General features: G+C 44.7%; 4 protein-coding genes, 1 long non-coding RNA gene and 1 pseudogene across 9 annotated transcripts; 5 read left to right on the top strand and 1 right to left on the bottom strand.

Annotated features, from left to right (window-relative positions):
- Positions 1 to 29,866: 29,866 nt before the first annotated feature.
- LOC100722668 (2'-5'-oligoadenylate synthase-like protein 2) lies at positions 29,867 to 42,480 on the top strand. Its single transcript, XM_003477732.5, has 7 exons — positions 29,867 to 30,007; positions 30,482 to 30,927; positions 35,623 to 35,911; positions 37,295 to 37,470; positions 39,262 to 39,503; positions 40,100 to 40,241; positions 41,279 to 42,480. The coding sequence occupies exons 2-7, from the start codon at positions 30,730 to 30,732 to the stop codon at positions 41,750 to 41,752; spliced, it is 1,521 nt and encodes a 506-aa protein (XP_003477780.2). The 5' UTR covers positions 29,867 to 30,007; positions 30,482 to 30,729; the 3' UTR covers positions 41,753 to 42,480.
- A 7,289-nt stretch (positions 42,481 to 49,769) lies between these two features.
- Positions 49,770 to 50,128, top strand: LOC100734669 (programmed cell death protein 5-like; annotated as a pseudogene).
- A 2,165-nt stretch (positions 50,129 to 52,293) lies between these two features.
- Oasl (2'-5'-oligoadenylate synthetase like) lies at positions 52,294 to 72,310 on the top strand. Of its 2 annotated transcripts, XM_013142134.3 has the most exons (6): positions 52,410 to 52,643; positions 57,133 to 57,415; positions 59,438 to 59,613; positions 66,526 to 66,767; positions 69,535 to 69,682; positions 71,196 to 72,310. In XM_013142134.3, the coding sequence occupies exons 1-6, from the start codon at positions 52,446 to 52,448 to the stop codon at positions 71,691 to 71,693; spliced, it is 1,545 nt and encodes a 514-aa protein (XP_012997588.1). In that variant the 5' UTR covers positions 52,410 to 52,445; the 3' UTR covers positions 71,694 to 72,310. The 2 variants fall into 2 exon arrangements, with proteins under 2 accessions (XP_003477989.3, XP_012997588.1); XM_003477941.4 differs by lacking the exon at positions 66,526 to 66,767 and having other exon boundaries at positions 52,294 to 52,643; positions 71,196 to 71,383.
- A 2,404-nt stretch (positions 72,311 to 74,714) lies between these two features.
- On the top strand, positions 74,715 to 83,363 carry CUNH12orf43 (chromosome unknown C12orf43 homolog). 2 transcript variants are annotated; one of them, XM_063225781.1, is made up of 6 exons: positions 74,715 to 74,881; positions 78,040 to 78,082; positions 78,601 to 78,699; positions 80,827 to 80,900; positions 81,396 to 81,486; positions 81,949 to 83,363. In XM_063225781.1, exons 1-6 carry the CDS (start codon positions 74,749 to 74,751, stop codon positions 82,280 to 82,282), a joined length of 774 nt encoding a protein of 257 aa, XP_063081851.1. In that variant the 5' UTR covers positions 74,715 to 74,748; the 3' UTR covers positions 82,283 to 83,363. The 2 variants fall into 2 exon arrangements, with proteins under 2 accessions (XP_063081851.1, XP_005007278.1); XM_005007221.4 differs by having other exon boundaries at positions 81,946 to 83,363.
- Positions 83,304 to 110,638, bottom strand: Hnf1a (HNF1 homeobox A). 2 transcript variants are annotated; one of them, XM_003477706.4, is made up of 10 exons: positions 110,106 to 110,638; positions 100,982 to 101,181; positions 91,037 to 91,223; positions 90,337 to 90,578; positions 88,851 to 89,002; positions 88,522 to 88,723; positions 87,674 to 87,865; positions 86,219 to 86,340; positions 85,987 to 86,131; positions 83,304 to 84,714 (listed from the first exon to the last, which is right to left on the bottom strand). In XM_003477706.4, exons 1-10 carry the CDS (start codon positions 110,420 to 110,422, stop codon positions 84,587 to 84,589), a joined length of 1,887 nt encoding a protein of 628 aa, XP_003477754.1. In that variant the 5' UTR covers positions 110,423 to 110,638; the 3' UTR covers positions 83,304 to 84,586. The 2 variants fall into 2 exon arrangements, with proteins under 2 accessions (XP_003477754.1, XP_063081849.1); XM_063225779.1 differs by having other exon boundaries at positions 88,543 to 88,723.
- Positions 108,124 to 113,916, top strand: LOC134470655 (uncharacterized). 2 transcript variants are annotated; one of them, XR_010039686.1, is made up of 3 exons: positions 108,175 to 108,672; positions 109,524 to 109,680; positions 109,952 to 113,916. It is a non-coding gene; the product is annotated as an uncharacterized LOC134470655 (long non-coding RNA). The 2 variants fall into 2 exon arrangements; XR_010039685.1 differs by having other exon boundaries at positions 108,124 to 109,680.
- Positions 113,917 to 129,212: the final 15,296 nt, after the last annotated feature.

Raw genomic sequence — 129,212 nt, 5'->3', positions numbered from 1 at the left:
AATCCTCCTGCCTCAGCTTCTGAGAGTACTCGTATTTTGGTATTACAAGTGTGTGCTACCATGCCTGGCTTATAAGGTCTTTTTTTTAGTATCTGTTGTAGAGCTAAGGGTGTAGTTCAGTGATAGAGCATTTGCCCAGCATAAGTGAAGCACTGGATTTAATCTCAGACATCAAAAAATAAATAAATGATTGGAAAAATCTGTTGTACCAGAGTTTTTTAATGATTGCTTCCAGGTTTCTGTCATTCTTTGGCCTTGCCACTTAAGGTTTTTTTTTTTTAAATCACGAATTCTTTTTCTTAAAAAATTTTTAGAGTTGCATTGTTGTGTAAGTAAATCCTTGACGCAGGATATTCATTTTAATTTAGCGGTATAGTTGCCTCACAGTTTTCTGTAAAGCAGTTTTTTTATTGTGACTAATATTTGTATATCTTTATGGGGTGCATTGTGATAATTTAATACATGTATCTATTTTGTAATAATAAGCATTTCCACCTTTGCAAGATCTTAAGTCATTTTTATGTGTTGGGAAATTCCACTTTTCTGGTTTTGTTGAAATAGATCATAGATTATTTTAAGTATAATTAACCTGTGCTAAAGAAGACTTAATTTCTCTGTTTGACATTTGATGCCCCTTATTAAAATTCCACCCATCTGCTTCTTCCCTTTCTCTCCCGAGTCTCTAGTGTTGAGTACTTTACTCTGTGCTTCTATCAGGTTGACTTGTTAGTTTCTGCATATGGGTGAGATTTTGTAGCACTTGTCTTTCTGTGCCTGGCTTATTTCATTTAACATAATGACCTCACTCCCATTCTTGTTGTTGAAAATGGCAGAATTTCAGTCTTTTATATGACCCATTACATTTCTTTAACCATTCATCAGTTGGTTGACACAGCTGGGTGCCATTTCTTGGCTATTGTGCATATCAGTGAACATGGAAATACAGATGTTTCTTGGATGCACATTTACCTTTGGATATATCCCAGTAATGTATTTTGTATTATGTATTTATGTATTTTGTAGACCCCCACATTGTTTTCCTAATGCCTATCCTAGTTTATAGCCCCACCAACAGTGCACCAAGGTTTCCCTTTCTATATGTATAATCTTTAGTTTCTATTGTTGTTGTTGTTGTTGTTTTGGTTTTGTTTTGCTTGTTTTTTGAGACAAAGTCTCACTATATAGTCCAGGCTGATCTTGCAATTACTGTGTAGCTCAGACTGGCCTTGAACTCTAAGAGATCCTCCTGCCTAGCCTCCCAAGTGCTGGAATTACAAGCATGCACTACCACAACCAGCTTAGTGTTTTTGATAATGTCCGTTTATACTGAACTGAGGATATATTTCATTTTTTTTATGTGATTTGCGTTTCCCTGGTAATGAGGGATGTTGAACAGTTTTTTCATATATTTATTGCTATTTATTTTTTTAAGAAAGGTGTATTTAGGTCTATTGCCCATTCATTTATCAAACTATTTGTTCCATTTTGTTTTATGCTGTTGAGTGCTTTTGAGTATATTATATATTCCACATATCAACCCCTTGTTGGATGTGTATTTTGCGAATATTTTACCATTGTGTGGATTATTTCTTCATTCTCTGTTTCCTTTGCTTTTTTCCCTGATGGTTGTGGGGTTCTCTCCAAAAAATCTTTGTCCACTCAAATGTGCTTAAAGTATTTTGCCTTATGTTTTCTTCTACTGGTTTACAGTTAGAGGTCTCACATTTAAGTCTTTAACCCATTTTGAGTTGATTTTCATACATGATAAGGCTTAAGGTTTTAATTTTATTCTGAATTATCTGATTTACAATGTCAGATTATTACATTACAATATGAACAGTTGTTTTACTATATTGTTTAGGAAAATGGATGAGGAAACCTGTACATGTTCGGTACAGGCACAATTTATTAAGAATATTTTCAAACTGTGGTTAGTTGGATCTGTAGATGTGGAACCCGTATATACGGATAACCCTCTATATAAATATACAAAGTATGTTTTAAAATATGGTGAATGTTTAATTTTTTAATTATACAGTAAAAGACACATTGTCACTAATCCCACTCGCAGTATTCACCCTCAATTCAAGCCAACATCCCATCATTCTGACCATTTCCGGAAGCAGTTCCAGAAGTGCTTTTTCCTGAGTGTCTTCACTTGTTCTCTCATGGCTGCCTCCGTGTCCTGAATCAATTCAAAACATTTACCTTTTCATGGTCATTAGAAGAGCTAGGGGTTCCATGGGGCCAGATCCCTGGAGTAATGTGGATGAGGACATGCCAGACTGTTTGTATGAGACGTCCTTTCCGTCAGATGACACTTGGTGCCAGCAGCCACTGTGATTTTTATCACACCTCCAAAATGAAAGACGACTTCCAGAACTGTGGCGAGAACATGGGCTAAATGTGTTCTAAATGAGGGAAAGAGAGTATTTTTCTTAATTTTATTTAAGCAGAAAAAGAAAAAAAAAACAGAAAAAGGGTACAAGTAATACAAAATTTAAAAAATAAACAGTAAGAAATCACTAGTTAATAGATTACATATTCTCATCTTAGAAATACTTGTTCAATTTACAAAATTAAAGCATATAAAGTGGACTTTCAAACAGTGAGCCTGCAAACGGTTTTGTTCAATGATCCAACAAAACTCAGTAATATGATTATCTATCTTTTACACTTAAACATATATGCAGTTATCACCTTTAGAGCACTTGCTTTTCTTTTCTTTTCTTTTGTACAATGACAATTACACATTTTGGGTTTTATTACTCCCACAGTTCTTGTTACTTTTTTTGAAGAGAGTAAAACCAAATGTGACATATCAGAACAGAGTCAGTCAAATCAAAAGGATGGACATAATAGATATTGTAAAAACAAAATACAAGGTGATCAACAATGGTTACCATACTGCCTCTTGCTATCTTAAGAAGAATTGCCTATATCATCAGTTATAATAAAATTGAACAAAACAGTAAAGAACAAAACCAATAAAACCAAAACATTGGAGACATTACAGGACTTTAAAAGATAATAGTCAACCAGAATGGGCGTCATAATGAATCTTATTGTCTTCACATTGTTGCCTATACTTTCGAAATGGGTACTATCAAGCTAAGCAGAATAGGGGAAAATCAGTCAAAACAAGATGGTGAGAGCAATACAGGGTTTCAAATCAAGTTAATAGGAAATCAAAGTAGGTTACTATAATGTATCCTGCTATTTTTTATTTATTTTTCCCTTAATTAAAAAGATGTAAATAATTTAAAATAGAAAATTGAGATAAAAGAGGGCATAACAACAAAACAGCGCAGGTCAAAGCATCACCATTTAAGCAAAATAGTGTTTCACCACAAGATGTCCTGACATAAAAGTAGTTACTATAGTGTCTCTTTCCTTGAAATGTTTGAGTATAACTTCATATACTGTAGCCCCAAACATATCCAGACAATGTAAAACCATTCAAGAGAATGACATTATTACAGGGTATTTAGAGCCAGCTAACAAAATTGACAATGGTTTCTGTATAATCTCCTTGTCTATAAAAGTTTTTGCTCATATTATCACATATAATAAAATCCAATAGGAAAGAGAATATTTTGAGAAGGGTTAGTGGGGACATGTCTTTTATAGTAATAAATTTTATTTAAACATTTACCACATTTTTATCACACCATGTACGAGAGTGAATTTATTAGGGGAAATGAGGTTTGTACAGTTATGGAGGCTGAGGAGTTCTCCATAGGCATCTACAAGCGGGGACCCTGAAAGCCAGCTGCATGGTTGGGTCCAGGCTTGAAGGCCTCAGAACCACGGAAGCAGATCATGTTACTTTCAGTCTGGGGCTAAAGGCCTGAGAACCTAAGGGTCTCAGAGCCCAAAGAATGGAGAACCTGGAATTCTGATGTGCTGAGGCAGAAATGTGCCCTAGCTCCAGAAAAGAGAGAAGAATTTGACTTTCCTTTTGCTTTTTTAGATATACTGTGGACCTCCACTGATTAGAGATCCTTCTCAGACAGAGGCCTGCCTACTCCACCCTCAGCTTCTTCTCCCCAAATTGCCTGGCCCCTTCCTAGGCTCCACAAGCTCTCCACTCCCATGTCAATTGCTCAGTGATGTCACCTGTCGCTCACATTTCGACAAGCCTCTGAATAAAAACAAATCTGGACTCAGTTTCTGCTAGACCCGGCTCCTTAGAGAGCCCTCTTCATGGCTCATAGATGGCTGCATCCTCACATAGCACTGAGCAAATGAGCACTGGTCGGGCTGGGGATTCAGCTCAATGGCTCAAGTGCTTACTTGGTAAGCACAAGGTTGTGAGTTCGATCCCTGGTACCAAAAAAAAGAAAAAAAATGTGCGCTGGCCTCTTCCTCTTCTAAAGACAACAGTCACCCTGCAAGAACTATACTTTGATTATTTCATCTAAACCTAATACTTTCCAAAGGTCCCACTTTCAAATATCATCACACCTGAGAACTGGGGCTTCAACACACGAATGAGGGGCAGGGGACACAAACACTCATCTGTGATACTACTATGGGAAGTGACTTAGTTCTATATGTAGAAGACTACACAGGTACCTCTCCTTGAATGCATAACAATTGCTGCAACATTAGTTAAATTCCATAGACTGATTTGTACAGTACCATGGCTATGGTATTTCCTTTTCTCTTCAATTTTCTTTAAGCAATGAAAATAAGGTCAGCAGAACTACGGGATGTATGTAATCTTTAAGGCCAATCTGCCAGCCTCCTGTTTCCTCACAAAGTGCTCTCTGTAAAAGATCCAAGTGTAGTGGGATGGCAGAGCCACTCAGCTCCAGAAAGGTCATCTGGGTACTAGCCTCAAAGTAAAAGGCTATGACTCCCTGGGGCACAAAGCTTTATATATCAGAAACTGAAACAACAGCCTCCTAAAAGAATTCAAATGCTATCTTTATTGAATTATACAGACTGATCCTTCTGCATGTCATTCTCCCTGTATTTTGCAAAGATGATTTTTCTCTCTACCTGGCCAGCTCAAGTTACTCACATAGTTCCCGCCATCCACATTGTCACTCATCCTCAAGCCATTCCCTTCTTCACAAGATAATAAATTCTGGGAGAGGCCTTGAGTCCAGGCCTTTGCCTGCATATCCTCACTTGAATCAGGCTCAGGACACCTTGGCTTTCCTTAACTTTGAGTATGTCTTGGTGTCCTTACCTCCATCATGGGTTGTATTGGAGACGGTAAATCGGAATTAACTTGCCAGAATTCCAATAACATTTCAATGGAACTACAAATATAACTTTCTGAATTGTGAGGAAGATTAGAAAAGGGATTATACCCCCCCAAAAAAAGTAATAAGAACTAAGGAGTAATAAAATCCAAAATGTGTAAATTTTGTTGTAAAAAAGAGAGGGAGGAAAAAAAAAAAAGAGCTCTTACGGATATAACAGCAAGTGTGTTTAGGGGTGTTAAATAGCTGACTATGTTAATGTTTTTGGATCATTGAACACAGCTGTTTGCAGTCTCTCTGTTTGAATGTCTACTTTGTATTCTTTGATACTGTGATTTGAGCAACTATTTCCAAGATGATAATATGTAATTTATTAACAGGTGATTTCTTACTGTTATGTTTTTTTTTTTTTTTGTAGTTCTGTATTATGTGTAACCTTACACTGCTTTGTTTTGTTTTGTGTTTTTCTCTTTTTCCTCTTAAATAAAATTAAAAAAAAAAAGAAAAGGGATTATAATACTTAGATTACAATACTCAATATTTGGATTACAATACTCTATGTTTCTGTTTCCTCATCAGGAAAATGGTCTCATCACATTGAACTATAAAGATTAAATGAAGTAACTTATGCAAATTGTTAAGATCAGGACTTAGGTACATTCTCACCCTTGTTACTGTTACATCCATTGGGGCGGGTCTTTGTGGGGGGTAGGGGTCCCTGGTAATTACCCTCCACCTCTTTTGGGGTCTTGGCCTTCACTCCTGCAAAGAATGGAGAAGTCAGACCCTTAGAAAATAAGGGAGCCAAGACTGGAATGGTAACAAGCAAAAGTTTATTTAAAGTGTGGCAAATACAGAGAAAGCAGAAGACCTATCTGTCTTAGTTAATTTTCCTGTTGCTGAGACAAAATACACGACACTCAAAGTTAAAGGAAGAAAGGTTTATCTAGCTGACAGATAGAGGTTTCAATTGCCTGGCTCCAAGGCAGGGTGGCACATGGCAGAGGGACAACATTTCACTGTGTGCAGAAAACAGCAAAAGCACAAGGGAGAAAACTTTTTCTGTATCATGCAGTATGCAGGATACCTGGATTAGAGTGGTATCAAACCACTCTGTCTACTGATTTAGTAATCACACAAGTCCTTAATCCCAGCATCACACACTCTAGATTAAGCTACCTCTGAAAAGCTCCCACCTGTGACTGCATGAGCCTTTGAAGGAACATGTAGACCCAAACTATAACGTTTTACCCCACACCCCAAAAAACTCATACAAATCATTTATGCAAAACACATTTAGTCTATCTCTTGCCAAAGTCATAACAGTTTTACACTGATGAAAAGTCCAAGTCCAGAGTCTCCTGTGAGACTTAAGGCAAACTCTTAGCTGTAAACCTCTGTGAAAATGAGAAAATTAAATGCTTCCAACATTTAATGGCACAAGATTGATATTTCCATTCCAAAAGTTACAGATAGGGGGATAACAAGGAATGGGAACCACGCAAACCCCAGATCCAGCAGAGTAAACATTAAGCCCTACATTTCCACTTCCAGCATTCCCGACAATCTGTGCCAAATCGTTAATTCCAAAGAATTTGGGTGGCTCCATGCCTATGGCACTGCTGGTAGTTGTGGCTTCCATGGCTTTTTTCTTTGGCCGGCTATTCTCACTTCTCGAAGCTTTCCTCAGACGATCCATGTTCCTGGTTTCTCCAAACTTCTGTGGTCTCCAGCACACCTTTGGCTTGATGCTCACAGGTTTACACACTGCTCTCTCGGGGGCACACTGCCTGGTCTCCCAGGCCTTCTTTTGAACTCTGGGTGGAAGCTTTCCTGACCTCAGAGCTTTTCCATTCTGCATGCATCTAAAACCAGCACTACATGGATGATGCCAAAATCTGAAGTCAGCTGTAGATAGGCTTTCTTTTCTCTTGGGTGTAGGAGTCCATTGCCCATGAACCAAATTCCAAGGGCCAACTTCCCTAGGCTGCTGCCATTCCAGAACATGATGCTCTGGGGCTGTCTTTTCAAGGCAAAATCTTTCATTTTTGCAACCTTGAGGCTGCAAAGGCTTGAGTTCTGCTGCTTCTTGTGATGCCCTCAGGCCATCTTTTCTATTCTCCTGTTCTTTCTCAGCAATCAAGATCTCCTTTGCTCTATCTTTGCAGTCAATAGTTTTATTGGAGCTTCCTTCCTGGCCAAACTCAAAACATTTTAACTCATTTTTCTGGGCTCTTTGCTCTTGATTCTCGACATATATCTGGCTAAAAGCCTGTAACAGTAGCCATGCCACTGCCTCAATATTAGACTGCCTTGAAATTTCTTCTGCCAGATTCATTAGTCCATGATCCTTAATCTTAGTCTCAGGCAAAGTCTCTGGACATGAGCAAAATACTGCCAAGGTATAACATGCATTGTCTGGAGTCCAACAACCAATGCAGTCCTTCTTCCCATGTGAAACCTTCTGAGCCGGGTCTGTACCAGTAGAATTTCTATCAGCATTCTGGTCTTCTGAGCTCTGAACAGAATCTCCCATCAAGTACAACCTAAGTTCTTCCAGCTCTCCTTTTTCAGCCAGAATCTCCAAACCTTTCCAAAGTCTTCCTACAATCCATTCCCAAAGGCTCCTCAACCACATGGTCAGATTTAGTCACAGAAAGGACCCCACTTCTCTGGTACCAAATTCTGTCTTAGTCACTTTTCTCGTTGCTGAGACAAAGTATCCAATACCCAAAGTTAAAGGATGAAAGGTTTACCTAGCTCACATTTGTAGAGGCTTCAGTCCAGAATCAGTTGGCTCCAACTAAAGGTGTTACACAGCAGTAGGGCAATAGTTCATTCCATGCAGAAAACAGCAAAAACGAGGCTCTTTCTGTCCCTTATGTTGTATCCAGGCTACAGGGATTAGGCCAGTGCCAAGTCACTCAGTGTACTGATTTAGTAATCAGACACACCCTTAACTCAGCATCATGTACTATAGATCCAATCACCTCTGAAAAATCCCCATCTATGACCATATGATGTTGGGGTGGGAGGCATCTAGACTCAAACCATAACACTATCTTAGCAGCAGAGTCGTGCTACAAGATAGAAGTCATTCCACTCAGGATACCCCAGTGAGTATAAGATGTGCCCATACTTATAGGAGCAAGCCACTTTATTGATTGGTGTGAGCTAGGCCAATCAGGGTCTCCGCCTTTGTTTCTGGGAAGAGGACAAGATCAGCATACACTAAACATGAGTAACACTTCCATAAAGGATACAGTAGGGTACATTTTTTCAAGCACATTGTACATAATAAGCATGTGATGATCTTACAGTCACAATCCACAGATAAGTATGTGATGATTTTACAATTTTAGTCATCCATGTTTGGCCCTTGGTTTTTTTTTTTAAACTTGTGTTTTTTATGGTTGTTTTTGTTTGTCTGTTCGTCTGTATTTGTTTTTTGGTGCCAGAGATTGAACTCACAACTTGTGTTTGCCAGACAGGCGCTTGTGCCACTGAGCTAAATGCCCAGCCCTTGCCCCGGGTTTTTTATGTCCCTCTAAAATGCCCCTACATTACAAATGATCTCATCTTAGCAACAATCCAAGAAGAAGCAATAGGGTACAAAGAGGTAAGTTTGCTTAGGGTTAGGGTTAGGGTTAGCAGCTTACTGAGACCTTGTCCCAAATAAATATTTTAAAAGGACTCTTTCAGAAAGCAACAAGAGTGAGGGAATATGTGATTTCCAAGATATGGGGGTGGTGGTTTGAGGAAGACTAATGACAATCTGTCTTTTATTGTAATAATTTTTTTATCTTAGATATTCACCATATTTTATCACCCCTATTAAAGATAAATCAATTCCTTAACCTAGTGTCAGAATTTATCTGCAGTAAACATTAACCATATTCATGTACAGATGACAGCTGTCCCTGCCTAGCAAGGAACATCATTTTTTTCTGGTTATATCCCTCCTACTCTTTTGATGTTAAAATGGTCTTTCTGATATGAAATAATGGATATAGTGATGTAACAATTTTACAAAAATCATTAAATTTTCTATTCTGTATCTCTTATGTATCTCTTTCACCTAATTTTCAGGCCTAAAATATTCAAGAACAAGAGCTACTTCTCCTAATGAACAAGACATAGTGCTAAAGGAGAAGAAAATTTGACTTTGTAGAAAAAACTGATTTCTGCTAGTAACTGTTGTACACTAAAAAAAGAGCTTCATTATATTTGTATTATACCAAAATAGCCCTAACGTGGCCATACTGTATATATGTTTCCCTTCCCCTTTCTCCCTCCTCCCTTCTCCTTTCTCTCTTCTCCCTTTTCCCTTTGAGTGACCTGATTGATATGTTAATCAATCCTCTCCTCTGTAAAGAATTGTAAATTCCTGCCAGACTTCTCTGTCCTCTCCTAGGGAAACAAAGGTTGTTAATTGCTGCTAGACTCCTCTGTTATCTGCTGAGGAAAACAGGATCCTCCCCATTAGCCTATCTCCTGATCCACGCCCAAACCCCTTACTCTGTAAATTGTGATGTGTACTTAAAGGTGGCAAGTGTAGAGCCAGCCAGCCACACACACACACACACACACACACACACACACACACACATATGCACACACACACACACACACACATATGCACACACACACACACCTTTGCAATCTCCAACTGCACTGTGTTGTTTGGCCCAGGATAAAATAAATCAGTGCTGCTTTTGAAAATATGTTTTTGCCTCATTTTTTGAACTTGAGCTTGGGGGCTCCTTTGCGGATTACAAGAGTAACCTACTCAGTTGGAATACACTTGGTAAAGCAGCATGCACAATTATAAATACAACAAAAAGAGAATTATGACAAAAAAATTGTATAATACCACAAGCTATCACTAAGAAAAAGAGTTAAACTTCAAATGAAAACAAAAATTAAACTCTTGAGTTATTGGATTGTCCTATTTCTATAAGTAAATATGGTAAATTTCTGTCAAAATAAGTAATAAGTAATTACATACTTTACAATATAAGTGAATCTTGCTTTGAAAGACTACACAAAGTCTATATAGGAACAGCTTAATAAACATGTATTTGTTAAGCTACCCAGGTGTGATGGAACACACCTGTAACCCCAGCACTCTGGGAGGCCAAGGAAGAAAGACTGCAAATGCAAACCTAGCCTGGGCAACTTTGTGACTTCTCCTGTCCCCCAAAAATTTGTTGGTTTTTGTTTTTGTCTTTGTTTATTATACATAGGGTCTCACTATGCAGTCCAGGCTGGGCTCAAACTTGCAGTGTTCCTGCTGCCTCAACCTCCAGAGTGCTGCTGGGATTACAGGTGTGTACCGCCAGGACTGGCTTCAAACAAACTGGAGAAATAGCTCAGTCCAAGTACCCTGGGCTCAATTCCCAATATTACCAAAACTAACTAAATAAATAAAAAAGGTAATAGTGTTACAGGCAGCTGAGTTAGTTAGAAGTATTATAGGCAGTGAGATAGGGCTAGGTGCTCAAAGAGCCAGTGCAGAAGCCTGGAAAGTTTGCAACTGTCTGGGAGACAGACACCTCCTGCTGTGGGTCAGGCCTCAAGAAGAAGGATCAAACAAATGCATCCACATCCTGGGAACTGATATTCTAATTAGTTCCCTATCACTCTGGGGTCACTATCCCATCCCACTAGGGGAAAGGTCACAGCTCCAAGAATGCCCCCTTCCTACATTTCTTGCTTTCCCATTTGTGCCATTTGTCCCTAATGTAATCAAATTTACCTGAACTAATGATCTTATCGGCTAACTATAGTTATGTCCCACCTTATGCCGATCTGCCTTGTGAGTTCCCAGTCTTCAAAGCCTTGAACCCATGGCTTTATTCTATAAAAGTCCCTAAAAAAGACAGAGCCCATGGCAACCTGCTCCGGTACCCTTCTGTCTCTCTTCAGACAGAAGCTTTCTTTCTCTCAATAAATATATTTTACGCTTACCTCCATTGTTTCTAAAATTCATTCTTCGATTTTAGAGAACACGAACTCACAGACATAGTAGGTTGGGCATTTCATTCCCCTATATCAGTAGGACAATATTTTGTCTCTTGCATTTGGATTTAGACAAAAATTCTCTATGAACTAGTGACTCCTCTGAGAATATGCTGTGTGATTCAAGGCCAATCACATAACTTTTCTGAGACTCTGTTGTCTTGTGTGTGGGTTGAGAACTTACATCACAGAGCCTGGAGGATTACAGGAGCTAATCTGTGACAAGAGTCTGGGACAAGCCAAGAACAGGACAAGTTCAAGCCACTGTTGGAGTCACCATCATTGTCAAGATGTCAGAGCCTGGTAAACACTGCCACTTCCAGTCCAGACTGTGGAAATGATTTACCAGACTCTTCTGTCTACCTCACCACCTCCAATGAATCAACAACAGAGCTGCCTTCCATGGTATAGAGCAGCATCTAGTGGTTGAGGAGGAAACGTGACTGCAACACAGTGACCTTGGAGAACAAGCTTTGAACTCTTGAACCCAGGATGCCAGAAAGACCCAGAGGGTGGTGCATGCACTGGTGTCCCCAGCAGGGGAGTCATATGCGGTTCCTCACAGTAACTGGGACGCCTTTATGCCTAAACCCTTGTGTGGTAATGGAAGGAGGGATCCCATTCCTTCTCCCCACCCTCCCTGAGTGCTCGGTGTGTGATCCCTGTGGCCACAGAGGCACATCTTTCCTGTTCTGTTCTATCAGCCAGCACCTCACTAAGGACATCACTAAGGACACTATATTTACTGTCCCTAGTCCCCAGTGCTCGGGATGCCAGGGAAGTAGGGAATCCACGCCGAGGTGTAGCCAGGGCATCATCCCCAGCGAGGGCCACACATCAGTAGTGGGCCTGCATCCTTCTGCATTCAGGTCTCAAGAGTTCTGCTCATCTGTGCCTGGAGCTTCCTTGCAACCATGCGGTTGGCAGGATGGGACACCAGACCGTCCTTCCTCTCTCCCCTTTCTCCATACTCTTGCTGCCTTCCCTGAGCCGCCTGTCCTCAGGCCTCTTCCTTCTGCTACATGAATTCAGAAGAAAGCAGAATTCAGCTCTGTCCTTGCCTGCCATGGGGATCCCCGTGGAACTTCCATATACAGTGGGGAGGGGCAGAGAGAGAGGGAAGAGGGGAGGGAGCGAGGAAGATACAAGTTCCCCGAGAACTTTCCAGAAGTAGATCCAGGAATTGCAGAAAATAGCTCAGAATAAATAATAAGAAATCAACACCTTGCCACCTCATGCTCACACTAGAGAAACATCACAGATGAACAGAAAACCTCAAAAGAAAATGAGTGAGTTACCTGGAGAGGAACTAACTGAAGGCTTTGGAAACCATGCAAGCAAGATGGTATCATCTGGGCCAAACTGTCCTCTAAAAGGGGACATGTTTAGAGGTGGGATTTCTGGAAGGCAAGTACATCATGGGCCATTAACTTCATTCGTGAATTAATCTCTTGATGAGTTCATACCTGAGTGTGCTCTTAGAAGGTGCAGCCCAGTTGGAGGAAGCAGGTTCTTGTGTCTAACATAAAGGGTGTATTTGTATCCCTGGCTCCTTCCTCTGGCCTTTCCCAGCTCTCTGATCCCTAGATCTCGGGAAGTGGGCAGCTTTCCTCTGCCTTGTCCTTCTACTGTGAAATTTCTGCCTTCAAGCCAGCCAACCACAGGCTGGAACCTCTGAAACCTTGAACCGTAATAACCCTTTTATGCTTTAACTTGTGTGTGTGCGGTATTTTGTCCTGGCAGTGGAAAACTGACTGATACAAAAAGGAGAATGGAGTGAAATAATTAATGCCTTGGAAGGACAAACACACCAACCCAGAGTTTTATACCCACTGCAAGTGTACTTCAAATATAAAAAAGAAGAGATTTTTAGGTAAACAAAAATTGTTATAACAGATATTCCTTGCAAATAATATATTTTTAAATTTTTATTTTAAAGAGAATAAAGCCAAGCAAAATAAAATAGAATAAAGCCAATAAAAACAAAAACTGTGACACAGGATTTCAAAACAAGGTAATAGGAAATCAACAATAGTTACCATAATGCCTCTTGCTGTCTTCAAAATAGCTGCTCATATGTTCAGGCATAGTAAAATTAAACAAAACAGTCAGGCGTGCGTGGTGCAGACTCACAGGAGGTCTGAGCTGCTTGTTGACTTCTTGTTCTCCTGCACAGTCCATGAATCAACAAAAATATGTATTTAAAGAAAATCTTCAGGGACAAAAATAGTAATATACCTCAGAAGCTTAAATACACATAGAATTTTAGTCTCTCCTTTATCAAAGAATAAAAGAAGATTCAGTAACATATATTTTATGTTTCATTTTTCTTATTTTTAAAATTTTACTAGCACATTTTAGTCATACATAAAGATAACATTCATCTTAGGGAATTTCTCTGTGTACATGATATGTCTTTCTTCTTATTCCCGTTCACCTCCCTACCTTTAACCCCACATCCTCTTATTTACAAAAACTTTGTTCCCTTCTTTTCCACTCTTTTTCCCCTTTCCTCTTCCCTACTCCCTGGTTCCCCTTCCTATTTGAACATTTTCTTCCCATTTCCCAATATCTATTATACATTTGGGTCCTTATTTACATTTTTGGTATCTCAAACCAGAAAAATAATGCAGTATTTAAACATGTGTATCCAGTTTATTTCACTTAAGGATATGGTCTCAGGGTCCACCCATTTAGCTAAACATGACTCAAACTTATCCTTCTTTATGGCAGAGTAATACTCCATTGTATTTTTTTTTTTTAACACATCTTTCTTATCCATTCATCAGTTGATGGGCATTTGGGCTTTCCAAGATCTAGCTATTACAAACTGTGCTGCTACAGACATGGGTGTGCACACATTGCTCTGGTGTGATGCTTTTAATTCTTTCAGGAAGATACCAAAAAGAGGAATAGCTGGGTCAACTAGAACCTCTAGTTTTAGTTTTTTGTGTTGTTTGTTTGTTTGTTTGTTTGTTTTGGTTTTCTTGAGGAATCTTCACATTGATTTCCACAGTGGGTGCACCAGTCTGCACTCCCACCAACAGTGGAGAAGGGTTCCTTTTCCCTACAGCCCCTCCAGCATTTGTTATTGGATGATTTCTTGATGGTAGCCATTCTTTCTGGAGTGAGATGGAATTTCAGTAGTGTTTTAATCTGCATCTCTCGAATGACCAGTGATTTTGAATATTTTTTCATATATTTGTTTGCCATTTCTACCTCTTCATCTGAGAAGCCTCTATGCATTTCAGATGCCCATTTTTTAAATTGTGTCTTTAAATTAGGGAGGCTAGCCATGCATGATGGCACACACCTGTAATCCCAGCATTTGGAACTGAAGAAGGAATATCATTGCTAGTTTGAGACCAGCCTGGGCTAGAAAGTGGTTTCAAGGCCAACGTGAACTACACAGTGAGACCCCGTCTCAAAAATAAATAAATAAATAAAGGAGTCTGGGTTTTTTATAGTCCTTTATATATTCTAGATGCTATCCTACGTCTGAGGGACAACAGGAAAAACATTTTTCCCACTCTGAGGGTTGTCTCTTCATTCTGTTGGGGGTTTCTTTTGCTACGTGAAAGTTTTTCAATAAGATGAGACCCCAGTTGTTGATTATTTGATATTTCCTATGCAGCTGTTTTTTAATTCATAAAATCTTGAAGAAGACTTCTAGCTGATCTATCTACCAACAGTCTTAGCATTTCTGTTTTAATATTTAGGCCTTTGATTCATTTTGACTTTAATTTAGTGCAGGGTAAAAGACATACATCTAGTTTTAATCTCTGGCATGTGAAAAGCCAGATTTTTGGCATTATTTATCCAAGAGGCTTTCTTCCAGTGAAAGTGTCTGTCAAACATAATGTGGCTAAGTGTGCTTGGAATTGTTTCTGCATCTTCCAACCTGCCTCACTGATACTCAGGTCTTGGGTTTTGTTTGTTATGTTTTTTGTTTGTTGTTTGTTGTTGCTTTTGTCAGAAACATGATTTTTTTAAATCACATCAGCTTTGTAGTATAATTTCAAGTCAGAGATTGTATGCGCCCTGTCTTGTCTTTGTTACCCAGTATTGCTTTTGCTATTCTAGATATCAACCAGTTCCAAATGAGCTTTAGTACTGTTATCTCTGATTCTATTACTAACTAAATGCTATTAGTATTTTTATCAGGATTGCATTATATCTGTATAACAACTTTAGGAGACTGGCCATTTTCACTATATTGGTTCTTCCTACCCAAGAACAAGTAATATATTTCTGATATCCTCTTCAATCTTCCTTTACAATACTTTCAGTATTAAAAGTCTTTTACTTCCTTTGTTAGATTGATACCTAGGCATTTCATTTTGGGGGATGCTATTGTGAAAGATGTTTCCCTAGTTTCTTTCTTAGTGAGTTTGTTGTTTAACTACAGAAATATTATGCATTTTTTGGTGCTGGCTTCGTATCCAGATATACTACTGCTTTTGTTTATTAAATTAGAAGCCTTTTGGTGGAATTTTTGGGGCCTTCCACGTAGAGTATAACATCATTCACAAATAGTGATAATTTAAACCCCTCTCCTATCCTTATTCCTTCTATTTTTCTTTTCTAATTGCTCTGGCTAATGTTTCCAAAACTATACGGAATAAGAATCATAACACTGCACATCCTTGTCTTGTTCCTGATTTTAGAGTGAAAGCTTTCAGTTTTGTCCACTTAGTATGATTGGCTGTTTCTTTTTCATAAATGTTTTTTGTCAGATTCTAATTTTCTCTAGGGTTTTTATCATGAATGGATGTTGGACTTTGTCAAATGCTTTTTCTGAATCTATTGAGCTAATCATATGGTTTTTGTCCTTGACTCTGTTATTATGGTATATTATATTTTATTGATTTGCATATGTTGAACCATCCCTGAATCCATGGGATGAATTCTACATGGACATGACATATAGCCTGCTTGATGATTTGCTGAATTCTGTTTGCCAGTATTTTATTGAAGATTTTGGCATCTATGTTTATTAGAGAGAGTGGCATGTAGTTTTCTTTACTGGTTACATCCTTGTTGGCATCAGGGTAATGTTTGCTTCCAGGATGAATTTGGGAGTATTGCTTCCTTCTCAATTTCATTAAGGAGTTTGAGAAGTAGCAGCATTATATCTTGTCTAAGTTTCTCATAGAATTCAATAATAGATCTATCAGGGCCTAGGCTTTCCTTTGTTCGTTGGTTTTTAATTACATCTTCAATTTCATTGACTGATCTTGGCTTATTTAGAATTTTTCTATCATTTTGACTCAGCATCGGTAGTTCTTATGTATCTAGGAATCTGTTCACTTCTTCGGAATTTTTCATCCCATGAGAGTAAAGATTTTCAAAGTAGGTTTTGATGATGTTCTAAATTTCCACAAGATCTGTAACACTTTAACCCTTTTCATTCCTTAATGTTGAACTTGAGCCTTTTCTTGACTTTTTTATAAGGTTGGCTAGGGATCAGTCAATTTTATTTGATCTTTCCAATAACTAACTCTTCAATTCATTGATTTTTTTTGTATTATTTTCTTAGTCTGCAGTGCCTTAATTTCTGCTCTGATCTTTATAATTTTCTCCTTCATATGTGCTTTGGCTGTAACTTGCTCTTCTTTTTTTAGAAGCTTGAAGGTCAACATTAGGCTGTTTATTTGAGCTTCTTCTGTTTTTCTGATATGGAAATTCATCACTATAAGTTTCCCACAAAGAACTGCTTTTATTGCATCTCATAACTTCTGGTATGTTATACTGGCACTGCCATTTAATTGTAGAAACGAACTTCTTATTTAATTTACCCATGACCCATTAGTTCTTCAGAAGGTTATTATTTAGTTTCCATGTATTCATGAAATTTTTCTAGTTTATTTTGCCATTGATTTCCAGTTTCATTGCACAGGTCTGATGATATGCAGGGGGTAATTTCAATTCCTTTGCATTTATTTAAGGATATTCTATTAACTAGTATGCAGTCTATTTTGCAGATTGTACCATATGCAACTGAGAATAATATGTATTCTGATGTTGTGGTATGGAACTCCCTGTAGACATCTACCATATCCACATTTTCAAAAGTGTGTCTCAGTCCTGATATTTCTTTTTTATTTTTTGTTCAGTTGACCTGTTATTTGTGTCAGTGAAGTATTGAGGTCCCTCATTATAATTATACCAGTGCTTATTTTGTTTTTCATGTCCATTAATATGGTTTTATACAGGTGGGTATACTTGTGTCTGGTGCATATATATCTATGATTGTTATTACTTCTTCTTGGGTTGTTTTCTTTACAAAGAGGTAGTGACATTCTTTCTCTCTCTTAGTTAGTCTTGGCTTAAAATCCACTTTTTCTGCAAATAGAATAGCTACCCCTGCTTTTTTCTTAGTTCCTGTGACATGTGGTATTGTTTTCCATCTTTGACTTTCCACATATGAAATGTGTTTGTGAATTAAATATGTTTCTTGTATGCAGCATATTGTTGGATCTTGCTTCTTGATCCATTCTGCCACTCCGTTTCTTTCAACTGGTGAATTGAGACCATTTACATTGGGGTTTGGGGGGGTTGTTTGGTTATATATATTTGTTTTTTGGTGCCAGGGATCAAACTCACGACTTCACATTTGCTAAGCAGGTACTTATGCCGCTGAGCTAAATCTTCAGCCCCCATCTGCATTGTTATAACTGAGATGTACTGGCATATCCTTGTCATTTTATTTTCCTGTTGTTGGTTGCTTTTTCTCCCCTATGTTTAATTCCTAGTCTTGCCCAGTGAATTCATCATTGGGGTTCATGGAGTGTAGTGTTTATTATTGCATTCTAGAATGTTATTTAGAACATTTGGGGGTGCTGGTTCAGCATGGATTTCTTCAGGTGTTCTTTGTCATGGAAGTATCTTATCTGTCTATTAATTTTGAAAGATAGTTTTGTGGGGTACCTCAACCTGCGTTGGACGTTGTTTTCCTTTAGGAATTGAAATGCTTCACTCCAAGCCTTCCTTAAGAGTTCTTGAGAAGTCTGCGGTGATTATGATGGACCTTTCTTTATATGTAATTTGTTTCCTTTCTCTAGCAGCTTTTAATATTCTGTTCTTATGTTGAGTTTCTGGCATCTTGACTCTCCTATGCCTTGGAGTAGATATTTTTAACCATAGCTACTTGGAGTTGTTTCTATATGCTTCAGTCATTTGTATGTCAAATTCTTTTTCCATGCTTGGGAAGATTTCTGCCACTACTTATGTGCACAGATTTTTTTTATTTAAGGAGAAAAAGAAAAAATAAATAAAAAAAGGGTACAAGTAATACAGAATTTCAGAAAACATAAACAGTAGGAAATCACTAGTTAATAGATTACATATTGTTATCTTAGACGTAGTTGTTCAAGTTACACAATTAAAGCATATAAAGTGGACTTACAAAAGTGAGACTGCAAACAGTTCTGTTCAATGATCCAACAAAACTCAGTAATATGGTTATCTATCTTATACACTTAAATATATATGCAGTTATATCCTTTAGAGCACCTTCTTTTCCTTTCTTTTGTACAATGAGAATTACACATTTTAGGTTTTATTACTCCCACAGTTCTTATTACTTTTTTTTGAAGACAGTAAAACGAAATGTGCCATAAAAGAACAGAGTCAGTCAAATCAAAAGGATGGAAATAATAGATAATGTAAAAACAAAATACTAGGTGATCAACCATGGTTACCATACTGCCTCTTGCTATCTTAAAAAGAATTGCCTGTATCATCAATTATAATAAAATTGAACAAAACAGTAAAGAATAAAACCAAAACATTGGAGACATTACAGAACTTTAAAAGGCGATAATAGTTAAACCAGGATGGGCGTCATAATGAATCTATTGTCTTCACAGTTTTGCCTATACTTTCGAACTTGGTACTATCAAGCAAAGCAGAATAGAGGAAAATCAGTCAAAGCAAGATGGTGAGGGTTATACAGGGTTTCAAATCAAGTTAATAGGAAATCAAAGTGGGTTACTACAATGTATCCTGCTTTTTTATTTTTCCTTTAATTAAAAAGATAAAAATAAAAAGTAAATAATTTTTTTAAAAAAGGAGATTGAGATAAAAGAGGTCATAACAACAAAACAGCACAGGTCAAATCAATACCATTTAAGCAAAATAGTGTTTCACCACAAGATATCCTGACATAAAAGTAGTTACCATAGTGTCTCTTTCCTTGAAATCTTGGAGTATAACTTCGTATACTGTAGCACCAAACATATCAAGACAATGTAAAACCATTCAAGAGAATAACAGTATTACAGGGTATTTAGAACCAACTATCAGAAAATGAACAATGGTTTCTGTATAATCTCCTTGTCTATAAAAGTTTTTGTGTATATTATCACATATAATAAAATCCAATTAAGATACAACCTGATAAGAGTAATAGAGACAGAAGAATAAAAGCTTCATTGGACTTCAAAGCAAGATGATACTAAATCAGCACTAGCTATTATGATGTCTTGTTTTCTTCAAATAGCTGTTCCTACCATCCAGCCTTCTCTGCCTCATTTCTGTTGAGCTCTTTTTCTGTTTTTGTTGTCAGTTTGTCTTCTTCACTTTGTTTCTGCTCCATTCATTGTGGCCTCTCTGCCACTGTTTCTGAAGTCTTGGTATTTTACTTTTTTAGAATATCCTGCAGTATTTTCTGTAGAGTTGAATCGGTGGTTGCAAAATCCCTTAGTTCCTCTTTATCCTGGAAGCACCTTGTTTTTCCATCAATTTCTAGGGACGGTTGTGCAGGATATATCAATCTTGACTGGAGGTTGTTATCTTTCAAAGCTTGAATTATTTCCCCCCACACTCTTCCTGATTTGATAGTTTGTGCCAAGTCTGCTGTAATTCTGATGGGTGTTCCCTTTTAAGTGATCTGTTTCTTGTCTCTGATGGCTTTTAGTATTCTGTTCTTATATTGGATTTCTGGAATTTTGATTATTATATGACTGGGTATAGCTCTGTTTGGGTTGTAGGTGGCTGGGGTACTGTATGAGTATCTTTACCAACTATCAGAAAATGAACAATGGTCTGAACATCTTTACCTTGTGCTAAATTAGGGAAATTCTCTTGGATTATTTCTGTGAATAGCTTTTGTAATCCATTTGTTTGTGTCCCTACTTCTTCTTTTATGTTCTCAATTCTTAAGTTATAGATCCTCTTATCATCTTATCATCTTCTAGCCTTTGTATTATTGCTGTTTGTTTCTTGTTATTTTTAAGAAGTTTTTCATTTCATGCTCCCATATTACAAATTGCCCACCAGTTCAGATAATCTATCCTTAGGTTCTTTCAAGCTGTTATGCCAGATTTCGATAGAGTTTTTAGTTTCCTGGTAATCTCTTTAAACCTGCTTCACATATTCTATGCTTTCTCTATTTTCTCCATCAAACAATTCTCCCCTTTTTTTCTGTTCTTCCATTCCACCATCTATTTTTTCTTGGGCGGTGCTTAGCATTTCTCTAACTATTCTACTTATATCTTGCTTGATTTCATTAAATACTTCATTTTTAAACTCGTCTATGAGGCTCTGGAGATACCGCTTTATGTCTATTGGTGCCGTGTCTGATATTGCATGTTTTCTGTCTCCCCTTGTGTTTCCCTTTCCTGGATCAGTGTTCTCAGGATTGGGGACTGAGGACCCTTTCTTGTTGCTTCCTCTTCCCATACTGTTTTGTTCCTTCCATACAAGTGAATGTAGGAGGCCCAATTTTTTTCTCTTTGTCAGTTACAGTTTGTTTGAATTGCTTTGGCTAGGTGTTCCCGCCCACTACAGTGTACTAGGGAGACACAAACCTCGGCAGCCTCTGCTGGGCCCGCCCCTCCAGGTCAACCTACCCAAGGCTTCACCACTAGGGTGCACCTCCAGGCGCTGGGACCTGGTTTGGGCTAGCCTACTGAGTCTTAGTCAGCGGCATCACGCAGGTCAGGCACTCCCTACCAGTCCTGCTTGAGAGGGGAATATGCAGCTAATTTCACTGCAGTGTCTTGTTCCGGAAGGTCTGCCCAGTCCCAGTATGTCCTTTGCTGGAGCCTCCTACTCTATGAAAGGGTCCCCGTTCTGCACACTTACCACAAGTCGATGTAGGGCTCCCTCCTAGTCCTGCTCTCAACTCCGTTCGCAGATTCCCGCTCTCGAAGCTTTCATGCATCTCTCTCCCTGCCCTGCAGTTTTGGACACAGCAGCGGCAGCAGGAAATTCAAATCACGGCTTCCAGTGGCACGGGTTCTAGCTTCCTGTGCTGAGATTTTATCTGTTATAGCACCAGAATTGGATTTCCAGTTGGTTTCTCTTAGCTTAGTTCATTCCTGGGTCATAAGGGTGTAGTTCCCCTTGCTTAGGACTTCTCGTAACCATTCCTGGATTTTAAGCAGGGTATCTCAGAGAGCCTCCTTAGCTGCTGCTATCTGTCTGCCATGTTCTCCCGGAAGTTGTGAACAGATTTTTATATCATTTGTACCTTCTTTTACCTTTTCATTTTCTCTGATCAATCTTATGTTATTCTTCTTTGCATTATCTAGCAGCTATTGAACTGATTTTTATGGTCCCTTGCTATTTTTAATAAATCTTTCTTTTCGTAAACACTAACCACAATCCCGGCTTCTACATCTAAATTCTGTTCTCACACTGGCTCATTCTGCTGCATATACTTTCAATGGAATTTTTAATCTCCTGAATATCCATTTGAACCTGTTTCATGGATTTCATTTCTTTCCTATGTTGAGCATGCATGGTTTCCATCACTTTCTTAAATTCTTCTATATTTTGTTATCTGTATCTGCTCCAGAACCCTTCAGAAATGACCCCTTCTTAGAGATGTCTTCCAGGTGTAGCTTAATTTTGGGTTTTGAGTCCGTTACATGAACTTACAGCTTCAGTCTGCTGGGGATGACAATTGCCACCTATTTGGCCTAGCCCCTGTTTCTTGGCACTGGCCTATAGTATTGTTTATGACCTCCAGGCAACCACAGTTTGGGGATACCAGGAAGAACGACTTGTTAAAATAATTATGTCACTTGGACTAAAGTATTACCATCAGCAATAACAAAAGCATCAAACAGCCTAGAAAATGACAAACTACGGTAACTATTAATTTGACACATTTAATCACATGAACTAGATTTGTGGTTATATAATGAAATCTAAAACACACCAAAAAATTGTACATAGTAAATATGCCTATAACTGGTGATTCTACCCTCAGGAGAGAAAATTTTAACAGTTTTGGGGAGATAGAGAAATAGAAGAAGAAAAAAACTTGAAAAGTGAGGCTAGAGGACAGAGGAACAATACATGAACTTTGCCAAATAGGGTTTTATTTTTTGTTTTTATTGTGTATGTGCGTGTGTTTGTGTGTGTGTGTGTGTGTGTGTGTGTGTGTGCTTCTTTGTTCCCGTGTTTGTTTGTGTTGCAGATGTTGCTATTGTTTGAGATGGGGTCTTGCCATGTAGTTCAAACCAGCATTGAATCACTGCCTCCAGGGAGACATTGGAACCCAAATAATTCATCAACCATTGCATTCTGCTGCATCCACTACCCCAATCCACTGGCATATTTCTCCATGGAGACCTCTGGAGGTTGCCAGTAGTTACCATGTATCTGCAGGTTCAAGTCCCCGACACACATGCAGCAAGTCAGGGCTCAGGGAGAAAGCACCACTTTCCATTTCCTTCTTCTGCATTGAGATCTCTCTCTTTGCTCTCTCCGTGGACTCTGACTGTCATTTCAGATCCTTTCTGGGTCCTGGGGACCCACTTTCCTCCTTATTGTCTTTCTCATTTTGTTCTCTATATTCCAGTGTCTAGACAGCAAGCCTCAGACACACTGTTTCTCTGTTCTTCACCAGCCTGCCATCTTCCCAGAAGTGATTTTTTCTTACTATTAACTGAAATAACAGTATGATTTTGTACAAAATTACAGAACAGTAAAAATGAATTTTGTTATTATAACTTATTGGTAAGTGACATCTAAGACAGTAGTTTTAAAACAACCCTTGAATGCAGAACAATTGCTGTAACACTGGTTAAACTGAGGCTTGTACACAGCTCACTATGGTATTTCCTTCTCTCTTCAATTGGCTCTAACTATTGTAAATAAGGCTGGCTGAGGTACTGGTATGTAATCTATAAAGAACACTTTCCCATTCTCATCATGGTCCAAGAAGGTTTATGTTTGTAATCCCAAGGAGATGTGAATTCCCAAAGAGTTCTAGTGAATTAGTTCCAGTTTACCCCTTCCAAGGTGAGAAGAAAGACACTGATATATATACTTATGAGCAGCCATGGGGTCTTTAAATCCAAGCAAGATGGTGGTTCACTGGAACAAAGGCCATGACCCAGAGACCAAGCTGGGTTTTATTAATTCTCCTTGAGGGGAGTGGCTTCAGGATGAAAGACCGTGAGAGTGGCAGAAATACATGACTGCCATGACAGCCATGAGCTAAGCTAGGTAGGAGATCTGAGATCATCTCTGCGAGATATGCAGAGGGCAAGAAATGTAGAGACAGCATTCTGCATAACAAGTAAGGTAGTGGCTAATTATTTGGAGTTGATGCTTCAGTTCTGATGTACAATTCTTTTTGCCCTTGGAAGTCATGGCCTCTTTCTCGAGGCTCAGTCCCAGCTGGTGTACTAGAGCGTAGCTCTCTATCCCACCCAGCTCAATCATGTATTTTGGAGTCACTAGGTGGGGTGACACTGACCTGTCACTTTGTTTCATAAATTACATATCAGTTCCTCAGCCTAATTTACACTGCTTAAATCCAACTAAAGGGACAAACAAATAGCCTAGCCAACTCTGTACATATCAATACATGGAAACAGGGCCAAATTTAACCAAAATGGACGTAGTTGTTCTTCTTTTCAAGTAGTCATCTCTATGGTTCTCCACATAATCTCTAAAGTCATCAGTCTCGTTTCCTTGCATAGTGCTGTCTGTAAAAGTTTTGAGCACAGAAGGATAGCAGAGCCACTCACCTCAAGGAATGTCAGCTGGATATAAGCCCCAGAGCAAGAAGCTATGACTCCTCAGGGCACAAAAGTTTACATATCAGAAACTGAAACAACAACCTCCTAAAACAATTCAAATGCTACCTTAATAGAATTGTGTAGACTGATCCTTCTGCATGTCATTCTCCCTACATGTTGCAAAGATGATTTTCTCCCTACCTGGCCAGCCAGCTCAAGTTACTCACATAGCTCCCACCATCCTCACTGTCACTCATCCTCAAGCTATCCTCTTCTTCACAAGATAACACATTCTGAGAGATCCCTTGGATCGAGTCTTTGTCCACATATCCTCACAATGATCAGGTTTAGGACCCTTTGGCTGCCCTTAACTTTGAATATGTCTTCATGTATTTACTCTCACAGTGAGTTGCATTGGAGGTGGTAGATTAGCATTAACTTGCAGAGATTCCAATAATGACTCAATGGGATTATAAATATAACTTTTTTGATTGTAAGAATTAAAAATGGGATTATAATACTTGGTTTACAATATTTAATATTTGGGATTACAATAGTCAAATATTCTGTCACAATTATGACAAGCTGACAAATATACAAGCTAAAAGAATGGATTCCAAAATAGATACCCACTTAAATGTAAGAACACATGTGAAGAGCAAAGGATGGAGAAAGATATACCATGCTAAGAAAATTCAAAAAAAAACTGGAGTAGCTACACTAGTTTCAGACAAAGCAGAGTCTAGAAAAAGGAAAATTATCAGAGATAACTAGAAGCATTGTATAACACTGTGCCCTCCAAGGGGGCATAGCAAACTCTAACATACATGCACCTAACAATACAGCATCAAAATACGTGAGGCAAAAACTGATAGAACTTCAAAGAGAAATAGATAACTCTGCTAATATAGTTAGATATTTCAATACTTATCAGTAATTTCAGATGCAACAGGCAGAAAAATCAGTAAGGATATAGTGTAACAGAACAGCACAGCTACCATCTCAGGTCTGATCCTTGGGGCATGCCCTCCAAAGAGATCGAGGGAGCTTAGTCTCCTCTTTCTGGCTTCCTGGATCATGATATAAGTAGACTGCTCTGCCATGTACTCACAATATTGTGTGCCACCCTCACTAAAGGCAGAAAGTTAAACATAAAGGCCTGGAGACAGGTGGCTGAGGGTTATATGAAAATCAAAGAAGACATGCTATTGTTTTCTTTTTTCCTTCACTTTCTTAATCATTAGCTATAGATAAAATCCACATGAGCCTATGGTTTCAAACTTTATCTCAAGAGAATGTAACACTATCTGAGCATGCTGCTAAGTTCTGGCCTCCATACAAAGTGCTAACCATGGATGAAGAGTTTAAAAAAAACTTCAAGTCTCAGAAACAAATAAATGGAAAACATCCACTAACAGAGTACATAAGGACCTTCTTCCCTCTGAAGTAAGTCAACACAGCCCATTTTTCTTGAAACACAGTGACCTTGGAAGAAGAAAGGCTATTCCTTGAAAGACTGAACTAAATAAACAAATATAATCTAATACCTCATTCAGTGCAATTGCCATCATTATTCTCTATCTCTGTCTCTCTGTCTGACTCTGTTTCTGTTTCTGTCTCTGTCTCTCTATATTTCTGAAAATCTATTATTTTGCAATAAATTGTACCAATATTCCATACGATGGTCTGTGTATCTTGTCTGAAATCTTTCATTGAGGCAGCACAGAACAAGGGTCTCAGAGTGTGGCTGGTTCTTCACGGTGCCAGACCTCACAATGCCAAGGAACCAGCTTCCTAGTGACAGTGCCACTAAATCTTGGACCACAGCCTCCAAAACCATGGGTCAAATAGACCTTTTATAAGTTAAATGGCTCAGGTATTTTACTATAGAAATGGAAAGCTGACAACGCATTGGTCTAAAATAGGATCTAAGAGGAAGAAAGTTTCAGACACTAGGCAGTGGAAACCATCTCAATCAGTCCCAAATGTTACCGGAGAGTTGGAAAACCATTATTTAGGTCAGCTCCCAAGAAATCCTTTCTGATTAACCTGCATGCCATAGTTATTTACTGCAGTATCCTTAGAACTCAGCATGGCATATAGTGGAAATTCCTTTACAACATATTGGTTCAATATTTAAATTCCACTTTGAGACATGATTCATGTAGAATGTCTTTTGGTCCTCAAGTACCTTCTACATCACAAATTCTTAATTTGGGGTCCAGAAAACCTCAAAAGTTATGTGTAAAATATAGACATAAACATAAACATGTGGAGGTGGAAATGACCCATAGCATTTATCATATTCTCTAGAGTGTGCAAGATTCCAAACAAGTTAAGAAACATCGAAGTAAATACAGAACCAAGTACTGCTGGGGAAAACAAATTCACAATGGCCAGAATTACATATTTCCCTAAGGCATGAATAGAAGTTTGGGAATTTTGGTAGCACCCTTTGAGAGGTCCCTTATCCCATCAGGGAAGAGCCATTCTATCTCACCTATTAAGACTAAGACTAACAGACTAAAACTAAGGCCAAGACTAACACTAAGACTACTAAAACTAAAGATGCTTCAAGGCAAGATCCTTATTAGTTTAAGATCACCACTGCCCTCTGATATTCCTTCCTCAGTCTATAAATGCTAGGTCCTGGCTGCTGCATGGCCTTTTGTTCCTCATGATCAGCTGGTCATCTTGGATTCCCACGTACCACCATTTTGCTCTTTTTCTTTCTTTCTCTCTTCCCACTGTGCACTATAATACTTGGCAGGAAATGGGGGCTCACTGTAGGAGTCTCCAATAAAGTACTCTGAAAAGGTCATGCTAAACAACCATTCAGAGAAGTTCATTTTATCCAGAGATGCAGACTCTCGATGGATACTGAGATGGGAAAAGTAGAAAATCACCAAGAAACACTCTACCCTCCATCACCTGTCCCTTTCGTGGACTGAAAAGTCATCTGAGTATCAAAGTGTTCATTCTTCTGTAATCTATCCTGTACAATCCATTCATTGATTCAGGCAATGATAAGAACGCACTATATGCCAAGCTCTGTACTAGACTCTGGGGCCACATCAATCTCTCTGAAGTGCATCTTATATCTGTGTTCTCCATACCTCACCCAGTGCCCAGCAAATCTCAATAAACAGAAGTTGCCATAGGCAGCGGGACAGCAGAGCAGCTGACTTTCTGCCAGCTGGAATCAGAAAATGTGGACGCAAATCAAGACTCATCCACTTCGGTGCTGCATGACCATGGGCAGGTCGTATCGTCTGAGACCAGATTGCTCTATATGTGAAGCAGTGAGAACTTACATCAATGGGTCCTGTGGGAATTACAGGAGCTCATCCATGCAGAATCTGGGGCATCCTGTATGCTCAACGTGACCCAGTGATTGGACTTAAAATCATTACCAAAAGTCACACAGCACACTCAACCCTCTAGTCTCCAGTCCAATTTCTCAATATGGGTTAATCAGACTACCTCTGCCTATTCCAGGCCAGGATCCTAGGAACTAGCAATGGTGTGATTTCAGAGGATGTAGAACACCAGCTAGCAAAGAAGAAGGAAAACTGTCAAAAAAAAGAGAGAGAAACTGATACATATCCATATGCCAGGCATTAAAGATACAGATCTAAGTAAATTTCAAGGGGCAGGAGATTTAGCTCAGCGGCATAAGCGCCTGCCTTATAAAGCAGGCAGTCGTGAGTTCGATCCCCCGTACCGATAAAAAGGAAAAATACAAAAAAAAAAAAGAAAGAAAGAAAGAAAAAGAGAAAAAATGCTTAAGTAAATTTCAGAGTAGACTAATAAATATTTCCCAGTGAGAAAATGTATCTGTGTTGCAATTTTCTTGTATGCATAAACTTTAGAGAAATTAAATAGGCACAGATTTACTTCTTTAGCTATAGTGATACGATTATAAATGTTATGTGACTGGTATGTAAGTATTTCTCTTTTCCATTTTCATCTTTCAAAAACTTTCTTTTTCCTCAAATCTATCACAGGCATCTCCCACAGCAGTGTCTTTCTCCCATTAGACAAGTTTTCCAGGGCCCAGCATCCTCTCTTCCAGCAGACATTTTTGGATTTGACATTCTGAAAACCTCAATATTCCTGTGCCATCAGTTCATCTTTACATGCATCCTGTGTGTTGTACTCTAAGAAAATAGCTTCGTTATATGTGTATTATAGCAAACCTGTAAAGTGGCTTACTAAATGTTTTTTTTATCCTTTTTCCTTAACTGATATGTTAAGTGACCTAATTGATATGTTGAGCAATACTCTCCTCTGTAAAGAATTGCAAGAATCTCACCTAATTGATATGTTAACCATTGTTGCCCTCTCCAAACTACAGAAGTTGTGCTAAAACAAGCTAACAAGGGTTGTTAATCACTGTTAAGCGCCTCTATTCTCCGCTAAAGAGCTAAGAAAAACTAGAATGGCCCATTAATTTATACTTGTATAAAGTAACCTGCTTGTATGCAGAGAGATTTGTGTAGGAGTTTAACTCTTTACCCTGACCTTGACACATAACTGCCGTTTTCTGTTCTGTATGGCGCCTTATTGCCTCCCTCTCCCCTCACCTATCTATCTAGGCCATAAAGAATTTGGGTTTCTGGTGACCTCTCCCCGACCTGGTGATGATCTGTCATAAAATGAGCCTGCCCCAATTTTAAGAACAGCTTAGCTTAAAGAAATTACCGGGTAATACTATGGCCCAAACCCCGATCGGTGCTTTCCTTTTGTTCTGTATGTATCAAATGAGTTAGATATCAGATCTTTGTAAAACTTAAGTTCCAGCGTCTCATAACTCGTGACCCCTTCGCACTCACTAGCGAAAATGAGCTGTCCTGGGATAATTAACTTCCCCACTTTCTTCTCCAAATATTGCTGCAGACGTGCCACTCTGAGATAATGTCGGTCTGCAGGATGTGAGTAATTTGAAAAACACCGGAAACACCCGAGATTGTCAGAGTTTCCAGACTGGGGTCAACAAGTTTGGTGGCTCTGCAGGTTTCTTTGTTCCTCCCCCCATCCTTTTCCTCCAGCCTCTTTTTAAAGTCATCCCTTCAGTCTCTGGGGGAGTCTCCAAATTGGCTCCCGGAGACTGGTTGCCAGGCCTGGAAATAAAGCGTTTGCCACCTAAATTTTCGGTCTCTTGCCTCCTTGGATTGTATACCGGGACCCAAGTTATAACACTGTGTTTATTATGATTTCCTCAATATCAATATGGGGTTCCTTCTTTAAATGACTGTTAAGCTACCTGTCTGTACGCAATGCCATTTATGTATTATATTGTGTGTAAATGTAAGGTTATAGTCCCAGGAATAATTATTAAACCTAAGTTCACTTTCATTTCCCTTATTTTTCTGGCACACAGAGTCACTGTTCTAGACTTCTAAAATTTGCATTGATTGAAATATTTTGAGGGCAATGTGTTTTCCTCCAATCTCTTTGCTCTTCAAAATGAAGACCTTCAGAAAATAGCCCCCTGACGAGAAAGGAATTCTAAAATGTCCTAAACAGACAGGCCCGAGAATGGAAGGAGGAGAGAGAAAACAGACATTCATTTTAGCTGACAGCTTTAAGCCAAATCAAGGAAGAAAAAGGAAACAAAAACAAACAGGAACTGGCTCCACCTCCCTTTCCTGAGTGCTTGTCAAAGACCCCATCAAGGCCACATTGCACTCTTTGTCAAAAAGCAAGCAAGAAGCAGCAAAACTTGCCTTTACGGATTTCCCTCCTGTCCCAGGGCTTTGCCAGCTTCCATTCTGCCTCTGATAGGTATAAATAACTTTTGTTTCTTCTCTCCAAAACTTCGGGTGCATGTTACATCCAATGAATGTTTTTAAGTGCTATCTGGTCGGGCTGCTGGTAGCTTAGGGCATCTGTCCCAGGCCTGCTCCTTTTACTACTAGCTGTTCCCCCAAACCCTCTATTTCACAGACTCTTAGTCCCAAAGTGTTTACCTAACACTCCCCACACAGGGCTTCTTAAAGACTCCTTTCTTCTTCTAGTTTTCTGAGATCAGAAGGTTCACCTGAGAGAACAGGGCCAACCTTAGGAAGGATGGGTGAGAATATCTTGCCTCAGGACCCCTTCCTTCATTAAGAACAGTCACGCTGTCACTCCCTCCCCCCAAACAGGCAGCTCCCAAAGACAGGGTACAGGGGTGGTGCGCTCCAGGACACTGGGAATTCCCGAGGGAGGTTCCTCGGGCATTCTCGGCTCCATCCCTGAACCCACATCTCCTCACAGCCTAGGAAGAAAATTCTGCGCGACTACAATTTCGGTTTCCAGTTTCGGTTTCCAGTTCGCTTTCAATTCCCGCCTGAAGGCCGGCTGCACGTTGGCGTTACTCTGGAGGGAGGAGCGAGCGACGTGTTGCAGAGGATTTCTGCACAATCCTCCAGACCTCTCTGCACCGCGAGCAGAGGAAAGTAAATCTCCGCCTCTCGTTCTGGGTCCTACTAGGGGGCTGGGCAGAGACAGAGATCCCCGCACAGATGGACCCGACCCCGGACCTGTATGCGACCCCTGGCGACAGGCTGGACGCCTTCCTGGAGCACAGCCTTCAGCCCCGCTGGGATTGGAAGGAAGAAGGACAGGATGCCTGGCAGAGAGTCGAGAGGTTCTTTCGGGATCAGTGCTTCCGGGATCAGCTGGTTCTGGACCAAGAAGTCAGAGTGCTGAAGGTTCTCAAGGTGAGCTCTCTGCATCCTGGGCGCAGGTTCCGACCCTGCCGCGGTGGGGCTTTGGGACACTGAGGGGAGCAGGAGCCAGGAGGAGAAAGACTCTGGCGATCCAGTTCTCCGAATGTCAAGGAGCCAGATGCAATGTGGCCAGCAGGCCTCTATTATAAAATATGTCCTTTGTAACTTCTTGCTTTAAAACTCCCACTTTACCTACAAGGTGAAAAGAAAAGCTCATGGTACTGACTGCCTGTGTCAGAAACTACAAACTACCAGAAGACACTTAAAGTTTGAGGGGTTTTTAGGGGCTGACCAAGCATGGTTTCTCCTAGGAATGTATTGAACTATAATTCAACTTTTTTATGCTGTTCTCGATATAAAGTGTTTGCACCAGAAGCCTAGCATTTGTTTATTTCCCCAGATTGAAAGACTTTGCCCATTAAGTTAAGCAGATCAGATGTGCCTGGTGTGATAAGGGCTGCAGAGACTAAGACTAATGAAGAACTCAAAAGCCTTCACAAGCATTAGCTACAGATCATGAGCTTCAAAATCAGAAAGTCGGCTTCCTGTAGTTGCTTTAAAAGATACTATTTGCACTTCTGGACTCTTAACGCCTGCACACCTCTGAACTTGGTGTAGGGTACCTTTACTGTATCCACCTCTTTGCCTGTATTCTCTGACTCAAACAGCAAAAACTGAAATCCCTACCAGAACCAGAAACGCCATACACATTGTCTTAAGGATGATTCTGAAAGTGCTCAAGGGTTTTCACTATGTTCTAAACAAAGCTGTCCTACAGATTCGAATGTGTGTTTTTAGTGGGATATTCCTTTTATGTTATTCCAAATGCCCATATCTTGAAGGTCCTATTTCTGCCTTTACCAAGTCTGTGAACCAAGTAAGGACTATTCATTTATACAGGATAAAGATATAGTTTTATTTTTCTTCTTACTCTTAACAATCTCTGTTTCCAGAAATTGAAGCACTCCTAAAATAATTATCATGTCCTGTCTTGAGCAACATAAAAAAAATGCCTTAAACAAAGTTACACTGAAGCTAAAGACCTTATTTGAAAAAGGAAACTGGTAGATAAGCAATAGCATCAGGATATATGTATATATAGTGTGTATTACATATGTTACATTTCACTTTTATATTAAGAGGAAGGAACACAAAACACTTTTCTCTCTACCCTTGTTGGCCTCTTTAGCCATGACATTTTTTTACAGTTGCCTCCACTTTTCCCGGGTTCATCCATCCATCCATCCATACTGGTGAGAGAATGATGTGTTTTTCTATAGTCAAATGTATGGATCCATTTGATTTCCTCTCATGAGTGGGACAGAGAGTCTTCAAGTACTAACAGTAACTTTTGTAAGGATTTCTCTTACTATATTTAATCACCACCTCCACCTGGGCCCCATATTCCTTCTTTTTCTACTCTTTCTACTTGTATTATTTCTACACTTTCTACCCTTTTCTACTCTTTCTATTCTTTTCTACTCTTTCTACAATGTATTCTTTATTACACAAATAATACATTGAGTTACAAAGATATAGGAAAATACATCACCTTATAGATCTTACTGCTTATACATAAGCATCATTAATGTTTCAGTACACTATGACCACACTTTCGGTTATATAAATAATTAAAAAATATTTTCTTTCATCTCTGTTGCTAAAAGAAAGACTTTAGACAAATTAAATTCAATAGACTATACCTGAGCAAAAAAAAGGTTCATGAATCGGGTTGTCACTCAGAACCAGAGGCGCTTCAATGAGCAGATGAGCAGTAAGCTCAAAAGCCAAAAAAAGTGGGGTGAACACAGGGACAAAGTAGTGAAATCACTGTTTGGTAGGCATCTGTCTTATATAGGCAGAATTTTTCATATTTGGCTGTGGTCTGATCAGTCCAGTGACAGTCACTGGCTGAAGCTTAGCTATTTTTGATTGGCTGAAACCTGGTTCCATGTTATACTCCTTAAGTCAGGATTTGGTTTACTTGTATACTAATAATACAGTTTGTTATGTAGAAAATCAAAGGACAGAAAGCCTCAGAATAATGGCCTCCTGCTTATTTAATTTTGCAATACTTATGCTTATTTCTTAAGACACCATAAACTTCTATTCCAGCCAAGATGGAGTAAACAGCTTACAAAGTATCTCTGTTACAAATTACAGCCAAAACTCTGGATGAATATCAAAGAGCCAGGACTTCGGAACTCTGAAAATTAAACTGTAAGAGGAATAATGGGGACTGAAATCAGAACTTGAGCGACCTAAAACAAGGGTGACTGGACTGCAACAAGCTATTAAGACACACAGAGATTTAAATGGATGCCAAAAGCTTTGAGGAAAGTCAGTCTAAAAAGGTTACATACCTGTGGTATGATTCCAGGTACCACTGGCCCCTGTCCAACAGAGACTTAATTCCTGGAATGTGCACCCCTGCCCATACCCACGGTTACCAGAGTCCAAAGATGCCCAAGTCCCTTATATAAAATGATGTATTATTTGCGTATAACCCACCTACATTCTTAATTTTAAACCATCTCTAGATGACCTGTGGTACCTAAAATGATGTAATCGCTATGCAAATAGTGTTTTGTGGTATTGTTAGGGAATACTGCCGAGAAACAAGTACGTACATGTTCAGCACAGACTGTATTTTTCAAGTATCTTTTGCCTGAAGTTGGTTAAATCTGCTATGTGGCACTTTTGTCACAAAGGGCTGACTATATTTGGTGAAACAATTAAAAACAGTGATACAATAATAAAAATAATACAAATAAAATGATGTAGTATAACAGGTATTTACATATCACCTTGCATCAGCAATAAAAAGTAAACTAGAGATTGAGACACACAGGAAGCTGTGCATAGATAATGCGCAAATACTCCGCCATTCTGTATAAGGGACTTAAGCATCCTCAGATTTTGGTATTTGAGGAAGCCCTGAAACCAATCCTTTGGGATAAAAAGGGACCACTGTATGTGGCACTCTCAGAATGACAAGATTATACAAATAGAAAACAGATTGGTGTTTCGAGGGTTTAGGGATGGTGGAAGGGAGGGAAGCGTGTGGTTATGAAGCAGCTGGATGAGGAACATCCTTCTAATGATGGAGTAATTCTGTATGTGGATTGCAATGGTCATTCTGTACCTTGATTTTCACAGGAATCTACACACAAGGTAAAATGTGGCATCAATGTTGACCTTCTGGATTTACTATTTTCTGTAAAATGTGCTGGCAGGGAACACATGCCTGTAATCCCAACACTCCAGGAGGCTGAGGCAGGAGAATCACAAGTTCAAGCCCAGCCTGGGCAATGTAGCGGCTTAGTGAAAATCTGTAGCAAAATGAAAAAGGAGCAGGGGATGTAGCTCGGTGTGAGGGCCGTGTGTTCCATCTCCGATAACAGATGTAACTGTTGGGAAGACTGGGCGAAGTTCACAACCAACCTCTCTCCTGTCTTTATAACTTCCTGTGAATCCATAATTATTTCAAAGCACAAAGTCTAGAAAATGTTTGTACATACACCCATATATCTGTTTATACAATATATATTGCACAAAACATTCAGAAAAATGTTTAGCCAGAGCTGTCCAATAGAACTTTGTGCCATGATAGAAATGCTATCTATGCCACTGTCTTTGGGCAGCTACTGAACATTTGAAATAAAGCTATTTTTATTTCATTGTGGTTAATTTAAATTTAAAAGGATATCTGTGGCTGCTGCCTACCACGTTGGCTAGTGCAGGTCTCGGAGTGGAACATTTAAGATGTTGGATAAGATGCTGGTAACTGGCTGTCTCTGGCGAAGGGGTTAAGGTCCTTGGAAAGAATGGAGTTTTACATTTCATTTATAGCTTCTCAATTGCTTATTAGGTATTTGATTTTTACAATCCAGTGAAAAGATGTAGTATGAGTTTAATGTCTCTTCAGAGAATGCTAGGGAACAGAAGGGTTTGAATTTTGGATTTTTTTCCTCAGATTTTAGAGTATTTGCATGCACATAATGAGACTCCTCAAGGGATGATGTCTACGTCTGAACATGAAATCCATATACGCGTAGTATCTTTTCTCTCTGCTTTGATTTAAATTTATTTTTTAATTTTTATTTTTATAACTACAAGCTTGCAGAACGTAATGATTACATTCTCCATAGAGAGTTGGTGCATGTACATAACACATCTGAATTCTCTTTCCATTCCCTTCCCCTCCCCTCCTTCATCCTTCCCTCCATCCCTGGTTCCCTTCCGTGCTGCAAAATCAATCTCTCTTTCTCTGTCTCTCTGCTTCTCTCTTATTTATTATCTATCTTTTATTTTGCTCTTTCATTTATTTTTCCCTTATGAAGTATGCTTAGTCTGCAATTTTGTGCAATATTTGTACATTTTGACTGTGATGTCACATGAGGTCTTGTGGAATTTTCCACTTTTGGTGTCCTGTGAACACACAAAAAGTTTTGGATTTTGGAGCATTTTGAATTTCTGACTTTTCAGTCAGACATGCTTAACCCATAATGCTTACAACAAACTCACTGTGTATGATAACAGCCAAGGGCTTCTTTGGGGGGACCCGTATGTAAAGGCTGCCATGAGGGCTTCTTCCTTGCTTGATCTCATGACCTGCCAAAAAGCATCAACCACAAAGCATCGAGTCTCAGCAGAAATAAGGTTCTGCATTGTCATCCTCCACAGGCCGGCTCTTTCGGGAAGGGGACGACACTGAACCATACCTCGGATGTCGACATGGTTCTGTTTCTGAGCTGCTTTACCAGCTTCCAAGAGCAGGCAAAGCACCGAGGAACCATCATTGACTTCATTAAGGAGAGACTGGATCACTGTAGTGAAAGCCTGGCCTACAACATCACGGTGGTTCACTACAGACAGGGATCCAGGAAACCTCGCTCCCTAACCTTGCAGGTCCAGTCTAAGAAGAGCAGTGATGTCATTCGCATGGATGCGGTCCTGGCCTTCGATGCTCTGGGTAAAGATGGTGGTGGGTGGCGGGTGGAGCCCCTTTACCAAATGGCTTCAGAGTTTTGGGGAATGGAAACCAATGGACTTTGCCCTTTTTCAGGGAGATTGGGTTGGGGCTGTCCTTTGAAGAATTAAGTCCTTCAATAAATACACATGTTACCATGTCTCAGTATTGCCTGAGAAAGGGGGTTTCTCCGAAACAATGAATTTCTACCCACCCTAAGGAGAAAATACCTGTCAAACTCTATTTTTTATTAGTTATTTATTTATTTATTTTTGCACTAAGGATTTTTAAGCCCAGGGTCTTCACACTGAGCCACATCCTGATCCCTTTTTTATTGGGGGGCCAGGCAGGGTCTAGCTAAGTCACCAAATTTCCCAGGCTGGGCTTGAAGTTTCAATCTTCCTGCCTCTGCCTCTAAATGGTAAAACTACTTAACACTTTGTTAGTCAGTTTTTCTCTGCTGTGACAAAATACCTGAGAATAACACTTTAAAGGAGGAAAGGTTTATTTTGGTGCATAGGTTTTAACTCCAGGGATTCATTGTTTGTGGGCCTGTGTCAAGGCAAAAACATCATGGCAGAAAAACACAGAAGAATACAATTACTCTCCTCCTGGCAGCTGGAAACCAGAGAGAGGAAGAAAGAGTGGACAATGGGGAAGAGGAGGATATGGGAGAGGGGCAAGGGACAGGAAAAGATCCTGAGAGAAAGGGGTCAAAGATACGATGTAGCCCCAAAGGCCATGCCCAGTGACCCATTCTCTTAAGCTAGGCTCCGTCTCCAAAGTTCCTCACCTCCCAATAATACCATCAAATTATGAATCCAACTGATGAAATTAGAGTCCTTAGGGTCTCATCACCTGCCCAAAGCCCCACCTCTGGAAATTACTGCATTAGGGACCAAGATGTCACCACATATGCTTTTGAAGGACATTCCAGACACAAGCAGTAACACACCTCCAAGACCGAGAATACCAACTGGTTAAATGGGCCAGTACCAAATGTAGGTAGAACCATATAAAACTAGTTACTTGACCATGTTTCACCCATGCAAAGGGCAATGTCCTATGTTCTGCTTAAATTTACCTACTTCATGGAGCTGTTAGCCTGAGGATTCCCTGAGTTTAGCTCAGTGCCTGACATATTGTATGTTTTTGGTCAATGCAAGTTATTTTAAATCCATGTGTCTTTTGGGTGTGCTACCAAACCATCTAAGCCTCCATTTGTTTAGCTATAAATCGAGAAGGGTAATACTATAGTGAGAGCTGCCTAAAATGATTTATGCACATGCTGTGCTCTTTCCATGTTCCTCCCCTCAAAGAGTAGAGGAAGAAGGGGTGGGCACTGGACAGGGTACAAGTGGTGAATAAATACTTTTTTCCTCCCAGGACCCCTTTGCCCAGACTCTAAACCAGCACCAGAAATTTACGAAGATTTAATAAGCAGCTACAGTCATCCTGGGGAGTTCTCACCAAGCTTCACAGTGTTGCACAGGGACTTTGTCAAAAGGCGCCCTGTTAAACTGAAAAACCTCCTGCGGCTGGTGAAATTCTGGTACCTGAAGGTGAGAGGGTGTGCATTGGGCTGGGGGACGCAGAGGTGAGGAGGAAGAGCAGGGGAGTGCCACCCAGTGGTTCTTTTTTTTTTTTTTTAAAAAGAAGGAGAAACAAAAAAAGAAACAATTAGCTAAGGGTAGCAGGCAGATGAAACCACGGAAGTGAATTACTAGTGTAGTTGGAAATTATTTGTAACCTATAGAACGGAGATCCGCATCCCCAGGGTCACAAACCAGTACCAGCTCATGGCCTGTTAGGAACTTTGCCCGCAGCAGGAGGTGGGCAGTGGGTGAGCCAGGGAAGCTTCCTCCCCATCTGTAGCCACTTCCCCTTGCTCGCAGCACTGCCCGAGCTCCGCCTCCACTCAGATCAGCAGCCGCTGCTCTGAACTGCACATGTACGGGACTCAGGTTTACATTCCTTGTGAGAGTCTAATGTCACAAGAACAGAAATAAAGTACATGATGTAATAATAATAGAAATAAGTACACAATAAACGTAAGGGGCTTGAATCATTCCCAAACATTCCACTTCTCCGTTATCCTGCAGAAAAAGTGTCTCCCACGAAGTGGATCCTGAATGCTAAAAAGTTAGGGAAGCTGCATGGAACACCAGACAGCCTTAGTGGTAGCCGTAATTGTTGGTGATGGTGTTTATTGTTGCTGTGCTCTGTTGTCTTCTGAAGCATCCTGTCCTGCTTAAAGCCTCCTGGTTTTAAGTACCTTAAGGGCAATTAAATAGTTCCTGGTGAGCACAAATATGATTTTCAATAAGTTTGAGACCTCAGGTATTTCAGATATCAGTAAGAACAACTACCATTTATTGAGTACGAATTATGTTCCATGATTTATGCTACATACAAATGCTGTATATTTTTCTCACTCGTGTGTGTGTGTGTGTGTGTGTGTGCGTTTTGCTGGGAAATGATTCCATAGCCTTGTGCCTGCTGGCAAGTGATCTACCACTGTGCTCCACCTCTACCTCTTTTTGTTTTGAGGCAAGCTCCTTAAGTTGCCCAGGCTGACCTGGAACTTGCAATCCTCCTGCCTCAGCTCCCCCAACACCTGAAATTATGTTCAACTCACTGCATCTTGTTACCTACCCTATAATGTATGCATTATTTATTATTTTCATTTTGGAAATGAAAAAACTGAGCTAAAATGGGGCTCAAATTTGAATACAAGCATGTCTGCCGCTTGTGATCATGATACAAAATATTCTTTATAATGGTAATTATTTTTTCCCTCTGAATATTGCGGTGGACTGATGTTTTAAAAATTGAAACTGGGCATAGTGGCCTGTGCCTGTAATCCCAGTTACAATATTCCATGTATGTAACACAGTTTATCATTTTCTTGGCACTTACGCTTGTATGTGAATTTTTTCCTATGTGAAACTTAAGGCTATTTTATCCTGTTACCAACACCACTGGGATTCCAAGTGAGACTGCAATAAACTTGTAAATGAACTTTGGAGGAACTGCCCTTTTCAGCTTACTCCTTCCCTTTCGTCTTTCAATTTCATCTTCTGCATGTTTTCATTCTCTCCAATTATTTCTATGTTCGTTATATTGCTTTCTCCATTCCAATAAAAAAAACATGGACTGACAAAGCCCAGACGATCCACAAGGGACCTCAGCACCCTCTTTCATTGAAATCTTAGTAACCCCAGGAAAAAAGGACAGCTAGGCCCCACCTTTTCTTGGCTTGGCTTAGCTTGAGCTACCTAATACAACACAGAGACCTGAGGCTTTTTAGAGTGTCAATCATCTCACGTTCTCTCCTCAACCTCTCTGTCCAGTATGTGAAATCCAGGTATCAAAATACAGCTCTGCCCTCAAAGTATGCACTGGAGCTACTCACTATCTATGCCTGGGAAATGGGTACTGACCAGCAAGAGAACTTCAACATGGATGAAGGATTTGTGGCTGTGATGACTCTCCTCAGAGATTATGAAGAAATTTGCATATACTGGACCAAGTATTATGATTTCCAAAGTGAGATTGTTGGGAATTTTATTAAGCAACAATTGAAGAAGACGGGGTGAGTGTCCTGGTTGCATCACTTTCAGCATCAAGAGACAGGAAACTCAACCACAACAGCTTTTGTTTGTCTGTTTGTTTCTTTGTTTGTTTTGTGGTACTAGGGATCAAACTCATAGCCTTGCACTTGCCAGGCAGGCACTCACACCACTGAGCTAAATTCCCATCCAGGAACAGCTTTTTTTGAAAGAAAAAAATTTTTGAAGGAATTGATTGGCTTTTGTAACTGAAAAGCCCCAAGATAAAAGAAGGTTCAGGTATGGCGGGATCCAGAAGTTGACTGTGTCATCAGAGTTCTTTTATGTGAATTGCTCAGCTCAGACTTTCCCAGGATTTTACCTGCAAATGCAGGTTAACTTCGTCATGGTTGCGTCTAGCCTTCTCATCTGGACATATACATTCCAGGATGAGAAGGAACATCCCAAGCAAAATCTCAGAAATTCATTCTGACCAGATCAGCTTAGGTTTCATCTCCAATCCTGAACCAACAGCTTCAGCTTGCAGAGAATCCTTCCTACACAAAGGCGTGCACACTTGCATAGATCTGAGTGCCAAAAGCCAGGGTCCCACATATGACAGGTCCTTTCTTTCCAACAGGCCCATCATCCTAGACCCAGCTGACCCTACCAACAACCTGGGCGAGGGAAGAAGATGGGACCTGGTGGCCCAAGAGGCTGTTAACTGCCTGCGTCAGCCCTGCTGCCGGACTGATGACCCCAGCCAGGGCTGGCATGTACAGGTATGACTCTCCTTCCTATAGCAGGACTCACTTCTGCCCTCATGTTAATCTCAGATGAATCCTCCCAGCACCCAAAGGTCCTGAGACAGGAATCGTCTCCCACAGGTTATGCAGTTCTTGCCTTCTGCGATAAATGTCTGGTCTCCATTCTTTCAGCTACAAAGTGAGCAAGAATTTCTGCTCCGCTCTGTAGCCAACTCAGAGATAGGCTCAGAATATACTCATGTATACATATCCCATGAGGTAGCTTTTCCCCTTTTGTAAGCTGTCAAAAGTGCAACTTCTTGCTATTTAAGCAAAATACTAATAGATGTTTCCCCAAAATATAAAGAGGATCACAGAGCTCTGTTAGGGGAACAACCCTGGCTGCACACCTCCCTGTGGGCAGGTTTTTTCCTTATGAGTCACAGTTGTCCTGAGTCAGCACCCTAAGTAGCAATCCAGTGCTAAGGACCAGGGATAATCTACTTCCCCAACCAGAGCTACACTAAATGAACAGGAACATAAATCTTGGTTCAGTCGGTCTTTTCAGCATAACTAGTATGATGATTCAATAAATGGAAATACTTTATATATCTAGCATCTGTCACAGATATTTTTAGATGCCTTTAGACTTTTGCTATTGTAATAAATGTCCTTGAACTTGTGAAACAGTATAATGTTTAATCTCACAATGGCACTGTGATATCCGATGGAGATACTAACATTTCTACCAGGTAACAGGCAAGGACATTAAATAGTTCCACATGGGAGGAGCGTCTTGGGAGACCTGTTGCCCCTTGTAACTCCAGGGTACTGAACCAAACAACAGAGTTTGACCCAATGATTCTGTAAACCTGGGATGTTCAAATAGTCTCCTTTGCTAGAAAGATCTTATGACTGTTGTCCCACATAACTGTAAATAATGCTTCCCTTTATTTTTGGAAATGTCTCAATAGACAATAAATTAATATCATCAGTGGCCAGAGAGAGCCTTTGGAGATGACAGGCAGTCATGAGCACCCAGATGCCTTTATCTGCTCTTCCTTCCCTTGCAGCAAGCAAGGGACGTGCAGGTGACAGTGAAACAGACAGGGAAGGAGAACTGGACACTCTCAGTGAATCCCTATAGCCCCATCTGGAAGATGAAGGCAGAGATCAAGAAAAGAAATTGTAACACTGGAAATCAGCGTCTATCCTACCAGGAGCCAGGAGGGGACAGGCAACTGCTCAGAAACAAGCACACCCTGGCATCCTATGGGATCTTCTCTAAGGTGAACATCCGGGTGTTGGAGACCTTCTTTCCTGAGATCCAGGTCTTTGTGAAGGATTCTCATGGCCAGAGCAAGCCTTATGCCATAGATCCTGATGACACCATCCTTGACCTGAAAGAGATTATTATGGAAGCTGGAGGACCTGCAGTGGAGGATCAGATATTGAAGTTCCAGGGTCGGACACTGAGAAATCATGAGAGCCTCGACGACCTAGAGATCGAAGACTCTGACACTATCATGCTTATTAGGAGAAGCTGAACGATTCCAGGAGCGCCTGTAATGTAGACTCCCATGGTCCTGTTCCCCACCCCACCCTTTTCTACTCACTGTGCTATTTCTGAAACCTAAATATACACCCCTGCATAAAACCCTCCAATGTCTCCCCATTATCTACAGAGTGAAGTCCTTTCTTACCCCTCAGTCGCTCCTCAGCATTCAGAATACACTGCATGTTTCCTAACATTAGCAATTCCAGAACTCTGACTGCTGGGTCACAACTCCGTCACTTTAAGTCACCTGTCCTCCCTCTCCTCCCTGTTTTCATCTTTCAGTGCCCCAATTTCTAAATCATTGAACCTCACACCAGTACAACCAGCATCGCTTAGCAAGTGCTTAGAAAGGAAAATTCTCAGCTACATTCCCACACTTAACCTGAGTCATATTCCCAGGTGGTCGAACTCAGGAGCCTGTGTCTTAATAGCCCTTCCAAGTAATTCCAATGCGTGCTCAATTTGGGGACCACTGCTGGGTACTCTACACAGCTGACCAAGTCATCCTTTTCCCTTATCCTCTGGCGTACTCAGATCTAAATTCCGAAAAAGCGCCTGAGCCGTCACTATGTCCCTTTGTTAGATCATCTATTTCCTGTCTGATGAGACTTGAGCAAACTATGTCTTACTGCTTCTGCCCCGTGAACTACAGTGGTATCTGCCCCGTATCAACTCTTGGCACATATTTACTGAATAAAGGAATGAGTCCAAAAAAAAGATTTTGAGTCTTTCATTGTGGTCTTTATAGGAGTCTCAGTCCAATGCACTTTTAGAGTCCAGATGGTTGGGGAAGCCTCCAAGCCTGTGTCTCATTCTTTGAAAATGCCCACAATACCCTGTTGGACCTGATCTCCCTGCTCATACCCAGTCCTGCCTTTCCTCTCTGTCTAGACCTAATCATAACACAGGGCATCACGACAGAATCTTTCCAATGCTTGGCTATACTTTGTCAATCTGATTTCAAATCCTGAAGTGTGGTATCAGATACAGTATGGTCTTATCTAGTTAAATGAGGGTGAGCCTGTAAGCAGAAGTGCAGACAAGACTAGTGGGATCTGGACCAAATTAGAGCATTGACCGGAGCCGCAGGAGACAGGAGACCAAACTCGAGCAGGATCAGCTCTCAAACTTTATTGCGTACAGCGAACCGGACCTAACAAGGTCCGCCACCCTCAGTGTTGGTTCCTCTTCCGCCCGTTGGCAGGAACAACCTCTTATAAGGGGAAGCAGTATCCAATCACAGAGAAGCGCGTCTAACAAGCTGATAGGCTAGCGTCACGGGTAACTGGGCAGATATGACAATTTGGCGGGCTTGTTCAGGCCGGGAAGAACCCGGAAGCAGGAAATGGGCGCCATTCATAGGCGGCTTCCCACAGAGCATCACCCGAGCCCATACTTCAGTAAGAGAAACTGCCATCAGCACAGAGAAAGAAGCCACACATAGAGACAAAACCAAAGTCCTCATATGTTCCTACGGAGAGAAGCTATACAGCATCAGGCCTGACTGTTCTTTTCCTATTAAATTGTCCCTAAATCTTTTCCTCATCCCCAGTGGAATAAGCAGCCATTGAGGATGATTTACTTACTGTACTTTCTGCCCCAGGACCTTTCACTGAGATCTACCTCAGCAGCTCAATACAGTTCTTTTCTTTATTCCTCAGTGATGGATTCTGCCCCTACAGGGCTCTGCCAGGCTCACCATGGTGGTGATCCAACATGCCACCTAGAGCCACATGTCCAGCCAAAGCAAACTTCTGTGTTCTTCTAATCCCAAGATCAACTTCCTACTCTTCTTTTGTGTGGATGCACAGAAGATCCTCCAATCCTCTGCCGACACCACCATCCATTCTCCACCCCCAGCCCCACTCCATAAAAGCCATTTCCCAGCTTCCCCTGTTTGAGGGTCCTTGCAATCTCCTGCAGCCCTCCCGCACTAGCAATAAAGGGTTTTTCTTATCTCTGTCTTTGTCTCCCAATGACACCATAAAACCTAACACTCAGTATATTAATTGTTCTATACATTTGTATAAAGACATTTATACCACACTGATTTTTTTTATCGTCACAGTTGCCCTGGAAGTTAGATGAACCAGTTGAAATGATCCTTCCCCACTTTATAGATGAGAATACTGAGACTTAGAGAACAGGAAATGGTGTTTGGAGGGCAAGTTCTATGGAAGGGGAATCATGGCACTGCTGCGGGAACTTCCTGGAGTTTCATACATCATCTGGAAGGAGCACCTTTCTTTCCCACCTTCTCTGCACTTCCCTCAGTAGACAAATGTCCTGAAATCTAGCCTTATCATCCTGCCAAATTACTCAATCTCTTTTAACAAATCTTGTTCCCATCAAGTGACTTCACCCTCTGCTAAACCTGACCCAAGATAGACCTAATCCATTGGCTAGGCTACACCAATCAGATTATGAGTTCTGGGAACCACTATTTTTGGCCATTTTTTCTATGTGCTAGGCATAGCAAAGTTGTTGGCATTTATTTTATTGCAACAGGTTTAGACTGATAATCATTTTCCCAATTATTGAGGATATATAATCCAAACATTAAGCATATGAAATTCTTTACTGAGTGCCTGACATACAATAAGCACTTAATAAACACAGCAGCTACCAATTGTTACTAGTTCAATCCCCACATCCTCCAAGTTCTCCAGGGTGGGGTAGAAGAAATTCTGAAGAGCTGTATCTTCTCTGATCTTGGCAGTTTCTGCATTTCTAGTCCTGCAAAAACCAAATAGCCAAAATAGCAAAAACAAAATAGACGTGGCAGCAATTTCTGTTTCCCCCCAATACTTTATCTCCCTTACTTCCACAGGAATAGGCACATTTTTGTTTGTTTTGTTTATTTAAAGGGTCTTGCTATGTAGTTAGTGCAGCCTACCCTTGAATTTGCTTACACAGTCCAGGTTGGCCTCAAACTCAAAACAATCCTCTTGCCTTGGCCTCTCAAGTACTGGAATTACAGGCGAATGTCACCACATGCTGCAGTAAATGCACCTCTAAGGACTAGAGATGACATTTTCCAGCCTCTGTTGCACTAACCATGACAGTATGATAAAGTCCTGGTGAGTTTTGTGCATATATTTACATGTTATTCCCAAAACCTGCATGTGTCTCTTGAGTCTGGAATCTGCGGGAGCTATCTCCTGATGTGTATCCAGGAAAAAGGATGAAAAAATTGTAATATTTAGGCACTGACAGGATTTCTGTGAAAGTCTCTGGTCTCCAGGTGGCTTGAGACAGGGTACATTTCTGCTGTGGTGCCCAAGTTAGGCAAGGAGACAGCATGTAAAACCAACAAGCCCAAGAGCTGAGCTGCTTTGTCTGAACACAAGGGGTCATCATATACTGAAGAATAAAGATCACCTTATCTACTTCTAAACAGGGTGCATGCATGACTGTGGGCTTCCGGGGGGCTGCAGAAAACAGACAGACACACCAATGTGTCAGCATGAGCTCAATGTCATGGGTGAAGATGGGGCAAGAGAAACCCAAGGAGTTTGATCCAGATCCAAGAAGAGATTCAGAGAAAAAACAAAACACCAGGATTTCCAAGAGGAAAGACCTTGAACTCCTGACCTTTGCATTTCTTTTATAACCTGGACTGACTTTCCCCTCCACCCTAGGTCCCACACCTTAATGGATATTTGCTAATGTCCCATTGGTCAACTCAAGCTGCGTAGCCATGCCCTGATTCAAGGGAAGGGGAAATTGGCCCAACTCCTGACAGACGGAACTGCAAAGACCACACTGCAGAGAGAGATCCATGTGGAGACGGGAAGAATTTGAGAGTGTTTTATTCAGTGCTTTTATTTTCTGTTGCTAGCTACACAATAAAGTACCAGCGAGAGGTAAAGTTGTAAAGAGGTTTATTTTGGATCACAATTCTGGAAGTCTAAGGTCCAAGGGCTACATCCGGGAATGACCTTGTTGCTGGCAGGGTCCCAGGATGGCTCAGAGCATCACGTGGCAAGAGACACAGAGTGACATCTGTGTGCTTCTCCTGGCCTCTCTCCTTCCTATAAAGCCACCAGTACTCAGTCATGGGGCTCCGCACTCATGGCTCTATTAATCACTCCCAAAGGCCCCAGTTTTAAACACCATAGCTGGCTTAACTTTCCGTCTCTTTCATACTGTCCAGTGGGCATGAGACTCCAACAATAAATTTCAGAGAGGGTAAGCCACAGTCAAACCACAGCAACCTTGACTTACACTTTTTCTAACCTATTGTATTCAACAATCTCTCTCCACTTGACAGAAACAATTGCTGTCTCCCAAGGCATTCTCTGTTCCCTCAAAAAGCACATCAGTGGGGGTCCTCCTAACCGTTACATTGCATAAAACAGACCTGGAAGTTCAAAGGTGTTAACAGTCGGCAAGGCAGCCCATAAGCAATAGGCAGAGAAGAAGCAGTGATCCCTCTTCTGGCTCTCAGGGAAACAATTTTTAGGTACGTTCTACACAGCTCCTCAGAAGAGGAATTGAGTCCCAGTTGTCCACAGCAGTTATTGATTTAATACTAGTCCTCAGATGAGCTTCCTCAATGCCCACATTTCCTCCCTTGAAGTCACTTCCAGCACAAAGCGCCCATGTGTGAGCCCTTATCTCATTCTCTGCATTACAGGAGCCCAAGTCAAGATGATATCTGTTTTATACAGGCTGACAGATACATTTTGTCTTCTCACTTTGTTGATAGTTTTTCAGGATTTATAAAAGCCTTTCCCACAACCAGGGAAACTGCTGATACTTGCTAAAGTTCTGTTACAGCAAATCATTCCAAGGACTAAGTTGCTAGACTGCCATTCTGGTTTCGCATCACTCAGGCCCTAGATCTGACCGTCCTTTTCCTGCTCATCTCTGCCTTACCAAGGCCACATGGCCACGACTCACGGGTTGTCATGTTTTGTTATCCACTTTGGTTCCTAATTTCTTACATTCTATTAATGATCATTTTTACAGCAGGACTCTTTAACAGTATTGCCTACAGACACCAACGTCATGCATACCAGAGACAAGCCTTACTGACCTACTTTTTAACTTTTATGCTTTCAGATGGGGGAGTAAGCACCTCTCATAACTTCACTCCTCCTAATCCCACATTTAATTTTCAGAATTCTGCCTTACCGTGGAAATGTTTCTACTTCAACATGGTCCTGATAAAATGACATGTCTAAATCAAAGGCACCTTCCCTTCTACCTCACCTGGGCCCTTAAATATGACAGTACCGTGTCTCCTCGTAACATCTTGTCTGTTTGTTTTTCCAATCTAACATACGTACATTCACCAGTGAAGTTGTCCTGGCTAAAACACCTGGCACCAGCTTCTACCTGGGCATCAACCATCACCCCATTGACTCCCCTAGGCTCCAGGACAACACCCCCTGCCAGCAGGAAGTAGTTACAGAGAGAAATCTTCGCCCCTTTTCATAATAATCATAAGAAGGGATATGAAAGGGTTTTGGCCCAAGCCAGATACTGTAGCCAGTAAAGCCAGGAAACTCCTTAGGAATCTACCTCTGGTGCCAAACAAAGACCAGTGGGCTCCCTGTGCATCCCTAATGCCCCCCTTAGGTTCAACCCCAAGCCTAGGCTACTTATATGCCTCACTCCACGTGTTCCATGGAGAGATCGAAGACCCTGGAGTGGAGATGGCTCACCCTGGGGGGTTGGGGGTGTCTCTCCCCGCATTCTCAAAATAAAGGTGATTTATATTTCATACTTCTTATCTTTTCAGCCGCCGCCGGTCCTCCCCCACAGTTCTATCAATATCCACTTTCACAGTTTCCTCTTCCTGCCCCAAACCTAGCCTACCACCTTCTTATCTACTGGTTCTCCTTCCTCACAGAAGAATGCTCAGCTGAGCAGCATTGCAGCAAAGCATAAAGCTGACACATTGCTGCTTCTTTTAAAATAATGCGTTAGACTTTCTAATGCATTAGTGGCTGAATAACTGAAGGCTGCTTACCCTGCAGTTGCCATGAAAGTGAACAAAAATCTAACACAGAAGGTCAAGATGGTTCATGGTTAGTCATTCTTGTGTCACTTTGATGTTAATCATCTGGAACCATAAACAGGGCAAACAGTGGCATCTTACACTGCAGGTTTGTCAAATTGTCACTACGCTTTATACTGTGACAGCATGGTATTGTTTAAGGGCTAGGTTCTACCAAACATTGGAACTGCTCAAGTTCTTACGAACTTGTAGAATTTGTGTAATAATAAAATGATACGTTCCATTGGAGGTCAGCCAGTATGAAAGTTTCAGTTGAAATCCACTATGATTGACAAACTTTTGAAAAGGTTATCTACACTCCTGATCTCTATCCCTCTCACACCACTTCCTCTTCAACTCCTGGCTTCTGTTCTCACTTGTCACATAAAACTGCACCCACTTTGGTCACCAATAGCTTCCTGGATCCTTCTTCGACCTAGATATCTTCACAGAAGCATTAGAAATATTGCTAGATCTCTCTCATGCATGCTCCTTCTTTTTTCCTTGTTAATGTGCCCCTAAGCAATTACTCCAAGGACAGTATTACTTGGCTTTTCTGTAGCTGGAACAAGATACCTGACATATGCAACTTTAAGAAGAAAAAAAAAAAGCTTATTTGGGCTCATGGTTTCAAAAGCTTCGGTCCATCCTCAGCTAGGCCCAAGCCAGAAACATTGTGGGGGAAAAACATCGTGGAGGAAGACTGCTCAACCCATGGCAGCTGGGATACAAAGAGAGCAGGAAGAAAAAAGCCAGAGAGAGAGGAAAGGGTTGGGGACAAGAAAACACCCTGCCAGGTCACGCCACCAGTGCTCCAGTCAAGTCCTGCTTCCTAACAGCCCATTCAGTGCCCTCATGATCCGACTGCCTTCCAAAAGGCTCACCTCTGAACACCGAAGACTTTGGGGGGACATACTGAACCATAACAAGGACCAAGCCAGGGAGCTGGTGCTCATCCTTGTCTTCCCTCAGTCCCTCTCCTCCTACCTCTAGTTACCAAGTCCTGTCTGCACTTCCTTCAGAAGATACCTGGAAGCCCAGCCCCTCCCTCCACCTCCACTGCCTCCAGCCTGGTCTGGCCATTGTTGCCTCTCACACCACCGCACACCATCCCACCCCATCTCCCGCCATCTACTCTTTGTCTCCTGTTCCCTGAAATCTATCCTCATCATAGAAGCACCAGGTTAAGATTCTAAAGTCTAACTGATCACGGTTTACCACTACTTTCATAATTAAAATCACAGCTGGTTCAATTGGCACCTGACCCAGTGAGTCACTTCCTCTTTCTTAAAACAGTATCTCGCAGCTTCCAAAACATCACTGCAGATTTTCCTCTACCTCACTAGCTACTCCTCATTCTCCTTAGGTGGACTTTTACAATCCCCAAGCTCTGAATAAATCAAAGGCTTTAGGGCTCAGCCCTTGACCTTTCTCTTTGCTTACTCTTCCTGCTTTCCTTCTTCCAATATCTCCATGCTTTAACTATCTCCATGTTGCTCAGTGCCAAGTTTGTATCTCAAATCCATACCTCTTCTTTCCTAGATTCATACATACAACTCTCTACTCCGCATCTCTTGGATCTCTAGTAGACATCTCAGACTTCAAAATTCAGTTCTTCATTCACGTCCATGCTGTGCTCTTCCCCAGCCTCCCCTGCGCTGAAGGCAATTCCATCTTTCCAATGCCAAAGCCTTGGAGCACACCTTGAATCTGATCTTTCTCTAACATCATTACTCTACCGTTAGCAAGATCTGTTAGCTTTATAGTCAACATATATCTAGTAGGACCAGCAACTCAGCATGTGCCTGGTGAGCTCAAGGGCTTGAGTTTGATTCCCAGTACCAAATAATAATAATAATAAATCTAGTGAAGTGATACGTCTGTGATTTCCTTTCAAATAATACAGAAGGGAAGCTGTGGGTGAAATGTAACTAAAAGAAAATTATCCATAACTTAATAATTGTTGAGGCTCAGGCAGGCCAGACAAAGCCCTGATGGCATGTTGAGGAGGCAGCACCCAGCTGAGCTGCAGGGAAAACACAGGGTTCCTAACGATGCAGCACAATGGGAGGCAAAGCCCTGGGGAGCAGGGACGAGGAACCATGTCTTAGTCCAAGCTTTGGATCAATCAGCCTGGGCCAGGCTAAGTAATATAGCACCATAAACCCTAAAACAAAAGCAATAGAGCATTACATTGTACAGAAGGCAAGATATGGACAACTAACTGGGAAAGTCTCAGAATAAAATTTAATAGAAATCCTTGGGGGTGGAGGAATAAGCCAGCAAGCAGAAAAGAACACAGCAGTTAAATTCAGCAGAAGAAAAGTAACAGACTATGACGAAGGTGACAATTATTGAGCTAAAGATGTTTAGAATCTAAAACTTAATGGAACACTTTCAGGACAGAAGATAAAACCGGTTTAAATGTTTACTTTATTGGATCTATACACCTGTTAAAAATAAACTTGTTGCAAAAAATTAATAATAATTATTGGAGCTGCTGAATAGTACACAGAGATGCATTACATGATTCCAGTTTTGTTTACATTTAAAATTTTTACCTCTGTCTGCCTTCGCTGCCACCACTCTATTCAAGCAACTAGAGTAGCTCTGGCCTAGACTCTGGTGGACCCCTGATTTCTCTCTCACCTGCCCTCCAATTCTCTCCTTTTAAACTAATTCCCCAGCTCAGCCCCTGCAACCTGTGTGATTGTCTCTATGAAGTGAAACTCAGACCATGTTCCTCCTCTGCTCAAAACGCTCCAAAGCTCCCCATTTCATCTGGAGCAAAGCCAAACTCTTAATAGTAGTTTTCAAGACACTATTTACCTCCCTGCCCTTTACTAATCAGCCTCAATCCCGCTTTACCTCCCTCCTTGATCATTTTATTTCAGGCACAATGACGTTCCTCAAACCCACCATGTTACTACCAAACTTCATGGAGCACATGCTGTTCATCCCGCCATGAAAGATCCTCTTCCCTCTCGTACGTATGGTTTGCTCTTCAATTCCTTTATGTCTTTGCTCAAATGTCTCCTTTTCAAGTAACCTCATACACACATGGAAATTAAATATCACCTTCCTGAACAATCAGTGGGTCACAGCTGAACTTACAGAAGAAATTAGACAGCTTCTACAACTAAACAATGCCAGTACAACATATCAGAGCTTATGGGACACAATGAAACAGAAGGAAATTTAGAGCAGTGGATTCCCACATCAGAAAAACAGCGAGCACAAATAAACAACTTAATGTTGAACTTGAAGCTTCTAGAAAAAGAAGAGCAGGTTAAGCTCAAGTACACCTTTTCTGAGCACCTTCTAGTACAACACTAAACACATAAACACTGCATTTATAGACACTCAGAGAGCCTGGCCACTCCTTCCTCTGCCTAACCCTGTTCAAGTTACGGTCATTTGACCATCAGAAGTAACCTGTCTGTTCACTGCAGCCACCTGGCATATAGCAGTTGCCCAGTAAGTACTTACTGAATAAATATAAATGTCTGCATGAAGGAGCAAACAAATGAGCAGCACCCATGATGCAATCCCCACCCTCGTCTCCAGGTACAGCTCTCACCTCTGGCCTCCTTGCTCCCCATACTAAGCACACGCAACACCTGAATCCCTGACGCGCATGAGCACCGGGGCTGTTCACACTTGCCAACCTTTGACCATGCTCGATCCTCTTCCTATTGGCTGGGTTTTCATCTTTAAGACTGAGTTCGATCAGGTGTCTGCCGACACCACCTGTGACTCAAAGAACTTCTTCTGCCTGGCTTTCTGCCAGGTCTTCATGACCTTTTTTTTTTTTTTTTTTTTTAAAACAGTACCAGGGCTCGAACTCATGACCACCTGCTTGCAAGGCAGGTGCTTATGCCGCTGAGCTAAATTCCCAGCCCCTCCGTGACCTTTTTCTGAGGAAGCACCCACCACGCTGGACTCTAGGAGAATCTACCCATTGCTCTGAGAGCCCCATCAGGGATGAACTTGGGAGCAAATTCTCTGGCATCCAAGAGTCACTCAAGAATGTGTAGTGAATGAATTAAAATGTTTGCATTGACTGAGTGGCTTCTCTGCTCAGTGTTTTATCAGAACGTCTTCGCCGGCGCACCTTTCATGGAGTGAGGATTATTATCAAGCCCACTAGGGCATAAAACTTTTGCATCTGTTCCATCCACTGAGGAGGTGTCACTCCTCACCCCGGAGAGCAGGAGCAAGCGCTTTCTCTTTCCCTGCCTCTGGTTCCTGAGGATAAGAAGGGACAGTTGGACCCACTCATCCCATCCAACTCTTACTGGACAAGGCAACTCTTCTAAGGTCTGACTCAAGCCAATTTCAGTTTCCGAACGTCAGAAGAAGGAAACACCTAAAAGTTGAGAATTGAAACTGAAGGCAGGAAGTTTGGCTGGATGCCAGCCCTGTTAAGGTAGCTCTGGACTTGCCCCCGTTAGCCAGGTGTTCTTCAGCACACCTGTCACAGCAGAGCTCTCCAAGGGGTCTTCAAGGAGCCACACTTGGCACATCCACCACTGGATTCCTTTTCATTTAGGTGCCTTATCCGGCAGGGTGCCGAGTTCAGCTGGAGGGGAACCTCCTTAAAAAAGAGGGTGTGCTCCAGGAGCCAATGGGTTACCGGCTATATATCTGTCCAGCAGTGGGACTCTCAGCAGAGATGGCCCTGACCCATGAACTCTATGGCATCCCAGTCTCCAAGCTGGACTCCTTCGTGGCTCAGTGGCTGCAGCCCAGCCGGCAATGGAAAGAAGAGGTGCTGGAGGTTGTGCGGACCGTGGAGCAGTTCCTGAGGGAGGAGTTCGTCCACTGGGAGCAAGGGCTAGACCAGGAGGTGCGGGTGCTGAAGGTTGTCAAGGTGAGGCCAGGCCCCTCCGTTCCCACCCAGCGCAGGCGAAACCCAGTGTGAGAGTCCACGTCCCCTTGCTTCCTTACCCCTAGCCCATGCTGCTGACATCTCAAGACACTTTTTTGCTGCTTACGACCCACTGCCCTCTCCCCAGCATAACGAGCCAGTAAGCAATTAATAATAATAGGTCGTATTTGGGTGTATAATCATCTAATCCTTTAATATGGTTATCTCTAATTCTAGCACCATTTGAGGTAGATATGATTCTTTTTCCATTTTATAGACAAGCAAAATGAAGGCTCAGAGACTTAAGATTCAGAAGGATCAAATACAATACAGGCTCTTTGATTGGATCCTGATGTGAATAAGTCCTCTGTAACATATAGCTTGGGGACAGTGGAGAAATTTTAATATGGCCTGGATATTAGATAGCAAGAAGGATTTAATTAACTGTAATAGTATCTTTGTGGGTAGAGAGAATGTTCTCTGTTTCTGAGGGGACACAAATGCTAAAATATTTAAGGGCAAAGTTCCATGTTGTCTGTAAGTTGTTTTCAAGGGGTAAAGTTCTATGCTATCTATATATAACACAGTTTAAAATGCTTTAGATGAAACAGATGTGGCAACGGGATTAGACACGTTGAGTCTAACTTGTTGGGTATACAAGTGTTCTATTTATTTTTTATTTTTCTATATGTTTTAAATTTCTGTTAATAAAATTATTCTATAGTGGAGACTCAGAGGGAGGAGGTGGCTTGTCCAAGACACAGCACTAGTGCTGGGGCTGGGATTTTAATTTAGCTCCATAACCAAGGACGTAGGCTCCTCCATTGAAATTTTCCCCAAACTCTTCTTTCAGCTGACTCATTCTGCCTACTGTGCTAGCTAGGATCAAAACTCAAGAGATTCAAACTGGGGGTGGTGGTGCACACCTATAATCCTAGCACTCTGGGAGGCTGAGGCAGATAAATCATAAATTCAAGCCTGAGAAACTTAGCTACTTCTCAAGACATTGTCTCAAAATAAAAATTAAAAAGGGTTGGGGATGTAGCTCACTACTAAGACTTCGGGTTCGAAGTCTCGTAATGAAAAAATTTTTTTCAAGAGATGCAGAGCTCAAAAAGCCGTGAAAAATTAGAAAATCAGCCACTCCTTTATTTAAACATTAAGGAAACTGACACACAGACCAGGTGAGAGATATCCCTTCGTCACACAGCAAGTTGATGGTGAAGCAAGATTAGAATTAAGGGATTTAGCTCAGTGGCATAAGCACCTGCTTTGCGAGTGTACAGTCTTGAGTCCGATCCCCAGTACCAAAAATATAAAGAGTTCGGACTGCAGACTGCGGCTCAGGGCTCCATGGAGAGCCAAGCCAGGGAAAGATTCAGAAACCTTCTGCTGCGTCTTATCTTCCCCAACATTGGGAGCCCAAGACCATATGATTTAGAGTAGAAAGCCACAATTTTGACAACAGACAGATCTGGGTTTGACTCAGCTTTTTTCCCTTGGCAGCTATGTGACCTGGGCTATTCCATCTTACTTCTCAAAGCCCTAATCTTCCCATCTGTGACTGGGGTATCGTAATCATCCTCCTTTCTCCTTCACTAAACAACCAGGACAATGCAAGCTAAATGACCAGCATTGCAGGGAAAATACCCCCAAACGGAGACATCATTGTCATTTTTGTTCAAGACTTCTGGTCCTGAGGAGCTTGGACAACCACACACACACACACACACACACACACACACACACACACACCTCCCAGGCAGATGGGTTCAAGCCCAGCCTGCAAAGCTCAGCAACTAAAATCCTGGCTCAAAATAAAAATGACAGCCCTGGTGGGGAGAGCAGATAAAATGAAAGAAATCTAGAGGGAGAAGGGTGCCACAAAGAGAATGATCTGGGGAGCAGGAAGAAGAGAGGGCCATCCAAACATAGCCCTAAGGGCAGTGGGCCTTGTCCGCACAGCGTCTGCCCCACGAATTCTCACAGGGCTGGAAATGCTGAGTCAGAATCTAGTGGGGAAAGAGAATAAAAGAAAATCAAGGCACCGTGGTGCACACCAGTAATCCCAGCACCCTCGGGGACTAAGGCAGGAGAAGGGCGATTCAAACCCAGTCTGAGCAGTTTAGCAATTAAGCATGGTCCTATCTCAAAATAAAAAAGACAAGTCTGAGAATGTAGCTGAGTGTGAGGACCCTGGGTTCAATCCACAATATTGAAAAAAGAAAGAAAGAAAAAGAGAGAAGAAAAGGGAGAAACGATGGCAGGCGCCTCCTCCAATCCTGGAGCAGGGCATGGCTCCTGTATATGGAAGACCCACCTGTTCTTTGTCTTCTGATCCTTCATCTTGACTCCCTGGCTGGCTGGGAGACCATGGCCAATTGATCTCTCTCCACTGCCTCAATATTATTCTTTTTTTTTTTAAGTCCAGTACTGGAGACTGAACCCAGGACCTTTGTACCGAGTTACATCTCCGCCTTTCTTTTTTTAGACAGGATCTTGCCAAATTGTCCAGGCTGGACTCCCACTTGCCATCCTCCTGCCTTAGCCTCCCAGAATTCTGAAAGTACACCTGACTTTACTCAGGATTTTTATCTGCACATTAGGAAGACTTGCGCTGGGCATGGTGGCACACTCCTGTAATCCCAGCACTAGGGAGGCTGAGGCAGGAGGATTGTTGTAAGTCTGAGACCAACCTGGGCTACAAAGTGAGTCCAAAGCCAGCCTGAACCACACAGCGAGATGCTGTCTCAAAAAGACAAAAAAAAAAAAAAAGGAAAACTTATGGTACCCGTGTTGATGGGAGGGTGTGAGGATTAAGAGTCATGTGTAAAAGGGCTTTTTGTGTCAAACAGGGGACTCTCAGCCTGTGACAGCTGGGCTATAACGCATGCTCAGTGGCTACACCAACCAAGAAAGGTAGCCCATTGGAGTCTGCCCCTTCCCCTAAGAGTTCCACTTCCTGACACAGAGTGAGAAAAGGGGGAGACGGCTATGGAGTTCTGTACACCAGAGGCAATGGGCTTTGGAGAGTGTGTCTAGAACCTCAAAACCAGCTCGGTCTCCTTTCATTACAAACAAGGAAATTGTTGCTTCAGCTGCAGAAGGGACCATGTGAGTCAGTTAGACAAGCAGGAAGGAGAGAGACAGATTTCTGACTTTCTGTGTGCCAGGAACCACACCAAGGCCTCAGCATTCAGTATTTTATCTAATCCTCCCTGTCACCTAGTGACTCACCTTCCACCATGACTTTCATTTACAGGTGAAGGTCTGAGGGCTTCAAATGGTCACTCAGCTAAGGAAAGGGGCAAGACTCAAGATCAGGGATGGGGCTGTAGCGAGGGGTGGAGCACTTATTCTGGATTCAGTCCCCCGTAGCCCCCACACACACAGTAAGGTCCAAGACAAAGGGCTGATTTCACAGCCATGGCTCTTATCTATCAGTGAATCTGCTGCTTGCTGTTTTTGGTTTGGTCCTCGGTTGGTTGGTCTTTTGAGGCAGGGTTTCACTATATGATTCAGGCTGACTTTGAAGTCACTTTGTGGCCCAGGCTGGCCTCGAACTTGCGGCAATCCCCTGCCTTAGCCTCCCCAGTGCTGGAATTACAGGCATGTACCACCACTCCTGGCTTCCTTGCTCCTTAATGCCATAAAATTCTTCAGACACCACACAACACCCCTGCCCTAAATCCTTGAATGCAGTGCAGTAGGAATCTACAGGTTGAATATGCCTCATCTGAAATGTATAAGATCGGAAGTGTCTCAGATTTGGGATTTCCATTAGACTCTGAAATATTTGGATATACTTAATGAGGTATCTTAGGCATGGGATTCAAGCTTACACATAAACCATTTATGTTTCATAAACACTTTGCTTGCATAGCATAAAGGTAATTGCCAGTGTTTTGACTATGATTCATCAAATGAGGTCAGGTGTGGAATCTTCAAGTTTCTGTGTGTGTGTGTGTATGTGTGTGTGTGTGTGCGTGTGTGTGTGTGTGTGTGTGTGTTACTGGAGATTGAACCCAGAGCCTTAGCACCAAGCCACATTCCTAGCCCTTTTTGAAATTTTGAGGCAAGTTCTCACTGTCACTAAATTGCCCTGGCTGGGCTCAAACTTTCCATCCTCCTGTCTCAGCCTCTCAGACTGCTGGGATTACAGGCATGTGCTCCACGTTCAACATCACATCAGCACTCAAAAAGTTTCAGATATGAGAGAATTATGGATTGCAGATTTTTGGGTGAGGGATGTGGAACCCATATTCCTTTGAAATAGGCATCTCTCTGCAGAAGACAAGACTTAGCCTTGGAAGTCAGGCACTGTAGTAGACAAGAAACCTAGGCTCTGGTGCCAGGCTGCAAACTGATGGCCTCAAGTGAGTAACCTTGGGGTAATGATGAACATTAAATGGGTTGTATCATGTGATGTGTGCAGGGGTTGCCTGGCACACAGCCCAGGGGCCTCTGGCTGACAGGGCTCTGTCTCTTGCAGGTGGGCTCCTTTGGGAATGGCACAGTGATCAGGGGCACAATGGACGTGGAGCTGGTAGTGTTCCTGAGCTGTTTCCACAGCTTCCAAGAAGAGGCCAAGCACCACCAAGCCGCCCTGAGACTGTTAAGGAAAAAAGCTTCCTGTTGCCAGGACCTGCTGGCCCTTGGGCTGAGTGATCTGAGGGTGGTCCAAGGAGTCCCAGACACTCTTGTCTTAAGCATCGAGACTGGAGAGACTGAAGAGCCCATCAATGTCACCATTGTGCCTGCCTACAGGGCCCTGGGTAAGGGGAGCAGAAGCCCACAGCATACACCTGCCCTGCCCAGGGACTTACAGCTCCCTCACCTCTCATTCATGGCCATATCCAGATCACTGCATTCATTCATTCTATCCACAAACTGTGTTGGGAACTAAACCTTCATTGTGTGCCCAGGACTAACACTGGTTGTCATGTGGGAGAATCTGGGAAACAGAAACTCATCAGGAACTCACACAGATAAACATATGGTAAACTGGGTGCAGTGCTTCATGCCTGTAATCCCAGCTGATTCAGAAGGCTAACACGGGAGGATCAAAAGTTCAGTCTGAGCAATTTAGTGAAAGCCCCATCTCCAAATAAAAGAACTGAGGGTGTAACTCAATGGTAGATTGCTTGCCTGGTATGCACAAGAGCCTGGTTTGTCAGTGTTTGGGCTTTCCCGGAGGGAGACCCTGAGGATAAGCAGTTTATGGGAAGATGATCCAGCACTGGGAGAGAGGCAAGGAACCAAGTCAAAGTGTATTGCTGAGCAGAGCATCACTACGAGCATCTGGGCTTCAGGCCTCTGCAGAACTCAATGCAATCATACAGAGCACAGTTCAACACATTGCAATGGGGTGCTGACTGCTTGCCCACAATTTCTTTTTTTTTTTTTTTTTTTTATGCCCACAATTTCTTAGCAGTCATTAGCTGTTGGCTGCTCCCTGGAGTGCTAAATTCCTGGAACTTGTTATTTGTCCCCAAGCTAAGAGTCTGATGTTTGAAATAGATCATGCGTGGTCTAAGCCCAGATGATACAGGCTTTCTGTTAGTCAGCTTTCAGTCACTGTGATAAAATACCTGAGATAAGCAACACAGAAGGAGAACATGTTTAATTTAACTCACAGTTTCACAGGTCTCAGTCCACGGTCACTTGGCCATTTTGCTTTGGGCCTGCAGTGGCACAGTATGTCATGGCAGGACCATATGATGAAGTCCGTTCACATCATGGTGTCCGGGAAAGAAAGAGAGACAGAGACAGAAAGAGACAGAAAGGCCTCTATACTCCCATTAAGGTAACCTCCCTCAAAGACCTACCTTCTTTCCATTAAGCTACACTTCAAAAATTCCTCCACCTCTTGATTGCACTCTAGCTGAAGATCAAGACTTTAGCCCATGGGCTTTGAGGGACATTCAGGAGCCAAATGATGATAATTTATCTCATGTGCCAGCTCCCACTAATTGTTGTGGCTGCCAGGAGTTATTCTATGGAGAAGGTGTAAGAGACAGGACCAATCTTAGAAAGAAAAAGAGTAACACATACCATGGAACTAGTTCTCCTTTCAACCACTCTTTATCCCCTGGAGCCTCCTAAATGAATCCAGAAACATCTAAAACAGATATTGAAAACTAGGAGTGTTGGAGTCTAAGTCATTTTCTCATCAATGAGACATGATATCCAACACTCACAATGTGTAGCAGAGGAGGTTTATTTTTGGCTCAAGCTTATGGAAGATTTATTCAATTATCAGCCAGTACCAAGGCAGGAAGGGCACAGTGGAAGAGTGTAGCAGAGGAATGGAGCTCACAGCATGGCACCCAGGAAGCAGAGAGCATAGGAAAGAGCCACAGAAGGAGACATAGCCTTCCAGGTGACACTTCCGGTGACTGGCCTTTAACCAGGCTTCACCTCCCGACAACACGTTCAACTATGAACTCATCAGTCTAATATCAGATAGGTGTAGTGCCCCATGATTCAGTCGCCTTCCTAACATGTGAGACTTTTGGAGGACACCAAGATCTAAGCCATAACAGCAAGGGATACTCAAGCAGGACAACAGTCTGGGCGGCCTGAAGTATAGAAAGCCCAATGTTGGCTCTTGATTGGCAAGGCAATCAAGGGTAATCAAGGCAATCAAGGCAAAGCTTAGGTGTCTGAGGATCTGAGGTTGCAGATCCTCTAGAAAGGCATCTCCAGGGGATAAATAGACGTCCCCCCAGCCACTAGTTAGCCCTCTGGGACTTCCTAAATCCTCAGTCTGTGTTTTTTGCTGCCTGTTTCCTCAGGACCTTCTGTTCCCAACTCTCAGCTACCCCCAGAGGTCTACGTGAATCTGATCAAGGCCTGTAGGTACCCTGGAAATTTCTCCCCATCCTTCAGCGAGCTGCAGAGAAACTTTGTAAAACATCAGCCCACTAAGCTGAAGAGCCTCCTCCGGCTGGTGAACCACTGGTACCAGCAGGTAAGAGGCAGTGGCAGGACACGGGCAGGAAGGAGAGGGAAAGGCAAGGCCCGGTACCACCCCAGGAAACTGCTCCAGGGGGAGACAGGAGGGGCGAAGGAGGGAGAGACTGCGAGACTTTTTAAATTGTGGAGTGAAACATTCAGTGAAGAAAAGGGGAAAGGAGAAAGAGGAGGGGGAAGAGAAACAGAAACAGAAAAAAGAGAGAGAAAAGTAGCTATTGTACAGTGTTTCGATAGCCAAGCACTTGAAATGTTCTGGTTCCTATCTAATATGAGCTAATGGTAATTTCATTGCATACTCTATACCTTAATCACAGTAAGCTAAAGGTTAACTAGAGGAAAGATTCCTTTATTCCACCCACATCCATCACCTTCCAAATGACTTGAGTTCCAGGGTATCATGAGCACTACTGAATGAATGGGTCCAGAGTAACTGCGTTTTAGATTTCATAAGTGATGTCCGCACAGAACTACCTAGATTTAAAATATCCACATAAATAGTCATGTAAACTTATACAAAGAAAGACTCAGAAGCAAATATAGAAGTTACAAAGTCAAAGGTGCTTTCTTGTTTAAAAAAATGGTAAAAGATTAGAACACTAATTCAGTTTAAAAAGTAAAGCAAACTGGGCATGGTGGCTTACACCTGTAATCCCAGTACTTGGGAGGCTGAGGCAGGAGGATCACTGTGAGTCTAAGGCGAACCTAATCTATAAAGTCAGTTCAAGGCCACCTGAGCTACATATTGACACTCTGTCTCACAAAATAAAAATAAATAAAATAAAGAGATAAAAATCACAAAATTACCAAGGTTAGCACACTTACAGTTAATAGCGAATTGTTGGTGAGATGACAGACATCAATCACATCAACCGCAGTGGACAAGTTTTCAGATATCAGCTTTACCAAAGTCAAGGATGAGTTACCTTTGAGGGAAAAAGTGTGTGCCTGTATCAGCTTTCTCCCATCTGTTTTTCAAGCCTCTGGCCTTAAGACAAGGATTTGACATATTTTGTATTATTTTGGGTATAAGATTTTGAACATAACAGTTTCTTTGACTTTTTTTCATGCTAGAGATTAAACAAGGGACCATCTGCATGCTACACAAGCACTGTATCACTGAATTACATGCTCAGCCTTTTTTACTTCATTTTATTTTGAGACCAGATCCAGATTTCCCAGGTTGGCCTCAAAATTAGAATCCTCCTGCCTCTGCCTCCCAAGTTTCTGGGATTCCCAGCATGCACCAACCATTTATTTGACAGTTTTATCTACCCAAGTATTAAAAGATGTTGATTAATATATAAGGACATAGAGATCTCATATTGTGTGAGATATGGTTAAAATATATGAAGAATGTTTGCAAACTTTCTGCCTCATCTTCCTCGGTGCTGGGATTATGAGAATGCATTACCACCTCTGCCTTCTTAAATCAAATCTTAACTACAATGACATCAGTGATCAGCGATGCCTGGGTTTGTTAATGCTCACAGCCTGCCATAAAAGTATTCTTTTTACTATTTATCAGGCTGGGTTTTCACATACCTTAGAGCAGGACTCTTCCCAAGAACAACTTTATAAGCACCTTTTCCACATATGATGGCCTGTCTTTGATTCTCCCCTCTTCATCAGCAAGAAATTGATGCCATATATGTGTACATATGTCATTCATATGTGTGTATGTGTGGGTTTATATAGGCCATCCCTTGGTATCCATAGAGAGCTGGTTTCAGAAAACCTCTCGGATACTAAAATCCAAAAATCTCAAGTCTCTTATAGAAAATAGCTCAGTATTTGCATAGAACCTACACGCATCCTCCTCTATCCTTTAAATCATCTCTAGATTACTTATACTACTGAATACAGTGCAAATGCTATGTAAGTAATTGTTATAGTTTATTATAGGGAGTAAAAAGAAAAATCTTACCTGGTCAGTATACACACTATCTTTTATACGAAGACTTTTATTTGGCAGTTGAATCTCTAGATGTGGAGCATGTGAATATGGAGATATGGAAGGCTTACCGTAGAGATTTCCCCTGCTGTGTGTAACTCAGCACTAATCTAAAAACAAAAAAGAACTTTCCTCCAGTGTTTTTGGCCAAACTTTTGACATTAAAAAGGGGTTCTGCTTGGTTTGGGGGAGGGTTTATTTAATTACATTCAGAATGTTATAAAACCATCATCGCTCTCTAGCTCCAGACCTTCTTCATCATCCCAAACAAAACTCTACTCATTAAATAACTCCCCATTGGGCTGGGGATTTAGCTCAGTGGCATAAGTGTCTGCCTGGCAAGCTTGAGGTCATAAGTTCGATCCCTGGTACCGATAAAAATGAAAAAGACAAAAAAAAAAAAAAAAAGAAAATATAGATATATGTTATGATCTTACAAAATAATTACCTTTGGCTTTCTGATGATTTTTTAATCTACTATGGAGTTTTTTTATTCTGAAGTGTCAGAATAATATATCATTTTAAAATGTTTAATCTTGGTTAACACAAATATAGCTTTACATTGAGGGTAAGAGTTTAAGAAGAAAAAAAGGATTTTTCCTCACATAGCCACTAAAAATAGAACATTAAATTTGTAACTAATTCTTGTTTTATTAGTCTTTGGTTAAGGAATCTGCTTTGATGAAGCTATCTGCTTTCAGAATAAAAGAGTCTGAGAAAATTCTCACTCAGTGAGGATATCAGTGTTTACCCATAAATTTATTCCCAATTACAATCCATAAATATCCCAGAGCAGAGGGTGAGAAAAAAATCTCCCACAAATATATTAGATTGTAATCAGATAATTGTTCTAGAAAATGCTTTTTTCATTTATACAAACAAAAACACAAAGAACTAGCAGCATTCGTTTTATAACTTTAATTATGGATCAGAAATAAACACAGTAGAAAATCCTCCAGTCAACTCCTAATCTTATTGGACTGTTTTCCAGAAGTTATCTACACATACACACACACATACACACACACACGCATGCAAACTTCTGTGATTTAAAATCATAATGGCATTAAAGACAATAGTGAAGCTCCTAGGAGATACCAGAATTCTCAAAACACACAGAACCAAAGAGAGAGAAAAGCACAAAATACAACCAATTTCCCATGGCCGCCATCCCCCGGGGAGTAACCCAAGCATCTGTCTCCTAATAAAGACCAGCAGTGGTCAAACACTAAACCAGAATCACAGATTACTGTTACAACAGGGACATAGTGAACCTTACAAATAAAAACAATAATCACAATCAAAACCAATAGCAATAACACAGCCAGGCATATGTCACGGCATTGGCTATGGTGACATATACCTGCAGCCCCAGCTCCTAGGGAGGCTGAGAGAAGAGGGTCACTCGAGCCCGGGGAAGTTAGGGCCAGCCCAGGCCACATAGGAAAAGTGGGGAGGACTGAGGGGGGAAAAACAGAGGCAAAGGGGGAAGAAGCAACAGTCAGAAAGGACCAATGCTATCGCCCACATAGACCTCACCCTAGTGTCGTCTGGCTCCTGATCGCTGAAAGACACCACACCTGGGGGACAAGGACCGCCACTCTGCTGTCCAGGAATCCCACTAACATTATAAACTCAGCCCCAATAAGGAAGACACTATTTATAAAGAGGAAAGGAGAAGGTAGCTAGCTACCCTGTAAGAAAGAACCAGCATGGGGAGCTCCAGAAAAATGAGGACCCCACAGGCCTTCTGTTCCTGGCTGTTTTTATGGGGACAGGGGGCAGTGAGTGACCCTTCCCTTCTATCCTTAGAACTTGCCGTAACTGGATTGGCTTCCGGGCACCTCTGCCTAATGTGATTTCTTCCGGTGGTCTGTGTGCAGCTTCTCTGTCCACTTGTCCTTGACCTACCCTTCAAGGCCTATCTTTGGGGTGGGCAGCCTCTTGGCATGGGGGTAACGTATTCATGGGTAGCTTAGCATTTGTAAGGGGACGTGTGGATATCTACTGTGTTCTATAATGACCCTAGAGTGAACAACATAGTGACTCTAGAGTATATATACCTGTATGTATCTGTTAGTGAAGAGATGTGAATACATACTGCTTTAAAGTTAGTCACCTCCTCCCTTTATAATAGTTTTGGAAGTGGGAGTGGCTTATTGTTCCTGTACTTGACTTTCTGTGTCCTGCTTGTCAGCTCTGCTTTTTGGTTTTTTGTTTGTTTGTTTGTCTTTTGGTGCAAATCCCGAGGTCATTTGGTGACTTTCTTTACCTATTTTTTCTTTCTGTATCTCATCCTTGACCCTTCCCCTTGTCAGGGGAATATCTCTAGTAAAGTTTATTTTTAACTACTTCTGGTCAAAATTAGCTAGATGATCTATTGAGGCCTCTGTACTATTTTCACATGCAGAATTCTGTCCCTACACTAGGAGTTAATAAAAAAAAAAAGGTTGTGTCTGGGTGTAAAGAGCCCATGAGGTATGTAAGACAAATTTTGTCCAAATGTTTCAGACTTCCCCTGGGGGAAATCTCGATAGAACTTTGAACTGCAAAAAGAAACTCAGACAAAAATCATTTATGAAGTAAGAACTTTCAGAGAAGTTATATAAAAAGCAGACTGCAGGGCTGGGGATTTAGTTCAGTGCCTGCCTGGCAAGCGCAAGGTCATGAGTTCGATCCCCAGTACCTAAAAAAAAAAAAAAAAAAAAAAAACCAGACTGCAGAAGGAAAGACTTAACCCAATAAAATATATAATAAGTCTGAGCATGGTGGCACATACCTGAGATCCCAGTATTCTGGGAGACTGAAGCAGGAAGACAGCAAGTTCAAAGATGAGCAACTTAGCAACCTAGTGAAACCCTTTCTCAAAATAAAAAATAAAAATGGGGACATAGCTCAATGCAAAGGCCTAGGTTCAATTCTCCATACTGCAGAGGAGAAGGAGAAAAAAAACTAGATAGGGACTAGTGGGAGATGTTCAGGTCACCAAGGGTACAGGGCCTTGACCCAAAGAGTGAGACCCCATCCCTTCCTCTTCCTCTCTTTCTTGAGCCACCGTGAGGTGAGTGGCTTTGCTACATGCTGTCCCACCATAGGCAGGCGAGGATGCAGCACAGCTGCATAGCGCCTGCCTGGCAAGTACAAGGTCCTGAGGTTGATTCCTGGTACCAATAAAAATGTAGGTCTCTCTTTCCTTCTCTCTCTCTCTCCCTCTCTCTCTCTCTCTCTCTCTCTCTCTCTCCTTTGTGTTTTGCTGTTTTGTCTGTCTGTTTGTTTGTTTGTTTGTTTGTTTGTTTGTTAGGTGAGTTTTCACTGTGTTCCCCAGGCTGAATTCCAACTACTGTCCTCAGGCAACCCACTTGCCTTAGCCTCCTGAATAGCTGAGATTACAGTCCCATATCCCATGCCTTGGCTTGAAGAGCTCATTTTTCACCTAAGATTAATAGTTTAATGATTACAGGCTATCTATATTTTATGAATCATCTAAGCCTTAAAATCACATTAGTGTTAGAGAAAATGTGAATTTGCAGTTACAAAAAGCAAATTCACTAACATAAATAAATTTGAGCACATCTTAAAACTTTTAAAGTTAGGAACAAAGTTGTTTTTGATGGTAAATCAATGACTTATAGGAGTTTCCATTTATCTGGGGAATAAGAACTAGACAAGATGAACCTGTGGTTTTTGTATATTTTTTGTTTGCTTCAAGGTCAACATATTGTGCTTTTTTTCTTCTGACTGTGGGAGACTGTGCTATAATACTTATTTATGATGACCATAAACAAGATGTCAGTTTTGCTTCCACAAACCAAATAGCTAAATATTTCACAGAAACTCTTACTTTCTAGCTGAGTATTAGAGAGGTTTTTAATAGGAAATGATCAGTTAGCAAAGATACTTTCCTTTTCCACTTAGAGAAAAGCACTGAACTGACTCAAAGTAATTTAAGCAGTTAAGAAAACTACCAGCGCATGTATGAAAACCCCTAATGGTGGAATGGGGTCTTCGGGCAGTGTTTGGTGAGGGCTCTAGCCATTGCTCTATAATTCAGTTCTCTGTCCTTTCTGTGTCAACTTGATCTTCAGGGTGGTTGCCTCCTGGTAGCAAAGTGTCCACAGATGTCCCTGCCCTCGTACAAATTCATGAGAAGACTGCTCTTCTTTCCATCACTTAATAAAATAATTTTGCTTTGCTCTAACTGAACTATCCTGAGTCAAGTGGCCTCTCTTGAGTCCATCAGCTCATCAGGGGAAAAAAGATTATGCAGCCATGCTCCACTCTGGAGTTGGGGTTGGGCTCAACACCATCCAAACAGCAACCCAACTATGGAATGGATTAAGAAAGAATGTCTGCTGGAGAAGCCATCCCGAAGGCCACTAAGAATCCGCCTTCAGAGGTCGCATCTCTTCCTTTTCACCCTGGCCACTGCCACACTACCCACACGGGAATTGAACCAGGGCCTTCTCACAGAGCTATGTCTCCAGTCATTATTATTATTTTTCCTTTATTTTGAGAGTGTAACACTAAGTTGCTAAATTGCCTGGGCTGAACTGGAACTTGCAGCCCTCCTGCCTCAGCCTCCTAAAGTGCTGAGATACCAGGCACATGCTACCCTGCCCAGCAAGAGGCCCTTCCTTTAAAGGATATTTTTCTTTTTTGTCTTTTTCGTTTTTATCGGTACCAGGGATCAAACTCACGACTGCCTGCTTGCAAGGCAGGCGCTTATGCCGCTGAGCTAAGTCCCCAGCCCCTTAAAGGATATTTTTCCTAGCAGCTCAGCGCATTGAACTACAGGTCTAGAATTTGATTTTCCAGTTCCTAGTCCAGTGCTATACTTATACATAAATGTTGGGCTCTCTGTCTCTCTGTCTGTCTGTCTGTCTGTCTCTCTCTCTCTCTCTCTCTCTCTCTCTCTCTCTCTCTCTCTCCTCTCTGTCTCTCCATGTCTTTCAACAGTACGTGATAGCCAAGTGCCCCAGGGCCAATCTGCCTCCTCCCTATGCCCTGGACCTGCTGACCATCTATGCCTGGGAAATGGGTACCCAGCAAGAGAAAAGCTTCAGTTTGGCTGAAGGCCTCACCACCGTGATGGAACTACTCCTGGATGCCGAACTTGTCTGCATCTACTGGACCAAGTACTACACACTCCAGAACCCAGTCATCGAAGGCTATGTCAGAAAACAGCTCAAAAAAGAGAGGTACTGCCCCACTGCTTGCCCAATGAGGGTCACAAAAACAAGAGAAAAAGAGAGAGAGGCTTAATCAAGGGGCCTGTGGCATAGAGTTTTAGGGATTGGTTTTATTCAGGACATATGAATGAACCACTGAGACCTCAAATAGAAACAGTGCCTCATGCTCACAGCCTGCTAAGCTCCCAGGGGCCAGCTGGGTCCCTTAGCAGATATGAGTCTTTTTCTTATTCCAAAAGCCACTCCTCTATTTTGTCTTGTTACTCACAGAAGATCACCTCCCCTCTTCTTGGAAATAGCATGGAAAATGGGGAGAACCTTGGAGATTAAATCTCAGGTCTACCATTTTCTAAGTGCTGTGAGCTTTGGTTCTCATCTGCAAAACAAGAATAAACTGTTACAGTTCCGACAATGCAGGACAACCACTCGGGTCACAGCAACATACATGAAGGGTGCACAGTGCCGGGGGGTGGTAGATGCTGCAAAAATGCTTGTTCTTACAATTCAAGTGCTTGGCGCCCCAACTCATGTACTCTTGGCCTTGACCTTGGCAGGGCAGGCTGGCTTAGCTTTCAACTGCCAACTCCTGCACCCTTACCGTGAGGTCTTCCTCTTACCAGGAAGCCCCCCTGGGAAGGGGTGAGCAGCCCCTAACCAATGACTGGAAGGAGAAGGTGATCAATATCCCAGCATCCAGTCCCCTCCGATGACCAGACACCAGGCTCTGTCTTCCACTGCTGTTTCCCAGAGTTCCCTGGTGGGGCTGACCTGCAGTTACCTCTGGGACAGTGACCTTGACATTCCTCCCTCACTGGCTTCCTTCCCTTGTCCTGCATCACTTCTCATCCCCTTATTAGTGCTTCCTGGAATTGTGTTCCTAATAATTTGTTTTTGTTTTTCTGTTTTGGTTTTGGTTTTGGTTTTGGTTTTGGTTTTGGTTTTGGATACTGAACTTGTGATTTCACATTTGCCAGGCAGGCGCTTGTGCCGCTGGAACATCTCCCTGGCCTAATACGCCAATCTTTATACTCTGGAGATCCACCTCCAGGGGAAGCCAGCTTAGACAAGTGTTTATATTACAAGTTTTAGTATTTCATTTGTGACTGTTGGGTTTTTCACTCGTGGTGGTGGTTTGATTTTGTTTTTCAAGGAAGAAAAACAGGTCTCCTGATAGAGAGAGCATTTATTGTAAGGATGCCCAGAAAATCGGGCGTGGAACAGAACCTCAAGGACCTTAGGCAGACCTAGAGACTGATTCTAAGCGCTCTCTCTTCTCTCCCTCCCTCTCCTGTCCCCTCCCTCTTCCTTGCCCTACTTCCTTCCATCTTTTCTCCACTTCTGCTCTTCCTTTGACATTTCCTCCCAGTTGTTAAAGGACTTCCATCATCCCTGGTCAAACCTCAGAAGAAACTAATCTGACCGTGGACACAGCTCCTGTGTGATAGGTCACCTGCCAGCCAATGGAATAAGCCACTCTGGGTCAGGTGTCCCAAACCCCAAGAGGCAGCCCCGCATTGCTCCCCGATGATTCCAGGCAGGACTATCAGGGAGCAGGGGGTGCTGGGATTAGCAGGCAGAGAGTCCAAGCATCCAGTTCACCCTAGTAGCCTGCTCTCACAGTCTGTCACAGACAGTCACGGCTCCTAAGCCAAAAACCTCGGCATACAAAGGCCAAGTCTTTATTGTAGGATTGTTATACAACTCATGCAGCCATCCCCAAGGGGCCTAAGCAAGCTAGTGGACTCCATTCCCGCCAGTGCTCTTTAAAATATTCATGTAGGGGCTGGGGATTTAGCTCTGCGGCATAAGCACCTGCCTTGCAAGCAGGCAGTCGTAAGTTCGATCCCCGGTACCGATAAAAAAAAAAAAAATATATATATATATATATATTCATGTAATGCTGAGCATGGTGGCACATCCTTCTGATCCCAGTGCCAGAGGAGGCTGAGGCAGGAAGATTGCAAGTTTGAGCCCAGTCTGGGCAGCCTAGCAACTTAACTAAGACCCTGCCTCAAAATAAAAAAGAAAAGGGGCTGGGGATGTCACTCAGTTAGAAGGCCCTTGATTTAATGTCCAGTACCATGTTAAAAATCCAAAAACAAATCATTCAATCTTACACTAGGTGCAATGGCACCTAGTAATCCCTGCACTCAGGAGACTAAAACAGGAGGATCTCCCTGAGTTTAGGCCAGCCTGAACTACACAGTGAGAGCCTGTTTCAAAAAAAAAAAATTGTATGAACTTAGAGACAGCCAATTAGAATGAATTCTTACCCCCATGTACTGGCTGTGAGGACTCAGAAAGGTCTGTGCCTATTTCCTTACTTGTAAAATGCGGGAGAGAGGTCCAACAATAGTTTATAAAATTGTAAGTAGAAAAACAGGTTAATCCAACAGAGATTGGTTCAGCGTTCCAGCACAAGTGTTAGTAGCAGTGTTCTTATTAGCCAAAGTATGCAGCAGCTCGTCTCAATCTGGTGCTGCCTGCTCTGCCCTTCAAGGGCCCCCTTTCCTATTTGAGTGACATCTATTCTCACTTCAATATGCCTCTTGGGGATTCACCCTCTCTACCCTTCAAATTCCTTGCAAATACCTAGAATACTCTTCTGAGAGGAGCTGGTGGCAATCTGACCACCTCCCTCCTCTTGCAGTATGTCTGGGTCCTCTTGGATAGACAGCTCAGATGCTCAGTGACTTGAATATATGGTTGCTGAGGCATCTTCCTGACCTGTAGCTTCCAGGCTGAAGGAACATGACACCCTCTCTCTGTGTTGCAGGCCCATCATCCTGGACCCAGCAGACCCCACTCACAATGTGGCAGAAGGGTACAGATGGGACATAATGGCTCAGAGGGCCTGCCAGTGCCTGAAACAGGACTGTTGCTATGACAGCAATGACACCCCAGTCCCCAGCTGGGATGTGAAGGTAATGAGTGGCTCCTTTCAGGACCATCAGGGACCTGAAGCTCAGAACAAGATGACCACAGGACATGGACTCATACACTTCTGGGGCAAAGGTGAACAGCACTTCAGAGCAGACACTGTGAGGCCTGACCCCACCTCCCATCACTTCTGCAAACTTGGGAAAGGCCTTTAGTTCTCCAAGTCCAAGTTCCTTATTTTTAAATTTTTCTCCTCTCCCTGCCCCCAAAACATACTGGAAAATCAGTTCCATTTTCCTGATGATGCTTTGCACGAGCTGAGCAGCCAAGTCAACTCAGTTGGCTGTTAGGTACCAGCATTGGGCTGGGGGCATCCTGATGATGGAGGGGTAAGGGCAGCACAGGGGGAATGGAGGAGTCCTTGAGGAGCTCATCCTATGCTTTTAGCAAGCAAGTAATAGTCTTATGTGATGCCAGACATACAGTACAGGCAAAAATCATAATAATCTTATTTGCTTCTCTTCACATTTTTGAATTTTCAAAACACTGGTCTGGGGATCATCTTATAGCAAGTCTATAAAGTAGGAAGGTCAAATACTTTCATTATCTATACTAGGTAGTATTACCATTGTTGCCATTTTATAGATGAGGAAACTGAGGCTTAAAGAGGATAAGTCAGATAATCAATGTTACACTACTAAGAGGTAGGAAAGCCAGGATTCATGGGTTTTTGTGGGGTTCCACAAAGAATATTTTCTGAAATCATTAGAGATTCCTTGAAGAAGGTAGGGCTTAAAATGAGCCCAGAAGTCCAGGGAGGGATATCGATGCTCAGAACACTCTGAGGGGTCAGGTGGGACTGAGGGGCCAGAATGGATGGTGGCAAAAAGCAAGGAATATGCAGGAACAAGAGACCGAGCCCCGTGTATCAGAGGCAGAAGCACAGAGGCTCTGTGACAAGGTACGAATTAAAGGACCCACCAGTCATTTTCAGATGGGCCGAAAAGCATATGCCTCTGGATTTTTCCTGAATATAAAAACATTGTGCAAAAGTTTTGAAGAATCAGAAAACTGCTAGGCATGGTGTGCACATCTGTAATTCCAGCACATGAGAGGCTGAGACAGGAGATAACCATGAGTTTGAGGTTAGCCTGGGCTACGAAGTGAGTTCAAACAAACCTGAACTGCAGAGCAAAGACCTGTCTTAAAAATAAAGAAAGAAAAGAAAAAAATCAGAAGACTTTGCAACATGAGGCTTAGATTCCTTCCCAGATCTGACTTCTTGTTCCCTAATCAGTGGAGACTTAACTGCAACCAGGCTCTCTTGCCTCATCTGTAAAATGGGGAGAATAGCAGAGCTGCGTCCTAGGGTTGCTGTGAGAAGTGCATTCAGAGCACAGGAGGCACCCAGCATAGGGTCTGGAAGGTGGCCAGCACTCCCTGAACATTTGCCGCTGCTTCTGTCTTTGTTGCTATTATGAAGATGAAGACAGGCAAAAGGGACTTTTGCGTGTCAGACAAAAGTGTGCCCTTAACCCCTCTCCCTCTCCCTTGCAGAGAGCCAGAGATATCCAGGTGACAGTGGAGCAGTGGGGTCACCCCGATTTGATCATCTGGATGAATCCTTATGACTCCATATCGAAGATGAAAGAGAAAATCCGGCAGAGCCGGGGCTATGCAGGCCTGCAGCGCCTGTCCTTCCAGGAGCCTGGCAGTGAGCGGCAGCTCCTCAGCAGCCACTGCTCACTGGCCTATTACGGGATCTTCTCCGACACCCGCATCTTCCTGCTGGTCACTGTATCCCCCGAGATCCAGGTCTTCGTGAAAAACCCGGATGGCAGGAGCTTCGCCTATGCCATCCATCCCTACCACCTCATCCTGGGCCTGAAGCAGAGGATTGAAGACAGGCAGGGGCTCCCCAGCAAGCAGCAGCAGCTAGAGTTCCGGGGCCACATCCTGCAGGACTGGTACGATGTTGCATGCTATGGCATCCAAGACAGCGACACAATCATCCTGTCCAAGAAGGCAGAACAGGCTCTATTTCCACTCACCTAGTTTCCTCCGTTTCCTATGCATTTCTGGCACCATATCCAGAACTCAGGACTGGGAGGAACTGTGTATGAGGTCCTGGGTTCAATCCCTAGCAGCGCAAGAGAAAGAGAGAGAGAGAATCTCAGAACTGAGCCTCACCACCAGTTCTCTGCAAGGGGAGATCCCACGTCTTCACCAGCTTTATAAGCGGCTCTCCAGCCCTGTCAGTACAGACTAAATATACAAATGCACAATGGCCAAGACCAATGTGACGATAAAATTCTCACCCACGACCCCCGCAGGAACCAAGCAACCAGAAACCAAGTCAGAACTGAGTCAGTAACCACAGGCTTCTCTAATCTCCCAGCCCACTTAATCCCACTTCTATTTTAGGAGCAGCCAGAGGAAGGCAAATGAGCCCCCACACTGACCACATAAGTAGCCCTGCTTTGGCTGGTTCACCTCCAGCCTCCTCACACCAACAGCTTGGATCAGAACAAACCTAAAGCCTACCCCTTTTTTCTCTTTGTTAGGAAGCTTTCCCAGCCCCCTATCTGTCTCGGAATCTCTGTCCAAGACAAGGAATGGTGCCTGGTTTGGTGCTTTACAAGCTGGGAATAAAGAGCCTTTGTCTGCTCTCATTTGGGTCCTCTTCCTTCATTTCTCCCAGATGCTAATTTTGTGCTAGTGGTTATTGCTTAACCATTTGAGCCTCTCAACTCTGGAGACTGAAGACTGTAGGAAAACGGAGACAAAAGGAGGCAAAGTCTGGGAGGAAAACATCCCCTCCACTCATGAAACCCACACGCAGAGACTTCTAAAAAAAAAAAAAAAGTAGCATCATTATAACCAAAGACTATCATATTTCTTTCACCCTGCCACTTTGCTCTGCTTTTTTGAGGGACTCACCATAGCATACCAAATGTACCTCATAATTGGTTCCCAGAAGTCTGAGCAATTTTGCAGTAGTAATTGGTATATTTTCTGGCCTTTGCCTCCAGGGACCAAAGAGACCTCTTGCCTCTTTCCTAAGAACAGGCTAGCCTTACCCACATCTTATCTTTGTAGCCATTCTAATATCCGTATCAGCCCACATTGTAGACAGTGGGAAAATTCTAGAGAAAGGACTCAGACTTCTTCACTGAGTCATTGACTCAGATCATTTAGGACCCTATAACAAATGCCATAAACTCAAGGCTTATAAATAATGTTAGAGTTTTCTGGTGCAATAAAGGAGCAGAATATAAGAAAAACTGAAAGTGGCCTTTTTATTTAAAGGACATGGAGAGGAGCCCACAAACAGCAAGGGTTTGGCTTTTTCCTCTGCTCGGATATGGGGGTGTGAGGTATATGTAACCTTTGACCGGATGTGGTACTTGGGGAGGCCATTGAAGACACCCGAGGAGCTGATTGGAATTTTCTTCCCGAGCACTGGGAAAGGATGGAGGAAGTTGTAATGTGATGGGGAGGAAGTGGCCGTCAGGGTAAACATCCCTGATTTGGCCTTCCAGCATGCCTTCCAGCACTGCCACAATGTCCTATAATTTATTCTAGGGCAAAACTTTTTCAAACAACAAGTATTTATTTCTCACAGTTCTGAAGGCCAGGAAGAACTAGGTGCTGGCAGATTTGGTGTCTGATGAAGGCCTCTTCCTGGCTTATAGGTGGCAGGGTCTCCTTGTGTCCTCATGCAAGCTCGTTCTTTCATAGAGACTCTGCCCCCAGGAGTTAATCACCTTCCAAAAGCACTGTTTCCTAATACCATCACTTTTAGGGTGAGGATTTCAACATGGGAATTTAGGGGAGACAAACATATATGTTATAGCAGTCATTTTTTAAAATATAAAGCCCAAGGCCAAATAGCTTTTTTAATGATGTTTCAATCACACTCACCTTCAAAGAGAAAGCATTCCAAAGACAAAAGTTATTTTGTGTATCATTCACTGTGGAATATTTTAGCTGTAGAGGGTCTAATTTATCAGTCCTGGGAGTCAGTAATTTTTTTAAAAAGTTCCTTTAAGGTTTCTTTGTACAAGCAGGTTAGAGAAGTCCTGAACTAGAAAACTAGAGTGTTAGCCAGGCACAAAGGCACATGACTATAATCCAGCACTGTCTGAGGCTGCAGCAGAATTGCAAATTCAAATCCTACCTGGACAGCTCACCAAGATGTTGTCTTGAAATTAAAAAAAAAAAAAAAAAAAAAAAAAAAAAACCCTAAAAGGGGGCTGAAGGTGTAGCTCAGTATAAAGGTTTTGGGTTCAATTCCTAGTATCACCAAAAAGAAGAAAATAAAAAGAAAGGTCAGAGTGCTTACCGGACTAAACTGTATTTGAATCACATCATACAATACAGAGCTGCGCAGAGGCAATTCTCACCTGGTAGGTTTGCCCTGGAGCCCCAAATCCTGCATTTCTAACAAGCTGGCCCATGAACTGTGCTGAGTAGGAAAGTCCAAAGCTATTACAAAAATTACAAATTCCTGGCCTAATAGGAGATTCAGATTAGTCCATAGTTGAATAAGCACCCTACAGTGTTTCTGACTCCCAGCTGATCACTGTATCCCCCGAGATCCAGGTCTTCGTGAAAAACCCGGATGGCAGGAGCCTCGCCTATGCCATCCATCCCTACCACCTCATCCTGGGCCTGAAGCAAAATTACTAGAATACAAGAATAATGTCTAAACTACACCGACCAAAATCTAAACTAACCCTGATCTGTCTTTGTGCTACCTTGAGAGATTCCCTTTTCTCTGTAGCTTTCATTTTCCTCATCAATAAAAGATTGAAGAACTCAACTGGATTTTTTCCCCTGGTTTTAGAAATTGAAACCAGAGCCTTCAAAGCCCTTTTTATTTTTAGCTTTGAATCAGGGTCTCATTAAGTCTGCAAGTTGCCTTTTTTTTTTTTAGCACCTTCAAGCACTCACATTTAATTACACTCCTTTCTTTGGCCTCCGGGACAGTTCACCGCTAAAGACAGTCTTTGTTTGAAAACTACAATCCCCACAATTCACTCCGCCCTCTCGTAGGGTCACGTGGCAGGGTCAATTCATTTTCCACAATCCTTTGTGACAGCTCACGATGGCGGCCTCCATGAGTGATTCAGAGAGCAGCGGCAGTAGCGATGCGGAGGAGCTGGCGCGGTGCCGCGAAGCGGCTATGCCGGCCTGGGGCTTGGAGCAGCCTCCGCGAGTAGTGGAGAAACCAAGAGCTGGTAGGGAGTTGTCTTTCGGAAGGTTGCCCGAAAGGACTGGGGACTCAGAGCATGGATGGGGAGGATGGGGTTACTAGGATTGGACTTCTCAGAGAGAGCTTCAGGAGCTGCAAGGCAGAGTCAGAGCGAGAGCGGATGTAGCAGAGAGGGTCGTTATGCCAGGAAAAGAAACTGAGGTACCTGGATGTCTTTATTCCACTTTCTTGGGGTCATCCATACCGCCGCGCACTAGGAAGGCCACTACCCCTGTGAAATAACAGCGACATCCTTCCCCCACCACGTACCTTGTATAGTCGCATCTAGCCTTTCTTCTCTAACACATTCCGCCCTCGGAGGTGGCTGACAGCTGTGTGCAATGTGTCGCTGACCTTCATTACCTAATGTCTTGGGGGTAACTCTGAAGCCCTGCAACAATAAGGGTGCCTAATTGCGATTGGTGTCCAGCGGTTCCTTGAGTTTGGAATGGAAAAAAATTGTACATCTTTATTTTCCTTAATCCCTAACAGAAATGTAGCATCTCTGTCGTGCCTACTACGACCAACAAGCCACAGTTACTTTGACCGTGTTGCTTTATTCCAACAAAAGTTACCAGATTTTCATCTCTTTACAGTCTTGCAGATATATCAAAATATTTTATTCAAAATAAAATATTAGGAACTCATTTACACTCATCTATACTTTATAATTACTGTAACTTTTAGACACATTTCTAGATCTTGATTTAATAAAGATCTTCACTACTTAAAGAAACATATATTAAGATTATAAGTTTACTATTATATAACTAAATTTCAGTATTATTGGGGGTTTGTAATTGTATGTGTTGCATATTTATGCATACTTAAAGTATCGTTTTAAGAGGCGATTGAGGCTTCCCCAACTGCTGCGGGAGGCCATGGCAAAGCAAGGTTAAGAACCCCTACATTTGTTTATAAGCCCTCTTGTGACCCACTTTCTTTCTGTCTGCCGTTCCCTTTTTACACGGCTGCCACACTCCACTTCCAGAAGGTGGACTCCAGGTCATACACTCCCCTCTCGTCTCAGCTCCAGCCCTGCAGTTTCTCTGCAGGTTCTAAATTCTGATTTGCCTCTGTCTCCATCTCTACCACTCACCAGCAGTAAAAACCTGGGCAGAGTATTCACAATTCATTGTTCCTAAATTTCCTCATCTGTGGTAACTCAGATGACCCGTCTAAAGTGCTTGGCACATATTAAAGCCCAACTAATGGCAGTAAATAAATGTTTGGGTTCTGTATGGACTGCTTTCCCCCTCCTTCCTAACTCTTGCTTTTGGGCACAGTACCATTCGCTGAGATAGTACCTCTTTGGAGAGCTTCTCAGTCCTCCTCGGCTGGGTTGTATGCTTTCTCTGTGTTCCCCCACTATACTTTGTGCGGCTCCCTTCCTAGATAGCACCTTCCTTTCTTCCTTCATTTTGTCCCTTGCCTTGTCTTGTCTTTTATTTTTGTTTTTCTTTTATCTCTGCATCCTCAGCACCACAATACTTGCCCTACAAGTACTTATGTCAAGGTTGTATGATATGAACTTCACAGGGCTGGTATCTGCTCTGTTCCTTTACCATGGTGTTTTGTCAGAACCTAGCACCATGCTCAGAAAAACAGTTCTTACACTAACGAGCTTGTCCCAAGGACACCTCAAAGATGAGTGAAAGGTCTGAGGTTCCAGCAGAGTCCCAGTCCAGTTCCTTCTTCTTTGGCACAGTAGATGCCTGTATGACAGTGCTAAGAGGGTTCAATATGAAATGTTGGTCATAGACAAGGAACATAACTCCTGGAAACCTCAGCTTCCTTATCTGTAAAGTGTCTGACTTTTCAGACTAAAACAAGCTTTACCTAGCATCTGAAGACATAAACATCTGAGAAGTAGCATCTAAGGTATCATCTTTAGAACTCGTTTTTGTAATGTCCATAAATCCCCTGCTGATCAGAGCAGGTGTAGCGTTGATAATAAATACCGTTATTTATTGAGCACAACTGTGTGCCTGGCAAGATGCTAGACGCTTGGACATTCTTGGGTGATTCTAATAGCTATGCCCTTATTCTACACACTTTGTATTTGTTGTCTGTGTTAATTTTTCCGGCAATACCACAAAGAAAATATGATTACCCCCATTTCACAGATGAAAACAACTGATACTCAGGATCTTCCAGATTCTAAGTGGAAGAACCAAGGGTAAATTCAGGTTATCTGACTTCAAGCCATGGTCTTAATTGCTTTTATGTCACTCCTTGCCACAGACAAGTGTGTGTTATAGACAAAATTCCCAGCCTTTGGTCCTCCTCAAAGCCCAGATCCTCCCCTTGGCAGATATGGGTGCCCTTGGTGATTTGTCTCCCACAAGCTCTCTGTCTCCTCTCCCCCCCCAGCTGGCTGGATGGTCTCTTTGCTGATTCTCAAACACCACACAGGTTCCCATCTCGGGAAGATTTTCCTTGCTCTGCCTAAAAGGCTCTCCAAGTTTCCACTCAGCCTCCTCCCTCAGCTCCCAAATTGCTGTTCAGCTGTTACCTTACCTGACAAGCCCACAGCTGCCTGCTGTCTCCCCAGTTGTGTTTTTGTGACTTTCCATGCACTCACCTTTATCCAGTTTTGTATTTTGTTTATATGTTTGTCATACATCTGCACCAATGAAAACTTAAGTTCTTTGAAAACAGGAACACATGTCGAAGTTCAACAACCTGGATATGTGGCTGTTAATTGGCATTCAGTATTTAGTTCAATAAATGACCACCAGGCCAGGCATCCCCAGTGATGTGACTTTAAAAACAGCATCACAACAAACAGCCGCCTGCCCTCTTCTCCCACAGCACTTAGCACACAGCCAGGCACATAGTAGGTGCTCAGTTACACTTAGACTCACCAGTTCTGCATGATGTTAATGGGGGCTGGGAGCCAGCTATCTTGGGTTCTGTCCCAACCTGGTAGAATTAGCTGTTAGACACCAGCCAAGGTATTTTGCATCTCCTTGACTTTCTTATGCACCATGTTGATAATGGTTGCCTCTCTGATGGGATTAGGGAAGATTCCCTGAATTACACATGTAAACCACTTAAAATAGTACCTGGTACTCAGGAAGTTTTGTCACTGTTAAAACTGTCATTCCCTTTATAAATGCTTCAATTTTCATTTTTTTCCAGATGCTGCAAATAACCAGTTGCCAGCCACCCAGCGGAGCCTCAGGTACTGTGCAGTTGGGACCGAAGTTTCATTTACTCCTTGTATTAGTCAGCTTTCCTGTTGCTAGCACAAAGTACCTGATACTGATCCTAAAGAAAAGGAGGTTTATTTGGCTCCCGTTGCACATGATTGTTTGACTCAGGGCAGAACAGCATGACACAGGGTCATGGCAGACGACAGCTGCTCAACTCATGGCAGCCAGGAGCAGAGAAGGGAGGAGCTGGGGACAAGAATACACCCTTCCAGGTCACCTCCCCAGTGACCCACCTCCAACCAGGCCCCGCCTTCTAATAGTACATTTAGCTGTGAACTGGTCAGTGGAGGAATCTGTTAATGCCTGTAGTATCCACATGATCCAAACACATGGGAAACGTCTTAGATCATCATCAAGTAGCGATGCCCTGTGGGTGCCAGATGGTAGGGCAGAGTCCATGATGTGAGAGGACGAGACAGACATCGTCCCCACCTCGTGGGGCAGCTTCTGAGCTGCCTGGAAGTGAGATGCTTTGTGTGTGTTGTAGGCATAAAGTGAATGAGCACGAACAAGATGGCAACGAGCTGCAAACCACGCCCGAGTTCCGAGCACACGTAGCCAAGAAGCTGGGTGCGCTGCTGGACAGGTAAGACAGCGTACCGTCTCCTGTCCCGCCCTCACTGACAACAGCAATGGCGAATGTGAGCTTGTGTATTCTGAACAGCATGTAACTTCTATCACCCGGGGCATCCGTAAGCAGCACAACACAGAGGTCCTGCTGTGGTCCCTGCTCTCTGGGTGAGGAAACAGATGCCCAGCCAGGAAATGTGTTTGGTTGAAGTCACAGGGAGTAAGGAGCAGAACTAGGTCTCAAGCCCAAGGCGTCCGGCTCCTTGGCCACTGTGCTGTCCTGCTAACCTGAGAATACGAGAGGAGCATGGAGAAGCAGGAACTCATCCCACAGCAAGAGGGCGAAGGAATACGAAGGCTCCTGGGTGCCTTCAGTGTGCCAGGCGCTGTGCCCTGCTTCCCAGCCCTTCTCTGAAGATCAACGTGGCCCCTCCTAGGGCCAGTGCCAGCAGCACTACTGTCATGGTCCACTGGGGCTGCGTGATAAAACACTGTCCACTGCCGGCTTGCAAACACCAGAATGTCTTTCTCACATTTTCAAGACTGAGAAGTCCAGGAGACTCGGTGTCTAGTGAGGCCTTCTTCCTAGTTCATAGATGGCACCTTTTCCTGTGTCCTCATGTGGAGAAAGGGCCAGGGTCGCCCTTGAGCTTTGTTACAAAGACACGAACCTCATTCCTGAGGTCTTCACCCTCATGACCTAGTCACCTCCAAAGGCACCACCTTGTGACACCATCACCTTGGGAGTTAGGGTTTCAACATAGGAATTTTAAGGAGATAGAAACGTTCAGACCTTAGTACCAACCCAAGATGTGACTCTAGACAGAAAAGGGATCCGACGGCAGTGAAGTTTGAGAAACATTTCAGTCTACTCACCCTTAGGGACTGAGATCCTAATGGTATATTCAAAACGCTGAAAATTCCCATGAGGAGAAAAACTGTAACTTCGTTTGGCCCGCACTTAGCAAACCCATCTGACCGTGGTCCCATTGCTTCACAGACCAATTGACATATGCAGGACACATCTAGGAACATTATGCTAAGGCCATTCCTAACTGAAGAACCCCAGCAGGTTTTAAAAGGGAGGTGAGGATTTGACACCCTGGCCCCTCTGTTTAACTAAATATCAGAAAGGACAAATGAGCCTTCCCAAAGCATGGACCAGCATTCTCATGAGACATGTGTCAGGCCAGAGCCCTGCCATCTGGGCCCCATGACATTGTGCCAGTCAAGGACACGGTGAAGGGCCATGTGCATGTCAGCAGTGGGACGCAGTTTTCCTCATAACTGCTGGGCTGCAGGTGACCCAGGCCCGAGTGGCTTTGCAGTGAGCTGTACATATTATTGTACATTTCTCTCCCAAGGGACTTCCATGAGATTCCACCACCCTGCTTATCTTGATGACTTTGGTGTCATCATAGCTACCATTTACTGAGCACCTGCTTGTTGCCAAGCTCTGCTGTAGGTGATCCATTTTCTGATTTAATCCTCTAGCAATCCCAAGAGACAGGAGCTGGGTACAGGTGGGTAATAGGGACTCAGAGAAGTGAAGTCATTTGACACAGCTAGTAAGGGACCCAGCCAGCATTCAAATCCCATGACCCACTGTGAATGAGATTAGTGGATTTTATCAAATTCCATTTCCTTGGGCCAGGGATGTAGCTCAGCAGCACAGTGCCTTACAGGCAAGCACGAGGTTGTAAATTCAATCCCCAGTACCAATAAAACAAAACAATTCCATTTCCTTGTTAAGCTATTGTACTGTAGTTTTGAATGTATCTGGAATCTCTGCATCAGTTCTCACAATAAATGTCAATCTATGATTATGTCAAATTCTTTAAACATAAAGGAAAGAAAATGGCAGGGCTGCCCTGTTCTGGAAACCAATGTCTGAACCACTTCTGTAGACTGGTCAGATTTCCCCTTTCATGCTTACTAACAAGAAGCCCAGCTCTACCAAGGGTATTGGAAGGGTTTTCTGATTATACTTCCAGCTGTGTCTGTCCCTCTGCTGTTATCTTTTGTCATACTGTGTGATTAAAACTTTCCGTACTTTCTGGAACAAAATGGGGTGTAAACAGATGATGCCTCACATGTGGGGCGTGTGAATCTCACGTCCTGTCCACACCTCCTCTCCCCTTAGCTGCATCACCATCTCAGAAGTAGTGAAGGAACCGAGAAAAGCCAAGGTACAGGAAGTGGCCTCAGGGGACAGTGGTGAGTAGTACACCGTTCATCACAGCCAGCGTTTATGAAGCACCTGCTGCATATCCCGGTGATGCAGTTTGGCAGAGCCCACACTGGAGGCAGGAAGGATGGTGATTGCCCCGGTGACAGACACAGGAAGTGGGGCTTTGGGGCACAGTCACCTGCCTGTGGAATTTCATCTGTCCTGGACTGGACCTCTTTCTTTGACCTCCACCACCCTCTGTCCAATCTGACCTCTTTGGAGGCTGCCCTAGAAGGCAGCTCAGCCGCTGGCTTCCAGGAGCCACAGTGTGGCAGCTGACACCCCCTCAGGAACCCCACCTCCGGCTCCATCGGGTGTCAGGCAGGTCTATCCTCTGATGAGGCTCTGTTTGCTGTCACACAACAGGGATGCCCAGGCCTGTGCTGCTGGACCAGGAGCTCCTGTGGGTGGAGGTGGCAGCCTCACACCTGGGAGAGGAGGCCTGGCATCCAGCGGTGCTGACTGTGCCCTGTGAATCCTAGGCTTCCGCCTCTTCTTCACGTCCATCCCCAGAGACCCCGACCAGGAAGCTGCTCCCCAGCCCCGCCGAAAGCGACAACCCTCCAGCTCCAGGTAAGAGCTCACGCCGTCCCCCCAGTGCTTCCCTTTGTTCCCCTCTGTCTTGCCCACTCCCTCCATTAGCCACATAGACTCCATTTGCGTCCAGAGCAAAGGAAAGGGCCTGTCAGGTCACCGGGGAAGTAGCACACCCAGCAGGAGGGTATGGAGGGCCTTTGGGGAGTGGCTTGGGATCTGTGCTACTTTCTAAGCCCCCTCTTGGCCAGACTCCTTCCGTTACCATATTTGCTTCCTTGGACATCTCTGAGGACTGGAAGCTCCCTATTTTATAGATGAAGATACGGAGGGTCCAGAGCTGAAGCCACTTACTGAGCTTACAGAGCTGCTAAGCAGAGGAGCTTGTATTGCAGCCCTGGTCTGCCTCACTTCGTGGCTTAGACTGAAGGAAGGCAGCCAGAGGCCGGTCCAGGGCCCATCCCACACCCTGCTGACCCAACCGGCCTCCCCTTACAGCAGCGAAGACAGCGCTGAGGAGCGGCAGCGGTGCCAGGAGGCGGCTGTGTCAGCCAACGACATTCTGCAGGAGTCAGCCCTCCATAGTCCTGTCCAGGGGGAGAAGGAGGCCAAGAAGAAGAAAAAGAAACTGAAAAAGAAAGCCAAGAAGGTAGACAGCATCACCACCTCACCCAGTAGAGCAGCAGTCCAGGAACAAGAAAAGGAATCAGGTTCAGTCAGCAGAGACCAGCAATCACCTGGGACCAAAAAGAAGAGGAAGAAGAAAGTGAAGAAGGCCAGCGGGGCTTCCTTATGCCCACTGACAAAGAGCGTAGCCGCTGTGCCTACAAACTGACCCTGGGTGCCATGCGCCCTCGCTCCAAGGACGAGGCTGCCAAGAGGGACAAGCCGTTTCCATACCTATCTCTCCAGGTTCCAGCCTTGGCTGGCAAGTCCAGACTCTGTCCCTCTGTATACCTGCTGAGGACTGGACAGACCTGTAGTTCTAGAACATTCTGTGGCCTCAGCTATTCAAGACAAATGGTCAGGCAGTGATGCCCCACCTCCCCCAGGCTGTCCATGGTGGACAAGTAAAGGGAGATCTTTCACTGTACGTGGTGGCACATCTTCTGATCCCAGCACTCAGGAGGCTGAGGCAGAAGGATCACTGTGAATTCAAGTCCAGCCTGGACTATATAGTGAGACCTTGTCTCTAAACATACAGGAAGCGGGAGGACCTTTCTCCCTCTCCAGCTGATTGTGAGACAGATCTTTAGGAAATGAGGGAAGGGGTCCCCAAGACGTCAAGGCCCAGACAAACATATTTCTGCCCCAACTCACATAGAATTGACAGAACATTTCAGGAAAAGGAAGAGAGGATTTTTTTTCCCTTCTGTTTTCTAGAATTCCCTTTCTCTGCATTGTGATTTTATGGGTGCAACAATGTCCCTGCACCAACTGGCCCGTGAGAAATGAGTGGTCAAGGGCCCAGAATTTGGGTGCTGAAGCACTTATGGATTATGGGATCCACGGCAGGTGCCCCAGGTGAAGGTGGAGTTCTGGCTTCCTCACCTTGCCTCAGTCTCAGAAAAACAAGGGAAGCCAGGCATGGTGGTGCACACCATGGGAGGCTGAGGCAAGAGGATCACAAGTTCAAGCCCAGCCTGGGCCACTTAGTGACTTGGCAAGACCTTGTCTCAAAATTTTAAAGATCTGCAAAAGGACTGGGGATTTGGTTCAGTGCAAAGGTCCTGGGTTCAATCCCTAGCACTATAAAAACAAAACAAAAAACATTGTGTGAGAGTCTGCCCTGGAGTCATCCCTGCTCAGACCCTTGGCTCACCCCCAGCTGGGTGACTCACAGACAAACAGGAAGCTTTTGTACATATCTCTTCGATTTTACTAAAAGTTAAATAAATGTCCAGCTTCACCCATAACTGGCTACAAGCTGCAGGGGGTACCGCTGTCCCTGCCCCTGCTCCTCAGTCCCAGCTGCAGGCAGCCCAAGGAGGCTGAGGTTCTCTGCAGTGGCCCAAGGCGATGAGGTCACACCTGCCCTGGTTCACACAGCTGTCCTGTGCCTCCCAGTGTCACTGAGGACTCAGACTCCTCAGGGTGGCTGCCCGTTGCCTGGGGCTCCCAAGCATCAGTCCTGGTCACGTGGGAAGCTTCTGTCTGCTGATCTCTCTGCTCTTCTCTGCCTCTGGACATCTCAGCTCTGTCCATTGCTCGGGCCCTGCTTCTTGCTGACCTCAGTAGTATCTCCCAGACAAGGAAAGGGTCCATAGTTCCCAGAGTCTCTAGAGGCTGCTGCTGTGGGACCTGGACTTGGCACAAGTCATAAGGCACCACAAGAACAAGGACAGCTTCTTGGCCCTGAAGTGGTCTTACTAGTAGAGGCAGGATGCCAGGCTGGCATCAGAAGGCACAATGGTCAGAGGAACAAGTGTTCATGAAAATGTGGTCCTACAGGCCCACAGGAAGGATGGCTCAGGATGAGGGGGGCTGGGAAAGCCCTGCTTTGCCCGATTAGCTTGAGCCACCGCCCCACCTTAGGTATGGGCATGGGCACCCCAGGCTCTGGCAGAGTAGCCACTGGGGAAGTGCATATACAGGTGGGTGGTGCAGAGGGCCAAACAGGCATGGGGTCACTGGCTGGAAGGAGCTGGGACAAGGTGGAGTGGCCTGGTGACATCAGTGACAACATGACCACATTGATCCAGGGCCTCTTGGAGCTCAGCAAGTCACAGCTGTACAAGCTTGTGTCACGAGAGTTCTGACCACCAGAGGTGCTTGTTCGACCCCAGGCTTCCACAGGTCCAGACTGGTGATGCCAGAGTCAAAAGCTGCTCCCTTTAGTTCCAAATAATAAGTCTATTAACCCAAGCAATGGAATAGTCCCTGCAGAGGCCTGCCAGGAACAAGCTTCCCAGCTCTCCGTGGTCCCCTCTTGTGCAACTCACAGCCCTCCTCTGGGTGGGACACCTCTGATCTGTCCTCTTTTGATGCTGGCCCAGCAAGATGGGGACCAAGGCACAGGTTTCCAGGGAGGCAGCAGAAGCTTGGGAGGCCCGTGTGTCCCAGGCACCTGTGGTGGTTGCTGTCCTCACTCCCTAAGCAGGCAGTTCAGGCACTAGCGCTTGGGAGGCAGTTGCCATAGTTACTGGGAGGAGGAAGCCATCTGCGTGGAGATGAAGGTCTCAATGACACTGTGGTTGGATGGCAGCAGGTGGCTGTGGCCGTTGGTGGAGTCGGAACTCTGGTACAACACCAGGCTGCTGGAGGACACTGCGGAGGCAAATGAGGCTGCTGACTGCTGTCCAGGGCCCCAAGCCCACCCCAGCTAACTGACCCTATGGGCACTTGGGAAAGGAGTGGCTATGGCCTCCCCTCCTGAACCATGTTACTGAATTCCAAAGCCAGACCTCTACCCTCAGTTCTAACAAGGGGCGTCTCCCAGCCAGGCTCTGGAGCCATCCAGGAGTGACAGAATTTTTTAGTGTCGACACTGGAAAGCCCTGGCCACATGGTATGAATTAGGTTGTGTGTTAACTCGGTTAGGCTGAATCACACACTCATCTGGGTGTGCTCAGAAGGTACTTTGTAGACATGGCTAACACCTGACAGCCAACTGGCTTAACAGTGGTGACTGTCAGTAGCACGGGTGGGTCTCATCTACTCAGCCAAAGGCCATAAGAGCAGAAACTGAAGTTTCCCAGAAAGAACAAGTTTTGAGACTCCTTCCTGAGTATCCACCACTGCCAATGCAGATGACAGATGCCAGCCCCCGCCACCGTGAGCCAGTTCTGTAAGGGAAGTCTCCCTCCAACAACCTATTGGTTCTGTGTCTCGGGAGAACCCTGAGGATGGAAGTGGTTAAGAGAACCAGCAGGCTTTGAGGTTCTACCTGGGTTCAAGTCCTGGCTCTGCCACCCAGTAGCTGTGGGAGATGGGACATGTCTGTCACCTCCTTGAGTGCCCACTTTTTCATCTGTAAAATGGGGACAATAATGCACAGAGCTGGCTGATGCAGTGCCCTCACTAACTGACACTAGAGCCATCTGGGCGGGAAGGGGGACGCAGGCAGCAGCTTGCCTGAAGCCAGTTAGCAGCCTGACCCACTCGTGAGGGTGCTCACTCTTGGTCGTGACATTGTAGTTGCAAAATAAAGGCCTCTAGAGTTGCTGGGGTAAGGACAAAAGTGGGCAGAGTGGGATGGTGGGCCCAATTTCCATTCCAGCTTGCCCAGAGAAGCTGGATTTATGTGTGAAAGCTTTTTAGATGTTGATCACTAATTAAGACTATTAACCCTTAAGCAGAGTCAAACCAAACACACCGTGAGCCCGTTTTGGCCCTGTTTACTGCTTGTTGTTCCCTTCTGCTGCCTCTTCCTTGTTACCTGATCCCCTTCTCAGTCTAGTCCTGAGCTCTTCCTGTGAGTCCGGCCCCATACTCACTGGGCTATGTTTAGGGGGCCGGAAGTGCTCCCCAAACTCCCGTCCATCCACTGCACACACCGCCTACACCCGGACTGGGGAACATCCAAAAGAGGTAGCTCACCTGTGGGGCTGGTGCTGAGCCGGTGGGCAGGCTGCAGATGCTGGATGCCCGCAGGGTCCTGGCTGGGGATGTGGATGGTGGTGGCCGGGGACGCTGGTGCATGAAGCCCCGACTCACTGGAAGCCTCGGTGTCTGAAGTAAAGACCTGGGGAAACAGCAATCCCCTGAGCCTATGGGGCATGAAGTGGGAGGCTCAGATAGGACTGGAAGGCCAGGCATGCCCGGGCCTTACCTGCTTGGTGGGTGTGAGGCTGGTGAGGGCACTCAGGTTGGTGGTGTCGGTGATGAGCATGGTCTGCTGAAGCAGCCCTGTGTGTGTGTACTGGGCCACGTCAGGCTTATGGCTGTAGAGGGCTGTCGGGAGGAGGAAGAGAGAAGAGGAGGATGCAGACATGGCACCCTGGGCCAACCTGAATGCCCCCTTCCAGGCCAAGACTGGTGCCCTGGGGGAAGTGGGTACAGTGCCTATCAAGTGCCCAATGGTGCAGTAGTTGGGGACCCATAGCTGTTGTCCCAAGTGGACAGCACCGGAAGGACTAGATCCTATCCCTCAATACAGGGGCCTGCTCAGCTGGATGATAGCGAACAGCCTAAAAAGGGCAGGAACCAACTCCAACTCCTCCTGTCACCTGGTGACAGCAGGCATGAGGGGAAGTGGAGGTTGCTGTACTCAGCACAAGGGCTACTGGACTAAGCACAGGCCCTGTAGTACTAAGTGAAGGAGCTGCTGTGAAGGCGCCTCAGAAGCAAGGGCAGGTGGCCTTCCAGAGTGACACGGTGAGGAGCGCCTCTCCAGCACCTTAGTGTCCCACCTGCAGTTCCCCGACCCCAAGAAGCACACAGACACTCCATGCACAGAGGAGTATTCTCACTCTGACTCGGGAAGAAGCGTAACACCTGTGCACACCTATAAGCCCTGCACTCTAGGAGGCTGAAGCGGATCACAAATTGGAGCCTTGCCTGGGCAGCTTAGCAACTCAGTGAGACCCTGTCTCAAAAAAAACAAACAAAAAACCCACTGAAGATATAACTCAGGAGAAAACCCTGGCTTCAAGCCCTATTACCACACACGTGTAACACCCATATGCACACATGAATACATGTGCTCTCAGCTGTGCACACACAGAGACATATACAGGTCCATGATCCATTTTCCCAATCCTAAATTCCAAAAAGGTCTGAACTCAAAAGATTTCTGTAAGTTTGGCCCCAGAGCTTGTTTGATGGCAAAAGCCCACCTGAGCAAAGCATGAGGTGAGGTGGGTCTTTAGCTGCTCCATGGCGCTCACTGCCTCCTACGGCAACAGTAGTATTTGGAGACCAGGGTGCTGCCCAGGCTCTCCATGGGTTGTATGCAATGCACCAAATCTCCACCAAGCTAAGGCTTCTGGAGAAAGGGCTGAGACCTGTGCCATACATGGACATGCACACCCAACTGGGAACACCAACCAGTGGAACCCCTGGATGTGCATACTGAAATGGGCTGGGTATCTGCTCACACAGGCATGTTTGTGCACACAGAGCTGTGCAACAGTATGTGTCATGGAAATGCTCTGAGGCCCACAGACACCCTCTGTCACAGAGGTACTGGCACCTGTATGAGATGCATAAGCATGACACCTGCTAGGCCACCTTCTTCCCCAGTGTCACCCACAGCCAGCCCCCGAGCCAGGAAAAGAGCGCTCACCGTGGGGGCTCTGCAGCTGGGCCATGGTGGCCATGAAGGGGCTCTGGGCTACGTGGCTCTGCACGGGTGGCATGAGAGGCTGCTGGTAAGAGGGGTGTAGCGACTGGGAGAACTGGACTGGCTGCAGGGTGGTCAGGCTGCTGCCCATGCTGTTGATGACTGGCACACTCTGGGCCTGAGTGGAGGCCAGGCCTGGGGTAGGAGGGGAAGGTGTCAGCCAAGCATCCATCCCCCACCCCACTGTCCCCCGACCCCTTCAGGTACCATCCGCCCTTCCCAGAGCCAAGGGCTTGGAGCATAGGGGTGCTTGGACCTGCTACTAACTTAAGTGCTCCTGGCATGTCACTCTGTGAGCCATTAGTTCATCATGTGGGCCAGTGGGAGAGGAAGGCAGTGATTAGATCAAAGGTTGTCTTACGGGTCTCCCTGAAGTGTTGAGGTTCCACAGCACTGCAAAGGTCCTGGATTTAGCTCTCCACTGCCTTCTATTTCTTCTTAATATTGAGCAATATCATACATTTGCATAATAATTGTCTGCAAATTAAGCCTTGTTGGGCTTAATAAAAATATCTATCCCCTTTACCCTGTCCTATTCTTCCCACAGACTTCTGCTGTTCTAAGGTACTGCAGAAGTTCTGCATTGTGCTTACTGCCAGCCTCCCCAGACCATCTCTGAGATGTTGGTCTGTTTGGTTCCCTCACATGTCACTGATGCAGGTGCTGCCTGGCCCACAGTAGGCTCTCAGAAAATGATGCTGCATGAATGAGCCCCCCAGGCTCTTCCCAGCTGCTAGATTCTGCAGGAGCCCCACTGCCCACCCCAGGTGCCCCACCCACCCCCAGCTTACCAATGACCAGGGTGGAGGCACCTGTGTTGGTGAACGTGGGGCCCAGAGAGGCAGGCTCACCAGGCCCAATGGCCATGACACCGGGCAGCGAGGCCATGATGAGGTTCTGGGGCTGCTGGTTGAGGCCTGGGGATGTCTGCTCCAAGCTATGTAGGGCTGTCAGAGTGCTGACAGGGGGTAGGGGACCCCCAGTAGCTGAGACCTGCAAGGGGAAGCCAAACTGAATCAAGGTGGATTCCCACACTGCCTTCCTGGGGACCGCTCTAGGGTTTCCTAGCCAAAGGAAAATGTGGTTAGCAGGGTTTCCACCATAGATGGGGGACACTCACCAGCTTGGCTTCGGTGCTCAGCAGGCTGTGGCTGGGCTCTAGGCCTGTGGGGGACACTTGGTGCAAGGGTGTAGACACTGTCACTAAGGGACCACCACTGCTTGAGGGCACCTCTGCCGCCTCGCTAGCCGCAGGCTGTCCATAGCGCACACCTGGAGTGGAAAGCAGTGTCCAGCCTCAGCACCCACTTCCCGAGCACACCTGCCTCAGCCTCAGCCCTCCAACTGCACTGGTTTACTGAGGCCAGTAGCTCCATCTTCTATTAAGCAACCCCCAAACTGTCCTACACTGGCTGCTTCCAGCTCCCTGAGCGTGGAGACTGCCCTGCATCTGCACTTCCCAGCACAACCCAACCTGCAGTAGGTGCTCAATAAAAGATAATGGAATGAAACTGAATTGGGGCCTGTGGAATAAAACCAGAGTGAGCCGAGTTGAATAAACTGAACTGGATTTGGTTGAATTAAACCACATTGAGGTAAATTGAACCTCAAATCAGTTGCGTTTGAGTTTGATTGAGCAAAGCTGAATTGAATCAAATAGAATTGAGTATCACGGTCAGCCCCCTGCATCTGTGGCTTCTGCATCTTGGATTCAACCAACTGCAGATTGAAATATTTGAAGGAAAAAAAAGTGTATTCTACACATTTTTTTGTCATTCCCTAAACAATACAATATAAATAGGCAGCATTTACAAGGGAGGATGAGTGTAGGTTCGATGGAAATGTTACCCCTCAAAATATGGAAGGAATTTGAGTATTTTGGATTCAGCACGGAGACCTGAAACAAACCCTCTAGAGATACCAAAAAATAACTGGGCAAAATTAACTGAATCTCACTGAATGATGTTTCAATTAAGTGGAATGGTTTGCATCAAACTATGCTAAATTTCAAGGAACCAAACTGGATTGTAACCCATTGAACACACTGAAATTGAGTGTTTAACTGAATTGAATTGAGCCAAGTTAAACTACAGCGGTTTGAGCCAAGGGATCGGAGATGAATGTGTTCCAGTCAGTGACCCAAAGCAAGCTGGGCTGACCGGGATGGGATGGGGTGAAAAATGGCGTGCAGTGGCCGCACACAGTGAGCGGATGGAGTCGCAGGGCTGGTGTGCAGTGAGCTGGCTGGAGAGGGTGGAACGGGGTGCTGTAGATGGGTGGAAGGTTACATAGTAGGTGGAGAGTAGGTGGACGGTGTGGTGAATGGACTGTCACGGGATGATATGGAGTGGAGTGGGGTAGATGGGAAGAGGTCGAGAACAAACGGATGGAGGGGAGCGGTTGGAACAGAGAAGTGTGGAGCGAATGCAGTGAAGCAGATGGCATCCAGGAGTGGCACGGTGACTGCAATAGAATGAGCCAAACCGCAGCGCTGAGAGATCTGGGTGGCTACTGCCGTGGAGTCATCCTCCCCCGCCTCCCTCCCTGTTTGTCCCCTCTATCTGCCGTCCCACCTCCCCCCACCGCTGCCACCACACAGCACTCACCATGGACCTTACTCGGGGAGAGAGCAGGTGGCGGCAGGCCAGGGGAGCTGTGGGCAGGCAGCGCAGGCCCTGGACCTGGCCCCGGCGAGGGTCCGGTGTATGTGTCCATGGCTAGCTTGTGCCGGAAAGCTTCTTCCTTGCGCCGGTTGGCAAACCAGTTGTAGACACGCACCTCAGTGACAAGGTTGGAGCCCAGCCCCTGTGCCTGTGATGGTGACACCCCTCTCTGGATGCACTCTGCCCTGCAGAGGTGACCACCCATGAGCCTCCAGGCCAGGCTCAGAAGAGCGCTCACCTGGGGGTGTGGCGGGCAGCGGTTCTGAGAAGTTGAGCTCTATCTGTTTGGGGCTGGCAGATCTGGGTTCCAACACTGCCTCTGCTGTGTGACATTGGGTAAGTGACTTAGTCTCTCTGACCTTAGTCATAATGTGGGCAAGATAGCCACACCTTGTGGGGTTGTGGAGTGGATGAAATGAGATGAGATGAGCAGCCCCCAAAAGGGTTGCTTAGGAAGGTGAGGGATGCTAGGAGTGGATCTAAGTTCAAGACACTGAGCAGATATTGAGTCTGCTCCACTTTCTGGGCCAGACCAAACAGAATCACAGCAGGAACTCTCAAGAACTGGGGAGCCTCCCATGGGGCCCAAGTCACCCTACCTCAGCCCTGCCCAAACCATTCCCACCACCAGCCAGCCATCTACCGATTGCATTCCTCCACCAAGGTTTCTCGTTCCTCCTTGCTGGGGTTCTTCTGCCTCTCATAGGCCTGGAACAGGATCTGCTGGGAGGCTGGACCCCACTTGAAACGGTTCCTCCTCCCCTTCTTGGTAGGCAGCTCATCACCAGTGGGCTCTTCGATCAGCCCACCCTGCCCTGCATGGGTAAACTCTGTAGACACAGAGAGCCATAAGTGGGGTGCCAACCACTTCACCTTTCCACACCACTCACCTAACCAGGCCCCTGATTTTCTCTCACTCCCAGGGTGCTGAACCAGTCTACAATTACAACTCAAAAATCATCTGATCTGAGAATGACAGACATACAGCACACACACCACTACTTCCCTAACCTATGCCCAAGGCAGACATAACTAATCAACTCCTATATGCTTTTCTACTGAGCCAAGATATGATCTCCCCATCCTTCTCAACACAAGGCTCCAGTCAGTTTTAGCATTTACTCAGATTTGGCATATTTACTATCCCTATTTTATAGGTGAAGGTGAGGCCTAGAGAGGTTGTTGCATAGTTTTCCAAGATCACCACACAGAGAAGAAACTTGGAACTTTATCTCCTGGGTAGATTTAGAGCTATTATCAACTCTCCAGACTTGAAAATCAGGCTTGAAATGCAAGTGCTGGCCAGAAAGAAAGAGGGCCATCCAGCCCTTGTCAGCTGGCTCCACTTTATTGGCAATTAGTTCATCAGTTCATCCCTAAGCAGGCCACAGAAAGAATCAGAAAGTTGCAACACCCAGGGATTTTTATGAGCATAGGAGAAAAGAGCCCTCATCATCTGAGTTTCAAGGTCCAGGGAAAGGCAGGGAGTTTCCAAAGCCAAGCCTTGCCTGCTGCTAACAGCCACTTGGTAGAGACTTCAGAATCATCTGCAGCTGTGCTTGTACAGGAGCTCACATCTGCCCCAAGGGACTCAGGTATCCTGTGGGGGTGGGGGAACTGGGGATTGAACCCAGGACCTTCACCCTGAGCCGTATCCCAGGTTTTTTTTATTATGTGTCAGGGTCCCACCAAGTTGCTCAGGCTGTGCTCAAACTTTCAGTCCTCCAGCCTCAGTCTCCCAGAGTGCTAGGATTATAGGCATGCCTTACCACACCATACCTAGAGTACAAGACATTGTGATTTAAACCAAAACCTAAAACATTGCATCTTGAAAGTTATGCCAGTGAGGTCATCAAATGTCAAGAAAACCTAAAAAACTGTCATAACCAAGGAGCTTCAGGAGACACAAGAAATAAATGTAATGGATCCACATACGATGGGATCCTGGACTTCGCTTAACAGAAACAATGTATCACTACTGGTTTATTAATTATAACAAATATATCAAGCTAATGTTAATAATAGAGAAAAGGCATATGAAAATTTTCAATACTATCTAATTTTTCTGAACATGTATATGTGTTTTAAAATTAAATCTGAGCTGGGCGTGGTGGCACACACCTGTAATCTCAGCACTCAGGAGGCTGAGGCAGGAGGATCATTGCAAATTTGAGACCAGATTGGGCTACAAAGTGAATTCAAGGCCAGCTCGAACTGCATAATGAGATCCTATGTCAAAATAAATAAGAGTTAAAATTTTGAGTGTTTTTAATCCCAGCACTTAGGAAGCTGAGGTAGGAGGATTACCATAAGTTCAAGACCACCCTGGACTCTGTAGTGAGTTCAAGGTCAGCCTAAACTACATAGTAAGACCCTGTCTTTAAAAAAAAGTTTGAGTTTTTTGCCATTGTGGACTTGACAGGGAAAGGGAGGGAAAAATTCAAAGAACATCTGACAGGAAGACTACATATAATAACAGCTTTGGCTTTGTATATGCCAGTAAATTCTATTGAGTGCCCCCTTGTGGATTGATAACTGGTGGTCAATTTAAACACGAGCTGAACTGAATCAACGTGATGCTGAGTGTGGATGGCCCAGTGTTGGGAGCTGTTGAAGCTGGAAATTGAACACATGTGCAGAGCTGCAGCATAGCCAACCAGAGAACCAAGAAATGCTTCAAAGGGCAAGATAAGCTCACAGCTGAGGAGACCTGGCCCCAACTCCAATTGACTAAATAAAGACTGTAGGTGCAGGCATTTTACTATGGGCATGAAATGCAACTTGGTGACTTTCTTTTAAGATACTTCTCCTAAATTAACATAATCTGTTACTTGGAAAAGTCCCTGAACCACTCCCAAGGTCCTGCTCAGTTTCCTGCATTTTCCACTCTGACCCCTTCCTTGTTTGAAGATTAAATAAATACGGGCCACCCAGAGACATTCCTTGTCTTAGTCCCCCAGAGTCTCAAACTCTGCAAGAGGGTTTTAATCTTCCTGGAGCCCTAAAATCATACCACTTGTCTCATTTATTTTAAGCCTTTGCCATATACTTTTTTGGGAGATTCGGGATCTTGGCCATGTCCCTGAGAGCCCACCTGAGGACTTGCCAGCATTAAAAGAGGCCTGGAGAGGAAAAGTAGCATTATGCGTTGTGGTTTGGAGCCATTGGTTTTCCTTGTCATGCTGGCTCCCCTGATATGAACTCAGCTGTTATCAGAGGGGTTCAGGACCTTGTTGCTGAGAATGGCTGTGGTTCACTTTGGGGGAGCTTTGGTCCTTACTTTGAGCATCGCATCCTTGCTCCAGAGGGGAGGATGTGTGCTGTTTAATCTCCAGAAGTTTGTTATTCTGGCTTCCTGAAATGTACTCAGCTGTTCTCATCATTGGAGGAACATGGGACCTTACTGTTGCTGAGGATGGCTACGGTACTTTTCAGGGGCACACTGGTCCTTATTTTGAGTGTTGCTCCTTGACTCCAGTACAAAACCCTTGTCCTGCTGGCACAGACCCTTCACCCCCTGGCATAGACTTTCTAGTTTCCACGGTTGACCTGTGGACCTTCTCAGTGCAGACCCATGGGATAGACTTACATGGGTCATTGTTGTGGGCTCTGGGTTCTCAGCTGAACTCATGCAGGTTATTGCCATGAGATACAGGCCCTTGGCTGGATTTTCTAGGTCTTTACTGTTGTGGACAGATTTCCTGCACTTTCTTTGTATCTGACTCCTTGGATGAGCATTATAAATAATACCATAATTATGTGTCCTGTATGTAATTGTTATCCTAGCAATCCCTGACTACAACACCCCTCCACGACAGATGCCACTTTATCCCCACTGTATGAATGTGAGAAACAAAGTCACAATGTTGTGGCTTGGCATAACTGACACTCTCTTGAGTCCTGCATTTAACTAATGCCCTGTATTTGACTCAAGATACAAGTCCCATAAGAAAAGCAGAATGAGCTACACCCACAAGAGAAAAATTAACCTGTTCAACAAAAACAGCAGGATACAGGTGTCAACCAAAAATTCTAGCTAAATTGTTTGCAACAGGATGTCTTTTTATGATTCTCTATTTAAAAGCTTTGTAATTTTCCAGTTTGCAGCCAATCAGTGAGACTCTGAAATGGGTCCACATGAGTGGTCACTGAGCTCAGCTAATTAAATTCAAATTTATCAATTTGGCTGCTTGGATCCCTATACTGTTTATGAACCCACTTCAATAAGAAGGCTAAAAACTTACTGAAGTTTGGGGCTGGGGATTTAGCTCAGTGGCATAAGCGCCTGCCTTGTAAGCAGGCAGTCGTGAGTTCGATTCCCGGTACTGATAAAAAGGAAAAAGACAAACAAAAAAAACTTACTGAAGTTCACACATTTGATAAGTGGCAGAGCTGAGCTTACATTTAGATACCCTGTCACATTGCCTCTCATAATTAGGACACGTGGGCTAAGCATGATGGCATACACCTATAATCCCATTTACTCTGGAGGCTGAAGCAGGAGGAACACAAATTTGAGATGAGCCTGAGAAACTTAGCAAGACTCTATCTCAAAAATAAAAAGGGCTGGGGCTGGGGATTTAGCTCAGTGGCATAAGTGCCTGCATGGCAAGTGAAAGGTTGTGAGTTTGATCCCTGGTACCAGAAAAAAAATAATACTAATAATAAAAAGGGCTGTGTGCCTATGATCCTAGGGCTCTAGAGGCTGAGGCAGGAGGATCATAACTTTGAGCCACTGGGGGCAACTTATCAATACACTGTCTAACACTTTTTTAAAAGGTCAGGGGAAGTAGTTCAGTGGTAGACCATTTATCCAGCCTGCATAAGATCCTGAGTTCAATCCCCAAAGCCACAGAGGATGATGATGATAACATGCTAGTTACATCTGCTGCTGTTTTGATAAAGCCTCATTCAATCAAACGTCTCATTCATTCATTCATATGCTTTTGACAGTGTCATTTCCTTCTGCTGCCAGAAGTGCTGCCAGTGGGGACCTCACTGAAGCCAACAAGAACGCTACATGCCCCTGGCCACGGGGATTGCTTCCCTGGTCTTCTTTCAATAAATAAAGCTAGGTGGCCAATTGCATAGAAGGAAAAGAAATCAGTCCCAGGCACTGGTATCTTCATCCACAAGCTGAGAGGAAGAGTGAAGGCTGAAGCAACTTGCAAGGAAAAAAAATCAATCCTGATTTTCTGCCTCAAACCCTACATTTAAAAAATTCCAGCTAGATTGTGGCTCTAAATGTGAAAAGTAAAATAAAACTAAATGTAGAATAATTTCACAACCTTTGGTTAGACAAAGGTTTCAGAATACAGAAAGATTTCTGGATATAGAAAATACTAACTATAAAACTAACTATAAAATTAAAAATTAATAACTTCTGCTCATCAAAAGACATCAAATTTAGAAAGGACAAAGTAAACCACAGAATGAGAGAATATATATGAGTACATGTATTTTAAAGGATCAGGGTATTTTTTAACACTCACAAATAAATCAGAGAAAAAAAAAAAAGACAACCTAGGAGAAAAATAGGTAAACTCCTACTCCTTAAAGAGCATCTCCAAATGTCCAATGACCATCTGAAAAGAAACTCACCACAGTTATCAAGGATGGAGTTTAAACCAGGTGTGGCCATCCCTGTAATCCCAGCATTCCGGGAGGCTAAACCTAAAGGATCATAGGTTTGAACCCGGCCTGAACAATTTATTGACTTAGACTATGTCACAAAATAAAAAGCAAAAAGGACTGTGGATGTGGCTCAGTGAAAAGGCCCTATGTTTAATCTGCAGTACTGCAAAAAATAAAATAAAAATAAACAAAGAAAGTTGAAAGAGTTTTGCCCTAGAATAAACTACTTTACAGTTAGGGCGCTAGTCCAACATGGCGGAAGGCCAAAGCGGACCGCCTACCACTTCCTGTGTCTTCTCCAGCCCTAATTGCACCTCCCCTTCCTGTTTGCACACACAGAGAATTCCAATCAGCTCCTAACGCGTCATCAATGCCCGCCCTAAGCACCACCCCTGGTCAAAGGTTTCAAATGTCCCATACCCCATATTCCTGTGGAAGAAGACAGCCCAGCCAAGATGGGTTGTGTGTTCCTTCCCACATCCTCATCTCAATAAACCTGTTCTTTTTATAACTTTTGCTTCTCTATTGTGCCAGAATACGCTATCAGAAGTGAAAGTTAAAACCACCACGCAGGCCAGGGATCAGCGGCATAAGCGCCTGCCTGGCAAGCACAAGGTCATGAGCTCGATCTCTGGTACCAAAAAATAAAACATAACAAACAAAAAAAAGAAACACCAACCAATACCAACACACATCCATCCTAGCTATAAAGAAAAGGACTGACATTACTAAGTGTTGACAAAATCCAGGAGCACCTGGAAGTTTCCAATCCTGCTGACTGGAACTGATAACTATTTAACAGTGTCTACAAAACCACACTTATGCCTACTTTTTGACTTAGCAATTCCATAGCCAAAAAAAGTATATACACACCTTTAGCAAAAATCATGTACTGAAATGTTCATAGCAGCCCTGTTCACAATAGCAACAAATTAGAGGCAATCCAAATGTCCATCGAAGAAGAAATAATAACACATTGTATCCATACAATGGAATATTCACACACAGCAATGAGAATGGCCAATCTATAATGACAAGGAGCCACATGAATGAATCCGCAAACATAATTTGGAATGAAAGAAGCAACTGTATTATATAATTCAATTTGTATAAACTTCAAAACCAGCCATAATTATTATTGATTACTCCTACTGAGCAGAGATGGGGCTGCTGAAAATCTGAGCACGTATTTTTTATCAGCTTGGTAGTTACATTTGGTGTGCTTGGTTTGTGAAATTCACTGAGCTTATGCTTAATATTTGTGCACTTTTTCTATGTTAGACTTCATTTAAAAGTTTACATTACTAGGGCTGGGGATTTAGCTCAGCAGCATAAGCCCCTGCCTTGCAAGCAGGTGGTCGTGAGTTCAATCCCCGGTACCAATAAAAAGAGAAAAGGAAAAAAAAATGTTAAAAAAAAAAAAAAGTTTACATTACTAAAAGTAAGAAGAGTCCATTCAACTGAAAGTATCTGAAAAGAATTCTTTTCCTTCTAGGTTGCAAGGTGGATAGGATGCCAGCCCTATGCAGATATCATTAGAATCCCTGGATTTAGCTATGCCTGAATCAGGTCTGGACTCACGTTCATGAGCCAATAGATTCTTTTTTGTTGTTCTTATTATTTAAATCCATTTTAACTGGGGATCAGACCCTTGTTATTGAAAGAGTCCTAATCATTCAGGCATATGTTGAATATGTTGCATCTCAAATCCTCCAATATCTCTTTTAAGGTTAAAATTTCTCAGGGAATAGATATTTGGGGTACACTTTGCTTCTTGCTTCTAGGCTGAAATCTTTGATTGTAATTCTGATAGAAAAAATATACTTTATGCAATATTGTAAATTTTCTTCCAGATAGTTTTGAGAGACAACCACAGATTCCCTCAGAAGCTAAACCTTGTCTAACAGATTTTCAAAGTAAATATTTATTGTTTCTTCTCATACAATTGAAAACAGCACCAGAATACACTGTTATGTGCTATTTTTCTTTCAGTTGAAAGTGAACCATCCAAGTGTGGTACAGGAGGACACTCCTGTAATCCCACCACTCAGGAGGCTGAGGCAGGGGGATTGCCATGAGCAAGCTGGACTGCAGAGTGAGTTCAAGGCCAGCCTAAACTACATATGAAGACCGTGTCTTCAAACAAAGAAACAAAAAGAGGCAGAGTCCAGAACCTGGTGTGAGGGACAGTAGACATGAAGTAAGAATCAAGAAATGCCTATCATGCCAAGTGTTGTGGTGCACACCTGTAATCCCAACACTCAGGAGGAGGCTGAGGCAGAAGGATTGCCATGAGCTCAAAGTCAGCCTGGGCTATATAATGAGTTCAAGGCCTGCCTAGAGTACCTAGCAAGACCCTGTCAAAAGAAAGAAAAGAAAGATCTATTATACTATATAATATAAAGTAATTCTTTATATATTAATTACATGTTTTACATTAATAACATAACATGATCTATACAGTTCATGGGTATATAAATTGGTACCACTTTTTGTTTTTTCCATGCTGGGAATTGAACACACGGCCTTATGCATGCTAGGCAAGTGCTCTGCCACTGAACTACACTTCCAGCCCCTCTTTTTTCCTTTTGAAGCCAGGTCTCACTAAGTTCCCCAGGCTAGCCTTGAACTTGCAATCCTGTTGCCTCAGCCTCCAAAGTTACTGAGATCACAGGCATGCTCCACCATTCCTGTGTCTATCAAGGACTGTAAAGTACCACCTCTGTGATCCAGCACTTCACGTCTAGGAGTATCTCCCAAAGACAGGCTCGTATGTCCATCATGAGCTCATATAAATAAAGATGTTCTTTATAGGGCCTGGGGATTTAGCTCAGCGGTATAAGCGCCTGCCTTGCAAGTGTGTGGTCGTGAGTTCAATCCCTAGTACCGATAAAAACGAAAAAGACCAAAAAAAAAAAGATGTTCTTTATAACCACAAATTAGAAAGCCCCTAAAAGTCCTTTGATAGATGGCTAGTTAAAGAAATCATGGTACCTCCAATCTCTCAGCACTAATATGAAAAAATGTGCAAGATTTATTGCTAAAGGAAAGAAAAGTGAAGTGCCAAACATTGTGTGTACTGTATTCTCATGAGCAAAAAAAGAAGACCACATCTTACAGGCGCTGTGTGCATAAACTCTCTTAAAGGAGACAGAGAGCCTGGGGATCCTGTGGCTGCTCTAGGGGCAGGACCTATTTCGTTTTGCTTTGTTTTTATTTGTTGGGGTGGGAGGCTTTGTTGTTCTGTTGTTGCATTTTTTGGGAGAAGGAGTTTATTTTTTGGTACTAGGGACTGAACCCAACGCCTTCACACTGAGCTGCATCCACAGTCCTTTTTATTTATTTTGAGACAAGATTTCACTATACTGCTAAGCTGTCCAGACTGGGCTCAAACTAGCCATCCTCCTGCCTCAGCTCCCAGCTGGAAACTGGAAACTTAGCCAGCATATGGTGCATGCCTAGAATCTTGGCTACTGGGGGAGGAGGAGGCACTGAGATGACAGGATCACAAGTTCGAGGCCAGCATGAGCAAATCAGAAAGACCCTGTCTCAAAGATTTTTAAAAACGGATGGGATTAGGGCCTGGGGATTTAGCTCAGTGGCCTGCCTTGCAAGCAGACAGTCATGAGTTCGATCCCCAGTACCGATAAAAAAGAAAAAGACCAAAAAAACGGATGGGATTATAACCCAAGGGTAGAGCGTTTGCCTATATCCACGAGGCTCTGAGTTTCACCCCTGCCCTGGATTCAATTCCCAGAACTATTTTTAAAAATGGAAAATTTTTAAATGCCAGAAAGGTTTAGCTAGGCATGCTGGCACATTCTTGAAGGCTAAGGCAAGAAGATTTAAGTTTGACTTAGTGTCTTAGTTACTTTGCTCGCTGCTGAGACAAAATACCCAACACCCAAAGTTAAAGGAGGAAAGTTTTACTTAGCTCACAGTTTGTAGAGGTTTCAGTCCATAATCAGTTGGCTTCAAAGCAGGGTAGCCTTGCAGAGGAGAAACAGTTCATAGCAGGCAGAAGACAGCAAAGCAACAAGGGGCAAGACCAGCCTCTTTCTGTTCCTGATGTTGTATCTAAACTACCAGAATCAGGGTAGAGCCACACCAATCACTGGACTGATTTAGTAATCAGACACCCTTCATCCTAGCATCCTTAACTCCCAGCATTGCACCATGAATCATCACACACTCCAGATTCAGCCTCCTCCGAAAAAGCCTCACCTAGGATTGCATGAAGCTTTGGGGGGACATCTAGACACAAGCCATAACAATGAGGCACTGTCTTCAAACAAACAAACCAAAATTCAGGGGAAGATAGCTGGACTATGACTCAGTGCAAAGACCCTTGACTCAATTCCCAGTACAGAAAGAAAGAAAAAGGTTTTGACACATATATGGGTGCTCAAAAGTGTGAAAATGCACTTGAAATTTGGGGAGTCTGAGGCCCAGGTAAAGGAACTCACCATCCCGAGTAACAGTGCACCCCACTCTTCCTGGGTTTACAGTGGAGGGTCCCTGAGTGTCCACCTTGTCTCTGAGCCTTTACTGGAGTTGTTTCTCCTGTCTGGTACACCCTTCTCTGTATCTCCATAGGTCAAAATTTGACTCATACTTTAAGACCTAATCTAAAGGTTATGCTTCCAGGGTGCCCCTTCCTGAGACCTCTGTTTCCTGAAGTGGAATAGATCATCCTTCCCACCACAGTCTGCTCACCACGTAGAGATTCTTTAATACTCTGCACTGGGCCTGGTACAAAGTAAGTGCTCAATAAACACTAGCTCTCCCACTGATGTTGACTAGAAGGCGGGTCATGGACGATCATGGATATTGGTGAAATCCCACTGATTTCCCCTCCGCCTCCCTGCCTGTGTAATGAGGGGTGAAGCCCCAGCCCACCTGAGTCAGGAGAGGCTCAATCCCTGCAGGGAGGACCCAACTGGGTGGTACTTACGCTGTGCCACCTCTCGCTGCTTGCGGACGTACCAGGTGTACAGGGCGGCGCGCTTCTGAGTCTTCATGGGGGTCCCCTTGTTGAGGTGCTGGGACAGGTGGGACTGGTTGAGGCCAGTGGTGTCGACCACCTCGCGCTGCGGGATGTTGTGCTGCTGCAGGTAGGACTTGACCATCTTTGCCACGCGCCATGGGTCCTCCCTGGAAAGGGGGCAAAGACAGAATCTGGATCCTGAGGCTGGCGTCCTAGGTTCCAGAGCTGGGGCCAGCCCTGAGCGTGGGGATTGCGGGTGACAGCAGTTATGGAGCCCAGGAGCCTCACTTGGACCCAGGAACAGGGAGGCCAAGGCACAGCCCCCTGTATGCACAGACATGTGGGCGCGTGCAGACAGGGAGAGACTTCCACCCGAAGGGGGGCAACCCTGGAAGGGAGAGTCCTCGCCCAGGTGCCTCCATTAACACTTCTCCCCCACATCCTACCTGGGGATGTCAAATGTGTCTTCTCTACTGTGGGAAGTGGGGAACACTTAGGGCAGCAATGGTCTGGTTCTCAGCACCCAAAATGGGCCTGACATAGAGTAGTCAGTATTTCATTGCTGAGTAAAAGTGAGTGGACAGATGGGTGGGTGGATGGGCAGATGGATGGAGGAAACCTATTGGAAAAAGAAAAACAAAGGGCCAGGCCTGTCGGTGCACAGCTATAATCAAGCCCAAGGCAAGAGGATGTCAGGTGCAAGTCCCAGCTGGGCAATGCAGCAAGACTTTGTCTCAGAGTGAAAACTAAAAGGGGCGAGGATGTAGTTCAGTGGCAGAGCACCCCTGTTTGATTCCCAGTGCCACACACACACAGTAAAAAAAAACAAAACAAAAATGTGGCAAAGTGTTCCAATTTATAATCAGGCCCCCTGAGGCTTGGAAAGCTTGTGTCCCTTTCATCTCTCACTCAAGGTCACAGGGCCAGCCTCGAAGGTTCTGAATCTACACCATCAAAAGGGCATCAGTTCCAATCAGGTAAAAAGCACTCGGGATCAAAACGCCCGATAGTGCACACTGAGCCCTCGGCAGCAGCCCGGCTGGCTCCCAAAGCTGGAGGTGGGAGCTGCTTTTCCTGCGGTGTCCAGGTGGCGGGTGATGCACTGCATGTGACTGAGCACCAGAATCTCAGTCTGTGCACTGAGGTCTCCCAGGAGAGTGGGACTGGAGGCATCTGTGATTCATGTCCCTGTCCTTTGCTTTGCGTGGGTCTCCCAGTGGGAAATGGGAGGGATTAGAGTGCTCACATTGTGTACTGTAAATTCTCTCTTCCCCTCCTGCTTTCTCAAACCCCCACCCTCCACCCCTTAAAGTCACGCACATGTCAAATAAAGCTCAACACAGCAGTGCTAAAACAGGAAGAACCCAGGGGTATTTTAGTTTGAGGTTTGTGCACGTGTGTGTGTGTGTGTGTGTGTGTGTGTGTGCGCGCGCATGCATGTACATTGCTGGGAATTGAACCTGGGGCATTCTCCCTGAGCCACATCCCCTTTGTATTTTTATTTTGAGACATGTTGTAAGTTGCTAAACTGCTCAAATTTACAATCTTCTTGCCTCAGCCTCCCGGTGTCATGAGATTACAGATAAGTACCACTAGGGTCGGCTCAGAACTGAGATTTGAACCCGGGTCTGTGTGATTCCAAAGCTTGTGTTCGCCTCTTCCTGCTTGACCCCAGAAATCTGCTTCTAGAATCAGAGCCTTCTGATATTTGCCCATGTGACAAATGGCACGTGCTGTTTGTTGCTTGCCACACCATGAGACAAGGAACAAGCAGGACACTCAGCAAAAGACACCTTTGACATTCCAGGACCTCCTTTCTGTGCCCCCAGCGCGAGCTCTGCCTGCAAGTAGGCAGACGGTTCCTCTGATGTCTGGAAGGCAAACAGCCTTCCCACATATTCGTCTGTGTACACACGAAACAGCAGAGCACAAACAAGAACTTGGAGACCTTGGTACCACCACAGAGGAGAAGATGCTGGGGACACAGTGACAGGGACAGTTTCTCTGTAGCTGTTCTGTACCTTTTAAAGTATGTTTCTCTTATATGAGAAACCCAAAGCATACAAAATTTACAGAGCAAAATAAAAAATAGGTAACAGTAAACAGGGAGCTAGATCTGTGAATGGGTCTAGCGGTGGAGGGAGAGAGGGACAGAAGAGGGGAAGGGACTCAAAGGCCTTGAGGCTGTTAGGTGCACGCACCACCTCCCCACAAAGAATGCCATCCTTATGTACAGCAAACAAACCTGGGCTACATTTTTCTTTAATCAAAACAGGTGATAATTTTAAAAGAAGCAGGAGGTTGAAAGTTCAAAGCAGGCCTGCCTAACAACTTAGTAAGATACTGTCTCAAAATAAATTTAAATTTTAAAAAAGCCAGGGGTGTGGTTCAGTGGTAGAGCATTTGCCTGGCAAACACTAGGCCTTGGGTTCTATCCCCAGTACCACAGAAAGAAAGAGAAAAAAAGGAAGGGAAGGAGGAAGGAAGGAAGGAAGGAAGCAAGGAAGGAGAAATTACACTAATTTATCATATATTATAAACTGTATAGTGATCCCTTGATATGCTTAAGAGACCCCAGGATACCCATGGGCAATAAAACCCATTAATGTTCAAGTTGCCTGTACAAAAGTGTGTAGTGTTTGCATATAACCTACACGTCTTCCTGTATACTTTAATTCACTTAAATACCTAATGCAATGTAAATGCTATAAAAATACATTGTTTAGAGAGTGGTGACAAAAAAAAAGGCCTGTATGTGTTCAGTACAAATATATTTTCTAATATTTTCTTTTCTGTTTGTTTGTTTTGGAAACACTGAGGACCAAACTTAGGGCCTCATACACACTAGTCAAGCTGTCTGCTGAGTAACAGCCCTAAGCTCTTTTTCTGATTTATCGTTTTCAGTTCTAAGGATTGAACCCAGGACCTTTGCACTGAGCTATGTCCCCCAGTCCATTTTATACTTTGAGACAGGATTACTCACTTACAATCTTCCTGCCTCAGCCTCCCAAAGTGTTTGGATTACAGGTATGTGCCACCACACCCAGCCATTTTCCATCTAGTTAGTGGATTTCACAGATTGGAACACATGGATTCAGAACGTGGACAGGGAGAAGGCCAATATTTGTATATAATATTCAAAACTAAATTGTAAGCTGGGGAGGGTAACCCAAGTGTGATAGCCCCAGCGCTCGGGGAGACTGAAGCAAGAGAATCACAAATTCAAGCCTAACCTGGGCCTAATCTGTCTCAGAGCAAACAAAACAAAAAACAACAACAAAAACTGGCTCGTGTTCGACTCCTCACCCCAAAAAGAAGGGGGAAAAAAAAAACCCAGCTCATGCCTGGCACCCTCAGGCCTTCTCAGCTGTGAGGGCACAGAAGGAGCTGTCCTGGTCAGCTTTCAGCTTTAACCTCTCCCTTCCTTTTATATCAGTGATTCCCACATAGGCAAGGAGAAAAACCAGGTGGGGATAGACAAATATAAATTGGTCCACAATAAATACACCAAGTCCCTCTTGCATGCAGAATGTTAGTGGTGACGATAATGTTCCTGAGCATCTGCTGAGCCAGCACTGTCCTGCCAGCTGGCCATTTTGTGTGTGTGTGTGTGTGTGTGTGTGTGTGTGTGTGTGTGTGTGTTTCGTTTTTATTGGTACCGGGGATTGAACTCACGACTGCCTGCTTGCAAGGCAGGCGCTTATGCCACTAGGCTAAATCCCCAGCCCCAAGCTGGCCATTTAAATGTCACAATGATCTTAGGAAGGAGGGATAGCACGACTGCCCACTCCACAGGTGAGAAAACTGAAGTTCAGGAAGAAGGGTAAGTTAGTTGTTCAAGGTGACCTAGCTGGCTCTTGTGTCACATGCCTATACTCCTCGCACTCTGGGAGGCTGAGCCAGGAGGATCAAAACTTCAAGGCCAGCCTTGGCAACTTTTGGGGCGGGGGGGAGGGGGGTCTTTACTTTTTTTTTGAGACAGGATCTTGCTATGCAGTTCAAGCTGGTCTCCAGCTCACTTCGTAGCCCAGGCTGACCTCGAACTTGCAATGATCCTCCTGTCTCTGCCTCCTGAGTGCGGGATTATAGGAGTGTGCCAGCACACCTGACTCTGGGCAATTTATTGAGACCCTGCCTCAAAATTTTAAAAAGCTGAGGATATGTCTGGTGATAGAGCATTCCTGGATTCATTTCCCAGCACTGAAAACAATTATGTACTGTGTTGTGGGGACCCTCAGGCTTCTCCCAGCTTCTCTCTCTCCTGCCTTCGGGGGTTCCTGGGAGCCTCTCTTCTCCACCTGCCCCCTTCCCAGGTGCCAGTCTGAGCTGAGTGAGAGCTAGGCGGGAAGGGCAGTCCAAAGTCCAGCCTGTGCTCTGGCAAACATGTTTATCTGATGGCCTCCCTCCTCCCCAGCTGCCACCATGGCCTTCCTGCCTCCCCTCCTCTGTGTCCTTCCCACATGCATGGTGTCAGGCTTCTCCTCCTCTCCTCTAGGCCCAGACTAAACATTCACTTCTACCACTGTCACTTGGATATTTATATATTCATTCTTTCTCTCTCTGTGTCTCTCTCTATCTCTGTCTGTCTGTCTGTCTGTTTCTGTCTCTCTCTCTCTCTCTCTCTCTCTCTCTCTCTCTCTCTCTCTCTCTCTCTCGTTTCTCCCACACCACGTCAACAGGTCAAATAAGATAAAACCAAGCCCAGCCACCCGCCACAGACAGGCACCAACTGACACTGCTACGCTTATTACAAAGACCACACAGGAAAATGAGAAGTGAATATGGTCAAGTGATTGTTTCAGGTGAACTCCTGGGAACTTGAAGTTTTAAAACAGTTCCTAATAGAGTTGGACAACAAATTCACACAGACAACAACAAAAGTGAATTTAAAATGCCAGCGAAAAGACAGAAAGCCAAGAGGGCCTGTCTTCCCCTTTTCTAGAAGTCATGTTTTTTTCTAGAACCTACTGAGTCAGTCTCTCTGGTTCTGACTCTCTCTCTCTCTCTCCATCTGTCTGTCCGTCTCTCTCTCTCTTTGTCTCTGTCTCTGTCTCTCTCTCTCTCTCTCTCTCTCTCTCTCTCTCTCTCACACACACACACACACACACACACACACACACACACACACACCATCTTCCCATCTTCTCCAACTCAGAGCTAAGAGGCCAAGGCCCTGGGTATGATTTCCCATGAGCCACCTGCCTATTTATAGGGTAAATCCCCGTCTACTTCATGCTGCTCTCTGAGAAGTCAATGAGTTCCAGATGGGGATGGAGAGTCTGGAGCAGGCTGTCATCATCCTCACCATTCTCACCAGCAGTGTCATCCTGTGGCCCCCACAGCCTCACAGTAGAGCCCGGAAGGTGAAGATCTGTCCATATTCCCTAGCTCTTGTCTCTCCCCATGCAGGTCAACCAGACAGACATGGTTTGAGGGCTTCACTCTCTGGGGTCCAAGGCCATGGGGCCTAGAGGCCACTCCTCTGAAGGGGGAGCCAGATTCTCAGTGTGGGGGGCCTTAGATCCTAGTTCACATTCCACTCAGCCACCTACTACTTGAGCAGCCTTGGGAAGTTGTTTAACTTTCTGTGCCTCAGTTTCTCTGTCCGGGAGACAGATCTTTCATATTTCAGAGATCATCAAGAAGAAAAATGAGCTGTGTGCATTTTCAAGCTCCTCATGAGCTGTAAAGCCCTGCTCTAGAGGTGAGCACAGCCAGAGTTAAAGAGTGAGAATGATGTGGTGGGGGGTAAACTGACAAGCAAGCTTGCAACCCTGAGGGTGCTGGACATCAGGGCAGGACTCAGGTCCAAGGCTCAGCCCTGCGGCTTGGAACAGTCACCTTGGCTAAGTCACTTTGTCTCCCTAAGCCTTACCTTGCTGAACTGTAAAATGGGACTACCTAAAACAGAAGGGCCAGCTACCATTGATTGCCCATACCATCTATGCAGCTCTGCAAGTTTCATGCTATTTATTTATTGCCTTTTTGAGCCAGGGTCTCTCTGTGCAGTTCAGGCTGGCCTTGAGCTCACTTTGTAGCCCAGACTGGTCTCAAACTCACAGCGATCCTTGTGCCTCAACCTCCTGAGTGCTAGGATTACAGGAATGAGCCACCACGCCCAGCCATTATCACGCTATGTAATGCTGCTAGTTTCATCTCAGTTTTGCAGAGGAAACTAAGGCTCAGAAAATAAACTGCCTGTCTGAACTGGAAAGGGCCAAGATGGGACCGGAACTCAGGGATGTTGGATCCTTTGTCCTGCCTCCAGTCTGCAGTCTTTCAGGTCACAGTCCCCTGGTGCTGCTTGACAGGAAGGAACAGTGTTTGCAAGTCAGGATTTGAAATGTTCAGGCACAAGAAGGACCTGTGAGGACCCCAGGAAAGAGCTCTCATCCCTAGTTGTCCCTTAGCAAGGCAGGAGGGCCTCTGGTCACCCTGGTCACTCATCCACCCATTCATGCTGCATGTCAGGCAGGGGCTACACCTCAGGGATTGGGTGGTGAACAAGGCATCCCAAGCTTTGCCCTTGAAGAGCTCTCCTGTTTCCTGGCAGGAGAGAGAAAACAAGCAAGATAATAAAACTAAATGATCAAGGACAAGGGAGAGAATAAATGAAAGTGGTGAAAAGAAAGTGCTCACCTGTGGATGGGGCAATCAGGGAGCTGAAGGAAGAGAAGATTTGAAAACTGGGTTCTGAACAGGACAAGCAGCACATCCAAAGGCCCTGGGGTAGCAGTCAGCTCAGTGTCTTAAGGGACAGAAAAGCCAGTATAAAAAGGAAAGCTGGTGAGGAGGAGAGAAGTGGGTGGGATTTACCCAGTAGGGACTGCACCTAGGCAGAGAGTTTGGATTTTATTCACTATGCTGGGAAACTCGGGCAGAGGAGGGGAAGAGACTTGCCCAAAGTCTCTTCTCTGGATTAAGAGTAGAGATCTGAGGGGAGAACTCAAGCTCCTGTTATGGCCTCAAAAATGGGGCACCCCCTGGGAGACCTGGGGCCCAAGACCCTCCCTGCCTCTTCCCTGACCCCATCCTTCACAGAGAGACAGCCTCTGCGGGTACCTCCCATCTATACCATCTCTCTACCCAGGCCTCCCCCCACACTGGAGGGGGGCTCCCCAGCCCTCTCCCTGGGGCGCCCTCCCCTGCCCCAAGGCTAAAGGCCCCACTTTTATCCCTGGGGAGTTTTTTTCAGATCCCCTTTGTTACCTGAACAATAAGTAACCCAGGTAGTTAGTTATAAACTCTACAGGAACAAGGAGCTGGTTGATAATTTATAGCAACATCTCAAATTTAAATGGAAAGTAAATAGCATGCTGTTAGCATTAAAGAAAACCCAATCCCGGCGGGAGGGAAGCACTCAGCCTCCTCCCAGCCTGGCTGCCTCACTCTCTCCCCCTTCCCCTTCTCCCAGCTGGGTCTGAGCCCCTCTCCCCCAGGGCTCCCTGCTAGCCGGGCTTTTCCACCCTCGGTCTCATCTTCCTCTTCTCCTCTGTCTTCCTCCTGCTCCCCTCTGTCTCTGCCTCGGCTTCCAGGTCTCTGCTAGTCCCCAGGGAGCACTTTGACCTCAGCTCCCCCACTCGAATGCTGAAGACCAAGCGTCCCCCATCCTACCAGCCACCAAAGGGGCTGCTGGTCAAGAGGCCCCAGCCAACCAGGTAAGACGACCCTTGGCACCCCATTCCCCTCTCTGCACCCCAAAGCCCCTGATCCCACCTGGGCCCCAAGCAGGCCAGGCCCAGCCCCACCCCATCTGTTCGCCCTGGGTCTGGTGATGCCTGGCCCTTCGCCCCTCCCCTGCAGCGCAGAAGCCCTTTGCTCTCCTCTTTCTGCCAAGTCAGGGGGGCCTGACTGCTCCCCTGCCCCCTGTCCTGGGCCTCAGGAGGCTCCCAGACCCTCCTGGGAAGGCCAGGGTCCACCAGCCCTCCCCCACCGCAAGCCGGGATCAGGACCTTGGACAGAAAAGAGATGGGTTCCCCCACACAGGAGCAACCTTGGAGCAATTTCTCCAGCTCCTCAGCCACATGATCCCTTCCCCCACTGGCCCCTGGCCCCCAGTACAGCTCCTTTCCTACCCGAAGCCTCAGTTTCCCTGTCTGTGAAGCAGGATCCTCAACAGCTACCTCCCAGGACTCCTCTGAATTTTATGGGCTATTTGACACAGGAAGTCTCGACAGCAAGCAGAAAAGCCTTACAAAGTCCCTACAGCTGTAGGGACAAAGGCTATGGAACCTTTAGAGGACAGTGGTCCCTGTGGCCCCCAGGTCGCACTCCTCCACCCCAGTATCCCTGTCGTCCACTTCTACTGGGTGGGAGGTTGGTTGGCCCAGGCCTCTTCGGGCCACCATCCTACAAGTTAATGATCACAGGCCTTATCAGAGCCTTTTGCTGTTTATAAATTTATAAAACAAAAGAGAAATAATAAAGTGCGTGGGTAATTAGTAACCAGGTCAGCTCTGCTGAGTAGAGGGGAGGCATCAAGCTCAGGACCCACCCAGTTCTCACCCAGGAGATGGAGAACCAGCCAGCAGATGGGGTACAGGACGATGAGGGGGTACAGGACAAACAGAGAGACTTCTAATGCAACCTGCAGGCCAGGTGGGAGGCCAGGGCCTTGCAGGAAAGAGGAGCAGCTCCCACCCCCAGCCTCCACCTGTCTGCCTCAGGTAAGAAGGACCCGGGCTTTCCCAGCCTCCAAACCTTTGAGTCCCTGGGGAGCCAGGGAAACCCCCCACCATAATCCCAGCCTTAGCCCCACCTCCCTAATGGTGCTTCCTGGTCCCCCCACCCACCCACCCACCCGACCTACAATCTCAGCGTTTGGCAGCCAAGTTAGGAGAGTACAAACGGTCCTGGTGGCTAGCGTTTCCCAACACCCAACTTCTGGCTCTCCCTGTGTTTACACTGCGGACCCTCATGTTTCTCCCTCCGTCCCAGCGCATCCCCAGGACACTTGAACATCCCCACTTCCCGAGGCCCAGGCTGAAAGCTCCGGCTGTGAGAGTTGGGACTTGCAGAGGGGCAGGACAGGGGCAGCAGCGCAGGGCAGCCCGCGGGCTCCTTCCTGGGTGCTGGGGAAGGGGGGCCTTACTGCAGAAGGGTCTCCACCACCGCTTTCTGGTGGGCCGCCTCCTCCGGGCTGAGGTTCTCCAGCTCCTTGAGAATGGGTGGCGTGAAGTCTTCTCCATCGTCGTCCGTCTCGTCCTCGGAGCCCCGCGTCTCGCCCAGCCCATTGGGCAGCTCTGCTAGCTCCCCTCGCGAGCCCTCGCCCTTGTCCAGGGGGCCATCTCCAGCCAGCAGGTAGGGTCCCGGCTCGCCCAGGGCCTGGATCAGCGCCTCTTTGCTCAGGCCCGACTCGAGCAGGGCCGCCAGGAGCTCCGTCTGCAGCTGGCTCAGTTTGGAAACCATGGCTCGGCCACCGTGCGCCCGCCACGCGGCCCAGGGCCACCGAGCCGGCCGCCGCCCCCACCCACCGCGCGGCCGGCCGTCCACTTGCCGGTCGGCTGGCAGTCACAAGCCAGGCGCCTTGCACCCACTGCCCCCCCAAACCCCACTAGCCAAGCCCTTGGGCACCCCCAACCCCCAACCCAGGCCCCAGAGGCCAGTGAATCAGGGCCCCTGCCTGCTCTGTTTACATTGGAGCTGGGGAAATTCTCCAAGGTTCATATTTATCCGTGTGCTTAGCGAAGGGACTGAACTTTGGACTTCAGCCCTGCAAAGAGCAGGCCTCATGGCAGCCCAGGAGCCATGGCCTTCGGCGGGAGCCAGAGCCCAGCGGAGAGGGCAAGGGGCGGGCGGGGAGGTGGATGGAAGTTGCTGGGAGCCAGGGAGGCCACAGAGAGCAGCTCTGGGTCCCACCCCCAAGGGCCCTGTAGGGGCCACAGGCTGAGACGGGGAGCAAAACAAAAAAAAAAAAAAAAAAAAAAAAAAAAACCTTGTGTCTTTCGGGAGAAGGAGCAGGAAGTTCTAGGCCGCAGCACCCAAGGGCAGAGCTAGGTCATCGCCATTTTGGGACCCTCGCCCCAAGCCCAGGCCCAACACTAGGCCTCCCCCAGGAAGCCTTAGTGAAGCTTCTGTGTTCCAGGGACTCTCCCAGGTCTGACATGTGCATCTCCATTGTATCCTCCTAAGCAGCTGCCTGTAGGCACAGGGATTACCTCCCTTTTTTACACAGGAGGAAATCCAGGCTCCCCTGAAGTCAGCAAGAGACAAGAAGAGCCGGGTCAGGTGTGTAGATTGAAGAGAATGAGGCCCTTTCCCCAGCTACAGATTTTAAAGAGCACCCCCAAAAAACTAGTCATTGAGATAAATAGCTTCCTTGTGCTATATATTTTAAAAATTAAAATTAATGTAAGAGACTAAAGAGCATGTGTCCACTCAAACCTTCTTTATGGGTGTTCACAACTGTATCATTCAGGGTAGCCCAAAGATGGGGGGGGGGGGACACAAATATCGATCCACAGAGGAACAGATAAAGTGTGTGACAGGATTTTATTCAAGCCACATAGTGTGGCCCCCTCCTATAATCTCATCTGCTTAGAAGACTGAGGCAGGAGGATCACAATTTTGAGGCCAACCTGGTCAACTTAGTGAGACTCCATGTCTCAAAATAAAACATGAACAGCGCTAGGGATGTAGCCCAGTGGTGGAGCACTTGCCTAGTGTGCTCCAGGACCTGGGACATCCCCACACTGCCACAGAAGAAAAGCATATTACTTGGTCTTGAAACAGGCCACAGCTCCGATGAACCCTGAATTCACTGCCGCATGAAAATCATCCCACGAGGCCTCTTTCTACTTACTGAAATGACCAGCGTAGGCAGATCCCTAGGGAGGCGTAGCTCTGTGGCCCGGGGCTGGTGGGGGATGAGAATGGGCAATGGCTGATTCAGGGGTAACAAGCCTTCTAAAACTGACTGTGATAGTTATTGCAGGATTCTGGAAATAATACTAAAAACCGCTCTGTTGTACGTTTTAGGAGAGGCCAGATTTGATGGCCTGTGGCTTTTTTTAAATTAATGTAAATAAATCTGTAGTGAGCAAAATATCAAACTTTTAAATAAAGACAGGCCCAATCCTCACTCACCTCACCCAGCTCTTCCCTCTTCCAGCCATGAGTGTGACAGTATTCTTCAAGGGAGAGGGCCCCGAGCCCAGGAATAGTGGGCGTACACCATTTCTTAGAGAAGCAGCAGTGCTGAGGGGCTGCCCCTAAGCTGTGGCATTTCCAAAGAGCATGGAATTTTGAGGGGCCTGCAGAGCTAGGTGCCATCAGCTGGAAAAGTACCTGAAAGACAGGCCAGGAGAGCGGAGAGAAAAGGCTGCCTAGTGTCCCCTCCACGCTCAGGGTGCTCCAGGGAACTCTGCCCTGGAATCAACCTCATTTTTGCACAGGATTTATTACTTTCCTGTATCCTGGACTCCTGTGCCATCCAATATTAGTAGCTACCAGCCCTGTGTGGCTGTTGAAGACTTGGAACATGACTAATGCCTCTTGGTGAAATGATAATATTTTGGGTATTCCAGTTTAATGTTTAAAATTTTAAATTACACTAGGCATGACAAGATTGTAACTCCAATGCCTGAAAATTGAGTTACATTGTATTGTCTCAATACAAATCAAGCCAGATGGGGCTGGGGATTTAGCTCAGTGGCACAAGTACCTGCCTTGCAAGCAGGCGGTTGTGAGTTCGATCCCTGGTACCGATAAAAATGAAAAAGACAAAAAAACAAATCAAGCTAGACAAGGTGGCATATGCCTATAAACCCAGTACTTGGGAGACTAGGGCAGGAGGATCACCATGAGTTCAAGGCCAGTTTTGGAGATCCTGTATCAAAAAAAAAAAAAAAAAGTCAAGAAATAAATTGAATTAAAATTTTAAAGTAGGTAGGTGTGCTAGCATAGGCTTATAATCCCAGCAACTCATGAGGCTGAGGCAGGAAGATAACAAATTCTAGTTGTTACAAACTGGACAACTTAGCAAGACCTTATCTCAAAACAAGAGTTGTGGGGGTGGCTAAGGATGTAGTTCTGTGGTAGAGTCTCCTGGGTTCAATCCTCAGCAACACACACACACAAATTTAAATGTAAAGTAATTTTAAATTATATTTAATTTCAATTTTATTATAAATATAGTTTTAAATAAATTTGAAGGTTAATTTTAATTAAATATCTTCGCCTGTTTTTTAGTTTTGCAGTGCTGGGTTTGGAACCCAGGGCCTTTCACATTCTGAGAAGTTTCTGTACCCCTGAACTACATCCCCAGCCTTCTTTGTTTGTTTGTTTGTTTTTGAGACAGGGTCTGGCTAAATTGTCCAGGCTGGACCCAAATTTGCAATCTTCCTGCCTCAGCCTCCTGAGTAGCTGAGATTACAGGTATGTACCACCACACCTGGCTCTTTTTACCTTTTACAGGTGCTACTGGAACTCTTTAAATTACATGTTAATTTTACTTTGTATCTAGAAGCTCAGTAACACAGCACTTGCCTAGCACACACAAGGTCCTGGATTCAATCTCCAGCACCATAAAATTACATGTGTGACTGACAGTATTGGGCAATATTGCTCTATGGTTTACGTATGCATTATGCTTACCGTTTATGACCTGCCAGCACATTAGCCCTGCCAGGCATGCTGGTGAGCACCTGTAATCTCAGCACTCAAAAGGCTGAGGCAGGGGGTTCACCTGTGAGTTGAGGCCAGCCTAAGCTTTATGGGGAGTTCAGAGTCAATTTGAACTGCATAGAGGGATCTTGTATCAAAAAAGAAAAAGTACATCGGCCCCACCAGGTAAAAGCTTCTCTCTGCCTTGTTCACTGCTACATTCCCAAAGCCTAAGGCACTCTCTTTTGTACACGTGGTAGATGTCAATAAATGTCCATTAAATGGATCACTGGTTTGCACTGTGACTTATTGTGTGTTTTTTGTTTTGTTCGAGGGGAGAGGATCCAGGGATGGAACCTAGCGTCCTACGGTTCAAGTGTTTCCCTCAAAGGTCACATGTATGACGCTTAATGCCCGATGCAGGGGGTTGGGTCTGAGGCTCCGCAGTGGGGATGTGTGGTGTCCCCTCCCAGGGGGATCTGCCACCTCTCCGATCTGCACTTTCCAGCCTCCAAAACCATGCACCAAACTCCTTTCTGTTTATTATAAATCACACATCCTCCGGGGTTCTGGTAACAGCAGGTGGTAGGGGATTGGGACACCACACACACCTGGTTCTGCTCCGCGCTGTATTCATGCACTCAGTTATCAGCACAGCTCCTCATGGCGGTCTGCCACCATCCCAGCCACAGGGAAATGGAGGCTTAGAGTGGTGAAAGGGTGACTCAGAGGCCCTTAGAGCCATCTCCTCCCACTCTGCACCCACTCTCCAGCCCCTGGGGACCACTCTTCTACTCTGCTTCTATGGATGAATGTGAGGGGAAGCGTGTGGTGTCTGTCTTTCTGTGCCTGGGTTAGTGCCCCCCAGTCCCCAAGGGAGTGCCCCAAGGGAGGCGGCTTGCATTCTTGAGAATCACTCAGGATCTCGTCTGAATTACACTGTGCCCACCCCAGTTCGCTGTCCCAGCTAGTGGCTGCAGCTGAGTCCCATGTCTTTCTTGGCTCGCTAGGAAATGGAAGTATGGATCTCACAGGATTGTGTGAGACAACTTTTTATAGACAGCATCGTGCAGAGATCTCAAACTTTCTAGGTTTGGGGCACACTTAGTACCCCAGTTGTTTTTTCATGGTGTCCCTAACTATTCCCCGTTACCTCAAAAGCAAACAGTAAACCTGGCATGGTGGCACACACCTGTGATCCCAGCACTCTGCGAGGCTGAGGCAGGAGGATCACAAGTTCAAGTCCAGCCTGGGTAACTTAGCGAGAAGGCAACCTGAGTGTTATGCTGGAGATGTAGCTCAGTGTGAAGGCCCTGGTTTCAATCTGTGCACTTCACGCTGACCTTAAGTTCACTTTGTAGCCCAGGCTGGTCTCAAACTTCCAGTGATCCTCCTGCCTCAGCCTCCCAAAGGCTGAGATTATAAGTGTGCACTACCACGCCCCGCCCTGAGTTCATCCCTAAATACCTGAAAATGTTTTGACAGGATTCATGTCACTGACAGGGCTGCACGTGACTGCTCAGACCCTGGAACTAGACTGGACACTACATTTTCTTTTCCTGCTCACAATCGTTTCTGTGGGGCGCTTGTCCTTTATCAGGACAATAATGGTAAACTTCCCTTCAGGAAACTGAGACCTCATGGAAGTCTATGCGGCTTTATTGACTGGTCCAATTGTCTCCCTCCCTGAACTGGTAGTTTGCAAGGTGCCCGGCAGGTGTCACTGTGTTTCTGTCACAGTTTCCCTCCACACTGGCTGGGAACCGCGGGGCTCAGGGTTAGTAGGCAGCAGGACACAGGCTTCTCCTTGGCCTTGGGAAGCAGCACAGGAGGGCTGGCCCTGCAGCCAGACGCAGCACTTTTTTACATTCAAAGGGCTCTCCTCCCTCACAGCTGTGACTCCAGGGGAGACAGTGCCCTCACCCCAGCTGGGTTCAGGATAATACACACCTCCCTCCCCACTACTTTACTGAACAGTTACTGGAACATGCAACTTTCATCCATTTTCTCATGTAATATCTAATAATGTCGTGAGGTAAGTGCCCCACAAGTGTGTGTATGTAGCGGGGGATTCAGCCCAAGGCTTTCACATGGCTATAAGCCTAATCCTTTTTATTTTACTTTTTTTTATTTTGAGATAAGGTCTCACTAAATCACTAAATTGTCAAGGCTGGACGCAAACTGTAGATCCTCCTGCCTCAGCCTCCCACAGTGCCAGAGTTATAGGTTTGCACCATGACAACAGCTCAGAGTCTGTGCTCTTTCCTGCTGTGCTGTGTCCTCTTGGAGTTTTAGCAAAATCAACATGAAGATGGCACTGCCAATAGGCAGAGGGTAAACTCTGGGAGGTTGAGGCAGTAAGATCACAAATTGAAGGCCAGGCTAGGCAACTTAGCAACTTAATGAGACTCTGTCTCAATATTTAAAAAATTTTTTTCTTTTAAATCTGGGAATGTAGCTCAGTGCAGATACCCTGGGTTCAATCCCTAGTACTGCAAAAATAAACCAACAAATAAATAAGTTAAATGCAAATAATAAATAAATATCACAGACTCTGGAGGCTGGTTATCCAGACCAGAGCCTAGCTCTGCCACATGCCAGCTGTGTGACCTTAGGCAACTTGCTTAACTTGTCTGTGCCTCAGTTTCCTCTTCTCTAAAACAGAGCGGGTATGACAACCTACTTCTTGGGTTGCTGGAGGATTAAGGAAGTAACCACACCTACAGCATGGCGCCCGGCATTCTGCAAGCACTCCTACTACTGAAGGACTTTTATTGCATGATTATTATGACTGTTCCACTGTCTTGGGGCACTCTGGATTCTCTTTATGGGGTGGTGGTGCTGGGGATTGAATCAGGTCCTATGCTCAGCAATATCCACAGCCCTTGTATTGTTTACTATTTCTTTGGATACGTGGTCATGCTAGGTCATGAAATTGTCCAACTTGGACCCAAACTACAGATCCTTCTGCCCCAGTCTCCCCGAGCGATGTGATTATAGGCATATGCCCCCACGTTCAGCTGTGTTCTCATCTTTTGCAAAAGATCTGCATATGAGCATCAATGCCATCCATTCCACCTGGTCCGTAAGCCCCAGTTCTGGGGTTCCAGGCCATTAGTCACAAGCTTGAGCTCACAGTTTGCCTCTCATCCAGAGCAGCTTCCCCGGCCTCCACCTGTCACCCACTCCTGCTCCTGCTCATTTGTGTCAACCAGTAGAGCTCTGGAGGCCACCACCATCCCTCCCTAGAGAGCCAGTTGTAAGCATCCCTTCCCAGTCCACATTCAGTGACGCCAGAGCAGCACCACTGGATTTGAGCACCATGGAAGTGACAGGGTGGGACTGGGCCCCATGGGAGCTCCCTCCCATTCCTGACGAGCTCTGGGGACAGAAGGACCTGGGTTTCAGACTCAGCTCTGCACTTACAAGCTGTGACCGGGGAGTGGGCTACATCTCTCCATGCCTGCTTCTCGCTGTAAGTAAGGGCTGAAAGCAACACCTTCCACGGGGGTTTTCAGAGGGTAAAAGGTGGCATCGGCACTTGGAAAAGTGCCTGGCACTTCTGCTCAGGAGGTGTCAGCTGCTGAGGTGATGGTGACCGCAGCCACGATGATGATATCCAACATCCCTGGTCAGGCCCCTCCTAGGAAGCCTTCCCTGACTGCCCGCTGACAGGGATCCTCCTGCCACCCCCGGTCCTGAGCTCACTCACTCTGTCCCAAGTGTTTTGTTGCTGAATCATCCTGTCAGCTCCCTGTTGCCTCTGTGTTCCCCTTCTTAAATATTCTTATTTCCCACTCTTGGTCAATCAGGTCAAGAGGCTCTGAGTTTCTTCTGACTTGTGTTCTCCGACACACCAGTGCCTCTTACTTGGGGCTAAGTTCTGTTGCTGCTGCGTCTCTCAGGGGACACTCATTCCTGTTTCCCCAGGCCATTGCCCCCAGCCCTTCCCACCAGCCATCCTTCCTTCCACCACCCAGCCATGATCCTGTCTCTTTTTCTTTTTTTCTTTGTCTTTTTGAGACAGGGTCTCACTATCCAGTTCAGGCTGGACTTGAGCTCACTTTGTAGCCCAGGCTGGCCTCGAACTCACAGTGGCCATCCCGCCTCAACCTCCTGCGTGCTGGGATTTCAGGTGTGCACCATCACGCCCAGTTCATCTCCCAGTTGTGTCCTCACATTGAAACATCCTTTCTCCCACAAACCGTGAGCTTGCGGGGACAGGCACCACGCTGGAGTCGTGCTGTGTGCCCAACGCCGCCTGGCATACAGCAGGTGTTCAACAGATCCTTCTGGACTGAATGGATGTCACTTGACTGCTAGAATTGCCTTCCGAAAGCTCAAAGCCACAACCTTGCTCAACTTCTTCCCGAGGCTGCCAGTTTTGACAGTGTTATTTCCCAGGTGCAGGAACCGGGTGCAGCTTGCATGCTTTTGCCATATTTGAGCACCTCATGTAGCGTTATCTACTTAGTAGTTTCGCTTCTGTCAGCTCCCTTTTTCAAGTTAAACAAATATTTTAAAACAAAAGGTTTATATAATTACAGTAAACCAAAAAATATTCCTTACTATAAACAGGAAGCAGTTATGAAAGTGCTGGGTGTAGAGCTCAGTGGGAAAGTAATTGCCTAGCATGCTCGAGACCGTGGGTTCCACACTCTGCACTGCACATCAAATGAGAGAAGGAAGGAAAAAGTCATTAAAACCTGAAATAGAAGTTGCATTCTCTCTTGCTTCTTGCTTCATGCTAAGGCTCTCAGCCTGAGGCCTGTCCTCTCTTTCTATGAAGAAAATTAGCTACTTTCCAGGAGATTAGTGAGGATAGGATCAACACCAAAGTACTCAGGAAGCTGAGGCAGGAGGATTACAAGTTCAAACCTGGCTAGGCTACATAGCAAGTTCAAGGCCAACCTTAACTATGTAGCAAGACTTGTCTCAAAAACTAAATAAATAAAAGATAAACTAACATCTAACTGAACTTGTTCCTTGACTTAATCCCTTTCATAGGAAATAAAAAGATAATGTTCTCAGTATCTGACCGAATCCTCACATGTGCCACCATTTGGGGAATGCAGCAGAACAAAATCAGAACACTTGCCTAGCATGTGTGAGGCCTTGGCTCAATCTCCAGCACCACCGGAAAAGAAGACAAAGAGGAGAAAGAAGAAGAGGAGGAGGAGGAGGAGGAGGAGAAGAGAATGAAGAAGAGGAAGAGGAAAATATGTAAACAATTCTATTACTTGGCACATGGTGCATACTGGGTACAGTGATGCGGACCTCCCCAGTTACTCAGGAGGCTGAGGCAGGAGGATCACTTGAGTTCTATGTCAATTTGGACAACATAACAAGAGCTTGTCTCAAAAACGAAACAAAACATTTTTTTTTTCAAAATTCTACCCTGGCTTTCAAAGTCTTCCTCACTTGAGTTTTTCCAGACTCGCCTGTTTGCACAGCCCCTAATACCCAGCTCTCATGTAACTATTTGCCATCTCCAGAGCTCTGTGTTTTTTTACAAGCTGCTTTCTCTTCCTGGAACCTTTCTGGTAGAGGTCAGAGTCTCCAGCGGGCCCCGTTACTCACCACCTGAACCTCCAACGGCCAGTCTTTCCTCCTCACTGGGATGCAGCTGGCAGCACCAGAATCCCCTGGCTTCAAGATCCTAAATCCTAAAAATACACATTTCTGGGTTTGCATTCAAAGTTCTCACTTTAGTAGGTCTGGATCAGTTGCTAAAAATGCATCAAAAAGCAAATAAGCAATAGCTGGGCATGGGCATGGCAGTGCAGGGAACCCTAGCACCAGGGAGCCTAAGGCAGAAGAATCACAATTTCAAGGCCAGCCTAGGTTAGATAATGAGATCCTGTCTCAAAAGCAAATTTTCAGAGCAAAAAATTGAACATTGTCTTCTCTAAACTAGTAAAATGTGTGTTTGAAAGAGATGTGGAAGGAAATACTCCAACTGTCAACATCAGTTACCTTTGACAGAGAGGTATGCATTTAAAAAATTAAAAACAACAGCAAGGCAAGGGGAAAAAATTAGAGAGAACTCAAGGAGACACTTCATGGATCCTGAAGTGATTTGGTTTATGTGTCAGTATGAACCACAACAAGCCACATGAACACAACTCCAAAAGTTGTGTCTGTGGCTATCTCTACACAATGGAATTTCAGGTCATTTTTACCTACTTGTTTATTCATTTCTGTATTATTTGTTTAACATAAATATTTATGTATGTCAGGAAAAAAACAGCTATATTTATTTGGATGGTATCTCCTCTTGTCCTCTTCAAAAAAAAAGAGTAAATACCCCCCAGTTCTGTTCCCTGTCACAGGTGTTTGTGTCTGAATCTCTCCCAGCTCTGGGAACACAGATTGCAAGAACCAACATCCATCTCTTCCTGCAAGTCCAGGACTGACACTTCCATTGACTTAACCTCCATACACTGCACTAGCCCAGGAGATGCTTGCTGGACAGAGGGCCACTGATATAGTCTGCATACTTTCCTTAGGACTGCCTGAAGGTATCTTGTCAATTCAGTGAGACAGTACATTCTAGGAGCACAGGGACAAACTTGACCTTCCTTTTACTCCCCTTGTTCCTACTTAGCTCCTTTGGCAAGGGCGGACTTGTTTGTTTTTGTTTTAGCTTTTGACACAGGCTCTCACTACCTAATTCAGACTGGCCTTGAACTATGAAGCCCAGGCTGGCCTCCAACTCACAATGATCCTCCTGAGTGCTGGGATCACAGGCATATGCCATGCCACCACACCCAGCTCCAGCTCTTATCTGGACACACAATAACCCTGAACAGTAAAATCAGGAATGAAGCCAGGGTGGGGAGAAAATCTAAAAAAGGGAAGGGACCAGAGTCCGCAGGAACCTGTCTATTTAGCGTCATCTTTTGCCTCAACAACAGAGGGCGCACTATTCCTGTACTGTGAAAGTGGCCCAATCTACCTTAGTCGGAAGAATTTCCAGAGTCGCTGGGCAGGTGTGGTGGTACTCAATCACAGCACGTGGGAGGCTGAGGCAGGAAGATTACTGTGAATTGGAGACCAGCCTGGGCTATGTAGTTCAAAACCAGCTTGAACTACATAGCAAGACCCAGTTTCAAAAAAAATTTTTTTTCTCCCATTTTTTCCATGGGATTAAAAAAAGAAAAAACTCAGATTCAGATTCCAAAACCCCACCTCTATTGTTCCTGAATCAGAAGGTTGAACAAACACCTCAAGCAATGTTCTCACCTGAAGCAATGGTCTCAATCAGAGAATTGGCCTCCCAGCATACAGGGCGTGAGCTCCTGCCCTGGAGGTGTTTACAAGGCTGATAGGTTGGTTCCAACCAGCAAAAGCCTAGGGAAACCTGTGATACAAAAGATATGGATCAAAATGAGCAAAATTTTTAAATGGCAGGAGCTCCTAGGGCTAGTGAGGGCACTGCCCCGAGGGCAAACTACTGTGAGCCCAGCCTTGCACTGGTTGTGTGACCTCGATGAGTCCCAGAGCCATTCTGAGGCTCAGTTTTCTCATCTGTTGTGTTTCTACCACTTCTGACCCCAAGAGTTTTGCCTGACTCAGGTGGGAGCTTCGAGGACTCATTGAGGTGACAATGTGGCATCAGGACTGCTTGCTGCCTGTGCAATCCAGCCACCCTGCCTTGGGCCATGATGCTGGGGGCTGGCACCCTGCGTATCAGTGTCCTTCTGCTGTACACCAGGGCTGCCCACCAGCTCCGCCCAAGGCTCCTCCAAGTCACAGAGCTCCTCCTTGCCCCAGAGCCTTTGACCATCCTGTCTTTTCAATCTCCTCTTCCCATCAGTGGCTCATTTTATCTTTCCCCTCTGCCATGGTTGAATAACTGTGATTCCCCAGATTCATATGCTGAACCCTTATTCCCACTGTAGTGGTACAAAGAGGCAGTGCATTTGGAAGATGGGGTTCCTGCCCTTATAAAAGACACCCAAGGGAGCTTGTGTCCTCCCTCTGCCACTGAGATGGCACCAATCTCATCAAGGTGCAGGTGACCCACATCTCAGCCACTTAGGAGAAAGACCACAAGTTTGAGGCCAAGCCTGAGCAACCTAGCAACTTAATGAGACCCTATCTCAAAATAAAAATTTCTAATTAAAAAAAAGAACTAGAGATGCACTTCAGTGAAAGGCTCTGGGTTCAATTCCCATTAATTTTTTTTTTATCAGTCCCAGGGATCGAATCACGACCACCTGCTTTCAAGGTAGGTGCTTATGCCGCTGAGCTAAATCTCCAGCCCATTTCCCATTAATTTTTTTTAAAAAAAGGTTTCCATCAGAAGAAGCAGGACCTCACCAGGTGTCCCTGCATCTAGAACTGAGAGAAATGCGCTGGGTTTCTAAGCCATCTGGTGTACAGTATTTCATTACAGTAGCCTGAACAGACAGACACCTGCTACAACCTGGATTTTAATTACCACCCAAACCAACCCAACCATGTGTTGTAGGCCTGGTCCCGATCCTGGTGCTATTAGAAGAGGGTAGGGACTTCAAAAGTGGAGCCTGCTGGGATGTCTTTAGGAGACTGGGGACACGGCCTTGAAAAGGATTGGAAACTCTTGCCTTTTGACAGCTCTTCTTCCTCTTCCACTTCCAGACACAAGGCGAGCCGCTCTGCTCTGCCACACGCTCCTGCTGTGATGCACACAGGCTCCAAAGCATCAGGACTGGCCCTGCAACCTCTACAACTGGGAAGCCAAACAAACCTTTGTGTTTCCCAAGTCAGCTCAGGCATTTTTTAGGAGCGTGAAGCTGACCCAGCACTCTTGCCTTGAATAACACCATCAACGAAGCTCTTTCCAATGTGTTCTTCCCAGTGTGCACACTGTCGGTTCTTTACAAGGCTTTTTAACATCTGCGGTTATAAGAGGTGCCTCCTTCATCCATCAGCTGAATGTGCGTGAAGTCTGTTTTGTTCACAATCAGAACAAGGCCAAGCCCCCACTAGGTGCCCATGAAACCTGTGAAGAATGAATCTTTGTATGGCTTCTCTCTGCATTATCTCCGAGGTGCCTGTTTGTTCACTTCATTAACTCCTGATTTTATCAAGATTGTCATCCCAGCTCAGCTGTACTGAAAATAATAATGTGTCATTTAGAAGTCAGGTTTAGCTATATATATATATCATGTAAAAACTAAAAGTAACAATGATACAAACATGTGTTATTTTCTTCCAGGAGTAAAGTAGTCTAAGATGGGGGGGGGTAGATTCCACAATGTCACTGGTACTATTACCCTTCTGTTGTTCATTGGTGGCTTCTGTACACAAGATATCTGATTGTCCCCTATGGCTGCTGCAGCTCCAGCCATTACACCCAAATTTCAGGCCGCAGAAAGAGGTAGAAGGAAAGATGAATACAATGATCAAAGCTGAGACTCTTGAATGTCTCATACAATACTTTTACCTACAGTTCAGAGAACAAAGTACAGTCACATGGCCTCAACTAGGTGCAAGAAAGACTGGGCAATGTCTTTATCCCAGGCAACAAGATCAGGGTTCTATTACCAAGGAAAAGGAGAAAAAGACTCTATATTAGGTATGAGCCAAGCATGGTGGCACACACTTGTAATTCCAGCAATGCAGGAGGCTGAGGTGGGAGGATTGCAAGTTGAGTCCTGCTTGGTGAGAGCCTGCCTCAGAATAAAAATAAAATAAAAAGAGCTTTCCTGGCAAGCATGAGATCCTGAGTCTGATTGTCAGTACCCTCCCCCCAAAATAAAATAAAATAAAAAGAGGGAAGGAGGTAGTTCAGTGACAGACTAACCCTGGGTTTGATCTTCAGTATTGAAAAAAAATGTATTCTAGTTATGAAACTGGTTGCACTGGTAATGGCATCTTCCTTTATTGAGCATGTACTATGTGCTGGACAATGCCCAGTGCTTAATAAATATGCACTGCTCAAATTAGATTGGCCTCTGCCTCTTCTGTAGCAAGGGAAATACACACACACACAGACACACACACACACGTACGCACAGAGAGGAACACAGACACACACAGGAGCACACCCCATTTCACCACAAGTCACTGATGTTAGATGTCTTTGTAATGTGACCTCAAGTAGGGAAAGAGAGGGGGTGACCCTCTCTAAGCATAATAAGGTCAAGATTCATGAAATTAAACCAAAGTGCTGCAACTTGAAAGAATATGAATTTCCTGTGCAGAACATTCCCAGACTATCCTCAGATGGAAATTTTGTGTGTGTGTGTGTGGTTTGAGACATTTGATTTTAACTCCTTGAGAGCCACAGCCTGGCCTGCAATGCCTCTGTGTTCCAACCAACCCCTCAACAGTGAGGAGCCCTGTACACTATGCCCTGGAGGACCAATGGGCCATGAGGCCAAAGTCTCCCCATTCCTTTGCAGGTCAGCAGAAACTCAGAGAAGAAAGGCTTTTGACTCAGCAGCCTCTAGGAACTGTGTACTTCGCAATTTACAAAAACAGAGTCTGTTGCTGGGTATGGTAGTACACACCTGTAATCCTAGCCCTCCGTAGGGAGGCTGAGGCAGGAGAATCGTAAGCCCTCTGCTTATGAATACAGTTTTCTTATAACAAACAGACACAAACCAGGCATGATGGCACTCATGCCTGGCAGCCTGTAATCCCAGGCTGAGGCAAGAGGATCATTGCAAGTTCGAGTCCAGCTTGGGCTTCATAATGAGTTCAAATCCAACCTGAACTATATAGAAAGATCCTGTCTCAAAAAATAAAATAAAATAAAATAAAATAAAGCTTATTGCCAAGTGCTAGCTACAAAGTGTGAAAACATCCAGAGAGGATGTTCAGCCAGAGACGCTGACCTGGGCCCTGGGTATCCAGAGCTGACCCTGGAGCCAGACTATACCAGGCACATGGCTGACCTCTAGTCTTCAGCCGCTCCTGCGTCACCTGGAGGAGGGACACACAGTGGCAGGTTTCATCATCAGTCACACCATTACACTGTCTGAGTCACACAGCTTGGACCCAGCATCAGTGAGGATGTTTTCAAGTGAACATCAACACAAGGGCTAAAGTCCTGAGGCCAGTTCCGCCGGAGAGAGGCCACGTGACGACAGAAGCAGAGGTGGAAGCTCGTGCTATCACTGCACACCAAACGCCACCAGAGACACAGAAAGCTGGAGCAAACAAGGAAAGGTCCTGCACTGTGACTTCCCGGAACTTCAATTCTGGCTGCCCTGAGAAATGAGGATAAGAACATGTGGCAGTATGTGCTGCAGCCGGAGCGGTCATGCTGGGGATGGGTCAGCAGATGGGCGCCTGGCGCTGGTGTTCCTGCCTCACCAACACTCCCTGAACAGTCCAGAGAAATCTGTTTTATTTTGTTTATGGCTGAATCGGGGCTCAAACCCAGAGCCTTCCCACTGTGCTATGTCTCCAGCTTTCTTTAAAAAATTTTGTTTTTGTTTTTTGAGACAGAGTCTCATCAAGTTGCTAAGTTGCCCAAGGTGTGCTCGAACTTTCAATCCTTTTGCCTCAACCTCCCCAGTAGCTGAGACTACAAGTGTGCACCACCACAGCCAGCCTGAGACAGTTCTGAAACTGTGGGGACCTCTGTGTGCAAGCGCTTTTCACAGAACACAACTGAGAGTCAATTTAACACCAGCTGAATTAAATCAGCAAGGTACCGAGGGTAGATGGTTCACCTGAAGAAACTTGCCAGCACGAATAGGACATGGAGAAAAGGAGCGGGGTGCTGTGGGTTTGTCTAAGTGCTGCTGCTTGAGCCGTTGGCTGTCCTGGAGGAGCTCGGGACCTTGCTGGTGAGAGTGGCCACGGTTCACTTTGGGTAGCTCTGGTCCTTACATCAAGCATCACTTCCTGGCTTCGGAGGGGTAGACATGTGCCATTTAATCTCCAGGACAAACTCGTCATGCTGCCTTCCTGGCATGTACTCAACCATGCTTATTGTCAGAGGAGCTTGGGGCCTCCGTGTCACTGAGGATGGCCGTGGTGCTTTTCAGGACAGCCCTGGTCTTGGTTTTGAGTGTGACTTCTCAGCTCCTGTGTAGAACCCTCAACCTACCAGCACAGCTCCTTCATCCCACTGGCATACTTTCTAGCTTCTACCACCAACCTTTGGGCCTTCCCAGCATGGATATGTAAAACAGACTGGCGTGAGTCCTTCTCATAGGCTCTAGACCACCAGGTGGACCCGTAGGAGGCATTGTCATGAGCTCTGGGTTTTCATCTGGACTCATGCGGGACATTGCTGTGGGATCCACGCCCTAGGCTGAATATTCTGAGTCTTTAGTGTTGTAAAAAGATTTCCTGCACTTTCCTGTGTTAAACTACGGGTGGCCATCATAAAACAATATAAATTCTGTGTCCTGATTTTAATTGTTCTCTGCACAACCCTGACTATAACAACACCTACAAGCCGTTGCAGAACAACTGCTGATCTTTCACCGAACACTGTGGAAAGCCTGGCCTGATCCTTTCCTGTGCATGCCCCAGGTGAGTGGGAGTCAAAGCTAAGAGCAGTGGGGAGAAGCACTTGGGTTCTTAGCTTCCCGCTAAAAAAAGGTGAATCAAAAAAATGTATGCCAGGTGTGGCAGTGGCGCACACCTGTAATCCCAGCCCTGGGGAGGTTGGAGCGGGAGAATCGCTGTAAATCCGAGGCCAGCCTGGGCTACACAGTGAGACCCTCTTTCAAGATACAGAACAAAATAACAAAAAAAGTAAATACTATTTTAAAAATAAATATGTAAATCACTAAGGCTCAAAGTCCCTCCCTCCTCAGCCTGTCCACCCTGGGCCAGCTTACACCTTATATTTCCTCCATGGCAGAAGGAGGTGGATGGGAAGCAAACACTCAGAGGGGTCAGCCCGGCTGCCAGGGAGCAGCGGTCTCATAGGCACTGCTGATTCACCCGCCTGGTTTGCTCCCCCTGCCCCACCCCCCACCCCTACCCCCGCCCCTGTGGCTACAGTACGCATTTATCAGGAAACCAAGGCCTGGCCTCAGACTGGGACCCTGTCTGCCACACCTCCAGCCACACACCATTTTGTGAGCATCACACCTGCCACCCAGAGCAGGTCCATCTGCCAGGCTCCAGCTCCCATGGGACTATCAGGCTGCCGCCTGCCTGCCAGGAGTCAGATCACAACTATCTGCCTCATCTCTGCCCCGCAGCACAAGTCCATGTCTCTTTTATTTCCTTTTGCCCTTTCTAAAGGAAATAGGGAGGGGTGGCTAAGACTGTGGTAAGAAATGTATCTTCTTGAAACGACTAAAATAAAGTTAATGTTACAACAAATGAGGAATCTCTAGCCTTGATCAGAATTGTCAGTCTTATCCCCCTAAAACTGCCCCATCTACAGCCTTCCCCGCGTGAGCAGAGTCCAACCAACATATCCTGTGTTATTTGGGCCAGATTCTTTGGCTCTATCCTTGATTCCTCGAATTCTCTCACATCCTATATTCCACTGGACTGTAAATCAACACAAAAGCTTCACCGGAATTAAAAACAAAAACAACAGTTTCAAAGTTGGGCAGACTAGACGATATATATTATTAGGAGAGCAGATTCTCTCCACTTTCTGTTCAGCAGTCCAAAAGACCAGCTTCACCCAGGGCCAGTTACCCTCATGTTCACAAAGTGACAACTACCACTCACTGACACACTGGCCTCCAACACCAACCCTTCATTGTATCTCACTGGCCCATTGGCCAAGGCCTATATGTTAATCTATCACAGGCAAAAGGGCATGAAAGCATCATGACTGATTTGGGCTAATGGCTCTCAAAGCATGATCTCAGAAATACCAACATCAGTCTCCTCTGTGAATCACACTTACTTCCAAAGAGCTAGATCAGAAACCCTAAGAGTATCCCAGGGAGCTCAGATTTTTATAAGCCCTCTGTTATGGTTTGTGTCTAGAAGTCCCCCTGAAGCCTCATGTAGTCATAGATGGGATTTTTTTAGAGGTGGCCAAATCTAGAGTATGTGGTGCTGGTTATAATTAAGGGTATATGGTAACTAAATCAGCCCACGGGTTGGTTTGGCGCTGCCCTAATCCTGGTAGCCTAGATAGTGTATGAAAGAGGAAGAAAGAAGCTGCAAAGGTCTCTTGCTTGCTTTGCTACCTTTTGCCAGCCATGAACTGTTTCTCCTCTGCAGTGCCTGTCACACCACCCTGCCTTGGAGCGAGCCAAAGATGAACTGAAACCTCTACAAACTGTAAGCCAAGTAAATGTTTCCTCTTCAAACTTTGAGGGTGTTTTGTCTCAGCAATGAGAAAAATAATTAATTAAATTATTTTAATTAATAATTAATAAAAAATAATTAAAACACCATCTAAAGATCCTGATACACTGTAAAACTGAGGAACCTGGAGACCAAGATGGTGGAGCAGTAAGCAGCAGAGAAAACAGCCCCTCAGAGAGTCACTGTCCAGATCCTGGAATATAGCATCATGAGGAAGACAAGAAGGAGGAAAGTGGGTCCACGGCACCCAGGAAGAATCTGAAGTGCAAACCAAAGCTTCAGTGGAGAAGAGGGTGGTAGTGGGCAGTGCTTCTTCCTTCTTCACTGTGGAGAGGAGCAGTTCAAACCTGCAGGTACACAGTCACAATGAAGGTGGCGGCTGGTGACCCCAGAGACCTCTGCAGAAAGATGCAGCAGTGAAAGGGAGCGGCAGATGTGGAGGCCTGCACTGGCTGGCAGTAAGTGCTGAGAACTTAGTCCTCCTGTGGGTGAGAGTGATTGACTGGGAGCCGTCTTGGTGACAGGCTGGCTGAGCTCAGCACCCAGAACTGCTACCAGCTCCATCTAGCAGCTCCCAGGTGGGTAAGCCCTGTGGGAACTGCTCAGGCGGTGGTGAGTCCCGTATGTCTGGTCCCAGGTCAGGCCCCTTGAGATTACCCACTACCCTGCCAAAAACCTACTGCTGGCTTGCTAGGATAGATCAGCATATTTCAGGATTGTCTCCACGGGTCCTCTATTAGTGAAACCAGGGAGAATCCCGGAAGTGGACTGTTTTTCAGTTTTTTTCTCTTTCTCCTTCATTGTTTTTATATGAATATGAACCTGGTTCCTAGCCTCCTGCAGTCACAGATGGGATTTTAGAGGGAGAAAATCTGTTCTGTTCCTTATCTCTTTCATCTCTCTTTTCCTTCAGTCTTCTGCACCAGTTTCCCAAAACTGGCATGATCCCTCTTTGTCCTCCAACCTCTAATCTCCACTTCTGCTTCTCTATTTTCTCCCTAATCCATTTTAAACATTAACCCCTGAAGGCAAAATTGGCACATGAAGGACTTACATGCTGTGTATAATTTTCTGATTTGTTTTACAGTTTGTTATATAATCACAAATCTAGTTCACACAGTTAAAAGTAGCAAATTAAGGGTTAGCTCAGTTTGTTACTGTGTAGGCCGTATCTGATGCTAGTGGTACCACTATAGCCAAAATTGAGGAACTAGGGCCAGAGATATAGCTCAGCGGCACAGTGCCTGCCTGGTAAGCATGAGGTCATGAGTTCAATCCCCGGTACTCAAAAACAAAACAAAATTGAGGAGCCACTGCCTTCCAGAAAAGACTGGTTTTGGGGGAGGAGTTTGGTAGT

Source organism: Cavia porcellus, unplaced genomic scaffold (assembly GCF_034190915.1).
Source record: "Cavia porcellus strain 051 isolate PalLab524CR breed Dunkin Hartley unplaced genomic scaffold, mCavPor4.1 scaffold_16, whole genome shotgun sequence".
NCBI lineage: Eukaryota > Metazoa > Chordata > Mammalia > Rodentia > Caviidae > Cavia > Cavia porcellus.
The sequence above is the reverse complement of the archived record's forward strand: the minus strand, read 5'-3'. Positions and strand labels throughout refer to the sequence as shown.

Coding starts and splice junctions, on each gene's coding strand:
- Hnf1a (XM_003477706.4), bottom strand. CDS start 110,422: ATGGTTTCCAAACTGAGCCAGCTGCAGACGGAGCTCCTGGCGGCCCTG. Junction 91,224..100,981: donor GCAGCGAGAGGTGGCACAGC/GTAAGTACCACC, acceptor CTGTGTCTACAG/AGTTTACCCATGCAGGGCAG. Junction 88,724..88,850: donor TGAGCACCGAAGCCAAGCTG/GTGAGTGTCCCC, acceptor TTCCCCTTGCAG/GTCTCAGCTACTGGGGGTCC.
- Oasl (XM_013142134.3), top strand. CDS start 52,446: ATGGCCCTGACCCATGAACTCTATGGCATCCCAGTCTCCAAGCTGGAC. Junction 59,614..66,525: donor TGAACCACTGGTACCAGCAG/GTAAGAGGCAGT, acceptor GTCTTTCAACAG/TACGTGATAGCCAAGTGCCC. Junction 69,683..71,195: donor TCCCCAGCTGGGATGTGAAG/GTAATGAGTGGC, acceptor TCTCCCTTGCAG/AGAGCCAGAGATATCCAGGT.
- CUNH12orf43 (XM_005007221.4), top strand. CDS start 74,749: ATGGCGGCCTCCATGAGTGATTCAGAGAGCAGCGGCAGTAGCGATGCG. Junction 78,083..78,600: donor GCCACCCAGCGGAGCCTCAG/GTACTGTGCAGT, acceptor TGTGTGTTGTAG/GCATAAAGTGAATGAGCACG. Junction 81,487..81,945: donor CGACAACCCTCCAGCTCCAG/GTAAGAGCTCAC, acceptor CTCCCCTTACAG/CAGCGAAGACAGCGCTGAGG.
- LOC100722668 (XM_003477732.5), top strand. CDS start 30,730: ATGGACCCGACCCCGGACCTGTATGCGACCCCTGGCGACAGGCTGGAC. Junction 30,928..35,622: donor GAGTGCTGAAGGTTCTCAAG/GTGAGCTCTCTG, acceptor CATCCTCCACAG/GCCGGCTCTTTCGGGAAGGG. Junction 35,912..37,294: donor CCTGGCCTTCGATGCTCTGG/GTAAAGATGGTG, acceptor TTTTCCTCCCAG/GACCCCTTTGCCCAGACTCT.